Consider the following 136,418-nt stretch of genomic DNA (forward strand, 5'->3'; position numbering starts at 1 on the left):
AGCTGTGTCTTTCCAATTCATCCTCACTTACATATGCATCAGTCACAAACCAGGGTGCTGTGCAGATGACTCACTGAGGAGGCATACTGTGCTTTTGAGGACCTGCTAGGGGCAGCAATGTATAATCTGATTTAGACTAGAGCAACCTCCTATTTATTTTTAATTGTCCCACTTTAGCATTTAAGAGCTATTGATCCCCGGAAAAGCATTAAGTGACAGAATCACTATTACTGTTAGTGCTCCCTGCTTGGGGAAGGCACATCAAAGGACATTTTAATGTCACTGACTTTCTGAGGGAATTTGAAGGCTGGTTTTGAACAGGCTAGCCTATGAGCGGAAAGGACACACAATAGACAAATGCAGAAACAAATGTGAGGGCAATTTGCAGAATAGCTGGGAATTGATTTTTTCTAGCTGAATGTTTGTAGTGTAAGGATTTTATAAAAACAACAACATTTAAAAGTCATGTCGGGTCCTTGTTAAATCGCAAACATTGACGGTCGCATTATTATTTATAGAGAAACTGAGGCAGAGACTTGATAGATTTTTCTCAGAGACTTCAGAATAATTCAGATCTTCGGTGCTTCTTTTGTCCACTATTTTTCTGCAGATATCACACCTGTAATCTACCCAGGGTGCTTTGTTGAACAGTCGCCTTGAATTGACTCCACTCACAAAATACGTCCCTTTCAAGTGAGACCTCCCCCCTTCTTCTGCCACCATCCCCAGATGTTTTGATTAGCAGCAACTCGTATGCTGGTCAGATCCCGGGATTAATGATGGATAATTTGCCTAAGGTTGGCACAGCACACCGCCACGCTGCCAGCCTTTGGATGCCATATGGACAGAAGCAGCTGTTTTCATTACTCTCCCTTGCCCAGATGTGTCAAACAGGATGCCGACTTCAATCCGCAGTCTTGCTGGCACTTGGTGGGGGGTGCTTTCTACTAGCTTGGCAGCTAATTACTTTAATGTAGCCGAGTATGGAGGCCCTGCGTGTTTTTTAAAGGCCTTTTACAAACAGCTGAATGCCAGCTGTCACCTCTGTGCACAATGAGGGAAGATGGATAGGTAGTAGCTGAGTGTCTGATGAGGTTGGCCGCGGGCACAGACCCAGCCCAGACCAGGAACAGGGCAGCCTCTGCTCACGAACAATGGGAAGGTCATCCCAAATACATGCTGGCGAGCCACGTGGCCGCAGCACCGCAGCGACACCTCTCACTTTACTAAAATCTGCACTTTCAGATCCGACCTTGCCCATGTCGTCCGTGTCGCTGTGTTTGCCCTCTCTCCACCCAAAAAGCTACTGCGGAGCTCGTTCAATGAAACGAAAGTGAATGTGGTAATCTGAGCCGCGGAGGTACAGTGCCAAGTCACAGCAAAGACCACACACAGGATAAGCTGGCACAGGAGCAGAGAACGGCAAGTGAAAACAGAAAGGAGGACGCTGCCAGAATGTCAGCTGGGTCTTTACATGAGATTGCACACACCATGGAACATGTGTTCAATGTGTCCCATTTCCTGCTGAGCAGCTCTGTTTTATTGTTCAGTGATAAATCCTGAGATTTGTCCCAACTGCCACATTTTTCATTGTTTAGACGTGTGTGCCACTGCTGTCTTTATACTGTGTATAATGTGCTTTAAAGTGACTGACACCGGTCAGATAAAACCTTCCCTTTAATTCTGGGACATTGACACATGTCAAACGCCCTGAATAATAGAAATAATAGCTCGGTGCATTCGGTCAATTTCATCATTACCGCAGCACAGGGCATCAATAAGTTTTCATTATGTTGAGATGCCATGTCTATATTATCACTTAAAGAGTGCCCAGCAGCAAGAGTTGAGCACTGACAAGCTGAAAGGGTCAACAGTGCCTGTCTGCGGCTTTGATATTTCCATCAATAGGACTTCATGTTTCCACACCTGTATGTCCTCTCTCCTATAATGATCAACAAGGGGTTACTATGAGTCAGTACAGTATGAAAGCTTCTTCCGGGCCTGGAGATGATGAAAGGCACCGTCTTCCTCCTGCTCCTCCAGTCATCAAGGAGCCATAACTTGTCCAATGAACCAATTTTTTAAATGCATTTATTTCTTTCCCTATAGTTCACAGGAGAACGGCTGAATTCAAACATTTGGAATTTTAAGGCATTGCTCGCCTTATTGACGGGCCTCAGAACACGGGCGACGTGGGGATGGTAGCAGCGGTAGCGCTCCCTTGCAGCTCGATCCAACAAAGTCACAGGGGTGTTGTTTTGTTGCTGTTGTTTTTGTTAAGTATTGATCTTAATGTTGCGCTTCATGTTCAGCCTCCATTGGGGAAAAGATGAGCAAAGAGAGCATTTAGTAAATCAAAAGATGTTCTTTTGAGCAGGGCTATTGCATTCTTTCTTCTCCTTTTCCTTTTCTTTGTATTTTGAGTGACATTGTGTTCAAATTACTGACAGAGCCTAGGGGAAATTGATGCCGCACCTTTAAACCGTGATTATTGTACATACAAGCGCTGATTTATTTGCAGGATGTACTTCATAATTCAAAGTGGTGTTTGTTCACCATGGCTCCTACACTTCCACATGTAGTGTGTATCCCCTTCACAGCACTTTTATAGTCATGCTTACTTTTGGGCCTTCGCCTCCTCTCCCATAGGAACCTATTATCCTTCTTAACATATGCAAAAGCTTGCTGGATTGTGCATCATACTCACTTAGGGACTTGACATGCTCGTATTATGAGGCTCGTACTTCTGTGCACGCGGCTCAGCACTATTGTAGGAGTGCTTCTCATTTAGAAAGCTCTCCTCACTCTGAGGGCTTTCACAAAGAAAGTCATTATAAGTTTTGAGCGAACATGAAGGGTCATACATCAGAGAGAAGACATTAATATGTCTTGGTCGTTTGAGCATCTTGAAAATTCCACTGGACACGTCTATTAATGTTATTCATGTTGGGTGTTTATTCATTTCAAGTTCAAAGATATAAGGTATGACCTTGCATTCTTTCTGTCTAGAACAGAGAACACGTTTTTTGGTGTTTTATTCACCTGCAGACTATTGCATTCTTTTTGGAGAAGCAAAATGTTATAAATATTTTTAATTAAATCCGAGGACACGGAAAAACTAGCAGTTTTTCTCATCATCACGTCTGTTCTGAAAGCATACACTCAATAGAGATGGGGGCACCTCAGCAGAGCTTTGATTTCAGCTATGAAATTTTAATTTGAAAAAAGAAAGGAGGGAACATATTGCGCTCATTCAAATCTAACTTTGTTCCCTCAAACTGGAAGATTGGATTTTCTTAATTAAATTATCCCCCTTGTTCACATACTCAAGGGGGCCATTGGCTCAAGGCAGTGAGAAAAATGTGTCTGGGTTTTTGGATGCACGGCTGGCATAATGCTGGTTTGTGAAGAGAATGAAATGTTTTGTTCTGGTTAGACTCCTTTTTTCCATTCCATTTGGACTCCTTTTTTCTAACTGGCCGTCCCTGCTTTCTTCTGTGCTCCTCTGTGTTGTGCCAGCATCAGCCCTGAGCCTCTCACCGAGAGAACGCTTTGATGTGTCCCCACTGTGCCGCCGCCCCCCTGTGCCCTGATTGGTGGATAGCAGGCGGGGCTGGCGGGGCAATGTGGGAGTGGATGGGGGATGAAAGCGAGCGGGGCAGCGAGGGGGCACCTGCACACAGAGCCTTGCCTGTGTGTCTGCTTCATCTTCAACTGCTTCCCTTGACCGCAGGCTGAACTCCTGTGTCAGCGACCATCACACGGCCGCTATGACCTCCCTCTCCCTCTCTCTCAATTTATTTCCTTTCGCTCTCCCTCCATATCCTCCTCTTTTCTTTCGCTCCCTTTTGTCTGTCTCTCAATAAATGTGTTATGAGACAGTAGCAGATGACAGGTGAATCTTTCTGTGTGTGGAGTATTAAGCAGAATATGAATCAAATGAAGTTCCTACTTTGTTCAGTCTGATTTACCAAAGCAGGGAAATAAATTCTCATGTAAAGAACAGTAAGGCAGAAATTTAAATACATCAGTCTTGTGTTGATAATGATGGTCACTGAAGAGTTTTATAAATCTAACCAAAATACAGAATTTAGATTTCATCAGTAATGACTCAGTGTGAGGCAGATGAACAATATCTGACTTCATCTGTCAACTGCGAAGCTCCTGATTCTCTGTTCTGTGGGAATTTGATTAACCATAAAACGGTGCATTATGTCATTCCTATTTATGCCATTTAGAGCTGCCAGAAGGTCAGAGCCAAAGGACCTCTTTTTTACTTTTATTGAGATGTCTCAGCAATAAGGGTACTGTTTCAGCACAGCTGTATGCCAAGACAGACCGACCCACAACAATGAATGTCTCTGTCACATTTCAGACTTTACTGTGTCCAGGAGAAAAGGGGGTTTTGGTTCATGGCTGAAATGCGGCTAGCTCATGTTACCGACAAAGTAGTTTTACATGTTCTTTTGCAAAATGTGTTCCTACTGTGCAGGTCAACATTATAATTTGGCCGGCGGTAGTGTCAGTTTTTTTGTTTGTTTGTTTGTTTGTTTGTTTGTTTGTTTGTTTTTTCCACTGATTAAAATGAGAAATAAACACATGGTATTGCTCCACTTAATTGCTCTCTGTTTTTCCTCATGTGATAAAAAATGTAAAAAATATATTTTAATAAATAGGAATGAGTGTTTAGCTTCCGTTTACAGCAAAACCTTTGACCAAAAATATAACAACATTCACTTCAGCACCAGCGATGGTAGTTGACCTTAGGCCCATGTGTACATGTGTGCATTTGGCATGTATGAATTTGTTTTCCTAAAAGGAAAGGTGTGGATGTCTCTCCACTTGCTGCATTGTATTTCTTGCTGTGACCCTTTTCTGTTGTGCTGCCAATGCGCAGTCATGTCTCCGCTCTTATAGCCAACACCATATGATTAAGATCTGTCTGCTTTTTAGAGCTTTCTTGGGTGTACAGAGATCTTAGCTGACCCTGCGTAAATGCAGTTGTTGCAGAGGTGACCTGCTTGTAAATGAGGGTCATGGTTCAGGTGCTAGAGGTCACAGGAGTTGGCCCTCTCTGTGCAGGAGGGCACCATAGTGGCTGCCATTGCTTCGACCCCCAAATGCTGAACGTGCATTTGATTTTGTTAGAGCCAATAATGTATGGAGCTGCGAGGCAACAGAGAGGTCACCTCTGGGCCCATTGAGATGTGAAAGGTGACAGGCAGCAGGATCTAAGCCAATAGAACTCAAAGAGCATCTGTCAGATGTCCTCGACAGGAGTGTTTGCTCAGCAATCACACAGCATTCTTTTAAAGAGACACAAGTGCTTTGTGGGTATGTTCTTTAATGCCATCTGATACTGTGCAATAGCTGAAAGACGGTTTAATGAGAGGCAAATTATTCAAACGCTAAAAAAATAGCTGTGAAAAATAATATATCCTCTAATCAATCTTCTATTAACTAGCCTTGTTTTGACTCACCTCGATGTTTGAGAGAAACTCGACGGGATTGTTAAAGAAGTGCAAAAGACTTTGAAGGCTGCCTGTGCTTGAGAATTTCAGAGCAAAGCATCACAACGCACAGCACTTAGGCCAAATCCCAAAGGCCGTGACTGGCGCAGCGTGTCCCACATTAGCTCAACCACAGCTCACTGAAATGGACTCGCCTGAGTGGAATGAAACCCATAAGGCACCATGCACACCACGCCAGCGGCTTTATCAGACAAAGATCAATGGACGGCAGCATTCACTCTGAGCACCCAAGCTGCAAGGACAAATACAGTATCTTGGGGGGTTGTGAGAGCCATTGATAGGCTTAGGCTGTGTATGTGTACGTCTCGCCTCCTTTAATCAGGTTTCCCAACAGCAAACACTGGGCGTCAAGTGATGCGTTTCAGGCAGTGAGGCCTTTCAGGCAGGACAAAAGGTGGGAGAAGCTGTGGGACTCAGGGCCCAGCCCTCTCCTTCGCTGAATGTCTCTCAGTTTTCCAGTGGAGCTCAAAAGGCCTTTGCCCTTCCAGCTGTAAAATTGGCAGACAGGGAGCCTCTACAATCCCCTTCTAGTGTGAGTCCACACAAAACTGCAGCATTTACTCTGAAGGAGCTAACTGGGCTTTGGTAGAGCCCACATCAGACAGTGGTGAGGACTGAACACCACATGTTCTCCATACTTTTATTGAGAGTGAGAGTGCAGCTCATGTCTACACAGTGTTTTTGTGTTGTATTATGTTTCCATAACAGTGAATAAATGGATGTAGTTGTTCCTTGAGAGAGCCATGAGAGACGTGAACAAATTAATTAACAATTCAAATTGAAATCAATGGCCACACCCACCCACCCATTACACCCTGAGGTTAATATGACACTTATATTTTATACTGAATGTGGTGCAAGAAAGAGGATATTATTGTTAAAATAGCGTTATATATATAGGAGGTATTTTTAGACAAAGATGATAGAATAATAAGTCAAATTAATTCTTACTCTGGAGAAATGTGTAGTGTGTAGAGTTGAAGTACATGAATGTTGCTTTGATAAATGATTAGTGAGAGGTTTTTTCTAATTGCACAGTTATTCATAGCTTTAGGGAAAAAACAACTGACTCAAATCCTTCAGTCTTTTAAAATCAGTGATTAGTCGAATTCAAAAGAAAGTATACTGTATGCATTACATATCATATTTCAGTATTTCTAAGTAATACTTTTAATTGAAACAACCTGCTGTACATTATGATATCACACACAACAGAATATCATGAAACACTTTTGGTTTTCTGTAAATAAATAAATAAATTCTGAAAAGATACCCAACAATGTCTGAAAAAAAAAAAAAAACTTCAAAACATAACCCATTTGTTAGAGATGTGTCTATGCATCTTTTGCTGCTGTAGCATAGCTTCAGTTTAATGATCCTTATGCTTTAAGTCTCTACACATAAAAGCACAAAGTGAAACTGGAGGACTTCATTCATCACTACTGCATCACAAGGTAATCAGCTGACCTGAAGCTGCTCAGTGGAGAAAACCATTTGTGAAGGATTTCAACAGACACTGTAACATAAAACAGCTAATGTGCATTTAAAGTAACAGATCGTCATTACTAAGCTGTTTATAGCAACTTTGATCCAGATGATACTTTAAAGTGTCATCGACATAGAGCTTGATAAGCTATTCTAGGCTTTCAGCAATAATGCTAATGCAATGCTAATGATAATCACACTTAATAAGTCCTTCTCAATGGGATGTTTAAAGTGTCAGTCTCAAAGAGTTCAATCTGGTTGACACCTGTAGTTATTTGTGGAAAAAGCAAATGATGTTTAATACTCCAGGTCACATAATTCTGGAAGCAGCAACACAAACTATTGTCATATTCATAAAGAAGTCAGGAAATAATTAGCCTTTTCTCATCATTCTGTAAACATGTGATCTGATTTCATGCTGCACACGGCATGAGTCTGCAGACAGCAGGGCACAGAGAAACTGAGAGGATTTCATTACCTTGCTGAGAAGTTGGAGGTTTGCAGCCTGCAGCTCCTCATCTACCAGTTCACTGTGGCTGCTCCTTCTTGTTCCATTACTCCCAGCAAGTCACTTTTCAAACTGATCTGCTTTTAAAAAATACCAAAAAATATCGTACCACATCACATTTTTGATGAACCATAGCAGTCAGTGCCAATCTCACGCATTGCATTTCCTGTGATTACGTCACATTAAAATGTCAACTCGTATTTCACCAGTTTAATGCTTTTAATGTGAAGCTGCAGGAGACGGAAATGTTCGATTTACATTGGCAGTAACTTTAAATAACTTTTTTTCTGAGCATGTCGACACCCAGTCTGTCACACTGCAAATACTAATTAATAATGATTTTTGATGACCTTTTCATGTGCACAGTCAGAGTAGGGTTGCATATTTTTGGAGACAAATTACATCAAGTTTTATTTACAGCTTAATTGTTGGTAATGTCTTTCAGCTGTAATGGTTCTTTGCTTCTGTTCTAAGGCTTAACCTTCTATAGGCTTGAATATTATGACAACTGTGGTCTATTGCTATAATTGACCAGCTCAAAGCACCACATTAGCTCTGGCAAAACGTACCATAAATGTTTGTTCCTCTCTTTCACTATTCTTATAGCCATTGTTCGAGAAACACATGGCAAAGCAGCCTTTAACTGACACCACAAAGAGAAAAGACAGCAAAATAACTACTAATTAGAATACTAGCTGGTCTTCTCTAACCTTTTGCAAATTCATGAAATTGGCTAACGACAAGGTTACGACATAGGCACCAAGACACATTGATGGAAGACAGTGGAGATGTGCAGTTGACACAGAGCACATCAGCCAGGGCCTGGCCATGTTGTTTACATGATTCATAGGACTCGCTGCTCATCACGGCCTGTGGCACTCTGTCAGGAAAAGAGAGAAAGGATTGTAACTTTGGCCCTATTGTTTAACAGCTCCCAAAGACGAAGGACACAGAAATTATTCTGAAGAGCAGGAGGCACACGGTGGAAAATGACCTTTAACTGCACTTCCTTAGCTGAATCTCATCCAATTAGAGCACTGTATATTTTCCCTAATAGCAGCTGATGAGGCAGGGCGTATGAGCGAGCACGCCCGACCGGCGTTGCTATGCAGCGAGATGGCTGCTTAGCACCAGAGGAGCGCTAGGGAATAAGTGAGCAGAGAGCTTTAATTTGATAGGGTTAGAATCCTGCAGGCTCCAGGGTCGTGGGTCACCAGGAGCTTGTCTCACACTGAATATGAAGAAATCAGAAGTAAATTGCTTACATCTGCTGCCAGTGGCTGTGAAGGCTGTGATTCGCTCCCAGAGGTGTGCACTATCTAACGCAGGCAGCGGAAGGGGGCCTTGGTGCAAAGAAGGCTTGTAATTGGAGTAATTCTGCATTAATAGATGTTAAAAATCCTCCAAGCAGCTGGTTTGAAAAGCAGTGCCTTCATGAAATGCTGCAGGATCACGGGGGCGTTATTCCTTTTTTTCATCTCTCTCTCTCTTTCTTCGTCTTCCTCTTTAAATGCCTTTGCTACATTGCAATCACAGCAGCCCGGGTAGCTGTAAATGCTTTGTCTCCCTGATGAAGGCAATGATGGTTATGTCAGACAGGGGAGCAGATAAATAAGGTAAACAAAAGTGCCATGTGAAAATTACTATCCATCAACATTGTCCACGGTCTGGAATGAGAGGAAATAGCTTGTAAGATTACTGCCAATGAATAATGGTATATCAGGTCAAAGTTTGAGATGCTCCATATTGCTTCCTTCATGTTTCCATCTATAGATTCCATACCAGCTATCTGCTTTGTTTGTCTTGTCTTCACTGTGATTACTGCGGAGCTATTTCACCATGCTACAAATACTGTACATGTTCTCTCGTCAGTGTGACACTGTCTAGTGGTTCATGCTTCTCATCACAGCCCCTACTTTGGGACTGTGTCCAACAGAAAATGGGACAGGCTGTGAATTATCACAAATGCTCTGGCAAATGACACTTCATTGGAAGGTCTTTGTCACCAATTATGTGTCTATTAAGAAACAGTCAATCAGTCAATGTGCAAATAGCTAACCCTCCAAGGGCTCAGCTATTGACAGGATGCTGTCAATAGTCCATCTGATATGATTTAGCTGTGGAAGAACTATGTGCTCACCACAGAAGCTTGACAATCCCGCCGACCATTTGGAGGCAAACTTCTACTCTCGCTAGTTTATTGACCAACAATTATTTTAATGAGCCTTTTTAATGGAAATGTATTATTCACATTGGATTTGCTGAGCAGCTTGCTGTGTGTGTGTGAGAGAGAGAACCTTTTGATTACAAGGTCTTCAGTACATCAAGTGGGGGTCATTTCCTTGCATAGCAAAATAAAAGTTTCCATTTTGCAACAAAAGCAGCACTTTTTTGTGTTATGTAAAACGGACGAACCACTTTCCTCTTGTCTTGTGGCCTCTAGCATATTATGCATCAGCTACATTTGACTAAACCAAAACGCAAATTGGATGTCTGGCAGACTAATTTGATTTCCCCAAAACCCTGAAACTGAAACCCTGTTAGTTACCTCAAATGATGGACACTAATATAGTGTTTTCAGCATGTAACTTCAGCTCAGCAGACTATCCCATCCCAATCAAAACAGTTGCTTCCCAAATGTTATTACATTATGTTGCCATTTTCAGATAAATGACTGTAAAACGGCTCTGCCTCACCATTGATGTCCATGCACAAACACATTACATTTACTGGCTTACTCTGGTTTCATAGAGTCCCACTGTCTCATTTAAGTAACTTATATACTTGAGATAATGTGCTACAATACCATCGCTGTGGATTAAAAAGGAAAACGTCTGAATACAGAATCTGTCAATCCCTCTCCAACTACAGGCAAAAGGAAGTTAATTTTCAATGTTTACTGTTTAGAGGGCATCTTACAGCTCTGAAAGCTGTCACCAGGCGCACAGAAACGAGGAGGAAAAAAAAAAAAAAAAACAGGCGTGCATGTTTCATATGAGTGCTGGGAGCTGCTGCTTTCAGACACTCTTCCTGTCAAAGACTGACTGGATTGTCAGCAAGCAAATTATAAAATGAATGACAACTCTGTGACATTGCATTTGCCTTAACCAGTCAGCTGGGTGCAGTAGCATTCACTCACATTCTGACGCAGTCTGATGGATAATCAAACATAGCTGCTGAACATGGCCACAGGGCACACGCTGATATCTATGCCTCAAATACAGTTATTCCTTGCCATAAAATGCATGTGATTTGCCTCAGCTATTGCCATTAGGTAGTTAAGTGCATCTTTTCAATTTTCCCCAAGCTCACAGGAGACTCTTTATGTTCAGGATAGATCAGACTGGCAGTGAGCGAGCTGAGGACCTGATAGTCCTCAACTATCCACCATAATTACCATGACAGACTCACTTAAGCTTCTCCTCCATCCAGCAGTATTACTGACATGGAGAGATCTCAGGATTCTTGTTGTGCATAATGGTCGTGCACCGCCAGAAAAAGCAGGGGTTACGGCATTCGCAGTTTAGACCTTGTTCTCGTAATGAAAGGTGTCCGAGGAACGTAGGTGGACTGAATTTATTCCACCGGGATGCTGTTTAAAGACTGACAGGGATTAGATTAATAACTCATAGACTGTGTATGGAGGAAAGGATATCTCTTTTCTCTCTGACTTATCACACATAGAAAAAAAAACCAATTTGAAATAGAAATTAAACTACATGAGAAATTAACTAAAAAATAAACTTTTCTTAAATATCCTCTCCTCCTTTAGGGAATTTCCTACATTTAATTTCAATACTTCAGATTTTTCTCAATCATTTTTTTTTTTTGGGCACATTTGAATGATATTCCCTGTTTACTTGTTTCTGATATGATTTGTGGGAGGGAAAAAATAAACAGATAATCATTAAAAGCAGAGTAGTCTCATAAATCAGTGGTGGGTGTTCCAGCTGAGGTAGCTCAATAAGCTTTCCCTTAAACATTGGCCCATGGTAATGGGAATATCTGAGGGTCAATCGGGGTTAGGCAGTCTTCCTCAACAGGAAATGAGCTTTTGGTGGGCTGTGTTCCCAAGGTAATGAGCAATATGTGTGTGTTTAATCTTAGCTAATATTGTTATAATAACACGATAAATTATTAAAAACAAGCAAATGGCAACATTCTAAAGACCACCAGTGCAACTTGAATTTGCTGCATTATGTTTTAAGTGTTAACAGTGGAGCAATGTTGTTAAGCATTGCCTGTTTATTGGGATCTCAGACTGATTTGGCTCCTTTACTGACCAAATGTGGCCCAAATGAGCCTTGCGTAGGGGGGGTTGGGATCCACGATGATGCCACACACCTTAGATATATCCTCTGTTTTCTTGGGTTCAAAGTGAATGCTTCAGTACTTATACAAACTCCTGCTCCGCTAGTAAACTTCCTCGTCACGTTCCTGCATGCACGCCTTTCCGTCCTTTAATTCCTTGCACATACTGCATTCATTTTACCCCCACAAGTGAGCCGTCAAATCTTTCTTCTCTTCATCTGTTGTAAGGTCATTATTGCCTCGAATCTGCCGTAAAGCAGCCACAGTGAGGGGGGTATGAAATTCATGTCCTAATATGCAAATGAATTCATGAACGCTCCATATTGTATAACCACATGCATCTGGCATGATTGGGCAGTGCGGGACAAATTGTCCTCAGCCAAGGCATTTTGCTACTCAGCAAAAGCTAATGGTGAGGAGTGGAAATGTGTTCACAATTACCATGATAAAGGTGAGCAGGGGGAGAATGAATTGTGAAATTAGGAACTTCTGTGTGCACGGCAAGAAAAAGAAATCTCCCCTATATAAATACAATACAGACCTGAAATCACAGAACAAATGCATCAAATAAATACTTTATTCATGTGGAGCTAATTTCACCCCGCCATTTTGATCACGTCATTCCCTCTGGAAAATTGCAATTAAGTTTGGAGAGATAAAACATGCCAACTACTCTGCATTTCAAGGCTTGATTGGCCTATCAGCTAGTCAGTATGCCGCCATGGTTTTCATCACTGTTAATTGATCCTTTCTTTAATTAATCTGGAAAGGAAAGCCCATATCTCTATCCTGTCTGATCGTCCCCTCTGTCTGTCATAACACAATAAAGGCCCTATCCTACTGCTGGTAACTCTGCCTTAGCCTCTCCCTCTGGCTCTCGGCCAAATGGACTATTTATGGTGCACCTATCTAACGACAAGCCTGCTCTATGGAGTTCAATGGCTGGGTTCATTAACAGTGCTTTACCCGGCCACTTCTAATTTGCATGCAGTGACACCTTGCTTTTAATATGGATGTGAAGGTTAGTGGTAGGCCAAGACACTTTCTCAACTACCATTGCTCTAAATATTGTTCCTCCAGCTCCTTGTCCCCCGACTGTCACTAACACCACCACATCTTCCCTCTGATTCAATTATCCCCCCTCTTTTTTCCCGTGCTTTGTTCCTCTGCTGGCATTCGTCATGTATGTTAGCACGCATGATGTTAGCATACCCCACTGCCACGTGGAATAAACCTTTGACTCACATGAGACTGTTGATTTGTCTGGTTTTTAATAATGTCATTGAGAACATTGTGCAGTGGTAAAAAGCTCAGAATAATAAGTCAGAAGATATAATGAATATATATAATTTGAGAGTTAAGATGTGTTTTTAAAAGTCATACAAAGCGGAGCACGCTTGCTGAAGAAGAGAGAGAAAATGTGTTGAAATAACTGTAAATTTAAGAATATCGAGTATTTCTGTCTGCAAACACGAGGGTTTCCATATGTCTTTGTATGAGTAGCATGGGTGTGGTCCTCAGCCAGGAGGGTATCTCAAGACTTTTTTTTAAAAATACTTTCTTTGTCCACAGAAAAAAAAGTCTCTGCCCTCTCTTTTGTGTATTTTAACAGTTGGCCTGTGATTCTGACAGCTCTACCTGCTGTAATGGTTGCCTCTAGGAGGTGTGAAACAAGGTCTTAACACTTGGCTTTTCACTATGAATGTGTGGTTCTTTCTGTGCTCACAGTTAAAGTTACAATTGGACCATAAAGCGTTTTTTCCCCAACAGACTGTAAAGAAATGGATGGGAGGCAGCTGAGAAATGAACATGTGAGTATCTGTTTCTGTCTAATTAAATCCGCAGAACAGCCTCAAGCCTCGCTCTGCCAAGACTGGATTCAGACAACTTGCAGATACTGTAGCTGCCTCCTGTGGTAGCACACTGCCACCTATTGTTCAAAGTCCTCATCTCGAGCTCTGAAACCTTTGTCTGCCTCCTCTTGATTGCTGAAGAGACAAGTTAGCTGGTAACAGATAACTGATGATAGTGACATCAGTCATGTGCTGGGATAAAACACTCTTTTAAGATCACATATCTCTTTTGAAGGCTTCTTTATTACTATTTGTACAACACATAGGCTACCTCTAATGGCACAAATCATCTGAGCAGGAGAGTAATGTAACCCCAGCTCTTATGTGTTATCATTGTGAAATGTGTTTTCTTAGTGTGGGATTCTGCAAAGGCCCATTTGTTGTTGTTGCTCTTGAGAACAAAGCAAAAGAAGAAGTGGCAGCTGGAGGAGCAATTTTTGTCCATCAAGGGCTATTGAGAGTTCAATTATTTATCTTGTGAAGTGTTCCAAGGATGTGGTCAGCTCATCAGGGTTATAATGCATGGACTGAGAGGACATGTGCATGGAGTATAGGGAGTAGGATGTTGTTGTAGTCTGAAAAAAGTCAGCTAAAGCTTGTTTCCAGATACGAGCACTCCCACGCTCGCTGCAGCTGATGAGGAAGTCTTTAGAAACGGACATTGTTCATATCTCTGCTGGTGAGGAGAACAAAACCTGCGAGTGTTCGACACGAGACAGACTTAAAACTGACAATAACTAGCAGAGAAAGGAGTGGATGAGTTCATTTCACTTTTAGTAATATTTATTTGCTGCAAGTGTACAATGTGAGACTCAAGGTCAAGCCTGCTGGCCACTTGCACGCTGCAACAGACAGTTTGTCCTTCGGAAAAAAAAATCTGTGGGAGTCTTAATGACATTATATGCATACGGTATATAAAGTGTGAGGAGTTCATGTGGCTCACGTTCACTCAGTTAATTTGTGACACCTCTTTATCATTTAAAGATATTTTTATTTGAATGTCTAAAAGAGAAGTTAACGTCTTTAATTAGCAAAGTTGTTATTTTTACATTTTTCAATAGAAAACACTAATTTCTTTATTAGCTGACTTGGAATCAAATAATTTACAGAAAATGGGTTTCAGACTATGCTGTGGTGACAAAATGAGCCTGAAACTGTGAGCATGTCTTGTTTACTTTTTATTAAATGGTTCAATTTGATCCTGTACTATATAGTGGACTCAAATCATTCCACCACACACAGACAAGTTTGTTTCAACCAGTATTTATCCTTTTTGTTTCTCACCATCCTTATATGACTCGTCCAAGGAAAGAGGGTCAAATGCTGTACAGATTATAAAGCCCTTTAAGGCAAATTGGATATTTATGATTTGGGGCATATAAATAAAATTGCCTTGTCTTGACAACGAAAGCATTGATGAATGTAAATTAGCAGCAAAACTCATGCTAACCAGCCCACCATCATGCAGCACATATGCTGTAAATCAACAGAAATATAGCCCTGTCATATGAATAAGGAACAGATTCAACTGAAAATGACTGGTAGTATTATCTGATACTGGCAGTTTACACACTATACAGTTTGGTGAGCAGTGAATGAATGAACAATTCTGGACCCAACACAAAAGGAAACTCCCTGCTAGCAGCCCCAAGAGGCCATTTTCTTTACACACTATATGACCAGAGTGTTTAAAACCAACCAACAAAGGTTTCAGTTCTTTGAAAGACTTGATCTGGCCAGCAGGACCAAAGCGAATATATTTCTACGCTCGGGTTACAGCTACTGTGTGCAAAATATTTATTCAAATATTGTCAGAGCGGCAGGAGAAACGGTACACTGATCAAAGGAGAATTTATCATCCACGCTCAAAGCCAAGGAACCTTCGGCCATATTTTATCTGGCAAAGATACACAACAACAGTTAATGGAGAAAGGTTGGCAGGGGAAAACAGAATATGCATTATGGCCATAAAGAACAAAGTCCTGGATGACATCATTGGCTGTTTCTGGTCCAGCTTGCTGTATAGCAAGCACCATAGCATATACAGCAACATTTATATCATCAGTGTCATGATTTACATTGTTTTTAATCAAGTCAGTTTCCAGTGAAAATGCTGCCACAATACTCATCTTCACAGAAAGACCTACTGTCTGAGTCCTGATCTGACAGACGGGCTCTCACAAAGCTCACAATTTACCAGCGTTTTGAATGAAAAAAAGTTGTGACGTTTGTTGGCCAGACTCAAAAATGCACCAGACCTTCTGGCCCTGCACGTCAAGGAAAGACAAAAGCAGCTTCCAGCTATCCAGCCCAACTCCCTGCTATATGTGTCATATCCGAACTTGCATGATAACTTACAACATTTTCAGATTTGACTTTAACTAAATGCATTTGTGGAGAGACAAAGCAGATCCAGTGAATTCCATGTGGTTGCTAAAACAGTGCCTGAAGCAAAATCCATCACTAGTTTATCCCCCCAAAATGGATCACTTTCAGAATTCCTGCTAATGTCCATCCATTTCTCCCAGTCAAATGGACTCTGGAGAAGTGACTGATTTTACACTGAACTCAATAATCCAAAGCCTGTGCAGCTTAAGTCATGGAGCTCCACTGTGCGTATGTTAACACCATTAAATCACCTCAAATGTCTACATGATTCAATCTTTTTCACAGTGGACGACAACTGAATTGAATTTCCCCAAAGTGGCTGTCCATTTCCTGTCTGTGTGTGACGAGTGGCTATGGTTGCTGGGGAATTCAGACCCACTCTCCCATTCACTTAACTCCCATATCACATTTAGCACAAAGCGAGTGGCTGCCCATTTGTCAAAAATAAAAAAATTAAAAAATGCTAAAAAAATAAAAAAAATGTTACACAAGAATCAAAACGCATAAGACTCAAACATGCAATTTCTGATTTAAAACTTTGATTTACAGGCAAGTTTTCTCTCTTTTATGAATCCTGTATGCGTTTTCAGCTGTGTGCAGAATATTCTGGATGGACATGGATATTCTTTTTGTTTATGTGTGAGGATGTCTCAACAGTAGACCATATTCAGTGCCCACATTTTGGCGTTGCAGCCAGATGAGGCCCTGGCCTTGCACAAGCCTGTCAGTGGCACTCTATAGCACAGCAGCTCTTAGTGGCCGTGACTCCATGACCTGCTTTCCCGATTCGTTGTGAATAGCTGCTGGCACCTCTCTCCAGACTGTCTACTAGATGAGGAGCAAGTTTAAAGAGATACAGTTTTATTTTCACAACCATTACATTTGTGCCTTGATCGTGTTATTATACTATATGCTACGTCTGCACCGCTCTGCACAGTTTGACAATGCCCTCCGGGTCAGGTATAAGAATAACAAAAAGGAGTCTCCTTCTGTGTTCCTCAAAGAATCTTTGTACAGTTGCATTACTCGCCGAGCAAATGCTCAGCAGGAATTACGAAATATAGAGAAAATATAGGAACAGTGTGTGGCATTAGATGAGTGCAACCAAGGAGTTTATTTGGCGCCTCGCCCTAAACAACCTTTGTGGTGGGCAAATAAAAGAAATAAAAAGACATTGCACTGCTATGTGACATCAATATGTCCAATAGCTTGCATCCAAACTTTGTTGCGTTGCTTTTTTTTCAGTATAACAATTCCACCTCTAAAGTATGAGCTCTCTAATCAATTGTAAGATAAAACCTTCCACCAGGGGTGCAGCTCTAGACAGTGCACGCAGGCTGGGGAACACTGATTCCCTCTGACAGACTGCGTCTGTTTGCTACCTGCTTAATCCTGAGCATTTTAAAACTGTGTTTGGAATAAATGGACTAAAGGGAATAGAGCACCTAAGAGCTGAAGAAATGGAGAGCTCTACGGGGCTTGATTGGCAGGCCTTGTCAGTAAGTCTCTTCCAGTAAGAGGCACCTGCCTCAGCCCAAGTGGGATCCCCGCTCCAAAGTGAAGCGCAAAGGCATTGTCTTAATTATCCCCCTCCTCAAGACCCACCACCCTCCCCACCAGCGCCACATCTCAACAAGACGAGGAAAAAAAACACAATTAACGGTAAGCGTTTAGGGGAAAGAGATTATTTACTGGGGCCCATCCAGTGGAGACAGACGCTCACTGGTCCTGAGAGACAAGCATGTCCATCAGCTTGGGGAAGCCAGGCAATCCAATTAAGGTAGAGATCTTTCAAGCGGTCAGTGCTAACTGATAGCGTTCATCATCCAGCAATGACATTGCTTCAATAATTTTTAATTGAAAGGGCAAAACGCTTATTTTTCAGTGTAAAATATGCAAGATCATCATTTGTTTGTGATAGGAACAGAGGAACCTTTAAAAGGTCCAAAACACAGTGATTACAGTTGTTTGTTACAGTGTGCATGTGACCAGCAGACTGGAGTCTGAAGGTATGTGCTGCAGTTACCAGTCGTTAACCACCTACATGGAAGAGTGACCACTCTGAGATGAACAAGGGGATTCTTATTAAGACAGCAACAGGCATGTGAGGATGTGACAGTAGGAAGATCGCATTGCTCTCTATAGTGTGCAGACTTCTCTACAGACCCTCCAGGCTGAGGCAAAAAAAAAAAAAATGCTGCAATTCAAAGAGCAGGACTTTACTTTGAGAGAGGCAAACCAAATGAGAGTCTGGGCCTTGGGTCCCCAGGTCAGCTAGCAGGTGGGAATGAGATGAAGCAGAGTAGAGGGAGGAAAAAAAACAGGATGGCTGAGTGGGGACGTCACATCTGGGCTGAATTAGTAAAGTAATACGGCGGGCCCAGAAAAGTGTTTGAGGATCTGGGAGGCAGATCTCCTTTCCTTAGGAACAGCAGGTTAGTATGTCAGCGGGGAGTCCAGATGAGAATGATTAGAGCTGGCCTTTGAGGAGCAGGTGCCTCTTCTACCTCTACTGCTTAGCACTGAATGGACCGTCATTAATCTTACATTGTCATAAGGAATTTAAGCAGATGATACTTTATGAGCTTGTCAAATTCCACCTTGTATGTGGTTTGTTTCAAAAGTAGAATTCTCTGCATGTGGACCATTATGGACAGCGCAGTCCAAAAGCCTTGAAGTCCAAACTGGAACTCTGCTGGTGGAAGAAAGAAGAAAATGGGGGCCTCTTAATAACTGTAAGTGGATTACCTCACCTAACATTACATCATGGTTGAATTTGTGAACACATTATTTGACAATATCGCAGTATAAAATCGTGCAGCCAGCAGATTTAACATCGCCTGACTGGTTGCTGCCAACTATTAAAATGGAGAAACATCCACTGACAAAATCCTGTAAGAAGCCAAGAGTAACAACAGTCTCTCCTTAATAGTCTCGTAATTCCCCCCATGGCTCTATCATACTCACTGTCTCACTGCTCCCCCAGCCCGCCTGCTCTGTATAGCAGGGACAGACATGTTTGAGAATTGATTCAGCGCTACATTAAGTAATCTAGTAATCATTTACACCAACTGTTTTTGGAGAAACAGAAGCATATTAAACAGGCATTGATGTCACTATGAGGAGAGTGGAGCGGTTTGGGTGCGATGTGAGTGCTTTCTGACTTGGACGGCCCACGTCGGGCTCTTGCTCTCAGTTGCCTCCTCGAGCGGTACAATGAAGCGGAAGATCTCCTTTTTCACGCCACCATTTCCACCCCATTTCTTTGCATCCCATTGTTATCCCTATCTCCAAAAACAATTCAGTCAGTCGTGAGACTCTCCCCAAAAGAGCGAAGCATGCATCTGCTCGCAGGCGAGTGGGAAGAGCAGCTGTGGACACAGACCACTGCATGAGAACCACAGTGTAGGTGTTTGTCAACATAAAAGGCTCTAGACAGACAGAGATACTCTTTCACAATTTTAGATAGGCAGTGGAGCACTGCTTTGTTATTCATTCCACCTCATGATTGCATGCATTTTCACTACATTCAGCTCCACTTAAGCATTGTGGTACTGATACAAGTACTGATGTAGGGGGCTAGATTATGGGGCTTTTATACTTTGACAAGTTCTCCATAAAATATTTTTGTTCCTTTTTCAAAAAGGATTTAAAAACACACCTTTCTGTATTGCACCTGAAACCTGAAGTGCTTTAATAAGAATTGTATGGTCTGTAGCTGTGAGCTATCTTAAACTTTAAACCTTGGACAAAGACGGGGAGATGGAAAAGAAATCCAAGCCAAAGGCAGTCTAGTTTGAGCGGCTTCATAGACTTGCCTCAAGTGCATTGTGCAGATTTTAGGGTGCAAAGGAATGAAAATGCTTATCCTCACCTGGCAATGGCGTTCGCGTAAAGCAAAAAAGGCTTGTGCGCTTGCAGAATATTTCAAATAAAAGAGGTTTGAGGTGGTTGTTTGCATTTTGCGAGAAAAAAAGTGATGTCCGAGGAGAGAGAAAATCAACAGTTAAAGCATGAAAAATGGTCTGAGAATAGATTCCAAATCAGGATATCTGCAAAACAATAGCTTGTACAATATAAAATAGTGCACAAATAGTAATATTTGTTTTGGTAATTTAAAGAGCTCAACTTGAAAAATAATAATTCATGTGCTCCAGTTGCTCCAAACTTCGGCCTGAGCAAAGTGCATTCACTCACGCAGAGGTTTGGGATGGAGGTGTGGGTGGCTGCAGATCAGTAATGATTTACAAATAATAAGTAGAGGAATGAACAAATCAATAAATCAGTAGATCCCTGGATATTTGTGAGGCAACCTTATTTCTTTATTTAGCTGGGTGTTTTATTTGTTTTCAGCTCTCCAAGGCAGGAGCAGGAATCCCAAATTATCCAGGGGGTTAGGGGGCGCAGTGCCCCTGAGCCCCGAGCCCCATAGCGGAGGTAACGTATTCAATGGCCTGGGGCGAGTGGAGGAGAGGAGCGGCCCTGCTGCATACTGATGGCAGGGAGAGAAGCCAGTAATTGGAGCTGCAGAGGAGAGGGGAGAGGAGGGCAAGCACTGGGAGATGATGGCTTTGTTTTCTCTCTTCCTGTCTGTGCCGCTCAAACTCCTCCCCCCCAGACCTCTCTCTCCCTCACACTCGCTAAGTAGAGATATGGAGAAATTGAATAGAGATACTTGCTAATTGGTCTCTTGCTGCTTGCTTAAAGGACCATAGACATTCTTTTTCATTTGCCTATTGAAACTAATAAACTATGTCTGTCTGTGTTTGTGTGCTGGTGAGTGTGTGAGTGCAGTGAATCAAGGATTACATGAAGCACTGTGCAGTTCTAACAGAGAAAAGAGGAAGGTGTGAAGGACTGCTATTACAGTAGTTTTAAGAATGGTGGTGGCTGCTGTTGTTGTGAAGACTGAAAGAGGAGCCACTCGCTAAAATGAGCATGTCCTTTAAAAAAATCTAAGAGTATCTATAATACCACACCAAAGCTCCACTAGATCATTTACTGCTTTATTTCTCTCTCTTGTCATAAAACATGCATTACGTCCATGAAAGCCAATTTAAAACCAGTGCTGGCTGATATGATGTAAATTGGTAAATACTATTTTAATCAGAGCACATCGCAGTTAATTAAGAAAATTACTTTGACAAATGGTTTGAAGCTGGTGTAAGAGCTCAAGCCAACATTGCAATCAGGCTTATTCCTTATGGTGGTGCTCCCTCATGTGGGTAAGGAACGCTGAGAAGGCTGTTACATACATTACAGAGCATCACCATCAAATCAGCCAGGACAAAGTAGGAGTGTGGAAGTGGATCTGTAGCCTAAATAACTCCAAAAGTGGCACATTATCCCCACGACGTCCTCTGTCGACATGGCTGAGTGGTGTGAAATATACTGGCAAATGGCCTGAAAGAAGGAAGGAGGATGTGGTGGTGTGTTCGAGTCGTCGCTGCTGGCCAGTCTGCCCTTTACAGGTTGAAGCCCACAGGTCACGAGAAGGACATAAGCAAGTGGAGCTTTCATTTGCTGTCAAAGAGGAGCAGAGAGATGCTTTCCAAGGCATCAGTCGCAGGCTAATTGGGCCCCGGTGGGTGACACTGCAGCATCATAAATAAAACAAACACAGTTGTGGTGTTTCTGCCACTGGACTCTTTAAACCTTCATCACAGAGCAAGCGGTTCCGATGAAACACCCAGCCTAATTACTGTGGTACGGGGCTGTTATCTGTTCTGCCTCGCTGTAATTGATCCTCCTTTTTTCTGCATGCATTTATGTTTTTAATCAGAAATGAGAGCATGCAATGCCTGAGAGCTTGAAGACCTTGTAGGAGCCAATAATTAGCCGCTCTGGTTAATGGGCCTAACTGTGCTTGTGTGCTGTGTGACTCTCTGGTGTCATAATGTGGTAGAGCTTGGAGGAGACAGTGCCCAGGGGTGATACACATGTGATTAGTCTCCTCACTTCACCGCAGCCCTCTTAGCACCTTAGCTTTGCAGTCAGCACCGCAAGCCTCTGGTGGAGAAAATTGCATATCCTGAACTGCACTCACTAATCAAATCGGCTCCGCGAGAACCTCTGACTGATCCATGACCAGTGTTAAGGTTTAATTGTCTTTTTTAATTCTCTTGAAAGGAACTGAAATACTGAAACACACACAAGTAGTGTCTATGTGTTTTCCAAGTAGGAAGAGTAATACTTCAAGTCCACCAGATGAGAAAGTAATGTGGCCTCTTTAATATGCTGCATTTGTGTGTTTGTATATAGTGGCATGTATGCTAATTTGGATAAATATACAACTTGCCCTTGGCTGTCAATTATAAATCGGGCTAATAATAATACACTTAGAGTCTCTTGCTTCTTTTAAATTCACATTGGATCAAAATACATCAGCTCCCCCAATTGTCATGTTGTGCATTCCTCATTCTGCTGGGTTTGCTGGAGATTTCACTTTGTTATTCAGCCAGTGGCTCCTTCCTTGGGACCATATATCCATATTCATTCAGAACCTATAGAATGTGTCAAATAGAGGTGTCCTAATTGTGTCCTTGATGAAAGGCTATTAATATTGAACACTTTCACGTTCACCCATGTGCCAGCACGGAGGAAATGTGTTTTCCCCTTCTTTCACGGAGACAAAAAGCAGATCAGTTCATATCTCTAATGATACCTGATTCCCCAGGGGTGAGTGGCGAGACTAGCTGTGGCTTTAGCAGATTCATCAAACAAAATATGGTGCTCTTTCCTCAGGAGGCTCAGAGTCACATTGCATTATATCACCGTTAATTAGAATGAAATATGCAGTTCAATTATTCTTTGTATTGTTTCCTGACGCGTGTGCCCGTGCTAACTATAGACCACTGATGTAACACAGAATGTTAGAAAGCTAAGCACTCTATTTCTTCTCCTTTCCTTTTTTCTCCATCAGTTTATCCTTTTTTTCAAAAATAACAAAGGAAGCCCGTAGTTATTCCACATTAAAACATTTGATAGTTTGAAGGTTCTTGTAGTTCTCATGAGCAGTACTGTCATGACTGTAGCAGTAGCTGGTCTGATTGGCTGGGTGGCCGGGTCTCAGTTCCCATGTGACATTGTTTTTGAGGCAGGCAGTAGCTGTCCTGTGGCCAGTGTCAGTACCCAACAACCTCTGATCCGGGAACAGCAACTGTCAGGCCTGCACCTGTAACACTGGGACCTTGTGTCCACCCCCCGTCCACAACGCGGGGTTGCGCTCAGACATGCTTTGCATCTCGCCGGCACTCATTGGCCCAAGCAATACTCCTGAGACTGGGCATGATCCCAGCTGTTGTCTTCATTTTAATGCACTCTGAATAATATTAAAGCAGAATCAGTTGAATTTATTAATGCAGCTTGCCCCTTAGAGAGATGCTTTTAAAGGCCAATGATTTAATTTCAGCTCTTAAAGGCCATCGTCTATTCTTGATGCTATAAAGAATTATGGCTTTTGCCATGTCTTAACACCAGTGTGTACTGTGGCACACAAAATGAATTATTAGTAAACCGGAGCTACTGAAAACAGCTGCTATTAGTGGCCATTTTTCTTTCTGTTGTTATCGCAGTCATATTCCCACCCCTATTTACAGACACAACATCAGTTCTGGTTATCATGATTTATATCTTCTATCATCTGGAGTGACTAAAGCAATGTGCCGTCTGGTTAGTTACAAACTGGAAAAAAACATCAAGGGCAGGCTACAGCATCATTTTAAAAGCATCCTGTGCGGCCACCTCAGGTAGATGTGCTCACGTTGGCAAAACAATCAGCAACTGTAGCGAACTCAGTCTGTTCTGTCATTTGGATTGTGTTTCCACTGTGTTGATGCCCAGCAAATTCTGCTCTTTATTGGTGTCAGGGTCGTGTCTGGAGGCAGACCATAACCTCTGCACCTTTAATTTAGGCCAGTTGGGACTTGGAGCGCAGCCACTGATCTCCATGACCTGCTTCTCAGGTGGTACATGCAGACCAAATAACACGTGCATAAAAGCTTTAACACATGTAAGTCAACTGTAAGTCGTGCTTTTCTTACTTTGTCCCACTGTGCGCATTATGTCTCTCAGAGAGGAGGTCAGGGAACCTTTGCAGCATTGCACATGTAACAATTACTAAGGAGGTGCTGAGAATAGTGGCTTATTTAAATGAGGAGGGGATTTTTTTTTTTTTTTTTTTTGCTATGCATCTCCTTGTAAAGCAGCGCAGAACTGCAACAGAGAGAAAGGGTGCAGTGTTCTTTCTCTCTGCACTTGGTAGTTTGACGCCCGCTCCGGGGCTGAACATCAGAGGAGCGGCTGCTGAAAAAACAGGTTGTATGGGTCCTTGCACACAGCCTGCCTGTGGTGCTGCCTGAAGGACTGCCATGGAAACAAGGAGTGTGACAGGCTCTGGGGGGATCCGCCACAGCTGCAGGCACTTCCTTTTTGACAGCCTGATGAAGACATCACTGCCACACTATGCACAACAACAACAACTACTGGAGAAAAAATGTGATCAGACAATGTTAACTGCTGTGTGGCTCAAATGTTCATTAGCGAGCTTGTAAAACATCCAGGGATTTTCCCCACTGCATTTGGGGACCATATTGCACAGTGACTTCCTCTGCTGAGACACATAGCCTTCCCAGGAGAAAATACATTGATAAATAATTCCTTAAATATGATTACATCTCTTTGAAGAGGGGCTTATGTGTGTTTGTGTGCGCAGACTGTATGTGTGTGTATGCATATGTGGCATGAGTGTGCATTGGTGCATGCAGACCCAAATCAACAATTGTTGCAACCCTGTCAGACTCGTCTGTATGATCCACTGACTCTGTATGATACAGGGAACATCTAAGTCCACAACCTTGGTGCCACAGATTCAAAGATTTGACAGCTTGGAGGCAGGCAACCGTATTCCCATATGACCTCTCATAATGTCACTGGCAGCATTTGCCTCAATCATATATCTGTATGACACAATATTATTTTTACTTAAAAAGTGCTCTTCACCAAAGTTAGTTTTTTACGAGTTAAATTGGCCCTTATGCGCCCACTAATTGTCACATTCTTATTATTATTACGTCCTCTGTCAGAGACTTAGACATCCTGGTGCGGCAGTTTGGTTGTCTGCTGATATGTTGATTAAAAGTACTCTGGGAGTATTACTTAATTGGTTTCACATCTTGTGGACACTTCATCAGGTCTCACCAGTGATCTGTTGTACCCTCCACCAATCCCTCCCCAACTCTGCCCTCCTCCCAGCACAGCCACAACCAGCACCCCCACTCCCCACAGCCCCAGTGGAGCCAAGAATGTAGGAGGGTTTCAGCCAGTGTGTGGGATTTAGCTCGTCAGAAGCTCAGGGTCACCTCCACACCCTCTCACTTTGAAATGGACCCCTGGTGGCAGCTCCTGGGAGAGCCCAGTGATGTCTCTATCAGCCTGTCAAAAGAGATAGCCCGGGGCTCCACGAGGTCCCCCTGAGCCAATCAAACTCTTCACAAAGCACAGATGGATGCTCTTTCACCAGCGTGCTACTGCTGAGGAGGGGGGCACCCGGCCGCGATGCTCAGTCCCCCAATCAGTTAGAACAAACTCCCATTGGTGGTGTCCAAGCCTCAGTTCATCCCAACTTCAGTTCTAACTATGTGTATTTTAAAAGACAGTACCTGCCACTCAGAAAGCAGGTAAAGGAAGAAACTCACTGCTTCCTCCTTTACCTGCTTTCTGTCTTTAAAGCTGCAGTATGTAACAATTCAGTCACTCGATACCATCACTGTGCCATTAAGCGTGATGAACCAGGAGCTCCATGTGGATGTGTTGTTTTATGCTATGTGCCATTGTAGGAAAGCAAGGTTAGAAATTAAATTAGAAATTTATCACAGGTTGAGGGATTTTGTGCAGGATTTTCCACTGTTGAATCAGCTTTGACTTCCACTTTCTCCTGTCCTTGCGTCACGTTAAAACAAAGTGTGGAGATCGGTCTGGCAATGAGAGGCTAGGCTTTCACCGTTTGAAGGAATGTCAACATGCATCTGCATTTGCAGGGTAGCCAATAGGAATGGCATCTCTCTGAAGTGACCTGTGATTGGCCAAAGTCTCCTGTCACAGCCTAGATGTTCTAAAGCCTGAAAACAGAGCCAAGAGCCATGAAGTCTAGTTTTCTCTCAATCCACTTGAACTACAAGACACTGAATTTGATTATTATGGAATTTTGGCCCAAACAGCCTGAAACAGCTTCAACTGCTCCGTATGTTGTCTATCTCATATAATGAATCGGTACTGTATGTTTGTTTTGTTTGTTTTTTTTTTTAAGGAAATTGTCACAACTGTTTTGTGAAAATCAGATCAAAACAGTTCAATAATTGATTTTATTTGTGTGTAAAATAAATATGGATGAGAAAATTGATGAAGGATACACTACATCTCTCTACTTGGAAAAACTATTGTGGGGAGACAGATGGAAAAACCAGAGTATGTGTGTGTGTGTTTGTGTGTGTGTGTGTGTGTGTGTGTGTGTGTGTGTGTGTGTGTGTGTGTGTGTGTGTGTAACCATTAGATAGGCCAGGTGATTTTAGTGGAAATGTAAAGCACTAAGTGCTGAGGATGGAGAGAGCACTCTCTGTGAGATGAGCTCTTTCTCTCTCATCTGGACCCTGTTATTGTGAGAAGGCAACAAAGCAATGCATTAGGAAGCACACTGGAGCCACACAGCTTTGATGTGAGCTCGGTAACCAAGGCGCAGCGGTGGCCGGTGTGTGAGCTCTGTTCCAATGGCTGTGTTGTGTAATCAGATGTGTTTACTGTGTATTCAAGTAAAGAAGTGGTGTAATCCATCCTCACTAGAGTGCAGTTATTGAAAAAACACGGGCAAAAACAAGAGCTCAAACTGATCAAGATTCTTTATTCAGGATTCTTGCAAATGCTCCATTTGATGATGCACACATGATAGTGAGTAAAAATAAAACTCTAAAATTAATCAGTCTGACATACAGTAACATAAAACTTTACTTAAAAAAATAAAAGCAGCTGGAAATTCTACACATTCATATAAATATACAGTTGTTGCTGAGATAAAATTAAGAAAGCAGTATATAATGTATAGTAAATCCTTACCACAGAAAGAATAGCAACGTCAGAATTCTGTCCTAATATTTAAAATATACAACCAAAAATACTATTTTGATTATTATTTCAAAATTGATTGCAATATATATGACCTTTTATGACCTTTAATTATATTAACACATGGAAGAAGAAAAAAAATGGCAGTTTAAGATTGCATTAACTTTACCTTGAAGCAAATTTCTCAGTTTCACCAAAGTCAAAAACAAAGAAACAGTGGAGGTCTAAGGTAAGCAAAACCTGATGCTTTTCATTCCTTTTTTAAATTATATCCAAAGATGAAGGCTGAGCCTTGAAGCGCTCTCTTTTCTTTACCTCCAGGCTTGTGATTGACAGCGCCATGTGCTGCCCTCCTAGCTGCTGCAGTTCACAGCCTCTGTCAGGGGGGTGGCAAACACACAAGCCAGAGAGCGGCTGGCTGCCCCTCAGCAGCAGGGGGCAGAGTTAGGGTGGTACGGTGGGGTGCACGGGGTCATGGGCTCTGCTGGCACGGGAGCATTGTTGTCAGGTGGACTGTGTCGGGCCGTATTTATAAGGAGACCAGCCTTTCATCCAGCGTGTCCGCTGAGCTTACCTTTTCCTCCGTGGCTGGCTCTGGCTGGTGGGCGCTCTCAGAGTGCTGTACTGCACCTGTAAAAACAAACAGGAGTTTGGTCAGAGGCAGGTAATCCGAGCTCAGTGGAGCGCACGGTAATGGCTCCCCTGAGGAGAGCTGGTGCAGGGGAAAGCGAGGCGGGCTCGCCTGTAATGAATCATTTTTTAAACACAGGAGCAGAGGGGATTAATCACAGGGAGGAAGGATTTGAAGAGTCAAGGGTTCCGTACCAGTGTACGCCCCCCTCATTCTGCACCACTATCACAATATTAGAAACAGACATCAACTGTTGAGATGACCTGCCAGGCCAGTGAGGGAGCTGCAAACTGCATAATCACTCCCTGTAAGTTATGTCCCTGAAAGAAAACTTTGCTAAAGACAGAAAAGCATAAATGGAGTGTTGTTGAGGTAAGAAACATTGGTTGACGTGTAACGTTCCTCACAGCTTTACAGACCGAAACACGAGACCTGAGATGTGACATCTGAACTTAGAACCTTGTTTTTTTTTTTTTTCTTAAGATAGATTTCCTTTTCTGGAAATTCCTCAAAATTCAAAAGAATTTACAAAATGAATTTATGTTGTAGGATCACATTCTCTTCTCAATAAATTTGATTCAATTGTCTGTATTTTTTTTGTTTTTTTTAACAGCCACCATAATCTAAGGAGGTCTGATCATAGGGTAAACTAAAAAAGGAAAAGAGCTGGAATTTGAAAACTTGCTTTTGAAGCATGCTTGCTGAGCTCAAACAATGCAGCGAATCTGTTGAATAAAGGTAAGAACTCTATGCTAATTAGCTGGTCTCCATTATTAGAATGGGAGATGGAATGTGGGAACAAAGTGACTGCCTCCTGCATCAGAACATGAAACTGTCCTCAGAACTGACAGATGCTTCTTATTTCAGGACAGACACAGTGTTGTCAGAAGTCCCCGTTTGAGGCAGACTTTGTAGATGTGCACAGGCACTAATTGCCAAGTCACATTTGCAAGAAAGACAGGAGTCAATTTTCAGCCTTTGTGGTGTTTTTGTGTCCACACCTATTTGAGGATTGAAGTTCGAAGTCAACAAAAACAAAATATGTGGTCTATTGTTTTGGGTCTCCTGTGTATATGATGTTAGGGTTATTTTTCACAGTACATAATGAAACATACTTATGATGAATCTTAAAGGTGTTTTGTTTTTTATGATTGGAGCTATTTTCAAGATGTAGTTTCTCCTTTAAACCAGGCTAAAAACTATTGTTTCCCTGAGATTTGAAAGTGAGTCATTTTCAAAGCTCAAACATTGTATCCCAATGGGGAAGAAGACACACAAAGGATTCTGAATCAAAAATGTATTCACCACCTTGTTTTGCCAACTCAGTCAGCCAAATCTCAAACAACACAGGCTCCCTCCAACATCACAGAGAAGTCAGGAATGGCTTGCTGCAGGAGGACATCAAGGGTGCAGCAGAGAAACAGACTGGGGTGAGAGTGTCTTTCCAGATCCAGACTGTCAGGGTTTCTCGCTGAATTCCGTCTGGCGAGTTACCTGGGAGATGAAGGCCCAGTGTGGCACTTCATTTCCTGGCCCGAGCAAAATTCTCAGTCAGAGAACGGCGAGCACCCAGCACCACTTACAACACCCTGACAGCTCTCCTCAGCTCTGTGATGTAAATGCAAATGACATATCAGCCATGGCTAATATGTAATCACATATGGCACCCAGCAAGACGACTGGGGCTCGCGACTACATTAATTGACTCTACCACCCTGAAGTTGACTGAGGCCACATCAGAGTTTCTGCGCTGACACAACAGCCAGACACGTCAGGAGCCCTCTGCCAACCCTCGGCCAATCACCGGCTTTAATGTCACAGCGCTTCAATCAGACAGACAAAATTGCTAATAACGGACGAGGCTGCAGCAATAAGGCTGAGGACAGATCTGAGCATCTCCTCACTCAGGCACTACGGCGACTACATGGAGCTGCGCTGAGGAATAATTGGGCCAGGGCTGCTTTAAAGGCGAGAGTCCATTAATAATCAAACAAAGCCAGAGGATATATTTCCGCAACACTTGGGAATTCTGGTACAGCAAATAATGCAGACATCTTCAGGGAATTCCCTCCCTATCTGTATGTAAAATTGGACCCTTACCTTTTGAACATCAGAAGGCACCCTCTTGAGGAAATCCAGTATTTCATTATTGTCAATAGTATATGGGTTGCGCAGCTTCTTGGTAAATTTGTTAACGCCTGTGAAAACAAGAACACATTAATAAATAAAGGTGTCACACCAACCAGCATATTTTTACACAGTTTTACAGTGTAAAGAATAACAATAATAAAAAGAGTTGTGTAACCCTATCAGTATAGAGTTCCCACCGGTGTCTGTAACTGAATTATATGATGCTGTTTCAATTGATCCCTTTCAGCCAAAATGAATTTAAGCCAGGTCAATACAATGGAGACAACCATGGATAAAACAGTACTTTATGAATTAAAGCAGATGAAGAATGCTAACTCCAGTTGGAAAAACAGGTACAACATCCATGACAACTTTTCCTCACTTTTGTTTGCTTCAACCTGATCATCTCTAGCATATCTATATTTACTTTGCACATGGCTGCTTACCACAGAGAAAAAAAGATCTCTGGGGTCTTGTAATGGGACCATTATATTCACAGCTTGGTACTGCCTGTACCTCAACATGCAGACAAAGAACCTAAGGACTTAAATATGTGCAAGCAACTTGAAAGGCTTGCCTTGCAACCACAGAGATGGGGGTTAACTGGGGAGGCAGAGGAGTGTCTCAGACTGTGTGTTTTTTGTTTGATATGATGGTTTTTTGGTATTGATTGTGTTGAAGGCAGTGTGGAAGTACAGTGGTTGTGGGCTTACAGCTGGAGGAGGAGAGCCTGTTATGGGCGGCATATCTCCCTGACCACTGAGATGACTGTCTATTCTGTATGACTACAGCAGATAATGAGAGGCTAGACCAGGAGGCTACAGACTGCCCAAGGACATCATGTATTATATACAGCTTGCTACTCTACCTCTGCTTTGTTTTCACACAAACCCTGGGCCTCGCCTCTGCTGGGCTCTGCTACATCAGCCCACACTGAGCAGCGCAAACCTCTGCAGCTGTCTGATCTCTGTGCATCTGCAGAGGTGTTGGGATGGCAGAGTTCTTACATTACTGTACTTCATTAAATCATGGATTTCCAGTTAGGAAGATTGAATAAGAGTTGTGTTTTGCAACAGCAGAATGGGCGTTGATTTTTATGCAATTTGCTTGGATGTGTTGGTCTTAGTAGTGAAAGATCTATCAAGAAACAGAAAGTGGGAGTTTGTTAGCTTTTAGTGCACTTTTAGCGGTGCAATTTTTTTTTTTTTTTTTTTTGTCATTTACAATTTAATGAATTCAAACGTTTTTGCAGATGTAGAACTTACCCCATATCAGCACAATGTATCGAAGTGGGATCAAATACAACAGCGCTGTTGCCACAAAAAGCACCAAGCAGGCCAGGCACGACAAGAACGGGACAGACCAGTTGAAGATGCTGTAAAAGAATAATTGTGTCAGACTATTGCAACGTTGCATTAAAAAAAAAATAGGAATTTCAAATAAAGATGCTTTAGAAGACAGGTATGAAATGTGCAAATTACTTCTTGATTCGCTCTCCGATGTTTGCAATTTCCTCCAAGACATTCTGGACAGCCAGTACTACTTCCTGCACCATATGTATCTTATCCATCAAACCTTTTTTTCCAGATTCCTGAAAAAGAAACAAACAAAAAAAAGAAAGCAGAGACACTGATGAGGTACACTGTATGTCAATTGTTGGGCAGGGTAGACAAAGCCCAGTTTATCTCTGCTGTGCTATTATGTGTGATTTATCTATTGAATGGCCCATAATGAGCAAACACTGTACATCTTCAGACTATGCTTTTGAAGATGAGACAGACTCAGTGCTCAGAAGCTGTTATGTGGATGGCTGAGAGATTTCAGCTTTTGTCCGCCACATACAATAGAGCTGTTGCACAAGTGCAGCACAATCAAGACTCTCTGGTAGATGAAAAGTACACAAAATGGCCATCTGCAATCAGGCAGACTAGACGACCTAGACAAGAAGTGCAGGGGCCTCACAACTTGGGAAAGATTCCATTCCAGCAGCATGCACAGGACAAGTCTGAGCATGCTTTAGGAAATCTGTCAGGTTCGCTACCCTAACCAAACACTCACCCCGCTTTGAACACCAGTTGGATGTTCACTCCTTCACCCAAATCATTCTTGCCACAGCTAACACTGCACACAAAGTATCATTTGCTTTTAATGCGCTGACATAATAACGACCGAGTCTGGCGAAGCAATAAGTCAACATGTGAGGGGGGTTGGAGCGTTTGTCTCAAAATGAAATGAATGTGATCACATCAAGGCTGAAAATAACGACCAGCGTGAAGCCTTCCAGAGGCAGAGGAGAAGTAACAGTAACACAAGCTAAAGAGGGATGAGAACCCTCACATCAAACGGAGGAAATAATGACAGGAATGATGACAGAGGGAGAAGGGGAATGAGTGTGTTGGGGGAGGGCGCTCTGATGGACCCTAACAGGAGGCTTGAGGATGTCTATATGTTTATGTTACAAGTCAGCCGCAGCAGCAGCCTGTGTGCATTGACAGGGTCCAGACAGAATGCCTTTATCAGAGCTTCATGAGACAGCCCCTGGGAACATGCTGTCTGCCAGCACAGAGAGACTCCCCACTGTCAGGCCCACTCTTCTCCACGAAAGGCGCAGGAAGAGAGCAATTCCCACACTAGCGGAGCCTCCCCCACTGGGCTCAGATCTGGACAGACACTGGAGGCTCAGCACTGTCCAAAAAAGGAGAAACTATCACAAATATGCTTCCTTTGAGATTAACATCTCATGGTGTCATCACGAGGAAAGAGGACTATCTGTGTTTCTGCATCATCTTACTCCACTCCACTGTGCTGAGGGCACTGAGCAAACCTTTATGTGTGTCCTTTACTCCACATCAGGTGTTAATTGAGCTCTCATCCTAAGTTTATTTTGAAAGCGGGGAACACTGTTACAGTCTGCTAAAAGCCATTACAATCCGTGTCGGTGAGCTCCTGATGGACCCAGAGAGCCATGCATTGGGAAATGATAGCTCACTCGATATGGAGCCTCATCAGATAGGCTCACATTCCTTTTCATATTTTCATTGAAAGATGTTTAAGCGACCCAATTACATGATTCAGAATTCAAATCTAATACGAGACATGAAGCATTATTTAGCTGCAGTGGACACACATGCAAGGTAAATTGTGCCAGAAGTACAGCTCAGCACAGGGGAAAAAAAAAAGAGGAAACCATATTGGCTTTCATTTCTAAAAGGAAAAACAGACAAATAGACGTACTCTGAAGTGTGCATCAAGAGGCAGAGCTCTCATGATTATCATTATTCATGTGCTTTAAGATTCTTGAAATCCTCCATCTCCTTAGCGACCAAAACTGAAGTCCGTCGCACATTAATCATTTGATGATATTCTTTATCTTTGTTCATTTCTCTTTTCAGCATGTTCACGAGTGCAGAGAAAACAAAAATAAATAAAAGATCTCCTTCTGAAATGGAAAAGGATGGGTAAACTGGGGATGGACTAAATGAATCCTAAATGTGTACTGATTAGAAAACCTGTGTGAAATCATATTCTCATTTCAGATAAAATTGTAAAACCTTCCTTTTAAGGTGCAGTAATGGAGAACCAATTTGATCTCCTGCACAAAGGTAAACATACTCTCACAGACACGTGGGGCGTTATCAAAGGCTGGAAAAAGCTCATTTAGCATCACTTTAATTAGAATAAACGGTGCCAAATTTGAATTCTCAGACTGAATATTTTTCCAGTGACTTTTTCGACAAAGATAAGAATTGCATCTAAATGAAACACACCTGTGTTCCGTGCAAATTACCGCTAAAGCCAGCTAAAATAAACTAACAAACAATTTGCTGGGATAAAACACTGAAAAAGCTTTCATGTGCTGGCTTTAATATGCTGCTGGATCCGCGTGCGGTAGCTCTCACCATGCACACCACAGATCATGACATGGGCAGTCTGTCTGACTGGTGAGCTCAAGGAGACCCAGCGGTGACTGTGGACAATCGGGTGAGAGATGGAGTAACCCCCCAGCCCAGTCTAGCACCCCCACAACCACCTCCTCACCCTCCCCCCAACTCCCCTGGGGTAGGCTCTGGGAGCAAGTCAACCCCAGACCAGCAGTGCCAGCCGGGGGGCAAAGAAAAGGCTGTTTCATCTTCCCTGTTCATTGCTATTGGAGATCTATGAGCTTGTTTTGCCTCTCTGTTTCTTTATGTTATGATTAAATATTGTCTATCTGCACAATTGATACCTAAGGCCAAAGGGAAGTCACTTTGCCCACACATAATTTGTAAGCTGTCTCTTTCCCTGAGGACAGATTTGTTCACAGGCAGAGAATCTGTTCTGTATTATCCTGCTGTAACACTGCCTTGCCTTTCGTCTCTCTTTAACGTCATGCCTTCACATTCTTGCTGCTCTGTCTGAGGTTTAAATATTTCCTTCCTCAAGGGGGAGAAAGGGGGATAAAAACATATTTGAGTGGTAATCATAACCTTCTCAGAGGGAAAAGCCTTTATTCACATGTTACAGGAAAGACTAGGGATGAAAAAAAGCAAAGGCTTTGAAGTCATCAAATTTAACACTGATCACTCTTTAACCCCAAATATTTTTAAAGAAGACTTTGATAGGAGGTGTAAAGCTACACTGCTTGATCTAACTGCATGATATCACATTCAAGTGACAGCAAGACCATAACAAGACTTTCAAATAAGCCACTTTAAATTAAAGCTGACAGCTTAAAACAAACATGGGTGACTGCTTAATTAGTAAATGAAAGGAGATATTTCATTTCCTCTGAGTGTGAAAGGGCTTAGGGAAGCTCATGGAAAACCTTTCAAAAAGCTTTAAAGAGGCGAAGGCTGAGTCCAGAAACACATGCAATGCACTGAGCGAATTTAAAACCTTTCTACACTGGAAAAAGTAAACATTTCTGTATTATACATCAAGGTTTCAAGGTAAAGACAAATGTAATAACAGTTTTGATATTACATTCAGTGCATCAACATAATCCTGCCCGATTCAATATTGATAAATATTCATAAACGCACTGAATTTTCTGTATGGCCGCTGTTTGTTTAAGCACTGATTTGCCTGTTTCCCTCGCAATGATAGCAAGCGCGGCTTGTGTGTGCAGACATATCATGCGAGTTTCATCTGTGAATTAGCTCATCCTTTCAGACAGGATTTGGTGGATGTGCCTGTGTTTTTAAAAGAATCTGGCCTTTTTTCACAGCCTCAGGTCATCACAACAGAATATATTGAGCGCATTATGGATATGAATCCTGGGCCTAGACACGCAGCACAAGGGTCAACGCTTGGAGGCTTTGCGTTAGCTCCACACTTCATTGCCATAAAGCAATAATACACATCCCTGTTAACTCTTCCTTCTTTTCAGAAAACAGTGGGATGAGCATAATTGAATATTATGTGCTGTGGGGAAGTATAATTTTCAGGCTACTTAAAGATTTCCCGTTGTTTTGTTTTCCAAGAGACACTGGAGAGATATATTAATAAACATCATCATTTATGATTTCTTACAGACGAACAAGTGAAAATGACTGATAACCTCTGGGGCAAAGTCTAAGTTTACTGCTGTGTTATTGTACTTTGTTCATTTGTCATGGTGGTAAAAGGTCATTCGCATCCTAACTATCACATTTAGACAATGATGATACAAAACAAAAAAAAAATCTACTGATTTTATCCCCAGCAGCTGTGCAAAATCTAATTGACGGTGCTGTTTAAATTTGATTTATAGATTTTCAAAGGGCTGCAGTATCTCAGTGGAGTACATTTGTAGAATGACACTGAATACCCAGAGGAACAGAATAAAGAGCTACATGCTACAACTGTTTCATAGATGTTGCCCTCATTTGGGATGCATGAAATATTTCTATTCTTAGTTAGAAAGGAGCCTCTGAGAAGTATCTGTCATTGTGACTATGCTAAAATACTGACTGCAGCCTGCATGGCTCTTTGGTAAAACATTTTCTATTTTCTAAGACGCAGGTGTTGATCTGTAGAAGAATAACAGCTACTTGCTGAACCAGAAATTTGTACTCACCATAAGCACCATACGCAAAGGCAGAAACTGTTATGTGTTTGATTTAACCTTGGTTATTCAGAAAGAAATATTAGCAGGGCTCGCACATCTGATATGTCCGAAAACGATTTTTACACACGTCATTGAGTAAGGTCACTGTTAAAATAGTCAGTGTTTAGGGCAAACCTTTAAATATATATATATACATTTATAGTGAAAATTGAGAAATGATAGCTTGCCTCCAAAACATATTATCCCTTAAAATGTTAGAAAGAGACAAGATAAAATACCTTCTCGTCTTCCTCTTCGTCGTCACCCATGCTCATGTTCACCTAAGAGAAAATAAAGGGTAGTGGGTGATTTCAAACGAACGCGACATGTGGGCACTGGAGCATTTTTAACAAACACCTAGTAATGAAATTTTCTTTGAGTACATTCACCCCTATTGGGAGAGGCTTGTTTCCATAGAGACTGCATCACAGGGGTGACCTCACACAAAAGGAGAGGTGAAAGAGGGCCTTCCTCACAAGAGCACTGTCACACCAAAGCAATCTCATTTCTCCACAACATAAGCACACAGAAAAACAGAAAGAGGGGAAAAAACACATTTAATTTGGATGCTGTTGCCTAGATCACTTTATATCAAGTCATCCCTGACCCCAATGTGGTGCACACTGTGACATTGCCTGGGAACAGAGCTGTGTCATTGCCAGCCAGAGGGTCACAGAGGGGTGGCAGAGTCTCCACACTGGATATGAGGGTGAGCCTGGGCTTTAACATTGTCCAGGGACGGCATCTTTGCCAGCAGCCATAAACACAATCACCGGGCTGGGTATGTTGCTTCAGGGAGGGTGTGTGAGCAGGCCAGGCCCCTGGCTGGCCGGTGAGAAGGCTTACAACACGGTGAAATTGGGGGGCAGTCAGAAGTGTGAAAGGCATTAACCTTCACAGACATGTGTAGGGCAAACATAATTTCCATAACAGCAGATAGAGATAGCAGTATGTTGTGGAGAGAACTATAGTCCTGCATTTACAGATGTGGTGAGACTGTATCAACAGACTGTAGGCTATACATACATTTACAGTGATTGAATTTAGTGGCTTCTTACTGCTTTGTGTTTTATTGGGCCTCTGAAGACAATGTAGAAACTGGATCAAATAGCTATAAAACATGTAGAATGCTGCAACAACTGACTGTACTGTGAGGTGCATTTTATAGAACAGCTCTGGTATTATACAGTATAGTGTAAGAGTTGTTAATTAACATCACTGTAAAACTGCAATTTCTCTAATGTGTGCAAAAAGGATTTCATTGCATCAGGGTGTGGGTTAACATATAGATAGAATTTGCACCGCTAGAGCATGCACCCACAGATGTGCGTGGATGAATACTGAAGGGTGCAGGGCACTCGTCACTCACCAGGTCCTGGTTGGAGCTGGCCTTCTCTGCAGTGAGCTGGAAGTAGTGCCATCCGATGAGCAGAAGCAGGAAGAGGGGCAGCATGAAAAGCTCCCAGTGCCACACCGTCACAAGGAAAATCTGAGAAGACAGGACATGACAGCATAACGCAAAGCCCATCACACTATAGCAGGGACACAGCTTTCAAATCCCAGCAAGCCTGCTCCCAAAACAAAATATATAATGGGTTTAACCACATCCTAAATCTCATGAAAAGCACTACAGACTGTAAAGCCTCTGAGATTTACAGCCGATGGCAACAGATTTTACTCTTAGTGGTTTGAAAGTAACAGACATTCAGGGACAACTTTTAATATCTTGAAATCCTATTTATATACACCAATAACACTGTGCTGGCAGAGTGCCTTACTGCAGAACAGAAAGTATGACATGGATAGGCATGGTATGCTGTCTTTTAACTAGCACATCAAATCCTCTTAGATTCGGAGACAGCGAGGCTCTCTGACGAGGCGCATATGGCAACTGGAGAAGCATTTGAAACATTTACCCCCTCCGTGGTGATGATACTGAGAAAAGCCAAGACCCCTGGTAGAAATAAGATGGATCACACTGAATGAGTAATCCCTCATAATTCTGTAAAGGAGTGGTGCTAAGCACGTTGCACAACACCCACTGCATTTCACAGTAGAGCACTAATTGGACGGCTGCATTTAAACCCATTTAGTGACAGCCTAATGAGTCTGTCTCCAACTGAAATTATCAGGAATGTGTGAGGAGGATCACACCAGCAGGTCGACAGGGATGAAATAAAAATGCCCCCCACAGCAAGCTGAATCTTAAAAACTATTATAGTGTGATTATGCACCAATACACCCAACATATGGTCCACTTTTACTTACCACAGACATCTCTCACAATGTAAATTTCAAATCTTTCTCATACTTTCTATGCTACATTTTGCTAATGAATGCATCATTTGCAACAGTTAGATTAATCCTACTTTCTTAACAAGTTTGTCTTCTTTTTTTTTTTCTTACTAGGTTCATTTGAAAACACTGAGGGTTACTGCTAAGATGAACCCTCATGATGGTAACACTGTGCAGTCTAGGCTCAGAGAGCTGGAGGCGGCTTAGAGTATGAACAATATGTTCGAGTTAAGCCCGAGACAGGATGTGAAGCGCTGGGGCCTTCAGGCCTCGATAGCAGGCCTGTAAACAGCAGACTGCTCCTGTCATAGCAACCATACACAGTCCATGCATGTTGCTCTGGGGGCCAGTCTACCTACTGCCACACCAGGCCTAGGTTCAAACGGCCACCAGGGAAACGTGAACCATGAGTAATGCAGACAACACTGTGGCCCAATGGCCCTAGGCTTCACCACTGTACTGCTTATTATCCCTCAGTATAACCTGGGAGAGAATGGCTGAGCCAGAGCATCACAGCGGGATGACCATGAAATAAAGAAATGAACAATATGTTATTTTTTACAAGAGCTCATTAGAATTACATATACGGCAACAAACTAGAGCTGGTGGGGGATAAAAAAGGTAAACAATGAATATGCATGATGTGCAGAGGTAGCTGCAGTACATCTCCCCTCTGTTATGAATAACCTACGTCATGTGTTGTCACCTCAGTTCCCATGAGGCGATTCTAAAGCGACGCTCCCCTCACCCCAGAGGAATTCAGCTGGCTGGTGGACAGGTAGCTTGTCATATTCCCAGTATTCTCATAAAAAAGGGAAAAGAAAAGAGGGGAAAATGTGCCTGGAAACTGACATGAGCCCAGCAGGAATGTTGAACCTCCTTGCCCTCCCTGCAAAAGCTGCTACATTAACCACTAAAGTCTAATTGCTTGGTCTCTGTCTTCCTGTGCAAGTCAACAGAGGGAGCCAATTCATTTCCACCCGGGGAGCCAGCAGAGAGAATCTGTCACAGGTATTCATAATCGCCCACTAATGCAAATTTCTGCTCACCGCGTTCTGGCTCAGTGGACAAGATAAAAGCCTACAGAAATACAATGCCTTGTGTCTAAACTGAGTGCTTAAATGAGGGTATAAACCAAAACTGTCAGAAATATCTCCTCAATTCCTCCCTCATGGTATGTCAGCCCATGTGTTCAGGATTTACATGCTTTTTTAACACCAATAAAAATGATGGAGAGAAACATCTGGGAAAACCTCTCAGATTCCTTCACTCAGGTGCACGTACTGAGACTTTGCCGTCAGATATCCCACGGTAATGAGCAGAGGCAGGACTATACCTTCCTCGCGTCTCCTCGCATTCTCCAGAGTTTCAGTGAAATGGAGACAGAACTAATTCCGCACTAAGTGGTTTATGTTTTATTTATTGAGTGATTAAAGGACATGTTGGACAAAGTGCAACCTTTCAGGCGTAAGTGTAAATTTGTATAAAAAATAATCCACATTCTAATTGCCGTTAAAGATGGGCTCCATTTCCGTCTTAAGGGCCTGACAGCATATTTTTTCATCCGTCAAAAATTACGCACGACAAGCAAAACCTTGAACTTTTTAAACACGGCAATGTTGCACGAGCAGTAAGGCAGCCACTGATTTAAACAAAAGGGACGTAAAGCAACAAACAAAAGCGGGGCAGGTGATAATTAATGACATACCTGAGCATTTAGGTGTACACACAGCAGAACTGGATAACGAACGACTTGTAATTGAACAAGTGTTAGTATGTATGTCTGGGAGGAGTGTCTCTAATGTAGGAAACCTCCCTTGACAAACACCATTTAGCTGAAAAATGCCTGTATGATTATGCACAGGGTGCCTCGGGAGGAAAAAAAAGAATGAATTAATAAAACTATTAGCACACGGTGGAGTAGATGATGGAGATGCACTCTCCTTAGCCACCTGTAAGCGCTTGGAGAAGGGGGCAACCCTGGGTAGAGCATTTCTGCCAGCAGGGTTAAGAACAGCCTGACAGATTTGTTTTATAGTGCCATTAATATGATTCCACTAAATGCATTCTGCGCCTTCTCATGCAGATCCCCTGGCCAGCAGAATCCAGCACCTAATAATAAAGCACTCAGCGATTAAAAGTGTGAATAAAATAACTTAAAGCTGAGCAAGCATGGCAGCTCCCACCACCCACACTCTCCCAGGAGAGGGAGAAGGGATCGTAGCAGGAACAAAGGGACAAAGACACCCTCTATAAGAGTTTCTACTATCCTGTAAATTGATTAGCGGAGTAGGGGGTGGCCCTGTCCACCAACCCAAACTACTGACTGGCAGACGTACCACCAGACTGCGAGGCTGCCAAATGCTCTCCTCATACACTACAGCAGACAACGGGCTATAAATACAGGCTGCACATCAGCCTAACACACATAATACTGTTGATGAGGCAAATTAATGTAATGTCACAGCACATGAGGCCACACAATATCAGTGCTGTTACTGTAAAAAACAGCCAACTAAAAAAAAAAAAAACCCTTCCACTATTTTTTTAACAGGGTAAATTTCATAAATACCCTTATTTTTAAGACTATGTACCATCCAAAAACACGTAAGATTTAATCTTGGCTATATCTTCACTACTCTCTTCAGTTGCACTCCACTTGGAAAGCTAAACAAAGCGAGAAGAGCGCCAGCCAGCATTATGAGGGTCAGTCATGGGGGCTGTGGACGGATGCCAGATTACGTGAACATACAGTGAAAGAGTTTAACAAGGCTGACTACAGGCTGCAGGGTTTGTGTATGTATGTGTGCGGTTGTCTGAGTGTATGCATGGTTTTTTGTGTGTGTGTGTGTGTGTGTGTGTGTGTGCAGGAGACAGAAAAAGGGCAGAATCCGTGTGTGTGACTGTGTGCAAGTATGGGATATACAATATATTAGGAAAATAAATTAAAATTATTATAATTTTAAAAACACGAATGGGAACTGTCTACAAAACCTCGAACGGTCTTTACTCTGACAGAGATGTTCTTTTTTTCTGGGTGAAATCAAGGGCAGTAAAATTAATCTGCATTACTTCCTCAATTAAAATACAAAAAAGAGATTAATAATGAATCACAGGCACAAGTAGCAGCTCAGCTCACGCAGGTCTTTTTTTTTTTTTTTTTTTTCCCAGCCAGGCTGAAACAGAGTCTGGCTGAGGGCTTATGTTGGGGATAGGAGCGGCAGGCTTTAAAGTAGCTGTAAACGCAGAGCAATGAGACATGTAATTTGTGTTGAGCTTGGGCCAGAGTGGGGACAGGCTTTCAGGGGGTGTCGGAGGCAGAGGAAGCACAGATAAGATTTCTCTTCAGGGCAGGTAGAGTGTGTGGGCAGCTATGGTGCTCTGAGCTAACGCTGAATAAATATTTCACATATGCTCAGCTCAAGTCTTATCGACTGGGGAGAGAGAGAGAGAGAGACAGAGGAAGAGGGGGAGAAAAGGAGAGAGAGGCGATATTTGAGTGAGAGCAATAAAATGGGGAATCTCATGTCCCTCTTCAGTGAGGAGAAATCAGTTGTAACAGTTCTGGAGTGTGTTGCAATTTACAATTCAATTTTAAAATCAAATACAGTTATAGTAACATTGATATTTGCTGTATCTGAGTTGCTCAAGTTAAGTGGTTAGTTTTCCACTTTGTTTTCAGGTATTACAATTACTATTACTACTTTGCTTTATGATAGCTAATAAAAAACAACAACAGTCCATTTTAGTAATAAATCCATAGCTAAATATAAGCATGAAAAAATATATATTTGCTGGTCAAATTAAAAAAATAATGAAGCATAAAAAGTGCTGTCTAATTCCACTTAATTCAGTGTTCATCCATTTGTCTTATTTGTAAACAAAAGGTTAGCCACAGCACGGTGCAGTGCAATGGTGATAGAAGCTCTTTATCAAAGCACTGAGGAAGAGCAGCCGTGCAAAGCAAAGGCATTAGCATTTGCTCACGGGGCCAGCTCTGGCCGTTGTCTCCCCGACTGTCTGACACATGCCAGGGCCAGAGTAGCACCAGTATGAGGCTGGAGCGGGGCAGTCAGCGGGGGCCCCGTGGTGCCTGTCAGTGGTGGCTACACTGACCCCACACTCCGGCACTGGCCACTGGTGTTTAATCCGTGTCGGGAGCGTTAACACTGAGCGACCTCCTGGGTGACAGATCTGCCATGCGAGCCTTTTCCCCTGAGGAGGTGGGGAGGGAGTGGCGTGGACTCTCTCTCCCTGTCAGCTCAGCTCACACGCACGTTAACGCGCCGGGGCCAAAACTAGCCCCGGAACAGCCACGCGCAAGGGCGGACAGGTCGCCGCCTCGGCTGCCTGGGGAGAGGTGTCCTCTGTGACTAGGAAGGTGGCAAGTATGTTAAAGGCAGTCATTACGATATTGCGCACACAATTGGGTTAAACACAGAGCTGGTTCATCTAGGCTGACAACATGCATAATGTAAAACATTAGTACAAGTACAACAACTTAAATAAAACCTCACCTTCTTCTCAGGAGTCAATATGTTTATTCAGTCAGCTACACTTTACTTACTTTGTGCTGTTTAATAATGCTAAATAATAATGACAAATTTGGTTAGTTTAAACTGAATCAAATGTGTTCTCAAAACTGAAATCCATGTCCTCAAACATATCAAAATGGGAACAATTTCACAGCTCTAAGAAAGTGAATATTAGCAGAGAAAGCTTATTAATCCAACTAATAAGGGGACATGTTTCAAGGTTACATATCGCATTCAGCCAACCTCAAGAGCTGTCAAGTTACACATAGGCATTCAGGGCAGCTTAATAATAACACTGCGTTAAATCAGGAGGCACTGCTGAGCAGTTTGCAAGTAGTCATAGCCTATCATTTAATAATTAATAGACCTCAGACTCAAAACCATGAACACACACATCACCATCACTGCCATCATTTTTTTCCCTGGTAGACACATTCCCACTGCGCAGTCTGTGAGGACTCCCACAGCCACGGAGATGGAGAGTGTAGCCCCCATGAGAGTGAAGAATCCCACTCCTTTAAGGCCTCCAACTTTTTTCCAACAGAGACTAAACAGATGCAAAGCAGAAACAAGGAGACAATTCACAGCCGTGCACGGTCCTCTAGCTGTTCGCACAAAAGCTTGGCCACACTGCAATGCAGTAAACCACAAATCGGCAGATCCAAGACTCACAAAGCATCTCATTTTCAGGGACAGTGTTAACAAGAACAATTATGACAACTCTGATTATGGCTTTGATCTCGGCTGGGCTGGTGTTCTGGTTAATGGCCCCGACTGCTGTGGCTCTACACAGGTGGTCTCCCGGGACCTCTGGAGCCAGATCTGACCCTGTCCTGCCCTCATCTGGGGAGACGATGATTCTATCAGCCCCAAAGAAGTGCCCGTTGCAGCTGCCAAGTGTGTTTACAGCTGCACCGCATCAAACATTCATCAAATGCCATCTTTACAGTGTGTGATGTGAGGCAATCAGCATTTCACAGGCTGTCAAATGATGTCTAAAGCGGTTGCTACCTGGCAGTGTCAAAAAGAAAACGGTTCAAATACTCACATAAGGTATACAGGTTTCTTTCTAGTCTAACTCCTGACAGATGAGGTACCTCATATGTTAAAATATTAATTCTACTTAAATACTTAAAGCGGTCTAATGACAGCAAAGCTCAAAATCAGCTTTCAAGTGTAAATGATCCTTTTTCTTTTTTTTAACTTTCATCCATTTCATCTAAATCAAAATTGTTCTTAACTTTAAACTTCTGAAGCAGATTAATTTGGCTGGCTAATACATGCTCATTTAGCTTTTTTTTTTTTTTTTTTTCTCCTTCCCTTTTTTTGTGGAGGAAACTTGTGTCTCTTGGTCTAATGCACAGAATGGAGGATTTCACTCCAAGTTGTTCCCACAAATGGCTCCTGTTGGGAAAAGTAACTGATCTCCTCAGTGCCTCCACTCACGCTTCCAGCAGTGCTGTAGCTCCATCTACAGGTCCTATTCTTGTGTGCAGCAAAGAACTCTGGGTGACCCCTACGCAGTCACTGCTGATGTATAGCACATTCATCTCGCTCAGTCTTAGTGAAAAGCACATCTAAAAGCCGTTATTTTATGAAGATTTTAGCTGTCACATTTCCTCTCTCTCACAGAGAGGAACATGCTGTTGTCAAACTCTTGAAAAGCGCAGATCCTAGGCTCATTACTGTAGCATAAACTGGAAGAGGAGGGAAAAAAAATCCAAATTTCTTGTTTGCATTTCCATTCACTGATGAAAATGTTTATGAGGATTTGCCAGAACTTTGTTTAAATGCGTGAGAGAGGTTTTTGGTTTTTTTGGGGGGTTTCTTTTTGTTACATTACCTAATTAGAGAGACTATTTTAAAACTGCTACACATTGGTGGGAAATCGAAGGTGACTTCAAACGGTACGGACTCTGCTGATGAGATTGCACAATCAAAACAAGTGACCTCCTGCACTCGCAAACAGTGACAATACTGCAAGTGTTTCTATTCCTTACAGAGTTTCCTCTCACACAACAACACTCAGCAGCAGCATGAAATAAACTTTAAATGTTTCTGATGTGCAGCTTTCTAACTGATACTCATGAGGGAAAAGTTATTTTACGTGAACAATGAAGACTTCTCCAAAAACTAACAAACAAAAAAAACAGAAGAAGAAACTCATTTTTTTCATATTTCCATTCACTTCCTTAGCATGAACCAAAGCAGTGATCCCTCATGCAAAATTTGAATACCTTGCACACCACACACCAACAACCACTTCATAATGCATACATGAATCTACATAAACAGGATACAAATGTAGACTGCATGCTGTGTGGAGGTCAGAAAATTGGCCTGTGGGACTGAGTGATATAATGGCTAAGTATTCCTGGTAAAGCACTACGTGAGCGTCCCGCAGTCCCAGTAGAAACCACAACAGCGGTAATGCATTACAGGATGTATATGGTGTAAAAGGGTTGGACTGGTCTGCCTGCTTGATAAATAATGTATTGTAATGTATATTAAAGCTAGACCCACCACTGCAGCGTTTCCTACCGGCATACCCTGAGAAGCCCTGCGCTGCCTGCCACTGTGGAAAAGTGCAGACACTAGTGGTATAATTATGCACATCTGAGAGGCAAGCAGAGGCCATCTGTCAATGTCTGAATCAGTTACCTTATTACCACTGCCTAAAGATATAAAGATAGGAGTGGGAGCTGCTTTCATTAAGGCACATGGTGGCATGCTGCTTTAGACAGCTCCAAACACTAACTTAATTGCAAATGATGACTTGGAGGAGGAGGAGTGGCTGTGCAGTGGGTAGCCTTGGAGTGGGCAGGAGCAGTAGTGTGGATAGTGGCATGGCACTAGGTTTGTAATGACAGTCAGTGAAGACCTCGCTGCTACACTCAGTGACCGTCAGCAGTAGCGTGAGTTCAGAGTTTTCCCTGTTACTATCAATTACATGCCATATTTACATGTAATTTGCATGTTTCACCTTGATTTTTACTTGTTGAGAATATATTGAATCATTGAAAAAAAAAAGAACTTTTCACTTGTTGAACCCTCAGTCTGCTGATGAGTGGGTGATGAATACACAGTGGCCGATTCACTCAGGTTGGGCAATTCTCAGCGTGCACCTTCGACATTTAGACTATTTGAAGCACACCTCATCGCAGACAAAAGGCGTACTCTGACTACTCTGTTACTGTCTGCTTTTAAAAATATCGACCTGTGAGCTGGTGTTCGTGTCTGAAAACAGAGCGCTCGTTGCAAATGAAAGGACAAAGCAGCTACAGTCGATGTTACAAGAATTACCATCCTCACTGATCAGGGGCAGATGACGCATCACTGACAAAAATAAGATTGGGAAGCACTACACTAAGTAACAGTGATGTTCATGAACAGCGAGTGTGTCTTTTTCCTTCATTCTAAGATCTCTATTTGTGTCTGACTCCTAAACAGCAGGTGGAGTAGAAGTGGAAATGAAAGATTAGAGTGTGCCACCACACACTCCCATCGCCCGCGGAGGATCTAATTATAGGTGGAAGAAGATGGCCCCATCCCACTGACCTGTCACCTGTCAGCCTGCCTATCCTCCTGCTCTCCTGCCCATATCCCTGCCTCCAAGTCTCTCGCTATCAGCCTTCTTAGACCGCGCTCTTACCGAACTGTCTTCCTCTTTCTGCGCTCCAACTTTCTTTCCCAGATAGTAGCCTGCCTCCCACTCGACTACAATCGCCTGCATTGTTCTCTGTCTTCCTGTCTGCGTGTCTGCCCGCCTGTCTGTGTGTCTTGCTGTTCTAAAGGCTGTGATACATTGAGCCCGGCCATTGCCTGGGGGGATTTGCACCTCAGGATCAGTGAGAAGGGCTTATAGAATACACCAGGTATGAATTGCATGTCATTCTGAGACAGAGGAGACAGAAGAAAGGCGGTGAAAGGAGAGTTCTTCACACACCCTGTCTGTGACCGCTTCTTCACCCTGACACCGCGCTGGCAGAGCTTTCATGGCAAGTGTACACTCTTAATCATGACATTACATGTGCTGTGCTGAGGGGGATTCACAGGGTGATTTAAGATTATTTAAGCTTAGGACCTTAGATCACATACCCTCATTAAAAACAGCTAAACAGAGACATTTAAACAAGGTTCAAATCTCGGAGGCAGACTGTCACTCCTCCACCCAGGGAAGCTGAGACCGTGATCCTCCTTACACCGTCCCCCGGGTTAGGAGGCTTTGGTAAGAAGTCAGATGTACAAACGCCCAAACCCCACCCCCTCCAAATACACTCTAATGTCATCAGAACTGAAGGAAAGCCAAGTGGGGTTTGATTTAAAGGATAAAGCACATCCATCACATACGCATGGGATAAAAACAGAAGGCAGCCATTGTTTTTCATGGGAAAAAGACTAGCGGAGAGAGAAAATGGCTAAACCAAAGATTTTCCTCAACATCTAATTCACATAAAATGAAAGAGTTAAAACTGGGCTGCAGTGAAATGGGACAAAACTTGTTCGCCCCAAGGCTTAAAGGGAGTTCATTAACGTGAGGCAATGACTTACCAGAAAGGCTATTAGACTCCGTTGCGTGCTCTCCCATTGAAAACAGCTTTTAATGTACTGTAACGTGTACAGAACTGCTGTGCTGATTTTTCGAACCCGATATATATTCCGGGCAAGAATCTAATGGGAAATAATTGGAACAAAACACTGGTTAGTATCATTTGATACTGGACATAATGGTTATGACTTTGCAATGAGGTTGAATCAGCTTTACAATCCCTTATTTCCTATTTGTGAAGTTAAAAGTTTAAAGCCAATTAAACAAATGACTTTGACTATGTCCGATCTGTGACTGTGTGAAGCTTTGTTGCGGCTACTTAATTAGTGGGATGAGGGGAACATACTAGTAAGCTTTTTTTGTTCCATTGGCTAAATTCTGCTAAAAACGTCAAAAGAGATAACCTTTTTGGAGAACTTTAGGTTTTCCTCCATTAATTTTGTCTCCTTCGGTTTGAAGGTTCGGATGCTGGCTCTGACCTGGGACAAAAAAGGAAAAGAATAAGCACTACAGTTCAACTGCTTTTTGACTTCTCAGTGTAGATATATATATAAAATCACCTTTCTAACAAACTTAAACATATTTAGCTCGATCCTTACTTTGTTATAGATAACCTCCAGCACCAGTGTGATGGTTCCTTTTGATATGCTTCCCAAGTCTTCTTTCTTCAAGGACAGACATATCTGCTGCCCATTCTGAACCTTTTAGAATAAAAAAAAAAAAAGTAAGATCTTTACAAAGTAAATCCTGTCACAGCAGTGATCAGAAACAAACTTACAGTCAGTAATGGAATTGCCACTTTCCCCAAAAAGTTTGGGGCTTTGTCTCCATTTTCATCAAGGACAGTCAACTCCATCACATCATGAATGTCCTTAATTGGGCTGTGACACAAGAGTTAAGAAACACGTTATTCACACTCAAAAATGCAACACAGAATAAGGCAGATGTTTTTTGCCTTACTTACAATGTAAAGGCTTTGCCCCACTCTGGATTGATGGTCTTGTAGATTGTGTGAGTCTGAAGTTTGCTGTTACCGAGCTCAACAACACATAAGGGGTTGCTTTTTCCTGCAAATGACGGAAGTGTTGTTATTTAATGTAAAGAAAAGGCCATGACCATGAAAACAGAAAACGTGGAAGCGACTTGTTGTTAAGGATTACCATTGAGGTCTGTTGCAGGAAGATCGTTTGCCTTTATAACCTTGACCTGAAGGAAGCCAACCTCTCCCATACACTTGTGTGAGTTCTTTAAGCTCTGACAAAGAATGAATATGATTAAAAACACGTTATTTAAAACACCTTTTTCAGCACAATTAATAAATGCGCCACATAAAATTGCATTCTTAACAGCTGATGTATAACACAATGACATTTATGTTATTGTAAATGTGTCGTATGTGACATGTTTGTATTTTTTATTGAATCAGCTGATGTTAGAATCCTTTCTCAACAGTAAATACAAATATTTGTGAACTGTATGTTTGCATAAGGATAAACAAAACTAAACCAAAGAACTTACAAATTTCTCCTCGACAGTGTCTCTCTCATCAGGCTTCTCCAAGATAGCTGTTTCAATGTCAGAGATGGAGACTCCCCAGCAGGGTCTCAGGGTGATCAGAAACAGCAGCCTGCCCTTTCCTGGGTCCAGCACATGATTGTAGAGCTGCCTCTCATTAAGTGGAAGTCTCAATAGGTCAATCTCAAACCTGAGACACAAAAGGAAAATAGCTCCATTGAAACACACATAAGGCTGAGTAGTTCTGTGGAGGAGCCAATGTGAGCAAAATTAACACTACCCACCAGGAAATACTCACATCCCCCATGATTCCTCACCCTTCCTCCCTCTCTTTGAGCACACCTCTACCTGCAGAGGTTCCTGGTTATCTTCAAACTGATTGAAGTCAAACTGCTCTCTCCACTGGGGATTGGCCTGAACGCAAAGGTTCTGAGGGCAGTAAAGACACAGATTCAGCACATACAGTAACGTGGAAACATACACACACACACACACTTTGACGCAATGTCAGGTTTAATGCATTATCAGACTGAACAGCTCCTGCATGACAGGTGGATTAAGTCTTCATTCCGTTCAACCAGAACGAGGCAGGAGAGGAGAAAGAGAGGTGTGTTGTGTGTATGTGCCTCTATTTGTGTGTGCTTGTATGTGTACACCTCGGTAGCCACTCTGGGATTGTAAACACTGACAGCTTCCAATTAGAATCAGCTTTGTCCAACAAACAAACAAGCAGAGAGGAAAGCAGAGAGGTTTACAAAGAAATAACACGACAGCACAAGACAAGTGCACCATAGAATCATCAGGGGGGAGGCCAACAAGTACAGGTAGATGAACAGGGCATGCTGGGTATGCAAATGAAAGCAATGAAGCCCAGCACCCAAAGCACAGGGAGAAGTGAGTGGCAGCCTTGCCCAGTCTAATGAGCTACCTCTGCTATGGCCCAGTGAGCCAAGGTGGAGGTGAGTCACTGACAGGCACCTGCTGAGAGAGAGAAGCAGGGAAGTAAGAGATACGGGCTGGGAAGAAAGATTTGAAGTGTAAAGAAAAGGCATTAAAAAGACAGAGGAGCATGAGACAAAGTAGAAAAGAGAAGAGAAAGAAGGATGACGACTTTTAAAAAACAAGTCCAACCTTGCTCTTGTACTTTTGATCACCGAGACGAAAGCGGACGTAGATGTCTCCGTGGCCATACTGCGGCAGGTCCTGTCCCTCCACCAGGGTGATACCAAGCACCCCAGACCACTTCTGGTTCTTCAGCTGAGTCCTCTGCATTTCAGCAGGCCGCTGGAGTGGTACGGCCTGGTTCTGCTGCGGGACAAAGATACACACAGACAGTGAGCTTTTGGGGGTTTTTTAAAGCACCATGTGTGGAAGCTCTGTGCGCTCCCCTCTGTTTACCTGCTCCTGCCTCAGCCTGGCACCTCATCATGTTCACAGAGTGCATGAAAGTAGGACAAAGGTTTACACTATACAGCACATCTCTGTTGGAGCACATTAGCACATCTCTACTGACAGGCAAGCCACACCATGGAGGCTCCTGGAGAGAGAGGAAGAGAGGGACGTCAGTGAGCAGCCAGATGTCCCTGGCTGTGACAGTCCCACTCATCACTGGCTCCCAGACTGAGTGTGGGGAGGCAGGACACTTGGCATACTGCACCAGAGACAGCAGGCAGCAGTGAGTAATGATGCAAACCACACAGCTCTCTCATCAGCAAATTACGCATACATGCAGTATGTATGGCCAGCATCAGAGTTTACTGCATGTTGGCACAGGCGTCCAGTTTTAATTTATCCAGCAAAATAACAAATCTTTTCTACTAGAGTGAATCTACAAAACTAACAATGATGTTGTACATTCAAGAACTCTTTGGAAATCAAGCAAATAATCCACTTCGCCTGCCGTGTGTCACAGAGGGAGTGAGAGAGAGAGGCCTTGATATGTTTCCATGTTAGAGTTCCCGTGAGGCCATGCGGTGATAGGCCAGGGCTGTAAAAACAAACAGCAGAGAGGTTGTGTAGGGCTGACTGTAATTAAAGAGCAGGACCGTAATCTGCTCTAGCCTCTTTGATTGCCCAGCTCCTTCGACTGCCCCGGCGACGCTGCTTCAAACAGCCCCACTACAACTCCCCTGCCACTCCGGCCCCTCCTCTTCACTACAGGGTCACAACCCACATTGCCACCCAATCCGGAGGGGATCAAAGCACATCTCAGGGACCTGAATTAACATGGAATACCACAGGCACAGCCCTATAAATATCAGCCCCTTCAAAAGAAGAGGAACAGAGGGAGTGGAGGAGCGATATAAAACAGGCCTCAGCCAAGTCATCCCAAGTGTTTATCTTGGACACATTTCTATCTCAGCGGCCAATAAAACAATTCCACTTAACTGTAAGTGGCCCCTAAAGAGAATCTATTCCTGGTCCTAAAAGGGCTGTGCGATTGCTTCCATATGGTGGGACAGCATGGGGACAAGCACGATGAGCTCAGACCCAGGTCCATTTGGCTGGTACCTCAGCACTGTCCATCCACAGCTGTGATATTACATCCTAACATCTGGGTTATTGCCCGCTATGCCTGGGAATTATCAGCGTTGCCGATCTTAGGCATCCCACACTGGCAACATGCCTCGAACAGCAGAGCCCCCCTCCCGCTTCTCCCATACACGCCCCCCCACCCCCTTCCTGTTTGAAACACTATCACACAGCAGAGTTTTACTCAGGCACTTGCCATTCCCTGTCTCTGTGGTGGTAACACAGAGGGAGAAAACGATGTTCTGAAAGAGGGGGAGTAGAGCTGCAAGAGCTGGGTATTCAGCACTTCCAGGATAGGTGTTAAATGCAATAAGATATTGTACGTTTGTCAAAAATGAAATGGGAAAAAAATGGCACTGTTACATTGTTAAATTAGCACTGTGATTTAGGCAGCAGAACATTGTGAAGAGTCCCATCACACATTTCTGTCTCCCTTTGAGTATCTTTAACCATCTGTAGTGGATAACCTACAATGTGTATGAAAATGGCTTCATTCCTTTGTCATCTAATTTCAAATTGAGATTGTCTACTGGACCATCAAGAGACTGAACAGTGGCAGATGTAGTGACTACATAGGTGCGAATATAAACCCACTCGCTGCAGTGTGAGTCCCAAACAGCAACCCTCCTATTTCACTCTGAATCTAATTACAGCTGCAATATATTGAAAGCCACTTGAGAAGAGATGGAACTTTGTTTACTACAAAACCAAATACTGCTCTATAATTCTCATCTAAGGGCTCTTTCATGACAACATATTCAGACAATATTATTATTTTGGATTTCATTGGAATGTAATATTGTACCATACTTTTTCCACAGCAAATGACACCAGTGAAAATAGTATGCATTGCAAAAAAGGCTCACTAATAACACCACAAAAGAATTAGGCTGTGCTGAAACCAAGGTTGCACACAAAAGCCGAGTCCCGAGCATACACCTCATTCTTTGTTGCACCATAGTGCAGTGAGCTACTGCCCCCTAGTGTTTCAGAACAAGATAGCTGTGGACGCTACCGAGGAAATGATAAAGTAGAGCTCAGGAACAGTAGTGGCACTATGGATACGATTTGGAAATTCATCTTCAAAAGTAAATATAATGATATAAAAATCAATACCTTGTTCTTCCTCTGTGGCCATCTCTGTGAAAAAAAGAAAATGAACTTCAATCAGTACAAACAGGGAAGAGTAGGCACAGAGAACGGCATCAACAAACACTTCTCATATCAGAAATACTCTTACGGGGCTTCTTTTGATGGTGGCATCTCTAAACATTAAGCAGACGTCAACCATAATAACTCCCATGTCGTCTTCTTTACTTTTTGGATCATCAAGATGCAACTCTATTTCATAGGTTCTGTGAAGAGACAGAAAAGAATCAAAGGGATGACCACTTTTTGATATCCTTATAATAATCCATTGCCTAAAATATGATAAAAAATATATTTACAGTATTCCTTACTTGTACAATTCAAGATTTTTCAGGGAAATAGTGCTGGAACCCATGAATTCATCAGCGGTCCGGTTTTTATCATAGACCTGCAAAAATATTGTAAATATCATTAAGATTATAAACAGAAATCGTGCGCCGCGTTACGGGATCACCCTTGTATCGTAAGATAATGCACTTCTATTCAAGCAAACGATGCCTACCCGAACTTCCACGATATGCTCTCTGTCTCGAAGAGGATATGAGAAGGACTCATTCCACCGCGGATTCAGGCTTTTATAAACCACTTTGCTTTTATAGAGCTGCTTTCCTTCAAGTTTGAACTTCACATAAGGATCACTGGTACCTAAAATCAAATACAAAAAAAGAGCAAATCAGCAACATAATGCTGTGTGACACACGTGGTAATGACATTAAAGGATTTCATAGCAATCTATGGTGAAAGTGTATCATTTGATGCAAACTATGTTAATTTCACGTGGAACATATTGCCAGTATAAAAATGTAAACTGTGTATGACAACACACAAATACAGTACACTCCCTTCGCCCATGCTGGTTGTGTGAGAGACGGAAATATGCGAGGAGGAGGTGCACCCCACACATGGCAAAAACAGAGGGATGTAGCTGTTTTAATTGTGAAAGAGTAGAAACACTCGCCAGCATGAGGCAACCATAAACCAAAATCTAGAAGCAACCAGTGTTAATCTCCCAAGCCTGTTAAGAAAGTCTGTCTGCAAGTGGGGTGGGGGTATGGGACTTCTTTGTTTCTGCAATTGCATGCAGATTGGCCAAAAAATGAAAGCCAGTCCCATGCCTTCATTTGTATAGGGGAATAAAGGGGTGCTTGAGAGAGCCTGCAGGGAGGCTTGAATCACATGACAAAGGCCCTGTGGGGATGGGCTGTCAGGCCTGTCAGCTCCCCACTCCAAATGAACATCTCGCAAAGGCAGGCAGGACCCACAGCAGCTCCACCCTGCCAGCCTGTGACAGGGAAACCTCTAGGCAACTTGACAGGAGGAGAATGTGGCAGCTAGCAAGGAGAAAAGCTCTGGCATGACTGAGAACGGTGACGATGGAAATTAATGGGAAAAAAGGGGAGAACAAAAACTAAGGAGTGGGGGCTGGTGGCGTGGGTCCTTTCAGAATATGTAATGACAATGTATGCCATTGGTGAGCCTTTGGCACGGTGTTTATTGTTGGGCAAACAGTGGAGAGACAGGGGGCGTGTGGGGATTGCATCATCATGGTGCCATCTTGTCAGGGAAAGTAAGGTCTCAACTAGCAGGGAGTAGGGCACTGGGCTTGGAGGGTCCTCTGCCACCAGGCAGGAAAAAAATAGTTAAACATTAGTCCAAGAAAACATGAAGGACCCACAGTGAACCTGCAGCGTGCACCATTCTCACCACCTTTCACCATTTCGGTGTAAGGTGATTTCCAAAAGCTGCAGAGCTACAGTAAAGTGTAATATAGTTTAAAACCAAGGCATAACCTAAAGGTTTAAATTATATATAAAATATATAAGGCTGATATAGTTTTGAAATATTTAGGATTTTTTACTATGAAATGCATTTATCACTGTAAAATGGCCATTTTATAATTTTCACTTTAAGCAAAACAAATGATATACTGTAAGTCAAATGATTTGCCAATAAATAGCCACTCTTACTGAGACCACACATGAATTTTCTCATGTCTTCTAGTTCCATTTATGGCCACCTGATGTCACTGCTTCCCCAAAGCTGAGCCTGGGCCTGAGAAGGGTCACAATGAGTGTAAACGTGTATTTCACACTGGTATCTCTCATTCTCCTTCTCACAGATCAATACCATTGTATCGAAACATTACTTACTTATGAGAATCAGCTCATTAAAATGTGTTGGAAATCTAAACCATTTTTCAAAGTCCACGCTTGATTTTACACCTGAATGTGAGAATGTATAACTACAACCACAGATCCATATGCACTGCTTTAGGATGATTACATTAATAAAATGTCTTACATGTTCAATACTCCCATAGAAAATCAAACGACTCATTTTAAACCTAAAGGCATCTGCAAAACAATTTACGAGAAAATCTGATGGCTTTATCATTGTCTGTCGTCAGTCATACTGGTCTGACTGCATACTTCTCTGTTTTTTTTTCTTCTTTGTACATATGCCTCAAGACAAGACGTCATCCTCGCAAGTAAACAGAAGCATTAAATGAACACAGCCCATCTTGCGTTTATACACAATGACACATTTCCCACTCCCAACGTTCCACTGTCTAATTAGCTCACAAATACAGCAAGATTAACAGGATGTATATGAACTGTATGTATGTGCAGTGTTTCATCAAGGGCTCACCCTTTAAGCTGTAGCCAAAAGCCAACACAGAAAGAACTGAACTAGAACTGCATTCTTTTCAGATGTACAAGATATCTGAGATGACATCTCTTGATCTGTTCTGATCCATGCAAGGCTGAGAACTGCCACAGTAAAGAGAGCCCTTCAGTGTTAGCATATAAAGAGCAACTAATTATCCTCTCAAGATGTAAGTGAGACAGTGTTTTAGTCACACAGGCTGTGAAAGGCCAGGACTTATGAATCGCCTGCAGGTTGCTGACGTACCTGAGCGCTTGTCTCTGATGACCAGGTTCTTCCCCTGCTTCAGGTTGATGTTCAGGAGGTATCTCTGGACAGCAGCTGGTACTTGGACCTCAGGCCCTGCTGTCATAACCTGCCGTGGAGAACCATTCACATTTATTGGCTGTCTCATACCCGATGTTCGGCTTACTTCAGTGGGCACAGCAGTCCAGTGAGTACTCACAGAGTTGTCCAGAGGACCTATCACATTTTCTTCAAAGAAATCACACGGTTCACTGGACATCTACATGGAGAAAGGTTGCAATGACATTTTATCAAACATCAGAATCAAATCACTTGGTATAGTGCAGTCAAAGCTGAGATGTAGGTTTGTTTACCGCTCTGTGGTGTACATGATTTTCATTACTTGTAAAAAGGGTGTTTATCCATTCCAAGACATACTCAAAGTCAGGGCTGGGCCAGCCATAAGGTTTGATTGATCATGTTTCTCACAAAATAGAAATTAAAAATGAGTTTTAACAATTTTTTATCTGAATTGCTGCATATGTGGTTTCATTTTGTGAGATAACAAGGCCCTTAAATTATGTTAACCATTATGTTTCAGGTTTGGCCCTCCAAGGGAAAAGGTTTGGGCCCAACTCAAAGTATTCTGCATGACTCCAGACAAAGTGTCTACATGATGTAAATACTGCTAACAGACTGTGAACGGTGTCAAAAGTAAGGCAACATGAGATGTTATCAGTCTGTCTTTTTGTAGAGCTCTCCATGGTACACTGTGTATCTTACTAGTAGCACAGGTTTTTGACTGGTTTCCCTAAGAGGCCTCGAGACAAAACAATAGTCTTAGTTTCAGCTATACCCAAGGGCTGCATAAAGCCAAATCCCAGGCTGTCACTTTACATTTAACACCAACTAGATGAGGATAATTTGGATATGAATAGTTACTGCCACAATGAGTATATATAATATACACACTATGTCTATGTGTAAGTCATGAAATGTAATGAAACCACAAGCCTAATCTCGGGCTTAGAAAAGGAGTGTCAATTTCACGCTGTTCACCATATCAGAGGCTGTGGACGACTCTGAACATACCAGCTGAAGTGTGTGAAAAACCAAACCACACCATTTGAAACTGAAATGAAAGCATGCGAATATGACTGATGAGAGAACGTATTAGATCGTACTGACGCAGTTACTGTGGTGCTGCTTCATATTTCATTAGTGACAGGTAACATGTTTCCATTTACAGTACCTTTCTTACTTTATCACACAGCGTCTTCTTGACCACTATGTTACAGCACTAGGAGTTAAATATTTCCACTTAATTCCTCAGATATTAACACTTTAATTTCAGCTTCTTGAACAGTATGGGCTCTGAAAGTTACTGCATAAGCACTGAAGTGCATGAGTTAGGAATTCCATCTTTTTGATTTATCGCCATGAAAGGAAGTCACTAGTTTGATATTCAAATAACATAGCCTGAAGTCCATGCAGACTACAAATAAGAATGCGATACTCTGACAATGCGTGTATTAGTTAAGTACACAACACAATAATACAATACAACAAAACTGACCTCTGCTATTTCTTCCAGGGCCTCCGCAGACTGGACTTCTTCTAGCAGAGCCTCATCCATGGAGAAGTCTCTCATCAAAAGGGGAGAGCAGGGTTCTCGCTCCAGTTCCTCTGAGTCCGTCATCCAAGGCACGTTGACTCGCTCCTCGCTCGGAGTACCACAGGCAGAGTCCAGAGAGGTACCATCTGCACTCTCCAAAGGTGTACCCACAGTATCCAACATCAGATGCATTCTATCTGCAGCAGCTTTCTGGACTGCTGGCGGGGTCCCTTTTTCAGATGATGGCTTTCTCTGCTCAGATGATGTGGTCCTCTTTTCTGAGTAAGGGTTCACTTGGTCTCCAGGAGAGCTTGCTCTGGCCAGTACTGCAGAAAGAGGACCTGAAAGCACCCTGTCTGCTAGGGGGTCTTCACCATCCAAACTCTCTCTCTCCACAAGGTCTGGCCTTGGTGAGAGAACATTGGTAAAAACAGACCTTGGTGCAGGAATAGGGTCAAAAGTAAATTTAGGTACACTGTCATGGCCTTTTTTATTCACTTGTGCATACAAGCCTTCTAAGTTCACCTTGTTTTCTGAGGCTGAATACATCATGTCTTCACTATCCACATAAAACATTGTCCCCACAGGTGCACTCATTCTATTTGAAGCAGCAGCCGTGAGATCTGTGAGAACTCTGAGTCTAGTTTCTGGGATGGAATCGCTCAGCTTGTCTGTGAAAAGTGGTCCATCAGCGATGTAGCTGCTTGCAACAGAATCAGTATCACTCACACCAGGGGAGTTGCCAAAAAAGATAGCTTCAGAGGCAGTGGACACCAACGCGCTCTCTGTAGAAAACGCTTCACCTGGCACCAAACTGAGGTTTGGTACAGAAATACTGCGCCGATGGGCCAGCTGCCTCCCCTGTTTATCAAGTGCCTTCTTTCGTGGCTTCTTCAGGTTGACCAACTTAGTTTTCAGACGCAGGTTCTCCAAAAAGTTCTTTTTCTTGACATCCATCTTGAGTGAAACCTTTCACATAAAAACAAAAAAACGTGGTATGAAAACGCTTTGTGTTACATGTGTCACAATGCACTCCAACAGTCAAATGTCAAATGTACCAGAGGTGGCCACTGATTAAGGTCATAAAGACGTCTGTCTGTTGGCTACGCTCACATTTAGTTTTGAGCAAAAAACATGAAGTCTCTGACAACATTCTCCTATTTTGATCTACATGAGGTTTCCTGTCTGACACCTTGGCTTATATGATATTTGATAAAGGAACAATTCAATCCAATGAGACTATCAGTGCATGCGGTGTCTTTACAGAAGATGACAACGACAATGATTATTTTCATTATCGATTAATCTGCCGATTCTGTCCACAACTAATCAATTAATCTTTTAGTTTATATGTAAAAAAACGCTCATCACAATTTCCCAGAGCACAAAGCGACATCTTCAAATTGCGTCTTTTGTCCAACCAACAGTCTAAAACCCATTTTACTGTCATAAATAACAAAAAACGCAGCAAAACTTTATATTTAAGAAGCTGGAACCAGCAGATGTTTGACATTTTCTTTAAAAAAATGACTGAAATGATTAACTGAGTATCAAAAGATTTGGAAATTCATTTTCTTTCAGTTGGTCAAGATGAAGTATCACAGTGGCAGATTAATTAGTACTTCAAACGTTGCACAACCATAATACAATCTTACTATTATTGCAAAGGCCCTATGTCTGATTCCACAAACATTTCTGAATAAGCCACTTCACCTGAAGTTATTTTACATGGCACTGCAGTCCAATTTAGACAAAGAAAACCTCACACTATACCTGTCCAGCCGACCTTTGTTTAACAGTTCGACAGAGCCACACTCTGAATCAGTCTCCACCGAGAGCAGCTGTAAATCTCCAGACAGGCAGCTCTATCATCCTAACTATGACGACAAAGAGGAAGTGAGACAACACAAAATGTAGTCTGTGCACTTTCCTGCTTGAAGACAACTTTGAAGCCAGGTGATTGGTGGAGAGGCCAAACTGGGCGAAACTAGCCATACCAGTCTCACAAGGTGAGTTTCAACGACTATGAGAATGCCATAGCAAGGTGTTGAGTCCTACCCAAGTCTTCCATCCTTGCTGAAGTTACAGTATGACTTCAGGTATGTGGGATCAGAAAAAAAAAAAAATCTATCAAATACCGAGTATGTTAAGCCACTGCAGCGAGAGATTAAATACACATTGAAGCACTGAGACTATGATGGAACAGTTGCTCACAGTACAGCAGTTTGAACAGCCCGTTTATTGCCTGCCTGTCAGTCTGTTTATTGTTGATTATATTTGCATTTGTGAGGCTATTTGTCTCTTTTAAGACTTGCATGCATTACACTCCCTCTAATATGCGTTCTCTTATAGGTCCAAGTGTTTGAAAAGAAAAATACTTAATGCCATAATCTAGCCTAATTCTACTATACAACTGTCCTTCTTATCTGTCCAAAACAGTCCCAAAATACTGCTGATGGATTCCACAACATGACTGAGGCATATGAAATGTTGGCTATCTGTTCATCTTATCTCATCCCTGATCTTCAGCACAGATCTGGCACTCGGTGTCTGCCTTGTCATACCAAACTCCATTTCCTTCACACAGCCCCATATTTGTTTACAGTGGAACGTGGTTTAGCCTAAGCTCGTCAAAAGTGAGCATTTGTGTTTGCAAAGTATAAACTATAGCTTTCTGTCCACACATACAAGCCAATGCAACAGACCCGCTGGTGTTCACTCTCTCTCTCCTTGTCTGTGCCGAACGGTGGAGACTATACGACAACAGATGTGTTTGAGTCTGGACTGAGTCTTGTTCAATATTTGCTGATGTCTTAAGGAGATCAGGCCCACATGAAAGAACCCCAACTTGGCTCCCAGTTGAAAGGCAGGGCTGGGGATCTGAACAGGGCAAGCCCCTTCGGCAGGTGGCCTGTCGCCCTTCTTCTCACACAACTCAAACAGCCCAAAACCCTGCTTGGTTACTCTACACATGCACACTGGACCTATTCCAGCCTGCAGCACAGCTGGTCTGATGGACGGGACGCCAAGAACATGCACTTGGGGACAAATATACTGAGAGATGCGGATGCAAGCCTTCACACTGAAAACAGCCATTAGAGATGGGAGGCTGTCAACTACACAGCTGACGTAAACCCCTGTTTGTCTTGTAGTGTTTTATGTTTTTCTATTCAATTCAATTTAGTTTTCTTTTTTTTTTATTTCACACATGAGACTATGGATATGTAGAGGTGTAAATTAAGTCCAGTAATCCGAATGCAACTTAAACAACTGTACTGGTGAAATGTACTTTTGGACCCAAAGTTGAAGTTCTTTAACTACTTCATGCAACTTAAAGTCGCCATCGTTATAGTTGGGAAAGTTTCCACCATGTTAATTCATCATAGTTTATGAGTACTGAATGTTTTAGACATGAAACCCCACTGTATAAAACTAACTAGTACCGTCAGATAAATTGAGGGAAAAGTAAAAAGACTTCAGTTTAACATGCAGTCACAGTTTTCACAAAAGAAAAAAATACTCCAGTGGACGTAAAGGTGACGTTACCTCACAAACGTAGCTGCTACGTTAGCTAACTTATCAGTTGATGTAGTTAGCCTTCACGGTTAACGTTAACGGTATTTCATTTCATTTTACCATTTTTACGTTATACTATCAATTGTGATTTTTATTTTTTCTTATTTTTTAGTGATTAAACTTACCCTATTCAGCTTAAAAATACACCTCTACCCCTATGGATAATCACAACCGACAGTTAGCTAGGTACTAGCTTGGTTAGCTGTCTGTTGTTTTAGCTTATGCTATAGTGTTTCCACCGGTTTTGACCTGTTAGCTTCAGTGTATTACCAACTTACCTTCACCTCTGCGAACAAGATGCATCAACAGACCTGCAGCCTATAGCACTGTGCAATGTATTGTATCACAGTGCCTCCTGCTGGTGATACTGTGGAAGTACATAGGAGAGGTCAATAGGAGAGGATCTCCTGTTAAACACATTGGTCCATATTATAAGTAAGCAGCCCAAAATCAAGCTTGAAAAATAGCTTCAGACAAGTGCTTCTGGTAAAGTCGTGAAAAATTAACACATTTACTCATATACTATGGCTAAGGACAATTTTGAGGAACTTAACTAAAGCATTTTTAGCAAACTAGATTTTATTGGGAAATGTTGTTCTTTTATCTGACAGTTACTAATTATTTTTGCAGATTCTGCAATTTCAGTCAAAACATCTGAGCAGTTCACAATTAAACTATGTAAATGTATACTGCACAAAGCAGTCAAAATTGGGTCCACCTAAACCACCTGCAACATTAAAAAAGCACCTTACCTTCCTGTATATAATTTTTCATAATAAGAACTCCTATTCTTCACATTTTGATAATACTTATTACTTTTACTTAAATAAGACCTAAAGGACTTTTTTCTTGTCTGTAATATTGTGTAATGTTACTACTTTTATTTAAATAAAACCACTGGAGCCATTAATCGATCATATATCATCACAATACATTGAGCAGCACTCAAATACATGTTCAGTTTGTATCAGTGTGCGATAGACCATGGCACTGCTCTTGCTGATGCATGCAAAAAACAACATTTCAATTCAAAGATGAATAGACATGGAGTTCAGATTGAGCATACATTGAGGTGTTTAATAAAGTTGACAGTTTCTACTGTTTGGGACTTCACAGGAGAACAAATTCTATGTAAGAGTTGTTTACTTCATTTTATACAGAATAAGAGAGATAACCTAAATTACACATTAAAAGCCAATATTTGTACTTTTGTGAAGAATACAAATTTTGTACAACAATATCTAGCATAGTATCTTAATTGTTTAATAAAAAGTTCACTTGAATATTTATTGTATGATGAAAATAAAATAACACATTCAAGGGAAATAAAGATTAACTTAAAATCTCGATTTTGAAACAAATAATTTCATTATTGGCAACAAAGTCCAGCTTGTGCCGCCAAACGGTCTGAGTGTTCAAACCGAAAACAGCTTCTTTAGTTAAGTGAACTATCAACTACAAACACTTACCAAACACATAGTTCTGTTTATAAAAGCCATGAAGCAAAGCAGTGTACTCTTACACAGCAAAGTGAAGAAAGTCCTCTACAAAGGTTCATTGATTACTCTTTCCTTTCACATTCATCAGTTGTGCACAATTTGGACATAGACCAACAGAGCAAAGCGTATCACAGTGCATTCACCGTGCATTTGGTTGTGCGAGTCTTTTCTGAGAAGAGGCAGGTCTGGTCAACTTTGAGTGATATTGTCTTTTTTTTTTTTTTTTTTTAACCGAGAGAAAACAGAAGAAAGATGGTGTAATTTTTCTTTGGGATAAGGCATTTCCTAACTGTGCATATACTGTAGATAGAGAAACTACAAAATTCCCTGATATGTTATCAAGTGCTAAAGTATGTGCTCAACTATGAGGTGATGCTGCCGAGACAGGCAGACGGTTTTTGTTGTAGTCATTTATTATTGCTATTTTCACCAGCTGTGTTAAGACTGGATTACATTATAGATTACTATACATTATGTAAGGTATGTCTACCAGTGTATATGAACATGAAGAGATTGCCCCGGGGGTGTCCAAATCAATCATTTATTAAAATGTACTCAATGTAACTTGACTTGTACTCCAGCAACCTCCAGCTGTGGCACTTCAGGATAAGAGGCTAACAGTCTACTCTGTTCTTCCTAATGCTTTGTGGACTACCTACGACCAGCACTGACATCATATTCTGTATATGTTGTGTGAACTGGGGCTGAGACTGCATAGATCATAGTGGGCGTAGACTGAGAACCACCGTGGAGCTGATGATGGGGCGGCGAGAACAGGAACCTCAGAAACACACACAAAGACACGTCACGGCGAATGCAGAGTGATATCTTTCTCATACAGCAAACTTCTCATACAAATGTGTGCAATCCAGCAGTGAGATTGAAGTCGATGGCATTTCATCGTTATTATGAATTAGCTGCTGAATTATTTGCTTCTGTGGTGATGGAGAAGAAAACAAGTCACAGCCTTCTTTTCCCCCCTTCTGTCTCTGCACGCCGTGATACCATGGGCATCCACCAACACCTTCTGCGTACATGACTTCAACGCCTTCACATGTTCAGAATCCTAAGGTTCCCTGGCCTACAGCACTCTGACTGATAAGAGGGCATTGATGTAAGATACAATTTCTGGGGCCAATTAAGGAAACATGAGTATTTTTGTACATAATTATGACTGACATTTCAAATAGACTGCAATATTTACAACCACATATGGGCACAGGCATGATCAGTTTTGTGTGAAGGTCAGCAGCCACTTTTGCCATGTTTAGTTCATTCAGTCCTGAATTCTATGAACTAATAACAGGATAGTGGAAAGGGCTTGAGAGATGGCATGTCTTTCAGTTGCGCTACATGCAATAACAATAGATTATTCTTCAGTGTGGGGCTGGGACCTTGGGTTTGAATGTTGGCAGTGTATTCAGCAGCTGCTGGCATACAACTAACACAAGCTAACAATAGGAGGGAAGAAACCCCATTTCCCCTAGCCTTGTGATCATCCTTCACAAATATGAAAACAGTGGAACTTCAACCTCACAGCATTGTTATTACAATGTCTTCTGGACAAACAGTCACCACTAATAAAGAGAGAAAAAATAAATTGACCACTCTGAACTAAACGACATGGGAGGTTATGTTGGTAATTCAATTTAGAAGAGATTACAGTAAAATGAACAAAATAGCAAATGTCGACCAGTGAATGATCTACTTTTTAAGGGTCTACTCCTGTAAACTTGGCTGTAATCCACAAAAATATATTTTTCTTGAAAACGGTGATCGTACAGCACATTCAGCATGTACTCACACCCCGGTGATATATATTAAAGTCGTTATTTACACAACACAAGAAAATGTTTGGCTCAAATCTTCAATTATACAAACAGAACAGCAAATGTTCATGGCTTTAGATATCGATTCAAGATCTGGTTTACATGACTTTACACTGTTTGCAATAAAGCACAATAAAAAATAAAACTATGATGAAAGAAATGGTGCAGTTGAGTGAACTGTTAGGAAACTGTAGCAACTGTACAAAACAACACAAAAGAACAGCTTTGGCTTATATTACTGATGAACTGTTACACAAATGTGAACATGTTGATTTTCTCACCAGTTCAACTGGACAGGTTCGCATTCTCTTGATTGCACATTTATATATCCTACTCTTTTAAATTATAAATGAATAGTATGTCATTATTGCAATAAATTCTGTTGCTATTTAGTTTTTACCTCCAACAGTATTGTTTCATTTATTCACTAAAGTAGTCTCACCTGGTACGATTATTTACTGTGCGATCAGAATTCTTGTGTAGAATTAATTAACTCCATGTTCTCCGTGTCTTCTGGTGGACTCGATCAATAAATTAGAAGAGGCCACTTGAGATAAAGGTCTTGTATGGTTACAGCATGAATTTTAAAAGGTCGCTCTTGCAGTGAACGTTATATTTAAGGGTCCTCAGCCCGAAAGCAACACGTCTTTCTCTGATTGTTTGCAACTTGCGAGCACAACAGCAATACAGCAACTACATGTAAGTGTCTGACTAGACCAGTGACTAAAATAATCTACCACCTATTGTTTAAGAATTTTCTCTGAAAATCTTCCTTCGGCAAACATCGTCTGAATTGCACCAAGTACCTGATACCACCTGCTTGTGCATATTAATTCAGTCCAGCTAACTGAGATTTTTAAAATCTTACGGTTATCAGTTTGAGAATTTGCTTTAGATATGTCCTGACATGTCTTATAACATTTGCCACTCTTACAAATTGAAATGGAGTTGAATAATAGTATCATAATGATAGCTCTAAAGACCCTTGCTCTTTCTTTCATCTCCACGTCTAACCCCTCCCTCTCTCTGACTGGCTGGTGACTGGAGGCCTGATCGGGGCTCTTTATGTCACCCACGTGTCCATGCGCAAGCGCTTGACCGAGGGGCTCTCCCTGTCCTCAGAGCTGGCAGGGGGTCTGCCCAGCCCCAGCGGGGAGTGGAAGTCTGGCCGGTGGTCCTCACGATCGCTGCCGTCGTAAGAGCTACAGGAGGAGCTGAGGCTGTCCGCAGGTGAACGTCCCAGAACTTCCTGTCGGCTGGATCCTTGCTGCGGCTGCTGAGGGGGGAAGCCGGAGGGAGTGACTCGCTCCCGTGGCGGTGAAATGGGCTCGGACTTGATGTTTATGCTCTGGCTGGTGTTGATTGAGAGGTTGGAGCCCTGAGGTAGGTGACCTCCACCACTGCAGAGAAGATAAGCATGACATTCTGCGTTCAGTCTAAAAATGAGACAACAAATGTGAGGCGGAGATACAGCCAGGAATATGTAGATGTGTGATTCAGCATGATATCACAGAGCACAGTGGGTGTTGCTTTTATGTGAGGGCGTCTGGAGAGTGTGGCTTTGTTTGGAAGTGTGTTACTCACACCAAAGAATTAAGAGCTGCCTGGCCCAGTTGATGCTGTTGCCATGCCGACATGGAGCCCAGTGAGAGCCCAGGAGAGCTGAAGCCCTGTAGGGAGGAGATCTCTGCACTGCTCAGGGAGAACTCTGCAAAAACAAAAGCAGCCACACACAGTGAGATCTCACTCACATTTCAGCTACAGCACCGTGTGCCACTGAGAAAAGAGCAGGAACCGACAGCATGTAGTACAAACAGTCACGGCTGAGGCGGTTGTTTTCAGTCTGAGGGGAGAGCAAGGCCAGACTCACCAGCAGGGTTGTAGGAGGTGGGCATGCCTGAGTAGACCAGGCCCTGTGGGGGTAAGCTGGGGGTGGTGACAGACACTACTGGAGTGGCCAGCGGCTGGGTGGACTGGGAGCTGCTTATCCTCTGGGTGTTCTGCAAAACACAAAAAAGCAACAAAAGAAATGCATGAGGAACACTAAAAACAACATCATTAATAAAGCATGCATGTTCTTATTATTTAAAACATTTCATCTAGAGTCTGCATTTTTGTTTCATTTTGAAGTTGGTACTTTAAATATTGTGGTAAGCAGGAATTTGAGTGTAATAATAAAAGCTGCCACCAGGTGGAGGTGTAGCTTCATGACAGTCAATATTCTGATCCTTCCAATTCATTATTGTATGTTTTGACAAATATGTCAAAAAGGAAGAAAAAAATACAGGAAACAATATTCATAATTGATGTGTTTTTTAACAGGACTTTGTAATATTCATCCACATATAGTTGACTAAATATATGTATATGTACACAGCAAATTGTAGACATACTTGTGAATTTATCCCACATTAAAAGCGGTTACCATGGACTTACAGACAGTCGGGTGGATTTCAGTAATCACAATAAAGAATTAATTTCTTCCATCATTTTTAAGTGGACAACTGACAGATCTGTTCAGTGCAGAAATCACAAGAACTGACATGCAGCCACAGGCACAACAAATTATTCATCAGATTTACTAAAATCTGCTTTGATGAGTTTTACTTTGTTAGGCACGATAAAGAACGCCGTTACAGTGAGTGCGGGGTGAGGAACGCCTGTGACGGGCAAGCCCCCATTCAAATGCGTCTATTGCCTACACATTCAGAGTGCCACAACTCAAAGCAAGGGTAGTGATTAGTTTTTATAATCAAATAAACACCCCTTGAGAGGGTGCATGAGGATAATATAAATGACAGAGTGACGTACAGTAAAGCTCCAGTGGTTTTTAGTGCAGTGACTGGCATGCAGTCCACACAAACACACCTACACAGCACGGTGTGGTCATGCAGCAAACTACGCTGTGAGCTCCGAACGCACACACTCCAGCTACACTAATCAAATGCAGACATATTTTAGAACAATACTATAACAAATCATCACGGTATAATGTAACAAACAGCTGCCAGTGTTTGAAGCAGCATTGCATCATGATCTAGTTGATGGCTTCCTTGTATTGTTCCAACACTCTCCATCCAGATGACTTCACCAAACCCAAGTATCTCACAGAATGATGTCATTTAAAATGATGTAATCTCCTCTTCCTTCGAAAAAAATATCAATTATTTATATTTTTACCCACTAAACCCTTTTGTCATTCTAAAACTTTCCAGATTGTGACTACAGAGTAAGAGTTGAAAAAAATAACATTAATTTAACTTTCTCTCTTTCTCTCTCTCTCTCTCTCTCATACTCCTGGTGGTGTATGACTAACACTGACGTGTTGGAAATGGAGGAGCCAATTTAACAGGCTGAGGCAATTTTCACAGGCCAAACCCAAAAACATGCAGTGACAAAACATTTTTTTCATTTTTTTTTTTTAAATGTATTATTGCTGGCAGTTCTGAGAGCCAATCTCCGGTTTGAGCACTGCCTTTAGTCTAGCATGTGTGATTACCGGAAGCATGTTCACATTTCAGCCATTTGCCCAGGCATTTGTCACAACTCACCAAATCCATTTCCTCCTCCTCCGACTGCCCTCAACAGAAGAAAAGAAGAGAGTTACAGAGTTAAGAAGCAGAGCGACTGTAAATCGCTCTGGAAAGTAGTGCCAGCTATCTCAAGTTTACAGTAAAAGGGACAATAAGGGCTGCAGTCATTGCAAAATTTCACTAATTTTATGTCTATAGCCTGTTCTTATACTCTTGAAGCATTTTGTTCAAAACACAGGCACCTGATTAATTTGTCTTTATTTAACATTGAAGTATGTGGCCACAATCTGCCAACACCATGTGAGGGGGAATTTCTGCAGCTATAAAGTTGTTATCTCAGAAATAATAAAGAAGAAGCACTCAGATCCTGGACAAAAGTCAGAGAAGCTAAGAGCAGAGAGGAGCAGGGCTGCAGAATCATTCTGGATGTTGACCCACACTCACGTGATTCTGATTGTGACTGCAATCATCTCATAACCATCAGATGAAGTTTCTTCACCGGTACCGACAATGACCTCATAGTGCTGTGTCCTCCCTATGCTGCAAGAGGAACCAGAAGCCCATCTTCCATCTTTCTGTGCTGTGGGACATACTGCGACCAGGCCGGGACTGTCTTAATACCCACACTCAATCAATAGCAGCAGGAAGACACGACAAGGGCGACAAGATATTATCTGGCTCACACCCTGGGCCCCTGATTAAGTCTTCATCTACACTCTGTCACACTGAGATGTGATTAATTTAATACCATTATGGCCTAATGACAGGCTGTCTGCAGACCTGCCACAGCCGGCACCCTCCTCAGCCTCCATCTAAAATGCTCCGTTGGCTCAGACAGAACAGAACCTTCCTCCAGCCACTGCCTAACCTGTTTCAGACCTCTTACGACACAACCCGTCCTGCTCTACTGATTTCACATGTCGACACGGTAACACACGGCTGTCTAAACACCGCGCTCCAGGCTAGCTGTGGCTCGGCACAAGGAGGAGCACCCACAGTAACCCGAGGTATATTTACCAAACACAATCATTTTCCTGGAGTGGCTCCTGTTGCTGACAACACCAGCGACACGCAAAGTTGGAAATAGTACACTGGCTGGCCGGCGTCTGAAAATCTCCCACTTAGTTCTTTTTTGAATGTTGATTTATGGCCAGGAGAGTGTAGTTTAGCCTCAGGTGTTCATTGTGGTCAGAGCACTTCGCACCTTCATTATTATAATTAGAGAATGCCTCTCATTTAAACAGAAATAATTGAGGAGGAGTTATGACACCTGGGCTACAGATTCTTGGCAACAGATTCTTGGCTCGGCCCATGTTTTAATGGAGGTGATGCAAGAAGAACGCAGCACAAGAGGAATGCTGCTCAGATACACCCCGCCAGCGAGTCCCAAATGGCAGACAGTCTGTGGTGAGGTGACAACCTCACTAGCACACCATGCTACACTGATGTGATAACGTCAAAAACGATTGTGGCAGACAGCACATTCTGCTATGAATGTCTCGATTAAGACACTGAACAAAGCTCAGGTCAGCCCTGCAGCAGAGATACTTAGAGGTCCTTTAGCTGGTGACACGTGTGCAGTGGAGTGCTCTGTACTCACCAGTGGGGGCATCATCCCTTTGGTAGATGGAGGGATAACAACCCTTAGGTCTGGCTTGCGGCTTCCCATTCCCATGTTCCCTCCAGGGGGTGGTGGAGACTTGGTGGGCATGACTTTACCCAGGCCATTGCCGCTGGGTGTGCTGAGGACGCCCGGAGAGCCCCTGGGGTTAACATAACCGTTCCCTGCAGAGGTACACAGCAACAGAAACACATCATCAAACCACGGACTGTGACTGACAACACTCCCAGTCATCAAGCAAATCTCTCGCACAGTGTTGTTTTCCTGCTGCCGCATGCAGCGTTAAGTGTTTCCAACCCTCTGGGAAGTTTTAATAGACTTGGATAATTATCCTGCACATTTACAAAAATAAAATGTCCATTTCAAAATTGATGAGCCTTTTATTTTTATTGTGAATGATTGGATCAAGTCACTTCTTTGCATCTTGGGAAGAGGAGCAGTTCACTGACAAATGTACTGTGACTGTTTAAAAGAAATTGCTGAAGCCATTACAGTTGAATAAAAAACAATAAAAGATCTCTGGATGTTGTTTTTGCACCATGCACACAAACAATAGCAAAGTGCTAGACTCTCCCTCCCTTCGACATTCACACCTTGATGTACATGGTCATTAGTCATTTCCTGTATCGAAAAGTGAGTCCCCACCAACTTATTATAGGAAGTCCCATCCTCCTAACTCCCACTCTATTGCTGGACAACTATCCCATGCAAAGGCTGAATATTATCAGTGGGTGTGGACAGATTACTTAAAGTGGATAAGATAAATCCTTTCCACAGTCTGTACCACAAAGTCTGCAAAGATTCATAGTACAGTTTTCGAGTACTGTACCTTATTGTATAATATACTGTGTGTTGTGTACCTTCAAATAATACAGAATTTGTCTTGGAAACACCAGCATCAAGAAAAAGTGCCTTTCCTCACAAACAATCAATGAAATCTTCATAAAGAAGCAAAACTACAGTCAAAAATGATCCCTTAGATCTTAGTTAGATTATTCTGATAACTGCTGCATTTCAAAAACACGTGTTTCAGAAAAAGATTCATTCTTCCTGCTTCTGTCGACCCACTGTACCCTATTTTCAATTGCAAGATACTGTGTGACTCATCTGAACAAGGTCTGCAGTGGGATTGTGCAGATTCCACACGAATCCACTCTAATGAAAATGGAGCAGCGAATTGCTATGAAAACAATAGCCAAACAAAAGCAACATTTCAAGTGCGCTTGAATTTTAAATTGAACTTACTTTATGTAAGTCTAAGTAAATAAATATATATATATACATCTTTTCAATATATACAACATATACATGTTGAAATCCTGAAAACAACGGGAAGACAGAATGAATTGTATCTCGCACTGCATCAACAGCTCAGTAACACTTCAACAAGTTGCTGACTTCTCCATTGTATTCAGTATATCCCAGTGAAACACAAAGTGTGTGCACAATGAGTAGGCTCTTGCGTAGGAACATAATGGAACAATAGTCCCTCTAACTACAGATAAGGACAGCAACAATTCACGGTCAAATAAACAGTTATGATGCCGACAATAGTATCACACAGCTGAATCAACAGTATATACAAGCAGCTATTGCCATCAGCTCTGGCTTTGATCATACAAGACTTGGCTGCTGCAAGAAAACAATGTTTACAGAATTAGCAGAGTAAATGTCCAAGGCCCTAAAAATAGCAAACCCTGATTAAAAGCAGTGAAGATGTCACTGAGTGGGAATGAGATGTTAGTGCAAATAGAAATTCATGTGAAGGAATGGATTGCAGAGTGGCTAAATGGTATGTCAGGAGCTTTCTGATTGCAATCAGTGAGCCGTGAAAGCTGTTGTTGGGGGGGGGGGACAAGACAAGGGAGATGACAACATGAGGGCCTTTTTCAAAACAGACATTTTGACTTTTCATAGCAGGGAGAACACAGGTGTAACTCATAGCATTAAAGATGGCTGCATTGCAACATGTACCTCACACTGTGCACCATGCACAGCAGAAAGATAGCACGCACATTAGTTTAGAGCTAGTAAACCTCTGTGTAATTCAGCTGTTCTTAATGTTATCAATTATACCTGAGCTTTTTCTGATGTGACATCAAAACACCTGCTGTGAAGTCAGCTCTTTAACTAGCTAGTTAGCATCAAAAAAGTAACAATACACCTCCTGGTAACACATACAAGACAATGACAATATGAATAAAATCCAATTTCATACAAAATTTCATGAATGGACTGAAAACAAATAGTCGGAAGTTTATCCTGAAAAAGGGCAATTCGTCATGTCTTTGATTAGATATAATATAGCTAAGAATAAATAACACTTGTTAAATCATTCTGTAAATATTCCTAATTCTCCTGTGCCCCTCGCCAGCACGTCTGATGTTTACGCAGTATTAATCCACCAAATTTCATTGTGCATGAAGCTGTTGCTGTTGTAATGTTACAAAACGCACACGGCTCATTTTGCATTACACATGACTGAAACAGGAATGCAACCACAATGTATTCTACTTATTACCATTTCAGTCATTTTTGTCCACTTCTCTAGCAACATATGGTGGCCTAATAACAGTATGACACACTGGACATGATGCCAGGGCAAAGACAGACAGACAGACATACACTCAGTGCTGTATTCCCCGGCTAATTTAGACTCGGATAAACCCATCTGACTTGCATATCTTTGGAATGCACCTCTGATTATGACTTCAGATGTCTGAGGATGAGAAAATCCCACACTTCTTTCAAATAATTGCCAAGTAGGGAACACATGTCTGAACAAATACTTCGACCACAAAGTTCATTTTGAGCCAAGGTAACAGCCACAAGTTAAGGCCCAGCCTTGCTTTCAACGGGCTTTTCTGATGTCTGCCCTCATTCCACTTTCACATTTCTCGAACGGATCGGTCGTGCCAATAAATCCTCTCTGGCTGAGACCTTTGCATGTTGAAAGCTGTTTGGTTTCAGTTCGTTGTCCTGAATTATTAACATGGTGTGTGAAGGGGCATTACATAAGGCCTTGTGTTTACAACTGAAACATTCAGTTTTCATTTTAAGTTCAAGGAAAGAAAATACTGAGACTTATTGTGTCCAACATCCCACGTGCGTCAGGTTTAGGCAAAATGTCTCGATGAATGAGAAGAGAGAGTAGATGAAAATCGAGGCCTCCAAAAAAAGTTTTCTAATAATAGATGCCATGCTCAGTCCTATTGTTGTGTCTCTCACAACTGAGACCAGGCAGGATGTGCAGAGGGTGATTTGTTAAGACTAATGCACGTGGCAACCAGGTAAATAATTGGTCTTGCCCCCCCTACTCTTTTCACATTATTGTTTTTGTTCTATAAAACATGGCTATGATTCATCTTCATCCTCCACCTTAGAATATATGCTTCACATTCAATTAACCCCACCACAACGCAACAATAAAAGAAAATAACTTCCAAGGAGTAAAAACAAAAACTTGGTGCACTACAGTCTCATTTATTCCATTCCAAGAGCTTGTATTCTCTAATAAGGATGCATTTAAGGATGTGTAGCTTGGAGACATATTGCCCAAGAGAGAGTATGCTCTTAAATCCTCCACGTTCACCACAGCTTTCATTCTTAACGCTCCGCAGTCAAGGACCAGAGCTTGTAATTAGGTGTAATTGTATGAGTTGTTGAGAGAAAAGCTGTAATATAGAACAGCACACTGGAGTAACAGTATAAAATGAGACTTAAGTAGATGGTTTTTTTTGAATGTGCAGTAGCTGTAAAGCCATTATCTGAACCAAAGGCTAAGCAAGAACAACAACAGATGGCTTTTTTTTTTTTTTTTTTAGAAAAAAACCGCTGATTTGCTTTGCTCGCCAATCATGTTCACTGTGACATCAACATATGTGTGCTTTCAAGTCAGGCAATTCTCATAATCAGCTAATAAGTAAATCCTCCAGATGCCACAAAAAACCTGCCCACTACCAACAGGGACCCAGAGATGGCACGGCAAATAATTTCCTTCTTCTATTTGCCTTATGTACAAAAAAAAGCATGTAATCCTCTCTCTGTGGTGACACCATCGAACAGGAGAGGAGATATCACACGGTACATCTTCCATCTGGCCACTCTGAAAGGCCTCTGCTGTGGTCATAGCTGCTACTTGTGAAAAATCAGAGCTATGTCAGGAATGGTCATCTGACAGCAGGCCTGGAGAGGCTTCTCCTCGCTGTAGCCTTCGCTGTTCTACACACTTGGTACAAACAACAGCTGCAGCATGCTCACACTGTGCCAAAACGCTGACGCCCCCTGGCAGAGGATCCTAACTCTAACCCGACCCCGGTACCACACCCCAAACTTAAAACTCACCCAGCGCTCTCTTCAAAATGCTGACTGCAAACCAATCCGACCTGGTCTCCATACGTTCTGATCAATATCTGACCAAATATCGTTGGTCTGCCACAAGCTATGGACACTGTGTTATCGTTACATAATACTGCATTTTGTCAGAAATACTATATGGAGTGACAAAGAAAGAGTTAAACTCCACCTGCCTCCGCCTCTCACACAGCACATTGCAGCCATGACAAGCTGTCCGGTCATTGTGTACTAAGGACTTAGTGGGATGTCATGGCCCGAATACCTACAGGGTTATGCTGGTCTAGGCATCTTACAGGCCCTCTCCAGCCTTATAAGGGCTGCCAGAGTGGCAGGGGAAAACAGATGCACCTGTCAATAGAGGGAAGGAAACAGGAGGAGGGAGGGCTACATAGAGGTGACAAGTTTAAAGGAAACGCTGCGTTTATTTACCTGCCAAAGTCAGTTGGACAGCTAATTGCCTCGCCTGGTCACCAAGGCTGGTTTCAAGCACAAACACCACACTGTGTGAACATTGCCGAACCATTCCCCATCTCTCAAACATGCACTTAACAAGCATATCATACGTTCCCTCTGTTGAGAGGAGCAACACACGTATTCCCTTTGCATGCAGGGAAAATATATAGGGGAAAGGCTCAATTGGTCAGTGATAGTGACAACTGTCTTGAACCAATCACAGATGGACACGCAACTATCCAGCTCGCGTGCTAAGCAGGAGGCCTATTGGGCAGAGCTACAGAGAGCTAATGAATCTCTCCGGGAGGACTTACCCGCTGGGCTGGAGCCCACACCACTTGGCACTGAAAGGTCTGTGGTATCCAGCATGCCACCTAATGAGATGCACAGAGTGATATGATTAACCATCTGCATCCTTCTGCAAGCTAGCAGAGCATGTGATGCAGATGCCAGACCACACATGAAAATGTCATGTAGATCTATCTTCACAGCACAGGAATGGGAGGCATGTGCTCCCGCCAGTGTCCTCATGATGAGGAAATTTTCAATATCTGATTAAAGACACCAACATCAAGCTGTGTTCCGCATGGTGTCTCCGACGTTTCTAAAGCTGGAGATGGTGAATGCAGCGTTCCGCTATAAGGATGGACCTCCAAATGCAAATATTTATTTTCTTGGAAATCACGTATCTAGGAGACTCTCTTAACAGTCGCATGAACACCGTGCCAAGCAAACGCTTTGAAGAGATGCACTTAAAGCACACAATGCTAGTGTGCCACATGGGCCTGGACTTTTTTTTTTTTTTGCTTTTGAAATATGGTGATCCAATATGAATCAGAAGAAGGAAAAAAAGACCTTGCAGCAAATAATCACGAAAGAGGAGATACATATTGTGATAAACAACCACTAAGTAAACCCCCTGAAAATGGGTAGGTGTCAGCCAACTCTGATATGTGGTTAAATTTGAATGCGGCATTTCACACCTTGTTGCATGTACCTCTATTGCATGCAGTGAAGTCGAATCTTGCAAAAGCCATCTGGACTGACTGAGTCACACCGGTTGTACAAGTACTATCATAGGCTGACTTCATTTTTCCACAATGCTGATACAGTAAAAGGTGTGATAATGAGCATTTCAGTGGGTGTGAAAAAACATATCACGCAAATACAAGTTAAAGGGTGTTAGTATGACATGACTGTTTCACCTTAGGCCATCTTGGAAAAAAAAAAGTGTAAAAAAACCGAAACAAAAAAAAACTTAAGTGACATTAAAGGAATAGTTTGACGCATTAGCCTAGCATAAAGCATACAGAGTGGAAGCAAGGAGAAAAGAGAACTTGGCTCCATGGAAAACATACAAATATGTCTAGCAACACTTCTAAAGCATTGCGGTTTCACAAAATAAATAAATAAAAAATTTTTGAAAATCCTACAAAAAAAATAAACCTGCTCTGAATGGTTTGGATCATCCTAAGCACACTTATTTGACCAACTGACTAGGAATGATGTCCACTAACCTGCACTGCCTGCACTGGTGGGCCTCTGGGGGCCTCCATTTGAGCCCACATTCCTGTGCAGAGAGGCCTGTGGAGGGGACAGCATCCCACTGTCACTCAGGGAGGCTGTGGCTGCTGCCAGGGCCTGGCTACCCAGAGTCCCTCCTGGCTGGTACATGGCATTAGGATTGGACACAGGCACTGCCACATGCATGGAGAAGTTCTGCTGAGGCAATGCTGTGGGCTACAAGAGGGAGACAAACACATGGATATATTTACACACAAACACAGACCAAATCCAAGGTCTGATGGCTCAGTGGTTGTCATGGCATCATTAACAGAGAGCAACCAGTGAGGGTTTTGCATTCATAAACTAATAAATTCACAAAATATTCAGGGAGAGTAAGACATACTGTGCATTTTAACCTCAGCAGTTGATTTCTAACACTTGTGCCCGACATCTGAGGGCTATTGAGTGACACCATACAACCATCAAAAACATTTATTCTCATTAACGTCATACATACAGAATACACACAAATCTTCAGTGCTACCGCAACACACAGAAAACACAGACAACACAAAATCCAAAAACATGCATTCAGGTGATCACTTTGGCATTGCGGCAGTCAGCACTAGAGCATTTCTCTTTCGCCTTTTGAAACGCCACTGTGCAGTTCATTTCTCAGCACAGCAGAGAGGGGTTGGAGGGGATTCACAACTCCAAGAGTCGTGACTCACTTGCATTTTACCTACAAAGTGCTGACTGTGCAAAGCATAAGTGAGAATGACAGGTGGCAGTGAGAACGTTTCATCATAGCATTATCCAGTGAGCCAGTCGGGTGTTATCATTAGTTTGTTAATGGCAAAGTGATGCTCTTCATGTCAGGAACATAGAGAAAACGACTTGCTTAGTAAGCACTATGTTCTTGCATAATTCTAATATTGTCACGCATGATAAGATCACAAAAGATTTGTGGTGTTTTAGCGGGCGAGCCAGTGTGGTACTTGATGAAGGGGAGGGAAGATGCTAAATGATAGTGTAGCGTTAGTGTGCTCTGGGAACACTTTACTGCTGGAACTGTTCTGAACTGAGTATGAGATATTTTATACTAGACTGCACTGAGAGAGAGGTAACAGAAACATCATTACATTATGAAGGAACTGAAGTTTTTTTTTTGCTTCATTATGAGATGAAAATCGTTAAATCTCAGAACCTGCAGACCTCCATGGTAAACACTCGATATGAGAGTAAGCATTTACTGTACACACATTCCTGATGTGTTCAAATCGTGACAGCTGTTTGATTTATGACATGACCATGATACTCGGGTGTAATCTTTCCAGCAGAAGCATGCAACATTTCACCTGCTCACATGAAATGTGATCTTATCAGGGTGTGCCAAAATATCAGTTGCCGAACAAATCAACGTGAGAAATAAATGCACGCCCAGTGAAGGGGGCATCAATTTTAAGCTAGAGTAGTTCTGAAAGAAGTTGACAGAGGTTCTGGGGGTCGGGAGGGGGGAGGTAACAAAAAGAGGAAAAAAGTTAAATGAAAAAAAGAGTGAAAATCCTTTGTGCCACAAAGCCAAGCAAAGATGTTGCATTTACAGTACTTACGATTTTATGATTTCTCATCATATTATCAAACTCCTCATTAATTTTTTTATACTTTTCTTCTGTGTGAGGAGTGAGGACATATGAGGCATCGGGGTCCGGGCTATCACAACCTCTGTGTTCTTTCTTGTTTAGCGCCTGTAGTGAACATCAACATAAAGACAGGAATCAACACAAAACAGCAGGGGACAAAGGAAGTACTTACACCACAGCGCTTGTACATTAAATCACTCTCTTCGCTTAGTTTGCCGAAATGGTCGTCCATGAGGGGGCTGTGCCCAAAACAGTCATCGGGATCAGGACTAGCACAGTCATTATGGCCTTTGTTTCTCAATTTCTGAAATGAAATTGCAAAGTTGAACAGAAACAGTATACAAGATGTGGCTGTGTGTTTTTTGCTGCTTGTTGGCAAATACACATTTCTACCAGAAAACATGTACAAAAATCAACATTAGCTGAATGCTTCTCCTTCAATTGCCTCTGTCGTTGCAGCACAACATGAACAGCTGCTGCACCGATGCTACGCTAAACTGTAGTTCAATATAAGGCCCTGTACCAAGGGAGAAAGTGAAATGTCACTCTATATCCTTTCACCCTTTACAAGCGTTCCAAGAAACAAAATATTGTCCTCCTCCCTTTTCCTCCCCTTCTCGACCTTCCCCCATCTCTCTCTCTGTTCTCCCCTCTCTCGCTGCAAGTGTGTGTTTGCATTTTTCATCATATTTCAGTTATCATAAGCCACCCAGCTGGAAGAAACTCCTGCATAAGAAGATCCTACAGCAGAGCACATTAAGACTGTCCCAGTCTGTAATTCAATATGGTTGTCACTCCCAGGATCTTATCAAAGTTAATGCATGTGGGGAATAAAATGGATTATCAAATGTGGTCAAAGATGCTTATTTGAGCATGAAATTGAACAATTATTGTAAAGGAGTTCTGAAGTACATAGGATGGCATGTTGCTATGTTATAAAGAGCCTATTCTTACTTCAAGGGGAAAAAAAACAAAAACTAAACAAATAAATGCAACCCTGTGCTCCTTCGCTCGCCTTCATACAGGCAGTTCTCTGCTCCTCATTAAGGCTCTGAATAGCAGTGTTAACAAGACTTGCTGACAGCATGTGACAGCTTGTGATATCAAGGAAGTGTACATCAAAACATGATTTATGTGTGGCTCTCAAGGTTCCTCTATCAGGCTACTGCAGGTCCTCAGCAGCGCTCTGCCCTGTCTGTGGGCTGCCTCAGAGGCCTCATGTCTACAGGAAGGTCGCTGACTCCTGTGGATGCAGGGGTCAGAGTGTGAGGGAGAGGAGAGGAACTTACACACACTAATGAGACCTTACTCTCTCTTGCTGGTCTTCATCATCCAACAATGTTGAAAATGTGTGTTTGAGTGTGAGAGAGAGAGAAACTCTAGGAGAAGGAGTGCACGTGGTGCATATGCCTGTGCATGTGCAATGACTGTGTGTTGAGTTGGGCATGAGAGTGTGTGACTTTTGCGTGTGTGTGTGTGTGTGTGTGTGTGTGTGTGGCGGGAGGGGGGGTATTTCTACAGCTGCTACATCCTCTGACAGCAATGTGACAGTACGTTTAGGTCTGTGCAGACAATGCGGCTAACCCAGCGCTGCTCACCACAACCTCAGTGTAAGTTACATTTCCTAAAACCTGTGCCATGGCTTACTCGTTAAAACCAGATGACACTAAATCCCACGCCGCTCGCTCCATCTCCATGCATTCACATTTATGCAATTTCAGAGAGATTTTTTTGGGACACAGGAACAACGTTAATCTGCATTGTACAGGCAGAAATGTGACACTGTCCGCAGCTGAGACAGAAAAGAGGAAGCTCTGAAAAGCACCCATATCTCTTCAAACATAAGTGTCCACAATGCCCAGAGGAGAGAGAGAGAAAGAAGTCTTCTGGATAATGAATGGCTTGCACTGTACCACAGATGCATTACTGTTTGGTGTGGTACAGAGCAGTGGCATTCTTCTCATTCTAAGAAAACGCCTTGCTGGTTCATTTCCTGTTTACTGAATGAACCCTCTTTAGTTAGGGTCCTGAAAGGCCTGTGTTTACTGGGGTTAAACTATGCACTTTCTCCACCAGTGAGCCAAAGATCTGATCTCAACCTGCAAATTTAAGTTCCAACCTGCTCATTATGGGAATATCTTGGTCGGACGGGTCGGGCACGGCTGTGCGAGATGGGCAGGGCTGCTCTACTTTCACAACAAGCCTGGCCAACCTTCAGTACGCCGCACCCACTGGCCCAAGCCATTTAGGGAGGGGCTGTAGCAGCACAGAGGGTGAGTGGGAACCAGATAGCAGCAAACAAGGACAGGCAGCACTCAGATTTGTTCCATGATACATGACATGAATCACTGCAGTACATATTATCTTCAACAAGGTGCACTGAGGGTGCTGTGTACGCAAGAGTTAATCATCTCTGTGGCCTTTTAATGCACATAACACTGAAGGCCTGGGAGAGAATGGCTGTAATTCTTTGTTAAATGACTTGGCATGTTCTGGGTGTCCCACAGACGCTGCCCACAGCTCCCAGTAAATGGATCACTAAATCAGCACATGGCCAAACAGGTGTCCCTCTTCCAAACACCTGTCAAGACCTGGCTCCCCATGCTGGCCAATCAGACGCAGCAGCGCAGAGACAAGGCCGTAGAAGGGACCACATGGAGCCCTGAAGGCCACCCGACCCCAGATCAACTTTGCTCCTACATGTCAATGCTGCAGACTGCTCCAGACACTACAGCGTTCTGACCTAGAAAAAGGAAAACTTTCCAGACAATCAGGATGCAAAAAAGAAAAGATGACTTCTTTTTGCATTATGGATACTTTGATAAAAGCAGTTTCAGAATGCCTCTCAAGCTACATGCTGAATCAAGCTGTGGGGTTTGTACTTTGGAAAGTAAAGTTGGCTGGACGTGAATACAGCTGAGGTTGGGATTTTCAGTAGCATTTCTGATGAAAGATAGGGGCTGTTTGTTGCGGGAATGGGGGGGGGCTGCGGAGACTATAGACAAGGGAACTTGTGTAATCTATTCACAAGGCCCTGAGAGGCTCACAAAGATGAGCGGGAACAAGGCCAGCTGCTATTTTCTCACAGGAGTCCAAACCTGTATTGATAGAAATTTGGCTGCTCAAATAAAAATGAGACTCTGAGTGGCGTTGGCTGACGTCAAACCCATTGGGCACTATTGTCTGTGCGTGCATGTTTGTGTGTCCGTCAGTTTGCTTGTGTGATACTTTAACTTCTCTGAAAAGAAAATGTTTTCCACTGCCGGAGTCCTTGAGACTTCCTTGTGCCGAAGAAAACATCTACAGTACCTCCACCTGAGCCCTGACTACTAACCTAGCCGTAACCATGGGGAACACTGAGCTCAGTAATTGCCTCTCCAGATTTGCAGTATATGTTCAGTACACAAGGCTGCAGTGCAGTGAAAGGCAACCTTGCATTCCACTTTGATTGGAGATCAATGTAAATTATTTTTTAATGTAATTGGGTCCAGTGAGCACCATTAAGAACTCCTTTTAAAATATGTAAACATTTTTTAGACGGGTCATCATTTTACATCATGCCTAGATTATGCTCGGTTCTGGGCCTTACATTTGCTTTGAAGCATTATATTCACATTTTTTATTGCAAAATTGAAGCAAACACTATTGCACGGATTAAAAATAAAAGTCAAACCATTGCATAAGCCACCTACATCACCTGTTTCTTGAGAAGTACTTTCAGTGAAATGGGCCCAAGCAATTTACTCTGCCGCTGTGAGTCTTGGAAAACAATTTCACTCTGATGTTCTCCCTCTCTTGTGTCAAGAGAGCTTTCTGCATTTAACTTATTCATGTACTGCACAGTACTGTACATGAATAGAAGGCAGGGTGAAAGGAGAAAGATAGTGGTTTGGAATAAAAGCTGAACTTCAAAATTGTGGGGGAGATGGCTGAAAGGAAGGCATGGAGAGGCTGTTTCTATAGTCTCTTCCATTGTGCTGAATCACACTAGCTTTCACTTAACAGTTGCTTTCACTATTGGCAGAGCACCACCTGACCTATGACTGGTGCGCCATAGCTCTGATTACAGGCCCCTCAACAGAAAGACAGTTTGTAGCCTAATGCCAATATGGCTGGAAATTACACAAAATGTTCCAAACCTGAAGTACAACATGGATGTTTAATGCATGTGTTTATTCCAGCCTTCCCTAAAGTACACAGAAGCTATGTTTTAACCAGTCGTCGTGCAGCAGCCTCCCTTTCCCTCATTCCAGCCGGGTCTCCCAGCCTCTCGCCCTGCAGTGCTGTGAATTAGCCCTTGTGCCCGCCGCTACACTAAGCAAGGTAGCGTGCTAATCCTCATGACATCACCATTGTGTCCAGGCCGTTCCATCTAATGTGCTTATCAAAGGGCTTCTTTGAGTGTGAACGCACTAGGAAATCAGCATGGGGAGGCGGCTGATAGGAAGGCTTTTATCTGCTGAGGAATATTTCTGCTCTTATATAACATCTTAAGAGACTTTCGCTACCATCATGTTCCCTTTCCCCCTGTGGTGCTGTAGTCTTCACTTGAGGGGAATAAAAGCCTCTTTTGGTTGGTCTTTAGGCACTGTATGCCATGGCCCAGCACTAGGTTACTGTTATGTGGGCAGCCTTCTCCTCTCTCCACTTCCAACCACATATTGTGAGTTGGGAGTGAGGGGCTGTTAGATAAGGAGACCTCTGTAATTCCCAGATATATCTTGTTTAATCTCATGACCATTTGCACATTACTGAGCGGACTGATATCAGGATATGAGACTGGATTCACGTCCTTCCTTTGGCTCACTCCATTGTCTAGTAACTCTGTGGACAGGAAGAGAAGCGGGAGGGGGCCAGCTCTCTTGTCTGGATTTTATTTTGATATTGTTGTCTTGTAGCTGTTAGAAAAACAATATATAGTGAGATTCAATCCCACCTGACACCACGAAGACAATGGACAGACTACAATGAACTGTGAGCTCAAAGTGAGACGAGCAGTGACCTTTTAATCCAAAGTGAGTCATGCTCAGTAAATCTAAAGCACCTGTAGATACAGTTGAGAACAAACTAATCATATTCTACATTGTATACTGCAAATGATTACCTGCATTGGACTGGCTAGATTGCCAATTAAATATAGCCCATCCGTGTTACAGAATGAGAGGCAATTGCTGTGCAGTGAGCAGTCCCTTCAGAGGCTTCTGCTCTGAGACTGTGGTGAATGACTGATGTGACAAAGCTATTAGCCGCCACAGTCAGAGAGAACAGTCTCAATCAGCGGACGGCGTATTTTCAGTATAGACAAGAGGGAATTAAACTACAAATTGAGGATAAAGGCAAACCAATGTCATCATTATCTACAGATTAAAAAGAATGAGAACACACACTCTGTTCCCACTCCACATAAAGAAAAGGTGGCGCACATTAAAAACTGATCAGAAGAAATTACAATGCGGAGAAACACCAACGTACAGATTATTGAAAATCTTTCTAACCATTTTTACTCCTCTCTCTCTCTCTCTCTCTCTCTCTCTCTCTCTCTCTCTCTCTCTCTCTCTCTCCTTTCTCTCTGGTCATTGAGTGGATCATTAGCTGTCAGGGCCCTTGAAACCATACCCCCAACTCTGAACTCCCATTCCTGCTTGCCTCTAAAATATTCATAAGGACAATTAGGAGTTCCGATAAGGCGAGTACGGAGGGCTGGGGGGGCGTGCGGCAGAGAGGGCAGGATGTGCCAGCAGGACGTCTGTTCTGCAACACTCTATACCCAGACCACAGACCTGTCCTCATCAATCTGAGACACAGCAGCCTCCCTCTTTGCCCCCAGTCAGGCCATGCAGCCAGGGGAAGGTGGCACGGTGCCAGCTAACCCCCAGTCCCCCGCCCCCCTCCCATCCCAGCAGGCTTTGCTCTGTCCTCGCCCCTGGGCAGGAGGGGTTGGCCGCACACTGGGAGGAGGGGGGCACAAGGGCAAGCTGATTGTTGCACGAGCTAACTCGCAGAAGCTACTCTGCACGAAAGCGAGGTCTCATTTCAGCTGCTCAGCCCACAAGGTCATTGAAGAACACAGAGGGTGGACGCACGCTTGTGGTTCTAATGATCTTTAACATAACTAGTATCACTGCTGCTCTGTAACTAGATCAAACCAAATTAGGTCAGCTCAATGTCTGACCTATTTCATGTGGTTCAAACCAGAGTTATGACAGGTATGTGGTTCGAGCTCAGAATGAGCAGCTATATATATTGCATTGTTACTTAGCATTGTTCTGTGCACCCTACGATCCTGCCAAGTTATTTGGGTTCATCAGTCCATAATATGAACATAGTCAAGCGAAGAACACATTACTTGCAGGAATAATGTAAAAAATCCTAACTGCCACGTCTTCATTTCAGGAATTTTAAGACATTTTGAAGATGATCAGTAAAATGTTGAAGTGTTGTTTGCCCTGTTTGTTGCACTCCATAGGTCGTTATCTATTACTGACAAGAGGGAACTTTTTCTAAGTATTATAAGTGAAGAGGAAAATTAAAGGAATGTATACAGCAACCAATGTTATACAATGGGTGACACCAACACTGATCAGCAACAATCACAAAAAGCACACTAGATCAAAAACAAAGAACACTACTGAACCAGTTTAATTGGACAACGCAAAAATAATTATGTTAAATTTGTGTAAAAGTCAATATAAAATAAGCGCAGACTTCAGTTTGTTGATGAACTACCAACGAAATACTAGGCTACAATACTTCAGAGCTTTAATCTGGGAGGGGTTTTGTCAGTATGACAAACAGCGGACAGGGGGTGTGTCACACGTCATTTCTGTGGAAGCTCTCTACTCATGACATATAAGGCAGAAACTTCACACAAACGGCTCAAAATGCAGCATCTTCTTTAAACTATCTGTGTTAGTAGTTTGTCAAAGAGCTGTTTCTGTTTGGTGAAGAAACTCTTAAGTTTAAGGTTTTGAGAAACAGCATATCTACTTTTAGACCTTGGAGTATTAACTCATTAGTGTCCGTGGAAACCAGTGTTTAGAAGGCACCAGGGCTTGTGGTCTTTTGTTGTTGTGTCTCCTTTCATTATGTGCTCTCTAAGAGACCCTCAATTTGAAATGAGACATATGCAACACAGTTGAGAGGATGGAAAAAAGCTCTGACGTCAATGAGGTACGACATGTGCTAAAAGCAAAAATCTCTCAGCAGTAACCTGGTAACAAGCATCACACACCGGAGAGCAGAAGCATAATAAAACAATGAGATGTAATACATGATGGTTTTTAAACCAGCACTTCATAATGGAGTTGAGCCATTCAACGATTCAAAGGAGAACTGCTGTATAGCCTTACAGGACAAAATCCCATATTAAGAGCAGGGACACAGCTGATCACGGAAAGTTTGATTCCAATAATCAAAACTACATTTTCACTGTCTGACAATGAATGGCCATTAGGCTGCCATTAGGTAACAATTACAGTGTATGTGCTCCTTCAGAGAACACACATTACTGAATATTATGTGATATACTCTGAACATTATCACAAGTGTTTCATTATGCTGAGAAAACTACAAAAGAGGACTGGTGACCCTTTTTCACTAAAAGCCCAGAGGAAAAGGAGTCCTTGTCCTATAAAAAGGGGCACTTTGAAACCCAGCGTGTTGCTCGCAACAGAACCATTAATACTGCTTCAATTCTCACCAGGTTACTCCATAAGAGATGTTAATGTTAAGATGCAATACTGTCTGTGTTGAGAGTCATAACAAATGAAATGAACAGGAGTATTTACGCTACCACGCTCCGAACTTTAGAAATTCATACATGCAATGAATGCATTGTTGAAAACGTTCATTAAACACCAAACAACGTGGAGTAACGGTGCAGGATTTATCTTGGTATCTAGTATCTCTCTGCTCACAGGGGCTTAATATACAACTGAAACCACCCTAATATAACTGTCAGTACCATCACCCTTATTCCTGCAGCTAACAAAGCCCATCTCTCTGTTTTCACCATAACACTTGAGTTACTTATTTTTAACTTGTCCTACTGCACCAGTCTGAAAATAGACACTGGAGCTGTATGAACAGCCGGCGTGTTTGTTTTGACCCAAAGGCCCAAAGGTTAAATGCCTCCTCTCAGGTATACAAAACACTCATGTGCACACAGGAAATAGGAAGTAGCTCATCTTCACAACTGTGTGTTTATATGAGCCCCAGATGAAGAGGCGGTAATAGGATTTCATCAACACAAATTAATGGCTGCCTATGCTGCTACTTTACCGTCCTCTCCAGAGACAACGGATTGACTGACAAGCTTAGTATTTATGTGGCAACATGCGGAGGATACTTAAAAAGAAACCACAAAGCAATATCATTGAGAATATTAATGTCCATTATCTTTTTTTTTTTTAAAGTTCCATAAAAGTAATCACACTTATGCCATCCTATTTAAGATAATCTACTGTACAGTGTGTGACCTACAGTCCAAATGAAAATAAAGAAATTCATTTCAATATCACTCCAATAAATCACAGGAGACCAAAAGTGCACATACTTTATTTTCTGTAATATTAAAAAATGGGCTGGCAGAAAATTTCACATATATTGAAAAGCACTGAAAAATCAACATCAACCCAATAAGTCTATGTCAATAGCAATGACATTTGATTTAGCTTAAAAGGGATTTCTCATCATTGCTGCAGCGAGGTCTATGGTGAAATACCAAAAAAGGAGAAGAGTAATATGATGATAGTGTAGTGCGGGGAAAGACTGAGGGAGGAAGATAATGGTGAACAGTTGGAGGCGGATATTAACCACAATCGACGTGCTTAATTAATGAAAGCTGAATTGGTTAGATTTGTCTTAAATAGCCTACATTGTACCTACCATGAGGCACACACCTTTTTATCTTCAGTCACTTAAAGTCCAAATTAAGTAAAAATTATCAAAGTTTTTCAATCTGATATTTGATAAAAATATTCAAAAAATTGCTCTGAATTCAGATTGTGTGGTTACATTTAAACGGCTGCTCTCCATCTCTGAGCCACCGTAAATAGACCGGCAAATGATAGATAATGATGTAGATAATTGCATACAAAGAATGAGCAATTTGACCAGTCAGACAATAAGAAATCATGGATATTTCCAACTAGAATAATGACTTGTCACAAGTGTAATCTACCCCAGATGCAAAATGTTGAAAGAACTTGCTTTTCTACATTTCCAGAAATGGCAGCTCACTAGATTGTAGAGGAAAAGAAGGAAGAAAGAAACGAAGAGAAAGAGTTAGCTGGGTAATTCAAATGGTGAGGGGAAAAAAAGGGGGTAATTTTCTACATGTAGTAATACTTCAATGTAACTGGCTTATTGGACTTCTTGTGGAATACGTGACTGCTGAATGGATGTGAGCATCTGCAGTCCCTTCTTTTGTGTTCACTGGACAATGGAGACTGCAGACCAGGGCAGCGTATCAGATTTACAGCCATAGGTCAGAAGGGAAGATGGAAGGGAAAGCTTAAAAGTCAAATGACGTGCTTCTCTAAACCGCACAAATGACATCTGAACATAAAGACACAGACTTGTTGGGCACAAAGTATGATAACAACAGGTATTGAGGTTGGAAACACTCTGCTGCAAAGGAAGTGATGTCATTTATGTTTCTGTTCACAGCGACATCAGTTTCTTTAGAATAAACAGACAAAGACATCTGAGAATATAATTAGAAGCACGCAAGAGCCACAACGACAAAAACTCAGATTATTCGCACAGAAACCTTCAGAAATACATGAAACCATATTAAGATGACCAACTTTCGCTGGTCTATTGTATAATTATGCAAACTACAGCTCAAAGTCGACAATGATATTATGAGTGAATTCCTGTCTTTATCCAACCAATATCATGGACTTGACTCATTTGATATAAGAGATTTACTGCACTGGTCAGCACAAACATTGAACCTGTGAAAATACAATAATGTATCAACTCTCCACAACCGTGAAAATGTAAGTTTATCCAGCTATTCACAGTAAAACCACACATATATTATATAATACTGTACAGCTAATCTACTAGTGTTACATTAGCTGACTTGTTTTCCCAAAAGGGATAACCTATTAAATTTTTCTCCACCAATATAACTTTAAAGCTGCTTTATTGTGCTACGTTTTAGCCCATTAACTACAAATGATGCACTGTTGACCTTACATTACTGCTCAGCATTTTCTAAAGCACGCCATAGAAACTTGGCGTGATAATCAATTCAGAGATTTGAATATTGTTCATTTGTAAATAACATGACTGCGCTTTCTTTACTTACTTAAAGAAAATACAATTTTATACTATTTGAAATGTAATAACATGCAGTGGGCTGTGCATGTGTACCCTTCTATGTTGGTGGCCCTGTGGTGTTCCCACAGTACTGTCTGTCTAGTACCGCTTGCACGGCCCACCTGAACTTCGTTGTAATTTTTTAAAACACTGAGTGATACATCGTGTATATATAAGTAGTAATATCTTTTATACAGTCATGTGTTCAAAGTGGTGAACCTTGCTTCATCCTTGCGTGCTAAAACATTAAATATCTTGTCTTTGTACTGTTTTCACTGAGTTTGACAGAAAGGATTAGCAAATTATCACCTTCTGTTGTATTTATGTTTTACACAGCGTCCTAGCTTTATTGGAATCTGGGTTTTAAGTTGCAGAATACACCAGACGTAGATCTGTGTCCTGTTTTGAATTAGAACTGGCAGGATTTGTCTTTCAGGGATAGTTGGTTCCACTGAGCTACAGCCTACAAGGTCTGAACTACTGAAAAAAAAAAAGGAAATCTGCTTCACAGATGTGTTTTCATTGGCAGGTTTGCCAGAATGAAGGTAGACACTAACTTCTAGTTTAGAGTTTGGAGTTAACTGAATAATTGATTATCTTTGAGTTTAAGCAGACAGTAACAGAGGAACTAGCCCAGTGTGGTGGTTTATATCATACATGTAACTACGCAAAATCCTGACTTAGAATACCAATATTTTAAAGTGATTCTGTAGTCCTGTATTTCCAGCTCATTGTAAGTTTTTGAATTGTACCACATCTTGTCTGGTCAGATATGACTTTTTATGAATTTGTCAACTTAGAATTCTAATAACATTGCTTATAAATGCAAAATCACTGGCAGCGTGGTGGCCCTTTAAGAAGGGACGGCAACCAACCAGCTCTACTCATCAGCCATCTCAAATGTCAAATATCTTAGCAGGTAACGCACAAGCTGCAATTCTGAATATGAACTTATAATCAAGTCTCAAAAATGTTATGTACTATTTGTATTTCTATGATGTCATCCTCCTTTAACATTTCTTACGTGGGATAATATATCTGACAACAGTCGAGCATTGCAGCTACAATGTAAGACGTATTAGTGTGTATTAATAGTTTGTGTTCATTTGTGCTTTTCCCTCATTATTTTATGATCAAGCTGTAAAGTTTTACACTAAATATCCACATACTCTACTGCCTTCATAGCTATGCTGGCTAATCATATTGCATAAGAGAAGACGGTAGTAGTGACAGTTTCCCTGTGTGCCAGCCAAAGCCTCATTTGACCATCCTGTTATGTTTTTGTGTCACAATTATAAATACACACTGAGGACAATCTGCCTCTGCTACTCGGAGCAGTCTCACCAGTGTCTTTTGATATTCAAGGCTTTGTGCTTACTGTTAAAACAAACACAAACAAGCCGCACACCACAATATCCTCGACAGACTTCAGAGTTGAAAGAGTGCAAATCTACGAAATATTTACATGGCTGAAGCTCATCTCACGTGGGAATATTTGATCAGAAAATGTGCTGATGGAGAATCAGACGCAGATTTAAAATGCAAATTGTGTTTCTGTTCACGTGAAGCTGCTGTATCGCAGTGGGAATGCCAAAAAACAAAAGAGGTGGAAAAAAGTCATGATTACACATTTAGAACCACATAACCTGCTCAAAACCTGACTGTCTTAATCAGTTAGCTGCAGTTTATATGCATTTCTCTGTTTTCTAATCAGCATTTAGCTGTATCAAAAACAGGACAATTAAAAAAAAAAAAAAAAAAAAACTGTTTAAACCTAAATTTACAGCTTTTCGATTATACTTCAGACTGTCTAAAGCGAGATCCCTCTTTGATTAAAATAAAATTCCATTATTCTTTTACTCTAATCAAATAAAGAATCAGATTTATTGAGTGAGGGTTTTGGACACGTTCATTTTTTCCCCCCCTCACACTTTCATCTCTCTTCCTACCCCCGCCGCTCTCTCCGCCGCCACCCCCATCCGCTCCCCATTTCCAGTGAGCCATCAGCAGGAGGATAATTGATCAATCATGCTAATTGAAGAGTCTGGACAGCTAGCCCACCATAGCAGATGTGCCAATTTGCATTCATTAAGATAGAAATGAGTCTTAATCACTGCTCAGCCTTTGATTGACAACATAAACATCCCCTGTTTGAAGCTCCTGGTGCCCGTTCAGCCCAAAGCACTGTAAGGGATTCATTCCATCTCATAACTGGTAATAAAATTCATTTTTATTTGAGCTGTAAGTCAAGGAAAATGCACTCTTGAAGCACAGTAACTTAATGCCTTCATGGGTTTAAAAAAATACAAAATATGGGACATGATGACAAATTGAACTCTTGGTTGTGATTGTATGAATTGCTTTTGTCACTGTAAAATCTGCAAAGGGCAGTGGTGAAATTAAAAAATAAAATAGGAAATTGGTGCAATTGTGATGAAAACACACAGCTTGACATTCAGTAATGGTCAAAATTTACATATCTTATTATATGATTAATACAGCTCCATTTATAACAACAGCTGATAGAGATCATGAAATAAAACCTAATGGAAATGCCCTGATAATTTTATGCTCATTTCCTCCCACTGTAGCAGTCTTGTGAGGGGGGGCGTTCCTTCATAAATAAAGAGGGAATTATCTGTTTTTCCCAAGTCACATTAACAATAGCCACCCCTCTTTATTAGGAGGAAGATAAGCGGAATTTACCTATGAATGATCTCAGGTTGTTTACTCTCACAAATCATCAGGGTAAAAGACCTTTTTAAAGAAAGAGCCGTGAAAAGTCAACGCTTTGCATACGGTGCAGCCCAGTTATTCAAGCAATTACAAAGCACTGCTATTGACTAAAATTACACTCTACAATTGGGTTAAAGCCCATTCACATCCTGATTTTACAGGATTACAATTAAGCGTTGACTTAACGTCGATTCCGTGAGACTACAAACCTGATTAATCCTCATATACACTATAGACCTAAATTGTATAGAACCGCTCAACGAGAGGGCGGTTAAATGCTAAATGAAGCCTGTGAAGTTACTATCTGATTTGAAGGTTTCTTCAGGAGACACAGCCATCTTTGTGTGTGCTGGAGAACGGTGTGAGGTTATAGTGGAGCATGAGCAAAATCTCATTAGCTCCACTAGTGGAGAGGGGAGGAAGAGTAAATATTATTAGATTAATCTAATGACTAACTGCAGCATTTTCATTTGTGGCATCAAGAGAATTCAATACGAAGCACAATAGGAACAATACCATAAAAACTTCAGTCATGAATACTTTGCCCGATTCACAATAACACAACCATATTAAATAGCACATTTATTATGCATGTTACTCTTCTGGATTAGAAAAGGATAAAGATACAGCAAATGTGATCCTCAAAAGACTTTTTTACAATAATCATGCTGCTTGTTTTGTGTTGGGGTTCCTTACTGCGTACATTGTTTTGAGAAAATAATTTGAAAAAAAAATCAAACAGTAAAATTCCACCTTTATACTGTTAGGAAATGTTAAAAAATGAAGGAGGGTTTGTGTGACACACACAGGTGAGTGCATAAAAAGAGAGATTTCATACAACAGTTCACCTGTCGCCTGGAGTGTTGGTAAGGTTAAGACCGTCAACACATGCAGACACGCACAAACACACACACATATAGAAGGAAAATCGGAGCCTACTGCTCTGCTTTGGACTGCGAGCCAAGTTTGAGACAAAGTCCACAGGCCTCCACTGGGCTATCAAACTGTGGCCCAGGCATGCATCCATCTGTGGAAAACATGGAGACTGTTCTCCCACACTGCACAGCTCAGCCTTTATCTACAGATGGTACTACTGAGCAGGAATGTGACCTTTGATTTAGTTTCCCTCATGGAACGAGCATCTCAATGAAGATTGGGAGAGGGTTTTTCTGGCCTCCCAAACCGGACAAATGAGCACATGATTGTTTGCATGGCAAAGATTGGTTTAACACAATTTAAAAACTTGGATAAGTGTCCAGTGTAAGTGTCCTCATGTGAGGCCCATTTCACTGGATAAGTGGAGGGAGGGGTGGATTCTTCCCATCAGTACGAATGCATCAGCTCCTCCATGTAGAGTACATAGATCTGTGCAGCTGTAGAGAAGCAGGCAGCCCAGAAAACTGTTCAGATTAGATGCTAAATTGTGATAAAATCATTGCTTCATCAACATTATCTACCACCTCTGACACCGGCTCTCTGGCCAAGGGAACAGAGGGGTTGTGTGGTGATGCTGTGAAGTGGACTGGGTTGGTTACTTCTGCTCTGCTTCTTCATTTCTGAACCTTGACCACATAGCCAACAGGCAGATGGGGATTTGTGCATATCTGCAAAGACGCTGGCCTGAGTGAGCGGGGACAACAGTGGCTTGTTCTTGCCTTTGTGCAGTGGGGCTGCTTTCCTTGAGAGTAGCCAGAAGGGATGGGTGGGAATACTGCATGGCACCACTGGTGCTACATTATGCACAATGTACACCCCAATTACACCATGTTGTCAACATAAACACACATCAGCAGACCACAGATATATATGATATAAGAGCCTGAGGTGAATAACCCCACAATGACTCTGAGTATGGGGTGTTGTTGTGTTTGCTTGTTTAAAATAAGACGGCTTCCAGAGTCATGGCAAAAACAAATTTGTGGTCACGGTTACGTAAGGAAGGAATGTGTCCATGTATTTTTTATGCAGGTGAGCCCCTGCTCTGCTCTGAGGGCCCCTGATGGAGGAATGACTGCACGAGTCTTCTGGATGCAAGAGCACTCTTCTGCAGCTCTGCCAAGCAGGTAATTCACAAGCAGCAGCAGCATGAATAAAAGATAATGGGCCACAGCTGACTCCTTTATGCTGCATGTAATTTCACTAATTCCTCCAAGTGAAAGTCTTTTCCGAAGCTGGATTCTTGAAATTTTTCAATCTCACCCATCTTAATGTCCCTTAATTGGGCTGCAGTAATAAAAAATGTTGTATGTTTTAGTGGGCAGGTGGCAGTAAAAGTATTGCAATGCATTGTCTAATAAACAAGCATCTCAGTGCAGAAGAAGCTAGTCTCAGTGTATCAGATGACAGCTCTAAAAACAAGCCAGCAACTTTTCTCCGAGTAGTGCCATGATTTTCTCAAAGGCATTAGCATACATTGTATATGCTTTCATTTACTCAGAGCGCAGATACCAGCCTCTTAAAGCAGATCTTGAATAAGCTGAGAAACCACACATGTGCCAATGAAAGATGTTTGGAACAGGACGTATCCCTAATCATTCTCATTTACTTTGGCTTCTCCACTTTTGGCTGACAGTTTTGTATACTGGCATAACAAGTGGCTTACTCTTCCGCTAGTCGCTGGGCATGCGAGAGCTGCCAGGAAACCCAAGTGCTTGTTGAGTTTTATAGAGCAGTATGGAATGTACTAAACACTGTATTTTCACTGCAGCAATAGCCGAGCTGATGGCCTGTGATGAGGAGCAGCCAGAGAAATGAGCCCTGCAGGTACAATATCTATGGGAAACAGAGTCGGCAATGATGGTCAGCAGCTACTGAGCGCAGAGATAGGTTTTCCATGTCAGTTGATGGCACAGGAGAAGCCAGACTTATCAGGGAGTGCAGACCTCCTGCGCCATATCTGAATCGTAACTACAAGGAAACTGTTCCTCACTCTTGTGTGTTTTAAATGTCACCCTTGGAGCGTTTACAAAGTTATCAAATAATAATTCTATTCTATAGCCCAAATCCACTAAATGTGATGAATGTGAACATGAGGTTTGCATAACAAATCATAAAAAAGGAGAAAATAGTGGATCACAGTGAACCACAAGCAAGTTTTCCCAAACAAAGTAAGAAGGCGGCACTCACTCACCTCTACAATGTCCGAGTTGGTTCTGCTCTCATGGGGTTCGTTGTACTCTGTGTATTTCAGCAACACTTTGTCCATGTCTGTGCTGGCATACTGGAACAGTTTGTTAGAGCTGTTGAAAATGATGAGGGCTATCTCACAGTCGCATAGTACGCTCAGCTCGTAGGCCTTTTTCATCAGACCAAACTTCCTCTTTGTGAAGGTAACCTGCAGAACACAGAGAAAACAAAACCGCCCATTACAGAGGAAAAGTGTTTCACCAAATTAAAAAGAAGATTGAACTTGAGCGCACAAGATTTGTACATCTAAAAGCATGAATGTTAATTTGGCATTCTTATTATGACAGAAGGCAGTTGTTTAGTTCTTCCACTCAATGCGTATTGTATAAGTAGTGGAAGAAGTCTATTACTTAAGTAAAAGCATAATACCATAGTGTAAAAACTCCATTAGAAGCAGAAGTTTTGCATTCAATCAAAGGCACAAAAGTACTAGCAAAAAGTAGTAAAAGTAACAAATACTCATTATTCAGCGTGTTATTATTAATTCTATGATTGGATGAATTTTGCTGTTGTTTTAAAGTATGAGCAGCATTCAAATATTACAGTTGATTTTAACTGTTTCAGATACTGTCAGCTAGAGCAATGCATCATACATTGATGTACAAGTACATCTTGATGTACATCTGACAAGCATATGTTTTTTAATGCCAGATACATAGAGATACATACACATATAGCAGTGGTGAAAATACACTCCGAAATGTAGTAGAAGTACATACAAACTTTACTTAAGCACAGTAATGGAGTAAATGTACTTCCACCACCAACAACTATGGTGGCATCTTGCTCTGTGTAACACTGCAGAGGTGCTTTATGCTGAAAATGTGCTTTTTAACATGTGTATAATCTGTGTATAAAATCTCTAACCCTAAAGTAAAGAGTTCTGCTAAGTTTGAAAAGCCATGCAACTGAAAAACAAACATACTCTCATCTGGAGAGTACAATGCAGGCTAAGCCAGGAAAATAACAGTATTAACAGTCTCATTACATCACAGCAATGTTACTGTAACCAAGGTGACAGATAACAAGATCATTCCTCCTTTAGGAATGATTGCAATGACACAGTGCTCGTCTGAAATGTCTAGTTATCAGGACAGAGGTCAGGGTTAGAGGCACAAGTCAGCGAGCTGAGTCAGAGCTTTGGCAACAACAGGGGTCCATACATTACTGTAGCCCCTGACTCCATATACGGAAAGCTATCTCTGTAGTGCAGCATAAGCCTTGTAACATGAGCCCTCAGATGGGACTTCGGGTCATACATCACTCCAATGGTAACGCAACCCTCTCTGCAAAGTGACTTTATGTCCTATATCTCTGCAACTCTGTCTCTGTGGTCGCTTCTGACCCGTACACACATGTCATTATGTTACACCACCTCTTAACAGTACGCTACAGTCATTTCTCAAGCTGAAAACATCACTCACAAGGAGGGAGGACAGACATGGGCTGTTTTCTGCTTCGGTTTTGTAATGGTTGTATGAAAATAGCTTTAAAATTTGTACATTTGAAATCACGGCATCAGAGTTGTGTTTTTCTTCACTGCTTGTGTCTTGTTAAATGTGCACTGTCCGACGTGGCTTGCGAATGTGCTAGTAAAAGCTGTGCTGAGAGCCACAGAGGAGTGCATGTGTCTGTATTCTCCATCAGTTTCACTGACCTACTAAGAGAGGAGTTGAGCAGATGAGCTGGCTTTGTTCAACTTTAATTGGTCACAGCTTGCGGCTATACCCTCATTTTAACTGGTATAATGCAGTATAATCCTATGTGTTGCATGGTGTCGATGTAACTGCTGAGGCACTGGGGTCACTCCAACTGTGATAAATGAATTTCAAATCTTCCACACTACAGGTAATTACACGGGACCATTATTCCTGCTCTAGACATGGAGGAGCCTGTCCTCGTGTCATTTTCTATTCAGTGCATCCATGTTAGTCGAGCTCATATGACAAACCAAATTCTAAAATGACATTTCTTGAAATGACAAGGTTTAAATACATGAGAAGCTGAATCAAATGACATGTTTGCTTGCAATTCGCAGACACATAAAGCCTTTGACTGAGTTTGGTGGAGCAGAAAAAGCATTGTGTGGTTTTGTGCGTGTCATTCTGATGATTTTCTCAAGGTGGATCGCTGCATGGAGGCATTCAAGGGGATATGATTTGACCAGTCTCAGGTCCCCTTTCTACCCACTTAGGGCACCTGCAGTTCCAAGCAGGCGACACTAGTCTCCGACTAAACACAGGGGCTGCCCACTCGCTCGTTTACCTGCTTGCATATTTGTTTGTTTGCCTAACCAACCGGAAAGCAGGGGCTGGGATGTGGGAAAATGATTAACAAATTGTATGCTCTTTAGCAGATGAATGTGGCTGTTAAGCCATGGAGATGTCACCTTTCAGCAGGAAGCCCAGGATGAGACGCTGAGCGAGGACTTTGTTCCACCTGGATGCATGGCAGAGTGCTGAGTGCAGGGCTGCTGACCCAGGCACCGCTTCATTTCAACCTCAGCAGCAGCACTGAGACTTGGTCCGTGCCCCAGCCCCAAACACAGTGCCTCTACGAAAGCCAGCTGCTGCTCACACAGCCATTAAAGGTGACGGCCACATTACTCTTCTGTACTTACACAGTTACCTTTAATAGGGAGAGAAGGAGGCTGTTTTGTACAGTTTTGTCCTATTTTCCTCTTTTTGTTAGAATATGTAAGACGTCCAGCTTAATTTGACAAGTCATGACAAAGAACTGCTCCAAACTGTGACAAACATAACTTCCCTCCACCCCCATCTTCTCTGGGGTGACTGGTGAGACGGTGGAAAACCACAGACATCCTTGAGGTCAAGTGGGAGGTTCACTGGCAGAGCTTTCCTATGGTTCACCAAGTCAAAGACACCCACAGCGACACTCAATGTGGTTTTAAAAATGTGACTCGCTCCTATAGCAAGATGTGGTACACATGTAGTCTACCTCCCTGACTAATTCATGTATTTCACAATGACAGGATTAGCCTCAGTATTGTAAAGCTGTGCTCTACGGCCGTACCAGTGCGTCTCACAGCTGTCCTGAGACATGAAATGCCAGGGTGAAAGAGAAGGGGGGCCACATTTAAACTTCCAAAAAACTGGAGTGACTCCAACTTTCTCTGCTTCTGATAAGGTCATTATAACAGCTCACACAATACCAGGCAGATCAGCGACTATACTAGCATTTCATTTAGACTGTGCCTGGCTGAAAACTCTGACCTTTTAAAGGACTCTCACAATGTCAAGATAAGGTGCTAATTCACACTTTCCAACTCCTTCCCGAGTCCCCCACCACTGTTACCTGTTTTTACTGAGCTTTAATTGAGCTTGGTGATTCAGTTTCTTTTTCATACGTTGGGTATGAGTTTTATGTGTTTTTCATGCAAGCTAACAAGGCTCTACAAATTTCAAGATGTTTCTGTAAAAATCATCTTGGTCCAAATCGACGCTGGAGCAGAGGAAAGAACGCCATCTCTGCCAAGTAAGAGACAGCGTAGATTTACCATATTTGTCTATAAACTTCTGAAGTGGTTACTGAAACTGAAACTAAAGGGAAAATTACAAAAATTCAGATAAACAAGCAACAAGTGAACTGGCCTTTTGGAGAAACTGAGCTCACTAGTTCCAGTCACTTAAACAGGCTGAGCAAAGTGAACAGATGTTGTTTAAAACGATGACCTGGAGTGCCAAACACAACCATATCTGTAGAACTGTCATGAGACAAATGCATCTAAAATCTATATCGCAAGCATATGTGCCAGTCAAGCATGCTTTTCATGCAATACTCAGTTTTTGTTTTATTCTTTTCATCTCCCACAGAGAGAGACCCTGCCACAAAAAACTGTATAGTATAGAACAACATATGCTACAACAAACCCCGACACACACATCCACACAGAGTTGATGTGTCAATCATAAGGTCTATCAATGTCTGTCCTCAGGCAGAGGTGACAAGATGACAAACAAGACATCTGGGACTCAGAGTGCAGCTGTGACTGGGGCATGGCAGGAGATGCTTGAGTCACTAACACCTTCAGAGGGGTGAGGAGCTGGAGGCCTTATTAGAACCTCATGTCACCTCTGACGGCCCCCATGGCAGACATGAGAGTGGTTTTGAGAGTCACAGAGGTCTGGCACCAGCTGGCAGAGTGACCCAGGCCCTGTGGCTGCTGCCCTGGCTACGCAGCGCTAGAGTGTGCGGGCCTGGGAGACAGGCCAGGGCCAGCGCGACTGTCTGCCTGGATCAGCTCTCACTGGGAGAAAGGACAGCCCCAGGATCCCCATGTGGACAACTGAGGGCGCAAAGGCTTCGTCCACTGGTTGGGATTGACCTTGAAACCTACAGTAGCCGTGACTGATCCTGTTTAGTTAAGAGAGTGACATGCTAGTTCACTAAACGTGAGTAGGTTTCCTAGAAATATCTCTAATCAATAAGTGGAATGATCCAGTTTAAGGACAGTTGGCTCGCTCAATTTGTTGCAACTGTCAAGAGACAGTGCCATAAATAATTCTGCATCATATAAGAGTGTGAGCATTTTAGTGATCCATAACAAGGCACTCCCTCTGACAGCAAAAATATGATCACCATCACCCAACTGCATGTTTTGCTGCTTCAGCGCAGTGTTATGGCAACTACATATCATCGTGAACAATGATAATATATGCGCCGGCTGTCACATTTAACAGTGTTCCTCTGTTCTGTCCATGGTCCATCAACAAGCTCTTTACCTGTCAAAAAAATAATGACGACCGCTCAGAACTTCAGGAATGGGTGAAGGCTGAAAAATGGGAGGTATGCACTGTGTTGTTCCCTGGAGAGAACGTGAGAGAGAGAGAGAGAGAGAGAGAGAGAGAGAGAGAGAGAGAGAGAGAGAGAGAGAGAGAGAGAGAGAGAGAGAGAGAGAGAGAGAGAGAGCTGCACTGTGCCTACAGGCATCTGAAGTGCAAGAGCAAAATCCAAAATGAGCCACAGCAAGGGCAGGCAACCCTCCACCCAGCAGCAAAATCATCAAACTTTTAATGACTTGGGCAATTACCCCCAGTGAGCCCGCTTAATGGCATCCAGAGGACGTCACTGCTCACTAGGCTACACCAGCTTCTTCCCTACACTAACTTGCAAGACTAATGTGTACCCTCATTTCTCCACCAACACCCCACCCCTGTAGATCCAGGCACACTAAGACAGCTGCTCTGAGAAGCAGGTGAAAGACCCTGAAAATGCTCATTGAGTGCCACTGGCTCCGCTGTTGTTATTCTGCGCAGTTCATGAGTTCCGATCCTGTCAAGTCAAAACACAACAGAGACTCAAGGGCAAAGTTCGCTGGTCCATACGATTCCACTGTAAGGCACTGTATGCGTGGGGATGCGAGACAGAGTGAGAGAGATGATGAAAATGTGAGTGATAGATAATGCTGTGTGATAAATGTGTGTGACTGTGACTCAAAGGGTAATAATTGCTGTGAATACTGTAAACGAGGAGAATCATGCAGGGAGGTGCTGTTGTCTGGCTGTTACAGCATTCACTTGCAATCAGTCTGTCAGCCTGGCTGATGACTGTCTCCCTGTGCTGTAGGACCATCACTTATGCAGGGCATGGCTCAGGAACTGGCTTTTCACCATCCTACAGGATGCATGACAGGACCTCTGCTGCCTTCATGTCTCAGTCTGTACACCTCCGTAAAGCCACACAGCAGAAACACACAGTTTTGTGTGAAAATATGAAGGATGAAAAAAAACTGTACAATATTTTCATTTTTATCTTAGCTTGCTTATCACTTTTGCACAATACACTTCATTACTCTGAATTAACATGAATCATTGTCATTACACACTGTAGGTAATGACTTGAAGCAAAATGTATAAAAAAATATCAGCAAAGTTCAATGCCTGTCTCAACTCTGCACTCACAATTCCTGATAGATTGCGCAATTACAGACCTTTTCAGCCTTTGCCACACTCTGTATTATAAATCCTGAAAGGTTAACAGCCCTCCTAAAGCACTTGCAGTGATAATGCAAGGGAGCTCCCGTTGTCCCCACACAACATCCCATACAGCAATACTATCTAATTAGCCCACTTAAGGACTTGTTTCATTTTAATGCTATGAGTATGGATAGCTAGCAGCAGAGCGGCGAAGATAAAGATTCAAATTGTCTCCCGACAATGGGGACCGTATGCTAATGGCTATTCCCCTGGTTAGGAGCAAGCCCCAGGGAGATGGCACTGTGCGCTTCATGGCCCAGGGAAAAAAAAAAAAAAAAAAAGGGAGAGAAAGATACATGCGCATACATCACTTTGTACCAAAGCTTTATTTTAGCATGGCGGTCTATTGTCAGAGCAGATTCTCTGCTGAGCCAGCTAAAACCAACTAAATGCGAGCTGAAGTGTCTGCATTCTGCTGATAAACTTTCTCACAAATTATACAGAGAGACATTTCAAATCTGATGCAAACAGTCAACTTTGGGAGACACATTAATAAAAAGCAACGTCTCTCTCTGCAGCTCTGCTTTTTTGTGAAAGAACACAACAAATGCCCTCCCCTAACTCCCTTTGCATATGCACTGTAAAGAACGGATCATCTGAAGGGTTAACGTGCTCGCCTAGCCTAACAGTTGACAACCTGTTTTCATGTAATTTTCTTTATTTTTCCCTAGATGTCACAGGTCACTGCATACAGTGTAGACAGCAGCAATGAGCCAGAGGTGATTCCTCTCCTGCCCTCCTGTTTGGATCCAACCCAGAGCCAGGTGTTATACCGATAATTGGCCCGCAGTGTGGATTTTTGTTTTGCACTTGGCTGAGCTGCTAGCCTCACAGCAACAGACAGAGACACAGTCAGAGTACCGATTGGCTGGAACCATATCATGTTAATACCCTCAGGAGAGGAAGCACTACTGTACTTCCATTATATTTCTGTGTGCACAGCAAAATGTTGTTCCACCTGTGAAGGCATGCAAATGATATTTTGAGGAGGTGTTAACAAGATGCATTCTATTCTGCTATGGAAAACCTTGGCATCTTCCTTAATTGGTATAATTTGTCAAAAACTGTGCTCACGCTTGCTCAACTTAAAGCAAAGGAAGCATGGCTAAAAAAGAAATGGACCCAGCCTTCCTGCTATAGATATCCAAGGCTGTTATTCTTGTTTCAAACAGACCCAGGCTGTTTTGTACAGTGTTTTGCTGTTTAGGAGTTTATATTTAACATGAGCAGACAGACTGAATTCCAGCTCTCTCCCTCTCTGCGGCTAGCTGGGACCAGTGTAGCCGAGGCAGAGAAGGGTGCTGTGTGTCCTGCTGACCCACCCTGCAAATGAGAGGGTGCTGTGGTGCAGTGGCTGCTCCTAATTACTACCAAACAGCTGCAAACACATAGGGCTACAGCGAAGGGGCCCAGCCATACTGCCAGGCCAGGGGACAAGCCCTACAGTGTGGGGAGGCCACAGGCGGCCCGCTGTGTTCTTCGCTACCCTCAGCTCACTCCCACGCCATGAGGCCCCCGCTACAGCCCAGCGCTCCTGCTGCCTCATCAACTTCTCTGGCTGAAATTGCAGGGTGGCAGGGGAATCATGTCTGTAAATACGACCGCACTGACAAAGAAATGTCATGGTCCCTGTTCAGCTGGCTGGGACTTTGGGGAGGGAGGTATGTCTGTTTAGATCCATGCACACCATGACAGCTGCTGAACTCTGGTCCAAGGCAGGAAGGAAAAAAAGAAGACTGTAACCTTCAGACAGGTACAGAGGAGACCGTTTTCTCAGACACAAAAGAAGGAAACAGAAGCATCTTGTAAATTAAGATAAGAATGAAGGTAATTTGATAAGAATTAACTGTAAAATAAACAGTATTTTGAACCTCTGAAAAAGTGTTTCAGACACAGACAGACAGATAGACGATTACCAAATTCTGACACTCACCTGCCTGTTCCTCTCATCCATGATCCTAGTTATCTGTATCTTCTTCCGCCCCATGGCTGCGTCCTTTCCGGTCTCTCTGACACCTCAACAATATCAGAAAAACAACACAATTTCTTCCCGCACTCTCTTAGCACATCGTGCAACAATCTCTCTGCTTGTAGATGCTCTTTCTTTCTTCTTCTTTTCGCAGTACGCTCTTCGACAGCTCACACCACAATCTGCAAAAGGACAAACAGAGAAAGACAGAAAAACAGGGGGGGGGGGGGGGGGCAGAAAGTTAACTCAACAGTGTCTCCTCAGGTACTTCAAAGCACCGGAGGGCTCTGTTTTCTGTTCTCAAGCACATTCAGAAAGTATGAGACCCACATGGTGTAAACCTTATCTCCTCTGCTGCCTCACTTGAGCTGCAGCTGAAGTCAGTGCAAGACGGCTTCACACTTCCAGGGCAGCAGCTATGCAAGACTCACTGACTCGTTGTATTGAATTGTACATGATGAGACAGGGCGGACATGGCAATAAGAGCTGGCGGCACACATTCTGTAAACTCATAACCAAAATACATTGCAACTGGCTGGAACCAGTAAAAATAAGTAATTGAATCATTCTAAAGGCTGATGCTAATAATTTAAATTAACAGTCATTTTGGGGATATATGTTTATTTGCTTCCTGGAGTGTTATATGACAAGACTCACACTACTCTGTCAGTTAAATACAAGGCTACAGCCAGCAACCAGTGAGTTTTTAGTTTCTGAACAGAAACACAGGGAAACAGGTAGCCTGGCTCTAACCAACAGTAACAAATACACCCACCATCACCTCTGAAGCTCAGTAACTTACATGCTGTATCCTGTTTGTTTAATCTGTACTAAAAGTTAAGTCCAAAAACATTAATATGCTGTTTTGCAGGGCGTTAGGTGGCAGATTATTACTGGGCCAGGTGGAGTACTTTCCCATAATCTCCACTGGTTGCCTCGCAACTGGTTTCAGACAAGAAACGGACGGGTATAAATCTTTTCCTCTAACTTTCGAAGTGAATTAGTATATTTCCCAAAATGTTGTTGTCTCTATTATAATAGTTTTACAAAGCTATGTTCACCTTGATAGAAATTTGTCTACCTTCCCCTACCTGCAGAAACAGAACAGCGACATTTCCTTACTCTTGCTGAGTTGACCCACCCTGATGCCAGATTTGCGCTTAAGATGATTAAGTGAGTACCCAGTCTGGGGTTGACAATAGTTGAAATCTCCTGGGCTGGAGGAGAAGCCACAGGGGCTAAGGAAGGTGGGGGTACAGTCCCGCATGAGATTGTAACCTGGCCAGTGGTTAAGACTGCACTGTTCCCCAGGGAGCATCTAACTCTGTCCTGTCTCTGCTTCTCTGCAAGAAGAGATATAGCCCCCTCCCTGGAGGCACATCCATCACTTACACCCAGCGAATAGAAAATGTCTAAACAACTCTATTTCCCCTATGAGCACAAATGTAGAAAGGTTAACAACTCAGGCCATTAGATGCAGTCAGCAGTTGTGAGGCAAGGAAGCCAGGGGCCGAATTGGCAGTGAAAACGAAAATGACCAGTTCCAGTGGCACACAGTCATTATGGGTTACAGATGGACTGGCATTATGGTGTCTGGCTGTCTGAATCGGGGCTCCACTGTAGGCAAACTTGACTGAGATCACCTCGCTAACTACCCACGCATCGCCGTCTGAGCCAGGAAAGTAACCGCCTGAACCCCCACAAAGAATTTCCCCAAACCACATCACAACAGGCCAGGGAGAATGATGATGTTCTTGTTCATTCACCATTTCACACACACACACACACACACACACACACACACACTGACAGAGTAGTGTTGAAACTAGAGGTGGTGGTGGGGGGGGGGAGCTCTCCCTAAAACAAACCTGAGCCAGGGAAGTACGCTGGTAAATTCACTGTGTGTTTAAAATGTTAATATAATGACAGAAATTTAGATTTTACCAGGGCTTTTGATTCTTTCTCTCTTTCGTTTTGGGTAGTGGGTAGCTCACGTCAGATGTCATGACACAAAGTTAAAACAGAGGTTTGGTGTCAAAAATAAGATCACTGCTTTTTGCCCAAAAAAGGAAAGCGGTGTGGTGTATTTTATCTGCATTGTGGTAAGGAGGTAATCATGTTTCTGATGTTTTAATTGTCATAAACAGCCTATCATATCCCTTGATAATGGAGCATGCTAAGAGTGACACATAAACAGTCAATCGTTTAACGAACTGGCATAACAAAGTCGTTTGTTTTTTTAAGCTACTGTCCACATGTTGAATGTCTATAATTGAGCTGTCAATGGAGCACCGATCCTGGAGAGCAAGCTGGAAGAGTGATGGGTATTGGATCAGTGCTGAGGCAAGAAGTAGACCCATACACCTTACCTTTAGCCTGGCAGCCAAACGCTCATCTCTGATCTCTGGACATTCATATACCCAAAGCAATAGCATCAACTTCCCAGGGTTGTGTTTGTTCTGACATATACATTACCACAAACTTATCCATAATTATGGATATGGATTATGGATAATTATTAATTACATTATATATGTTTTTAAGCTATATGGCCCAGCCGTTGGTGGATTTATCTGTAATCCTCTGTGTGAATTGACCACAGCAGATTATGTTCTTTGACAGCATATGTGAACACGTTCCTCAACATAACGCGAGTGCATGCAGTGCGTCCCATCTAAAATGACAATCTGCTCCTCAGAGATGTTGCGGTCTCGCTCATCAGTCCAGTGAAACTGTACATCAGAGAGAGTCGAGACACTCTCACATAGACACGCATGCGCACATCTTTTCCTCTCTTTATACAGACGAGCTGTCACAACAGGACAGTTCAAGTCTAGAGGCATAATAGACTGTGTCATGACATTTCTCTTACACAGATACGAAATGACAAGCTGAGAGGGCCTTCAGACTGCAGGTGTGCCGCGCTCCAAACTTAGTGTCCACATTCATCAAAAGTTAGCGTAGCTCGATAGCTAAACATCTTCAAAACAACTTAATTTTCATGATTTGAATGATCGCTCTAATCTAATGCTGCAGTTGATTATATCTCAACATACTTCGCTGTAGATCAAATAACATAACTTCAATTTCCAGAACTAAGTAGGAAATTTTCAGCTGGCACGACTACCCAGATAGACATGTCAGAAGATGGTCAGATTGCAGAGAACAATGTCTGTACTGTAGCACAGTACATGTTTGTGCCTGACACTGACTTCTGTTGAGTGTTAGAAGAACGACACAGAGTATCTGTTTATTGCCTAAATCATGTGCTCTTGGTGTGTGTGTGTGTGTGTGTGTGTGTGTGTGTGTGTGTGTGTGTGTGTGTGTGTGTGTGTGTGTGTGTGTGTGTGTGTAAGAAACAGAGACGAAGAGATAAACATAAAAAGAGAAAAGGAAAAAGAGAAAATTGGGCCTGGATCCAGCAGCAGAACAACGCCAGGCTATGAGGCTACCTCAATAAGCATATACAACCACATGGTTGATACTTGATGCCTACAGGAAGCCGACAGTAAAAGTCCCACCTCAATAAGTTATACATATTGAATTTTGTCATTAAGCTTGGGAATTGGCCAAAGGTCACACATTAAAACAGTTTTCTGTTCTGTTCCATTCATTTACAGCAGTAAGCTAACATGCTTCAAACCACCACTGATATTTCCTGTATGAGCTGCACGATAAACTGCTTTTCAATGGTAGATTTCCATTTTTTTGGCCTTTCTGTCAGAAGGTTGTGTTACATCTTTGCGTAGATACAACACATGTTAACAAGAACAAGGACTGATGTTACAGCGTATTAACAGTGAACCCTCACTGGAGTTTAAAAAAACACTATTTGATGAGCTACTTTGTCTAACAGGTTGGTTTTAGTCTGGGAAAACAGACGGCGCACTGTGTAATTATACTTAGGGAAGCCTTTTCTGTGTGGACACACAGAGGACAGTGAGTGCAGCATCAGAACTGAACATCTCTGTCTGTACCTGTTTTCAACTCCAGTAATCCTACAGCAGAAACTGTGACTGTTACAGCAACTGACTACATTGTGATGTTGCAGATTCATAAACCTTGTTGGTGTACAGTATAAACATCTCCACTTAAAGAATTGAGAGAGAAATTCAATTCTTTAACTGAGAAATTCGGTGCATCGTACACAGCAGCATGTTGTATAACAGCATCTCATCATACACTCTTTTAAAAGACCTTCATATGATACACCTGGCCGGCTTTGATATAAACCAGTCCAGCACCTCTGAAAGTTGCTTACCAAACATTTGTAACACATAAATCAATGTGCAGAGAATATGTCGCCATAGGAACGACCACATCAGCTTGACATAAAGTCAATATGACATGTCTAACAGAACGAGTCTGTGCCTTACTGTACTGTACCTTCTGTGCAGACATGCAGTTGAGGCATATGCAGTATCTCTAAAAGCAACTAAGCATTACAGTGGTTTCTGACCAGAGCTGCTTTGATCCTCTGTGACGAGGTGTGAGACTGGTCAAGTGACAGGAGGGCCAGTGAGGACCACGGAGACACCGGGAGGCTTGGTGACAGGCCTGGCCCTTTCACAATCAATAAAACATGCTCAATTCCCAGTGTAATTACTGGATCCAGCACGGCCGCCTCCCTCTCTGCTTGTAAGCCTGTGTTCACTCCACACAAAGTTGAAGCATTACTCCCTCAACTGTTGTCCTATATAAAAAGCTAACCAAATTACATAGTAGATTTATGTTGCAGGTTTACCTAATGAACAAAATCAAGGCCAGTGTTATTCTGTACGTTTGTAAAATAATCATACCAGATCTACTCTAATCTTTTCTGGTATCAAATGTCCAAATAAAATCTAATATATGAAAGGTTTTTTGAAAATTCACCCTGTCTGACTTGCTCAGAAGCACCCACTATGTGCCTCCACTTCTTTGAAGGTGATGGACAGCAGCCAAAGTCTTGAGCGTAGCCGTGACAGTTGTGCTTCCTGTGCAAGGCAGCGTTAGCCTCGGTATCCTACCACAGGCCGTGGGCAGACAAGACTCAACTTCCTGCCCCTCCACTTCCTGTTATTGAGGACCCTTCTGCATGCCCTCTGCGGGGGAGTCAGACAGAGCCGGAGAGAGACGGAGAGGAGGAAGAAAGGGAGGGACCACCTCAGGGACACCCTTCCCCTCTGATCCTTCCCCTTATTACTGTCCTGACTGTAAGTCTGAGACTAAACAACAACAGAAGCTCATCTCTTGTGGCTTCACTCTGTGTGCTTATTATGTTTACTGGAAGGATCATTACACGGGCTGGACGACGTGCACACGCTGCTCTCAGCCACTCACTTTACAATTAGTAGGCAGAGACCTTTCCTTGTTATTCAAACACTCCACCAGTTGCATAAGACTGAATCACAGCACTCACAACACAAGTTAATATACACTGAAATAAAATGATTATGACAGAACAACATTTCTGAGAGGATCAGGGTTGGGTACCAAAACCCGATGGCAATATGGCTCCAGGTCCTATATGTACGGGATCTACCAGACCAAAACTCACAACACAGTTTTGGTGCCTTGTTTCAGTGCCACTTAAATGTCTGACGAAATAGTTGCACTGCGGTGCTCAGAAGTGGACATTACAGGCAACAGAAGCTACACCTTACATGGCTAGTTAACACTGCACTCTAATGGCAGCACTCTTTGTACATTGATCTAGCAGCACGTAGCCTAACTAGCTCGTAGCTATCTGAAAATCAGTCAAAATGCCAGAGGCGATTGGATGAAAACATTGGCTATCAGTGACTGGCTGAGTGGGGGGTTTTTTGAGGGCAATTTTTGACATTTCATTCAATGGTCTACCCCCAAAGAGGCCAGACGCAGCAGGGAAAAGAGCATACAAAGCCAGAATGTTTTTACATCTAACTCACCAAATGAAGGGTTAATTTGGTGATGACAGACTGGAAAGACTAACGACGACAGTTTTGGTGAGCTACATTAGTCTTAGTTGTCAGAAGGCGTACAGTCGTATTTTTCTTTCAAAGGAGGAAAATAGGTATTTTTCGCTTCTTGACATTTCATGAGTTTGCATGCAATTATTCAGGAAAGGGGTTTTTTGCCAGAGAAAACAAATACAATATTTCTGCAAAATAACCATGGAAGTATTTGGCTGTTGAGTACTGCAACTGTTTTAAATGACTGTAGTTGGGTTAGGTTAGGTTAGGTTATACTTATTATGTAAATGTGTTATGTAAATCAGTTGTATTTATTCATTTTTATATATTTAATACTATTGTATACTGTAAAGTGTTTACTGTTATTGTTCAATTTCAAGTTATAATTTGCCAATAAAAAAAGCTTCTAAACGCTTCTTCTTTCATTTTTTTTTTGTTTAAAGTACCATTTCAGGCAACATTTCTAGACACCAGTCCCATTTTGTAAGTACCGTTTTAGCAACAGTATCGGGAAAAAAAACCTTCACGCATGTAATCTGATGTGCATTGATATGGGAATTCAGTGAAATAATCCATGACAACGTCCCAAAGTGTATCGAACTCAAAGTGTCAACACTGTGGCTCAGATATGATTAGCTTCTGGCAGACTGAAGACATAAAGCGAAGCACCTAAATCCACAGTTTTACCGATTTGTTTCAATGGAGCCTTGACACCAGCGCGGTAGGAAATGAACATCCACCTCTTTGTTCTTGCTTTCATCTGGAGGTGCTGTACCTGTAAATGGGGCTGTTGGCCTGGGGGGAGTGGAGGCAAGCCAGCCCTCTCACGCTCTCTCCCTCTTCCCTTTTGTGAGAGTGCGCTTATCTCCCTCTCCAGCAGTGAAAGGCAGGATTGTGGCCCCAGCAGCATCGCTAGTGTTAATGTCTCCTGATGCTAATCTGACACACGGCTGATCCCTCAACAACCACTTCCTCCATCCCCTATTTTCAGCCCCCCCCACCCCTCTTTCTTTCTCTCTTTCTTGCTTGCTTTTTCTCATAATTTCTTTTTTCTTTCTTTCTTTCTTTCTTTGAACTCATGTTATACATTCCCTCACCTCAGTTTCCAAGGCAACTAATGAGATATAATTAATAAGAGCTATCGCAAGGGCATGCGAACAAAAAGTGAAAAAGGAGGCTTTGAGAAATGTAGCGAGAGGTGGGGCAGTCTGCAAACCATGGACTTTCTGCAGCACTTCCCCTTCCTCTGTAAAAGCATTGCTTGGGGTGACACTTCTCATACTGAGAATAACATAGATAACATATCAAGGAGAGGGTTAAATGATTTGGATATGGTGTTGAGAAAAAATGTTGAGAAAAACTGAGAAAATTAAGTAAATGTTTCGCAAACTGCGCCCAGATTTAAAACCATGAAAGAAGAGTTGCCAAGCATCTTTTCTTGTCTTTCCTCTACATATTAAACCTGATCTTGACTCAATCTATGATCTAGACATAAAAATGCATTGTTCAATAGGAGACAGTGACCTGCACGGTAGGGACAGCCACAAAGCCAGCAGTGAAACCCTGAACTGAAATAGCAGCCAAGCAGACAGCAAGTGGTTAATCTGCCCTGATGACTGGTAGCTCAGTCCAACTCTCCAATGACCCAGCTGTAATCCCACATTGGATCAATGCAAGTTCAAACAATCCTCCGTGCTGCTAGCACCTTGCTTGGGCTGGGGGATGGTGCCGTAAGACAGGGACCAGGAGACGGAAAGCTACTTATCACCTCCAAAATGACATCAAAAGGAAGGAAAACCCCACAGGATGAACCTGCTCTTGCTGAGAAATGTTTCATTGTAGGACACGTTATACAGCCAACTGAACGGAAACGATGTCGCTCTTCAGATAAATACCGGACATGTATCTCATCTGCAAAATCTGAATGACGATGAGTGGATATAACAACCAATAACCAAAGGACATCATATGCTGACAGTATTACCAGACAGGCATCCTCCATCTCACTCTCACAGTACTGTCAGGGGATGAGAGGACTATGCAAGGTGACTTTGACTAAGTGCCTTGGGGTTTCATGAGAAAACGCCATTGACATTACATTAATTTCATGTCTCTTTTTTAACTGACTTAGTGCCACAGAGCCCTGGATAGCAGGGAAAAAAATGAGACAGACGTTTTTGTTTTAGCTTCAAGGCACAGGCAGCGGGGATCTGGAGGCCAGGAAGACAACAGTGACAAATAGGTGACATGATCGGCAAGCAACTTTTTCCTGACTTTAAGAGTCATTCGACACAGGGACGAGACATAGCAGCTCGGCGGAGCACGGTGGATGTTAGTCAGAAACTTTCCACTGCACTTTGTGTGTGTTTGGGTTTGATAGCAGGTGTGCATATGAAGAAGAGGCAGAAAGAAAACAAGAGAGAGAAAGAGAGAGAGAGGTGGGGAAGGGGGGAGAGTCAGACAGAGAGAGTGGGAGAGAGAAGACAGTATGACTGTGTTAACTATGTGGAAAGATGTAAGGGAAACAAGACTAAAAGAAGCACCCCGCGCCCATCCCATCCCACCTCTGTGGTAGTGTGCGGCAGCGGCGTTGTAACATAATTACTGCTGGGACACTTCTATTCCCAATGATCCATTTGCGTCAGTCAGGTTTTCGAGCCCAGCCAATGAATGGATTCTCAGTTTCTCAAGGATAAAGAGATGACCCTCTCCGAACAGTTATATCCATTTCATGTAGAAAAGCTACTCTCCTCCTCAAGGTAAATCCCTCGACGCATATTTGAGTGAAACTTTTATGAACAAAGAAAATGATGATAACTTCCTTGATGCAAGCGTAGGGTGATGAATTATGTCTAATTAAAAATGAATGCGCTTGACAACTGAGATACGGAGATATCATAGACGTACAGCGCAGCTGCTATAGCGTCTTACTAGACCTAGTTTGTGCCTCTAATGTATTACTGTTACTGTTGAGCTGAGGAGCTAAGCATCCCAGTTTTCAGAAAAGTAATGACCCAACCATCTTTGAAAAAAACAGAAGGTCGTTTAACAACACTTACTTACACAACTCAGGTAAAATACTACATCTACCCCGCGACGTTTGGCCAACTATTTTTAACCTGCTTGCCTCTTTTTTTCAAATGTGGTAGCTGGAAATGACATAAATCCTTGCTCAGTTTGTGTTTAATCATACATATTTATGTTTCTTTACAATTCTCTATGGTTAACATTTAACTTGTATTTCGCAAAAAGAGTAAAGACATAAGTCATTTCACCCTCCCCGGATTTAGAGATACAGTTTCATTTTGAGAAAGCGGAAAGCGTTTTACTGTGCGGCAGAGAGTTCGAAAAGTCTTCTGGAAACACCTTCAGAACAACTTTAAGTGTAAAAGACCTCCAGGATTCTTCAAAGACAGCTGGGGTATTTATTTTCTGGAAACTTGGATGCTTAGCTCTGTGACTCCAACATACTGGTGATACATGAGAGGTACAATCTGACGCCAGTGTCCTGCTAGAGTTTCACACTGTTAATGCTACACTATTTCTCACAGTAGCAGCGCGTGAAGCACCATTGTGACTTGAGAAACTTCTCTATTACGTTAACCTCTTGACCCTTACAAATAATTTCTAATCAGCCAATCTATAGCATGTCACGCCATAGCTGTAAAATGCAACTGACAAGACTAATGGCTAACTACTCACTTCCTATTAACACCGTTGGTTTAACAAACTATGTCTCTGAGCAAAAGGCCTCCGTCACCAATATTCCTCATGACAGTATGTCACTTTAACAAGCCAATGTCTTGACATGGCACAGCGTCGGTATTCAGCACTCTGTGTGGATGAACACTTCCTGTGTCGTCCCTTTTTTGTGCTAATACCGTCACACATCTGAGTGAGTTTAATTTTCATTTTCACTACTTCATTACTTTGTGTATGTGTGAGAGAGAGAGAGAGAGAGAGAGAGAGAGAGAGAGAGAGAGAGAGAGAGAGAGATAAACTGCTCTAAACTGGTGGAGCAAATATTTATAGGAAAATCTTGTATCTCTTTCTGTTTTTCTAAAACTTGCACACAGACACACAAACAGAAAAAAACAGTAGAATTAATACATGCATGGTCCTAGAGCTTTCTACATTTGCATCGCATTACAGTGTGAGACTGTGGTCTGATGTGGTGCGATGGCATGTGTCCATTTGCATGGTTGTCTATCATCAGATGGACTTCACACCAGGGAACAATAATAATGCCAACACCATAGGGAGCATCAGTCCCCCACCCTCCCAGGAACCCTGCGAGCTGTGTTAAGTGCCATGGAAGCCTTTTGATGTTGCACAGACCGCAACTCAGAAATGGTAAACAGCAAAGATGAACCAAGATCTTCCTCCGGGGGGAATCCACAGTGTAAGGATATTAGGGACGTCATGCATAATGTGTCTCAGCAGCAGCGCATTTACCCGATCTCAACACATCTCTGGAACACTGTGGATCCAGATTAGATACTGCAATTCCAGACATTCAATTCTACCCCGATGTTTTACGATCAGCAGGCAGATTTAACTAAATAAATAGTGAGCACTGCAGAGAGACAGTTTTTGGTACACATACATGTGATCCATATTGTTTAGGATTCTAGTTACTGTCTGACTTCAGAGAATGTCTTGCTTTAATGGAAAAAAAAATTAAAAAGCTCAGAATAAATATTTGATTTTCTCTTCCCATTTTTATCTTCCACTCGATGCCTCTTTCCCACAGTGTTCCATTACATAAAAGGTTTATGCAATCTGAGCAGTGAGGATGGCCATGAGTCATAACAACAGTGGAAGGGGCTCGCTAAAGCAGCATTGATTTTTTTTTTCTGTCTCTTTCTTACAATTTCATGTTCCACAATTAGTCTTTTAATGATCTCGCAGGGCCCTGTCATTCACACATTTCACTTCATGTAAAACATTTCAAATAAATCAACAGCTCACCCATTTCTGAAAACACAGCGTGACACATAGTGGCAGGAAAATGGATTCAGTCAGGTTTCGCGAATGTCTGTCGTGGGGTTTTAGGTTATTGGGCTTCTGTACTGTCACCATGAGAGACAGATCTCAATTTGAACAATCAGAGTCTGCTTTGTGAATGCTGTGTCTTAACAGGAAACAGGAGCTCACCTTTGTTAATCGCAGACCATCCAAATGCCACAAAAAATGCACAAGGCACACCACCATTTCTTTATCACTCATCAACACTGACTTCAACCTGAAAGATTTCCTCTCTTGTCTCATCTCCATTTGAAAATCTGTTGACATCACTGAACGGCATTCACTGAGCAAACAATCTGAGGGGTATTTCTGCAGCTACAGCCAACAGTTTCTCCCAAATCAGATGATGTGTGCTAGCTGTCATGTGAACATTGTGTGCAAACAGTGTGATAGAGAGAAAGGGAGACAGACAGAGAAAGGGAAAGAGAGACCGAGACCCCCACAGGCCCTGCTGCTGCTCGCCTCTCCAGGAATCTTTTCAGTCAAACTGTTTGCTGATAGCCTCTGGTCCTGAGTCCCAGGGCCAGCGGCTGATGATGGATGCCCCCCTCAACCCCCGTATACGTTCTGAACACCCCTGGCAGTTGGACCAGCGACAGAGGTTGAGGGGAGGAGGAAAACAAAATCAAGAACAACACAGTCTGACATGAATACAGGCTGGCAACCGCTCACTGGTGGAAACACTACACCATTTTCAACTAGATTTGCAGCCCACAGCACACAGATGGAAAGTGGACTGGGAGAAAGGGAGAGGACAGACGGGCAGACGCACAAACAGCGGGCAGACTCAACACCTCACTCACAATCACAGTCACACTATAGAGAGCTGGGATCTAGAGACTGGAGATCAATGACAACACTTTCTGAATGCCCTTCATTTTAAAAGACAAAATTTTAATTCAAAATTGTAAAATCACAAATATGGTCTGCCAGAGTACAACACTTAAAGAGTGGAAGATGCCATCTGTGACTGCAATAGCCTACAGATGATGTTTCACATGGCTTACACCCCCTTGAATCTTGAATCTGCACGCACAACATAAACGCAACACGCTGAATCTCAATCTCACATACAGCAGTTTGGAAACTCGTGCCCTGGCCAAAAAGAACGTGCATGAGGCGTTGCAGTGCTCACGCTGCTAGAGCTCAGCCCCAACAGCAGAGAGGAAGACAACTTTGAACTACAAGTCAGAGCCCTGCGGTGGACTGGAGCAGCTTCCAGGGAGAAGAGGGGGCTGGGTCACTTCCCTTCCCCACTCATACGGCTGATGTGTGCTGAAGAATAATGGGAGGAATCGCATCCTCCCCAGCTGTCCTGGTTCACAGGGCTTCTCAGACAAACATGAAAAACAACGATATCGCAGGCCAGGCCTCCTTCCTGCAGCTCGGGAGGCCACGGGGCCATTCCAGCTGCAGGAGATCCAAGTCTTCCTTCCAGCAGCTACTGGACTTTTAGTCAACGCGCTCACTGCAGGAGCTGTGACATCAGGTCTCACAGCTGTATTTACTATGTCAGTCATTGATAAACACTTCTCCATGGACTCTACTTCTTGCTGCCTTTAGTAACATAATGGGAGGCTGGATTAAATGGCGATTAAGGCCATAACTGATGTTTCAAATCACCAATTTTAGCGCACAGTAAAAACACAGAATAAACACCTTCATCACAGACGGCTTGGCAGACTTTGAAGAAAGTTTACTTTGCACATAATTCAATTGTTTGTCTGCGTGCGATGCTTCTACTTAATCGACTCCATACAAAGCCAGAGAAGTTAAATCTCCAGTGAGAGATGCTTTTTAAGATCTACAGCAGAACATCAGGAATTCAATACAGTGGGGTATATTAGCAATCATGGGGGATCTTTTGATCTAGTAAATTAGATTATAATATATTCCTTTGATTTATGTTTTTTTCATTTCACCAGTCTCATTAAAATTCAGCTAAAATGCGACTCAGCAAAGAGATGTCTTTCTTAACTTCCTTTTCAACTATCAGTTTTGCTCCATACATGATTCAACGTTATAATATCGCCACAGTGCTGTGTAGCAGCATAGCCACCCTCTATTATTACATCTCCAGCAAGGCAAGTGTCTTCTTCATGCTAACAAAAGGAAAACAAGCTAAAAAATAATGACTAACCAAACCACAAAACACACACGTTTGGGTTATGTGTCCTCTGAGTGTGGCCTTCTCACTTTTGAGATGATGCAGTGTGATACTGTGGTTTTTCTTGCACTCCAGAAAGCCAAAGAAGGTGGAGGAGGCGTCTTAGAAAGGTGCTAAATGACTTGACTTCTCAGAGTCATGACCCTTGCTCCACCACATGCTTCCACAGTCCCTACCCTCCCAAACCACATCGTGTGCATGTGCCACTCTTTCTACTCACTAGAGAATGTGGCTTTAACACGGTGCATAGAACAGGAAAAGATATACTGTGCTTTGAAATAGAGGCTAAAATGCAATAATTGGATGTATACTAGATAGAAAGTAACTATGGTGTTATGTTATCATAGTACAGTAGCTATAAAACACCATGTGTTTGTTTGTTTGTATTCAGATTCACAGTCGGCGGACGGTATGGATGTGAAGTGAGAGACAGACTAGGATCATAGGGGCGAAAAGCAGATTAACAGCAGATTTAGAGTGCGGCTCTGCTTGAGGATCTTCCTGCTGCCTCTCCTGTGTGGTCCAGCTTGAAGAGGTGAGGAGACCTCTGGTCAGGCCTCGTTTGGAAGAGCACGGGAGACAGGAAAAGACGGCGCGGCCTTAAGCTGCTCTGCCCTGCTCAGCAGCACATGTGCTGAGTGTGCCAAACGAGGTGGCTTACCACCAGAGGTCTCAGTCAAGGGCAGGACAGTTGAAAGGTCACTGCGAGCTGCCTTGCTATACAAACAGTGCCTCAGCGAGTAATACATTCACCCTCTGAGCTTACATGAGGCTATTAGAGAGCTGAAACAATACTGGAGATTCTCAGCAGGGTTTCTGACGGAGCTGAGTGTTTTTATAGCAGTCATTGTGGTATTTATAAATTATACATATTCAGAACGCTGAAGTATGAGCTCTGTGAATTGACTCAACGGTATTCGAAAACTGTACTTAAATGTACGTACTGTATTTTAATGATTAAATGAAAATTCCTTGAACTCTGACTCAACCACTCCATGTAAAACAGTAAGTAGTATTTAGCGAGTTGATGCTGTCTGACAAGCAGTGCCAGTTCACATCCGTACCAGTGCCCCATGATCACAGTACATGAACCTCCTGTCTGACACAAGCAGCACATGCAAACACCACAGAGAGAAAGGGGTCAGCAACTGAACCCACGAACACAGCAGTGCTAATCGAAGGTCCCACCACGACCTATTTAGCATTAGCCAAACTCAGAAAAAGAAAAATGGATTAAAAAAAACATTTCTCAAGACTTGAAATTCAAATCAGATTTTTACTGCTTCAAATTTACAGTTCAAGTCTTATTAGTGGTTTGGTGTCCAACAACGACCAGCTGTTTGTTTTCAAGAAACAAAGCAGAGCAAGCATTTTCTCTTTAGTCTACAGCAGACGGTCTACACTGAGCTGGGGTCTAAAACATTATCTGCCAGGCTCAAAATTCTGCATCCAACCTCCAGGTCTCACAGGAAAACGCTGGAATCTCCATATTGATGATAGATCTCTGATAAACAATGAATCATGTTACTAAGGTGCTTTTGTTAGTCAAAGAGAAAGCTGAATAGTTACAGTGTGAGCCTGAGCATTATCACGACACTTTGAGTGACGATCCCATAAAAAAAAAGAAAAAGGCTAAAACTCTGGGTAAGAATTAAGTCCACGAAGAATGGACATGAGAGAAAAAAAGGTTTCCAATGACCTCAATGCATTTGTCCATGAACTTAGGGAAACCTCATTTTGTTTCAGTTCCTTATCATAGCTGGTTTCAAAAACCAAGAAATAGTTTTTAACATTCAACTGTACTTAAAACTTACTTTAACACAGTAGTCAGCCCTTTATAGATGCACTTTAGAATCACAATCACATCAAAAAATGTATTAAAAAATCAGAAAACAATGGTAATATCCATAATTGCTGTAATGTTACAGCTAAATCTGCAGTACAAAAGAACATCTTGGCTTACCAAACAATCAAAGAAACACTGTCCTCTTTATTGGACCAAGAATGTTCAGCCTCTATCTCATATTTTTCATTCAGCATATCCTTGGCTTTCAGCTTTCTGGTGTTTTTTGTCCTCCTTGGAAAAATGTCCTGGGAGGAGGAAGAGTGGAGGAGAAAGACTTTCACTCAGTGATTCAGAGGCGTCGTGTAAACGCCAGCATTCTCTTTCTGACAACCAGCATTAATTGCAGATCCGACTCGCCCACACACTCCACATTTCTCCTGGAAGGAGAAGCTGAGACACTGAGATTGAAGTGGGATGAGGAGTGCAGCAAAAGATGCTGCAGCTGCCCGTTCCTCACACCGTCACCACCTCTCATTCCTCCCTTTCCACTGAGAACTCGTGCTGAGACTAACACGCACTCACACACATTTACAGAGACATGCAGGGGCACACAAACATTACATGTAACAAGGCGAAAACAGTTAATAAACAGTGGTAGTCACCGTGGAACAGCATCCATCCATCATCAGATCATTGATTAAAAGATAAGGGCTGGACTGACATCTGGGTTTGATAGTAAAGGTGGGACATTTTGGGGTCTCTGAGGTTAGAACCACAGTTCACCGAATGCACAAAAAAGACATTCACGATGGCTCTATCTGAGCCTCCACTGACATCATATTCATTCCGTTGACTAATATGCAACATGAATTGTTAAAATGATATTCATTTCAGCAGCGTCGAAAGAATCCCTCATCCACACATTAGACATAAGAGCTCACGTGATGTGGATCATGAGCAACAAGGCCCATTACTGGCGAGGCCTGGGGCAGCACAGAAGCTAATGACTACAGATTGGAGGGTGCTTTACTGCTTTGCTTTGGAAATCAGTGGCAACCAGCTGCTATGGTAATGTACATGCCGTTAGAATGGCTATAACGGTGAAAAATACAAGATTGCTCAAATAGTGCGGCAAGAACTCGTGCCCGTGAAGAATTAGTTCAACAATAAAATTTGTCACTGGTTCGACCTGAAAACTGAGGGATATGCTGTAAGAAGTAAAACATTTTCTACTGGACCAAAGGCAATGTAATCATTCTTGAACAACACACAGTCTCAGAATGTGCTGATCTAAAAAACATATATTAGATTTTATCCAATGAATAACACAAAACACAGTTTACAAGCTGCAACCAAAACTTTTCCAAAAACTAAATTAACACCAGTATAACTAGTGGAAAGAGAAGTGGACTGGGAACAATTTCAGGTTTGATAGTGGTATTTTCTGTTACGATGGAATAAAAAGCTGCCCCTTTTGTACAATATTAACGAGACATGTTTGGTGCAGACATACGCCAGAAACATTTGAGAAGGTCAGGTTACTGTTGGCCATTGCCCAATCTGGCAAGAGGTTAAGGTCACAAGAGTCCCGGAGATTCAAAGACCCACCGGACAGCAGAGATCCCTCCTCATCTCACCCCTCTGTTACCAAACTGCCCATACAGCTGACCTGAAATTTACTCCCATAGCCTGTAACTTTAACACCCCCCCCCCCCCCCCCAAAAAAAGTGGCATCTTCTTATGAAGTGAGAAGTCTACCAAGATAACAATTATCTCCAAAACAAGCCACATTGATTCACCCGATTGGATCCATTTCAGCTGAGCTGATTTCAGCTTTATCACCCATCATCTCTCTTCAATAAAGTAAAGCGGGAGTGGGTGAAAATCAGGAAATATTCTGTCAGACACAAGGACCTGAATCACTCTATGTCACGCTCAAGTGGCAAAATAACATTTGCTCAGGCTTGGTGTCATACAAGTTTCCTCCTGTTAAATAGATCACAGTATGCTGTAGATAAAGGGACAACACGGGTAACGACGTGTATGGCAATAAGCAAGTGCAGTGATGCCACCGTGCACGAGCTGACCCGCACCATCTACATTTCAATGGCACTAACGTCAAGCAGTTATCAAACCTGGCAACCCATGTCCAAAACTCAAAATACATCAAATAATGATTTCAGAGTGGGTTGGGAAATGTTTTTTGTAGAAGTTGCATCATGTGCAAACATACACTTTGCTGTAAAGTCAGTATCAGCCCTGAACTTCTATTACCGGGATATTTGCTGTGTGAATTGTAGCTTGTTGCGACGGCTCAACGGCGTGTTATTGTACACACACTGATTACTATTTTGCCCAAACGATGCTCCTGTTTTACAAAGTGCAGTTTAACGCTTGACACTTTCGGTCCCACGGTGGACTACGAAGGAGTTACGAAGGAGTCGCAGCTGACGGAAGGACCGTGTTGAAGGACGTGCGGTGAAGCTTCATCCCGGCGATGAATCTTGGAAAAGTTTCTCGCGATTGAGTGGTATCAACAGCGCGCGCGCCTGGCTGCACCCTTTATAACAGACACTGAGGCGTTTTAATGGCCCCAAAACCTCCCCGACAGCGTGACATGACTGATGTTAAGTGACATGACACGGCTTTTACACCCCGTATCCCCTGTTCGGCACGTACCCCGGAGAAGATAGACGGGGAGATAGAGAGATATAAGCTAACAGTTATGTCTCCCAAATCCACTCTACGTCTCCCTCTTGCGCTTCTCTGCTCTCACTCTCCGTCGCTACAGCTCCGCCGCCACGCTCCGCAACATTGTTTCTATTTCCGTTACTCACCTTTACTCCCAAGTCAGTCGCCGTGTATAGACACTCTATATCGGTGGCTCCGGTGGATAAACGTAATTTCAGTTCACATTTACACGCTGACTGCTATTTTGGGGGGAGCTGACAAACTCCGAAAAGCCAGTCTCCCTCTTGTCAGTGAGAGACTCCTCCCCTTATCTGACGAGCTGCCTCTCTCTCTCTCTCTCTCTCTCTCTCTCTCTCTCTCTCTCTCTCTCTCTCTCTCTCTCTCTCTCAGACACACACACACACACACACACACACACACACACACACACACACACACACACACACACACACATCGAAACATAAGCACAAGTAGTAAAAGTGTGTTTATTCGGCAGATGTAAAAGCGCATATAAGTGGTAATGGGCTCCTCCACACAACACATTACCCACTTTATTGATTACTGCTGTCGTGTGTGTGTGTGTGTGTGTGTGTGTGTGTGTGTGTATACTCATAGATTTTTAACATATTGCTGTCGTTTGACTACTGTCATGGTCATTACAATAACAGCCCTGAGAATGAGACAGTTGCAAGCTAAACTTCTGGAAACTTTAACAGGACTAACGGGCAAAAACAACGAACAAAAAAGTCCAACTGTATGTTACTGAAGTCTGTTTTTGGACAACCATTTCCCCCAAACTGCTCAGCCTCATCACATTAGACACATTTGACGTCATATCGCTAAGACAACAGCAATGGAATTTAGTATGAAGGACACTCCCTGCAGCCACTGAGAATCTGCTGCGTCTGTTGGACAGCCAATCAGAGCAGGGGGGCGGGACGTGTTTTGACTGGCGTCTGAGCTTGTCACGTGTATGTGCAGGATTAGAGGAGGTGTGGTGCCTGGTCTTTTTTTTTTTTTTTTTTTTTTCTTTACTGCGTTAGGAGGCAGGTGCGATAGCAAATTCAGCACAATTAGCATCTTCTGTTTGAGTAGTATTTAATGTGCATTTGATGGACGTGTGGCCGGGTAAATATAGAGTAACTACACATGCCTGCCTGTTATGATTAGCGTTGGAAAGTGCATTAACTCTAAAGTTTACTTAAGTATTTTTCTTTCCCTGCTATATTATGCTACATATTACACTTTGAAATATTGCACTTTTATATGGAAAGCTATAATTACTGCAGATTTTCTACACATATAAACCATAATCTTTGATGTTGTGCAACGTTTTCTTAAGTGTCATTTTAAATGCAGGATTTTTACTTAACTATTGTTACATTGTGATTTTCCTACTTGTACTTCAGCAAAGGATCTGAATCCTCTGTTTCGGCCACTGCCTGAGTTTAAGAGAAATCACATGAGGTTATACAAGCTGCACAAGTTTCACACATCAGGCTTCTGGTAGTGAAGGCGTGGCGTGTTGCTTTTGAATGACTGCTTCTCTATCATATGACTTTGTCACAGGACTTCATAGACACATTACTTAAAGTGTCACTCGGAAATGTCAATGACAAAGAGTCACCACACTAATTCACTTTAAGTTTGAATATGCTCACATCTCTTTCTGTGTTTTAGAAAAAGCAGTCAAAGCAATCTGGTATCGGTGCCATCAGAATCAGTGATTTGACGGTAGCATTAAACCCTGGCTGAAAAGTAAAACAATGCATTATTATTTAGACATCCTCCTCTAATTGCATCCTGTTTTATTACTCTGTACAGCATGCTCACTAATGAAGGAAATGCATTTTCACAGAGTATGGCTGCTGCTGTATGTAGCTCATTTGTATTAGTCTAGTCTCGCCTGGTCCCAAGTGTATTGTGCTGCCTTTTTCACCAGTTAGTCCCAATCCCGAAGGAAAAGGCCATGTCTAGTCTTCCTAGTCCCTGCTGTTTCCTCAAGGCGAAGGAGTCACAGCTTGTCCTTAATGGCTTTTAACACAGCTTTTAACTAACCTCACCTCAGTATTTATCAGTTAAATTACTTCTTGTGTCATAGTTTATAACAACAAACAAACAAAATTGTGTGACGTTCAGTATCTAGTCTGCATTTTCCTGCTCTTGGTCTTGGCCATGCACCAGTTCACGTTAAAAGAGGGCGTTCTTTATGGCCGCATGAGGCGACAGGGGCTGGCTCTTCCTGCAGTTTGCTTGAGCCTCAGTCCTCTTTTGCTTTATGCTGCAAACTCTGTGCAAAGCTGCCAGGTTTTCACAGATCAGTCGAGATGTAAATTAAATACTAATCCAACAGGGAACTGTTGTTGTTCTTATGATGGGCACAGTGATGCTTCATTTATACTCTCATACTCCCTTCTGCTTGTTACACATACACCAGTGTATTTGTTCATATATATATACTGTATATATACATATATGGTGTATTCACTACCATTTAAGAGTTTTGGCAAGTTTTCGGTGAGAATATAGAGGCACATTTCGTAATCCTAACTCTATTCCATATGATAATTATTTGTGGCTAAAACTGCATTTCATGGTAAAAACAAAGCATTTGGAAGCCTCAGAGGATTAAATGGTACAAAATGAACTATCACAGAATGTACTGCTAAAGCACTGATTTCAATACCCAACATGGGACTTTAACCTAGAGACATTTTAACTTCTCTTTCACTGCCCCAGACACCTATGCACAGGTAAATAGGTTCATTGGTAACAGGTGATAGTATCATGATTGGGTATGAAAGGGGCATCCTGGAAATGCTTAGTCATTCACAGGCAAGGATGGAGTGAGGTTCACCACTTTGTGAACACATGATTGTATAAAGGATATCACTACATGGGCTCAGGAGCACTTTGGAAAACCACTGTCAGTAAATACAGCGTGCAAATGACTGCATTCTGTTTTTATTTATGTTTTGCTCCGCATCCCAACTTATTTGGAATCAAGGTTCATCTTAATGTCCAAAAAGTATCTGCTCTTTCTAATAACTCAGCATTCATTCACATGTTCATGTTATCTACAGATTTACATATCGGTCATAATATTAAAACTGCTGCAAAATCACATGATTGTAATATTAAGCCAATAAAATTTGTTTTCCATTTTTTGTAAGTATTTGATCCACAAGTGAAAGCCCTTTAGCAATACTGCATTACATAAAAGTGGCATAACCTGACAGAACTACTGACTGCAGTTGTTCGTTGATCGTCTCACACATGCGTGTTCCTCTCCTCTCTCCTCTGCATTAGACAGTAACAATAGTCGTGACAAAAGGACTCAGACAGAAACAGTTCCCAGCTGTTTTCTTGGAGTGTTTTCAGTCAGTAAAGTTTCTGCTGTGTTGTGGTTCTAAGTGAATTCAGGCTGATGCCAACTGACAACAGTGTGGATCCAAATTGCTCTCAGCATCTCCTTTAGCAGCACTTTTGTGTCGACATACACCCCACTCCCACCCACCCACCCCATCTTCCCAAGTGATGCCAGTAACAAAAAACAGTGATGTTAGCACAAATGCAACCAACACTAAGGTGAGTTACATCAGCTCGTTATGGTTCACCTGAATATGAGGCTACAGATCAGATACGAATAGACAGAACTTTATTTATCCTGATGGAAATTGTTGCTATACAGTATAACATAAATAGTAAGCTCATTTCTCAAATCCACATAATTACACAAAAGATACAACCTTGCGTTAGATTCCGTGAAGAAACCTGAGATCTTGAAATGACAATAGTGTTAATTGGCATCACATTTCCATCATGTGCAAGGAGTCAAGACCTTTCCTGACAGCTGTGTCTCACCTGCTTGTTGCTGTTGCACAAACGCCTTCACAGAACCTGCTGTTCCAATCTCCACCTTTCCCCCTATAAATCTTCACTTTCTTTATCTCTTCTTTTCGTTCTGTCTACAACTCTTCGTCTTCTGCCAGCTGCCTCTGTGTCTCTCTGCCCATTGATTTACCGCAAAGCCAGACCAGCTGGCTTTGGATGCTTCCCTCCGAGCCCTAAGAGGCCCGTCTTCACACCCTGTTCCTCCTCTTGTCCCTTGGTCTCTCTGCCGGCAGAGAGCGAGGGGTGCAGTGGTTTGAAGGGTAGGACCCCAGATGGACATAGACATGTCGAGCATGCGTTATGTGATGGGGCTTGGCTCACGGCTCCATGGGCCAGCCACAGCTGTCAGTCATAACTCTAGAAGGTGTTGAGGATTTTTCCTGCCTCTCACAGATGGCTGGAAAGAAGGTAAAAAAAAAAGTAGTTTTCTACTACATTGAACAGTTTTACAGAAAATACTTGCAAGTTTATGTGTGTTTCCTCACTATAGTCTGATTTATAGTGACACAGGTCCTCACAGCGCAAGATTTTGTTCATGTAGATTGCTGACAAAACTAATCAGATGGTCATGTGAGGTTTTAAATTAAGGGGGAAAACTTATTTTGCGTGGCATAGTAATAGTGATATATTTCAACAAGTTGCAGGGACATGCCAAATAACGGCTTGTTCCAGCAAGGCTTTGATGCGCGACAGCTGGCATTTCCAACATTGCACCAGACCACAAATAGACCCAGACACTCTTTCTCTCCAATTAAAAAAGAGACTAAAACACGCGTCTCATGCAGCGAGCTTTATTAGGCTATATAAGTCAAGTTTGATCTACAATACGATAGCAGGCAAAGAAATAGATGTTTATTTTGTAAATGAGAAAAGCACAAACAGATCACTGAGTCACACAATTTTCTGAGACAGTAATCTGACCACGGAGCTCTGAAATAACATTTAATTATCTGAGGTTCATTAAAACAGCCAGTCTGAAAAGCTCTCAACACCCCTCACCGATCCCTGGTCCTCCACTGCGCTGCAAATTACACATTCAGTCATGGGACAGTCACTGCCAACAAATGCCTCACTGCGGTTTCAGTGACTTTTGAGTTAACGTTTCTGAAATCTAAAGTTACATATTCGCTACTCTTACATAACCACCAATTGGGTTTATTAAGCAAACGTGCAAGCAGTTGTTGCAGTGAATTAAGTTTAATCTACAAAACCAGTCAAATCTAGAAGGGTTATTACAGTAGATCACTTAAAAATGTGTCACTTGACTGAATTCATGGTTTCAAAGTGCTTAAACTCTCCATCAACCGTGATTTTAGTCATATTGATGGTACAAAACTCTCCCAACAAACTCGTATCAGAGGAGACCGCAGCAATGTGTTAGATAATCAAGATCAAGATCTAAAAATACTCCAATGTCTCACAGTCTGGATCTCTTCTCTCATTACCCACTGTAATTAAAAGTAACCAAGGCCTGCCAGCTCCAAATAGCATAGAATAGCACACAACTGTTAATGTGAAGGAATGACACTTGAAATGAAAACCCTCATGGTATCAGGTCACTGAGGAAAGTGGAGCAGATAACGCAGTGCTTTGAGAACTCCAGTGAATGTGGGTCAGTAGAGAGGTGTCCAGTTAGGCTTCCTGGCCCACTGCAGTCAAACGTTCGTTTGCAAATCAAGGAGAAAGCGGTTTGCCGTGTGTTTGTTATAGAGGTTTAATGACAGGAATGACTTCTCAAGTGTTCAGTGATGTTTTTTCCCGTGTTTATATCTCACTTCTGTACAACTTTGACATTCTGAAGTAGGTTTTGTTGAGCGTCTGTGCTCTTCCTGAGGCAGAGAACGACAGCACACAAAGGCCCTTATGATGAGCTGATGATCTCTCTTGAGATTGCCCGTCTCTTGGGTTTCTGAAAGTATTCTTCTCTGTTTATCGCACTGCTGAATGCTTATCAGCTACAAGGTGGAGTAGCCTGAGCATCCCTGCTGTCTTGTTTTGCTTGATTGGCCCTCTTTTTTTCCAGCAGATGTACAGAGATCCAGATAATAACACAAGGCTCTTTAATTATCTGTAACATTCACATGAGCCTATACAGTAGCTCCATTTATAAAATGTAGTCTCCATCGTACTGAGCTCATTAAAAATTGAACAAGGTCAGGAATGAAACTGCTCTTACCATTATTCATTTTGTCCCTAATTTCAAGTATTATTTAATTAATCACCTGAAATGACTCAAATAATTCACAATGCCATAAGTTGCTGGGTGATATTAGCAAAATTCATGCATGTAAATGTACGTTTTTGCTCTATTTTCTCTAACTAATGCTTTTTTTTTTTTTTTCAAAATAGCAGTCTGTTGAAAATTTCTGTGGTTACATTTATTCAAAAAAGAAAAACAACATTTTTCATGCCTTCATGATGGCTTTTCTGGCTGTTAGGGGATAAAACTTGATGTTCTACGAGGCATAACGATCAATTTGTATGTCTTGCATTTCACTGTTGGCTAATTTCACAAATTTTCTGACTTGATGATTGCATCATAAGCAAAAATCTGTCATTGTGTGTGTGTGTGTGTGTGCACGTGTGTGTGTATGCATGTACATGTGAGTTTCTGACATCGCCAAAGCCAGTCAGCAGGTGCCATCACTTCTCATTCCCACCATTTACAGTGTAAAGACATGTTGAGGACGAGCAGGATCAAGGGAGACTGCCAAAGGAAATGTGTGGGAGAGACCACTCTTAATTTCTGCCTTTCAGCCAGTTCTTCTTTGCATTTAAGCTACGATTCCACATCAAGCTAATGCTGCTGTAATTCAGTTTGTCAGACTGTATAACAAGAAAGCTAAAGATATCTGAATATACTGGGACTGTTTACCTGTAGGCAGCATTTAGAGAAGACGAAATGTTCTCCACTCTGCTCCAAAAGCTGGGGGCTTTTTTAACCATTAGACCTTTTTAACTGATAGGTGGCACACTAATGAGGCCTAATGGTGCACCAGAGTTCTTCTCAACACATTAGAACTAACTTAAGTTTTTGCTATCGTGTTTCCTGAATTGCTGCTGCCTTTGAACACTGAGCACAATATCACAATATCACATGCATATTCCCTCACAATGCTCTATTACTGCATGGTTGATTTCTAAAAACCTACCCTGTCGCACAATTGTAGGTAGTAGGTGCCCATTTCTCACTAAGCATTATGACTCATACCAGGCATAGAGCAGCTATCCAACTCTAATCCACAAGAGATAATTTGGTATTCATGTTTTACAAATGTGCTTGAGAAAAATCCCTAAATCTTTTTGGCAAGTGCAGTCGAGAAAGTCGTGCAAGCATGTCATCCACCATGAAAAGGCAGCGGGATGGTTGAGTAAAGCAGGGCTTTGTCTCCCGAATTCAGCCTGAAAGGCACTGCAATCATCAGCTTTCTTTGTTGCAGACTTTGTCTTTCCAGTATTTTACTGGTTTCTCAGAGGTAAATAGAGGCTTGACTCAGTGGGGCACATGCAGTTTTCCTACAACAGGTAATAAATTTGCGTGTCAGGCCTGCGCGTCACAGATTAAACATGCTTTGTTTGGGATGATTTATGAGTGCGATGTCGTGCTGGGTGCACTTGGCTGTGAGGAGCTGAGGGTTTGATGGTGGTGAGGGGGTAGCAGGTGGGGCGGTGGGTTGGTGAGTGTCAGATTTGTCTTACAGGAAGACTGATCTGTAGCTGCTCCGAGGGTGCCCACTGCAACACACACCTCTGTCATTAATCACACACAGCCTCGGAGTACAGAGTGCTTTGTCTTCTCCTCCTCTCACACCAGCGCTGCAAGCTGTCACCGTCCTGAGAAAAGCTTACTTCGGAACAGCTATCAAGAAGTAAGAGAACCTGCTGGCACCTTTCTGAAACTGTAGGGTATGTATGTATTCCCACAGAGAAACATGTAAAGTTGCAACACTAAAACAGCACCCCTTCCTAATTCTCCTCTTCACAGCTGTTGCATGTCTGTATCTCTACCAGTCATTGAAGGAAAAATTGCAATAAAACCAAGAGATCCTTTGTATTAATATGCTCTTGTCTTTGCCTAGACATTGCCTGGTTGTAATGCCCGCTCTATTCTCGTACTCCTCCTCCTTCAGAGAAGGTTACCTAGATATACAGGATTAAGATCATTCACTATCCTCATGAAGAAACAGCTGATTCAGCGAGGAGCACAGCTAAAAGCATGTTGACTTATAATCCAAATACAGCTGACCGCCGATGCCCCACTTTCTACTGATCTCACACACTCACTGGCATTAAATTAGAGGTCTTTTTTCTTTTACTTATATCTGAATATCAATAAAAAAACATTGTTGGCATCACACATTGCATATGGTATGTGCATTCAACTCAGTCGGAACAAGAACTGCATGCCAAACAATCAACTAAATGTGTGTTAGCTGCCAGTGAGAAACTGTTATCCAGGATAGTTTCCCCTCTCACAATTTACTATCTTATAGCAAAAGTCTACCAAACCCCTGTCTGACACAGAACCCTCCCTTGTAATTTATTGAGTACTTTCATGGACATAATAGGAATAATAGGCGATACTGTGGCAGGAAGAAAGGGTTTTTCATGAGACCCAGAGAGGTGAAAAAAGCCAAAGGAGATAAAACTTGTTATGTTGTACAGTAATGGTGAGGGCATAGAGGGATCACCAATAGCAGAATAGTGCAGGCAAAAAGGACAGAGGGTAAGCAGGAGTCAGTTCTTGAGTCTGTGGCCCAAAAGTTCTAAAAATGCAAATAGTCAGAAAAGAGACAAAGCAGAGAACAAATCATGAAACAACAACCAAATAGTTGTACAGAACATACACTTATCTAAGATGTCTAAGACCTGTTTAAAACTGTTTCTTCTTGATGTAGTTTCTGCTCCATGAAACTGAAATTTTCACATCAAAGTCTATGTTTTCTTCACACTGAAATATGGGCTGAAATTCCCCATCCACCCTAGGCATCTCATAAACAGTTAATTTCTGAATGTAACCCTAGGTGGTCAGGAAGGGGAATAACGATCTGTCAAAATAGAGCTCAGGTCCACAAAGCATGCTTTCAGTGTGGAGGGGCAGATATGTGAAGTATATAATTGCATGCACTGTTTAACATTTATTACATTCAGTACACCATTGCGGTTTGTTTATCGTAACATACTGGGCAAACAGTGTTGATGTGTGCCTACGCAAATATTTGCAGCACTATATCAAATTCAGCTACCAAATTAAGGATATCAGAGAGGCCAAATAGGGTCGTGTGTGAAATAACAGAGATGTTAGGCCATCCGCTGTCCCACACACAGATTGCCCTATCACACGAGTTGTTGAAGTGTTTGCACACAGAGCTTTGCCGCCTGCAGGCTTATATATCACACTGTGCCTTATTAAGAGCTTTAACAAAATCTGGCTTTCACTAGGCCCCCCTTAGTCACCACTCTGAGGGCAGCAGTCTTCAGGACCTCGGTTTGCACACAGCCCCATCTAAACGCCTCGTCCCCCTAAACAGATCGGGGCAGTGTGCTTGTGCTGGATAGATAAAAGGGGAAGAGTGGAGATATTAAGGCCGTGCTGTATAAATTCAGGGCAGAAGGGGTCTAAAGTGATATGCTTCTTCTTGTAAGTGGTGTAGGAGATCAGACACATTCAGCTTTATTGGATGTCATGGTTTGATGTGATTCAAATGTGCTTTTCAATGCACTGAACTGCCTATGTGCATCACAGAATCCTTGAGATGATTCAAGCTTTTTTTCCCCAAAAAGTGCAATTTCCAACCAGATTTTACAGTAACATGTTCTGGTAAACACGAGGAGAGCGTGGTAATGCTACAAGTTCAGTCCTGTCAGACAGAACAAGCCATCCACTTTTATGCAAAAGTAATGAGCAGTGGTCCCACAGAGTGAACCACTGACCCAAAAAATGATTATCTGCAGCTGCGCGCTGACCCACTGAAATGACTTCACTGTAATCGCTGAAAGTTATGATGTATTCTGGGTGTAGCCTTACTGTATCCTACTGCTTCAGTCGAAAAAATAGGACTCAATTTTATTATAGCATGCTGGGAATTCCCCTCCATTTCCTCATGCTCTTGACCTCCCGTTCTCCATTGTATGTGCGAGGAGAGGGTCTGGGGCCGGAGTAGCCGGAGCAGCTCTGCCAGGCTGACAGATCGGCTCGTCGTGCCCTCCGCTGCTCCGTCTGCACTGCGGCTCCATTGTTCTGCCCTCTCAGGCCGAGCCGCGGGGCAACTCCTCACCATTGTGTCTGACAGACTTGCAACCTGATACCAAGGCAGCAGGCGCCTGCCACCGTCCCAATGGAACACTGATGCAGCATGTGTATGTGCATGAGGGTGTGTGTGTGTGTATGTGCGCTTTAAGTTTTAATCAAATTTACACAAAGAACTGTGTCATTTTTGTCATATTCCTCTTTTTCTGACATCAGGGCCTTGAGAATCAGAACCAAGCAAGTCGTTCTCTATCACACAGGAAAAATGAACATGATCCAGGCACCATAGGCACAGGAACAAACCGGGGACCATGCTCTAGTAGGATGTATGTCTACAAAGGCCCTATGCTTCTGTTTAGTAGCAAACTATACACTTGCAGACACATCTTTACTGCAACAAGAGGAAGACTGACATCTTATCTCACCTCCACAGAGAAATGGAAAAACTGAGCCTGAAGAAGCCTATAGTGCAGACACAACAACAGCCTATACACATCAAAGCAAGCCCCAACCAAGCTGAGCATGCCGTTGTGTGTCACTGAGGAATAGTCCTCTTTTTATGTAACACACAGATGATTAAAGAGTTCAACACAGCAAGCAGACTAATGACTCCACTGGGTTGCAGGGGAACTCAGGAGAGAAGAAGGCAGGGCCTCTGGAGGATACTTGCTGAAACAGGGATAGGTTCTAAAATATACAAATTTATTCATCAGAAAGCAGTCTTTTTATGTCATCGATGTGTGCGTATGTGAGCATGTGCAGGTGGCACAGAGTGAATGTGAGCGGGGAAGGCGGAGGGGGAGAGAGGGAGATGAGAGAGAAGAAGAGGTAGCAAGTCTGATAGTATCAGCCTTCTGTGAGCTAAAAAACATCAAGCAGCCGGTAACAACCAACATGAAAAAATAAAAAGAAAACTGCAACTCTGCCATAATATTGGCTCCACTCTCTGCATCTTTGTTTTAGCTCTAATAGCAGAAGGGATATTTTAAACACCGTTAATAAGTTATGTTTTAACATGTCTAAATGAACACATTTCTTTCTCTGTGAAGTTTACATTTGCTTTTCCGCTCGTATCATACATGGATAGGGAGGTTATACACACAGTAAAGGCAGATTTTTTTTTTTTCCAGTGGATAAATAGACACCAGTGAGCCTCTTGTGAGTGGTGACAAAGTGATGAATGGTTGTGTTGTTTCTGGGACAAAGTTATATCATATGAGATTAAGACAATGAGCAATCTTCAGGCGTAGAAGGTGCCAAGTTTGATCTTATAATCAGGAGCATGAGGATAAAGCACATGTCAGCAGCTGTTCTGGTGGGGCTTATGTCTCCATAAAACACAAGAATTCTGTACAAATTCTCACTATATGCCTTATTCATATTTACATACAGTATCATACATGTGCATGAATCACCAATATTGGAATATACTGATTATTTTGTCAAACTATACTAAAATTCGGGGTCATTCACAGTGATGGACCTCCATTACTGACTTAAAGACTGAAATTTCCAGAGTTTTCTCTGCTTCTCGCAGTGGATCGAATACATGAGCCAATGCTGATGCTACTTGGGAAAATGAGCCAAACTTTCTGTGAAATACAAACTTCTTTCTTAAAATGCTATGAAGGTGAGTTTGTGTAACAATCATTTCTGATGATGAATGTGTCTTATTTGTCTGTCTGAGGTCACAAACAGCACCAGTTCTGCCGCTCAGGTCCTTGTGTTGATTCTTAACCCTGGCCCTCTCTGTTTTGAGTTCCTCTGGGTTAACAGGGTTCCTCTTACTCTCCAGAGGTCTGTCAGTCCGGGTCACACTCATGGTTGCCAAATCATAGCAACTCATTGTTTAAAGTGGAAAATAGTTATGTGTTGATCGTCCAGTTATGACGCATTGGTACAGCTGGATGCTGATCTGTGTTCTGGTAGTTCTCAGAGTACGTCACAGTTTAAATCTGTTTAATAGTAGAGCTCTTCATTGCACTGTTTATTTATGTCACTGCTCTGCTTTCATCATGGATTGGTATTTGTTTTCATCCCCAACACAAAACTGGAGCAAGCACAACTTGAAGGAAACATTTGGATTTGTAGGTTGAATCCACATATGAATTCAATGATGATGTCATTCTCTCTGTTTGTCCCTCCATCATACATCCATTTTCTATACCTGCTTATTTTGTTCACGGTCGTGGGAGGCTGGAGCCTGTCCCAGCACATATTGGATGTAAGGGAGAGTATATACTGGATAGGCTGACAGACAGACACGTCTGCTTTTTTCATTACCTCCATGCAGTCAACACATTTTTGTCCTTTGTTTTCAATCATGGAGTCACTTGACCAAAAAACTCATTTTTTTTTTTTTAAACGATGACAAAGCTGTGAGGCTTGAATTTTGGGGGGATTCCATTCCCTCTCTTGTTGACATAACTCTGGGCTGCAATGCAAACCATTGTGCTTCGAGAGGAAATATTATTCCGTCCTGAGATTGAGGTGCTATTTTTACAGGTAACAGACTTGGAGAGAGACTCAGTTTGAATTTAAGTGAAATAAACCTTCAGTAGAACACATTTAAAGCTCAAACTATTTAGAAAAAATGCAACCAAATTACACAGAGTTGTAAAAAAGAAACAGCAATTTATATAGCAAGCATCTGATACTAATATAACTGTTTCTAGAATGAGTGGTGTTTTTCTTGTCCGTGTAAGACTTCTCATATTTTAACCATGTCCAGAAGTAGCCCCTCTTTAAGTACAAGCTCCTCGTTTTGTCTTGGTTGTTCAGAGGCCTTCTCCTGTTCAGAGTTACACCGTTCTGTCTCGTTCTATGTTTTTTTTTGTGGTGCCTTCATGCAAATTTCTCACCTTCATCTGTGTCGTGCAGAAGAACGTAAGGCGTCATCCAAATGACAAAAAACATTGCTAGAAAAAGTGTGATTTAAGACAGAACAAAATAAACAATAGAGGGTGATATGAAACTATCACACATGGCAAAGTCCTGTCATGTATTAAACATGTAGTCAATTTTCTACTTAGCATAACCAATAATCAAAGAGAGAATCAAGCAGCGAATTTAAGCTAACCTGTTTTATAAGCAAATCTCTTCATCCCATCTCATTCCATTTCAATCTTTTTCAATTCAATCTAGGGACTGTTTAATTTCAGTCTCATGTCCACAAGAGCTTTAGTTCAAGGCTTCTTTTAGAAATAGAATATAATACCCAGAACATACATCGTTTGAGAGGGAGAGCTCTTTATCCCTGGATGTGGCACTGAAACAGTAAATACAAATCCACTAAAATGGTTACTCCTCATGAGCACGATCCAGCAGGGATGACAACATAAACAATGGTGCAGATAGTTGTTCAAACCAGCTGCACATTGCTATTGTTAGGATTAGCGTGGTAATCTCAGGGCTGGAAAAGCTCACTGTTGAGACACCTGATCAGCCAGGGTGGATAAGTATTTGTTCCTTTTTCATTTCAGACAATCATTACAACCAGCGTGCCTCCACATTATGGTGGACATTTCGGTTGATATGGCACAAAGCTGAAAATAGAGAACAAAATATATAAGAGAAGTGTTTGCAAGATAGAAATTATGAGAGAGACAATGTAGAAGAGGACTATGTAGGCAAAGAAAAGGAGGAAAGGGAAATATAAAGGAAGAAAAAAGAGAGCAAAATGAGTGCTTGTGTTTGTCTGGATGGGCAGAAGGCCTGCAGAGCTTGGCAGGAGTCCTGCCTCTGACAGCAGCTGCGGCCTCAGTTTTATATCTTCAGGTGGTGCCTTGACTCGGCACCAGCCTTTCTATCTCCAGCTCTCATGTTTTCAATCAGAGGGGACCATAAATTATTGTCAGCAGTAATCACAGCTGTCCACTGTGGGCCTGCTGAGGGGTCCCAGCCTGTCCTGGTGCATCAAGTCACACTGGATCATGGCACCTCTGATGTGGGCATGGGGAAAGACCTGCAAGCGGGCTAAAACACAACACAAAAGTTTAAAAGAGGTGCTGTTTTATCCAAGAACCTGGAGCAAATGAAAGTGATCTGCAGGATGAGGAGATTGAACTCTGACTTAAAGGGACAGTTCACCTGAAAATTAAGGTCGGATATGTTAGAATCAGATCATACAGTATGGGATCACAGCTCTGTCTTCATCTTCACAATATAGGCACTCATAACAGATCTATTGGAGTTTTAACACATGCAAATTCTTTGTTATCACTACTATCCTCAATATTTCACAAGCTCAGATGACGCTTCCTGAGTGTGTGTGTTTATTTTCTCTGATAACTTCAGTGTAGTCTTGATGACAAGGCGGTGAGCTGTTAACTGCTGAATATTAAATTTCGGGTGAACAATTCCTTTTATTCTCTAACGCTGGAAAGCAACATAAAATGACAGACTGTACATCTGTGATCAAACATGATCATTAATTGTTGCATTCTTTTAAAAAGATGCGGTTTCAGTTCATTCTAACCCTGGATGAAATGGGAGTCTGCCTGTTAGATTTCCACTAAATGCTGGCACAGCTCTCCTCCCTAAAGTCGTAAAGCAGACAAAGTGGGTTTCCCCTCTTTCTTCTGTCCGCAAAATTCATCTGGCTCCTTTGGCAAGCTGCCCGGGTAATCGTGGCACGGTCTGTGTTTTTCACGACAGCACTGTTATTTTGCTGTGAAAACTCTCAGCATGGGGTGGCACACCCACCTCTGGCAAGACACTGCTGTCAGAGCTGATCAGCAGAGAGCAGCCTTCCCTTTCAATTAGCCCTGTCTGTCTAAGAACAGGGCCAGGAGCACCAACACAGAGCCACACAGGCACCCAGCGAAGGAACAGCAAGGAGAGCAGGTGGGAGGAGAGGGGAGAGCTGGAGAAGTAAGCCCCAAAACTCCAAACGGGGACTGAAATACCCTCCACTGCTGTGTGCTAAGTCCCTCTGTACCAGAAAGGGCTCTGCCATGGCACGTCACAGTAAACACAGGCAGGCTCCATGGAAACACGGCCATTTGGCAGAAAAGCATGGGATGAGATATGGCACCAATGAGGCAGATAATTCCCTGAATAACTATATCTTCCCCCTCATGTGCTATCAGTAATGAGGAGTGGGTGTGCATGTGTGTGAAACAGAGAGAAGAGGAGAACAAGCAGCGAAACAGCCATGTCAAATGTTACCCATGGAGTCACTTAAGAAAAAACACACTACAATTTATGTGGCACTAATCAAAACACAAATTAGAGGTTGTTTGGGGAGCTTATGAACAGCATTGAAGTGCTTGAGGAGGAGCGCTGGGAGTGAAAAGAGAAAGGGTGGCAGCCATGCCCCTAGGTTGTTTATTACAAATGCCACATCCAGGTGGGATTTGCAGAGTTGCACCCTAGCCAGCATCTTTCTCTCAGTGGAAAGAGCCTGAGGTGGAGGATGGTAAACATGGGCAGCTGTAACACAAGCACAAATGTCCCTGTTGGCTCAGCTGGGCTTTTCAATACAGAAGCTGTCTGAGAACGTACTGTATTGATAACCTTATCAAGTCTGTGGACATTCTTAGCCTTCAGAATACTGCTGGAAGATTCACCTCTGCAAATTTCAAACAGCATACTGCCAACAAAGCACAGTCAAAGCAGATCCAACCCTGCTAAGTAATCCTGGCTGGATGGAGAACTTCCCGCAAAGGTCTGTCTCAGGTTAAAACAGAGCACAATCTTAACACCATGAGCATTTTTTTCCTCTTTCAGTGTTTAATTCATCAAAGCCAAGCGCAAGCTGAATAAAAGCAGGCAGTGAGAAGTCACAGAGAAGAGCCTGTGTGGTATGCCGCTCCAATTTTCCAAGCTTCATTTTTCCCTAATAGTTGAAGAGATGCTCTTCTGTAATGAGTGTCATGTGTTTAAAGCTGCTGTGGAGGGCCATTGTACCTATAAAACCAGCAACTCTGACACCAGCAGACTGGAACCTGGAAAAGCCATCACTGACTCGAACTTGTAAAACTTGAGTGTGAGTGCAGTGAAGCGCTTGTCACATGTCTGTCATTATTTTAATGCCCCCTTTCATTAGAGAACACTAATTAGAGCAAATATCTTGTTGACAAAATGCTCTCACTACAAAGACAAGGCCCATTTAGTTGCTGTTCTGGACCTGTTGTTGGTATCACATGATCTTTATCAGCAGATGGAGTTTACCCAGTTGTCATGGAATCACAGACAGTTAAATTTCCATTTTTTTAAAGCCAGTCTTTTAAGCCAAAATGAGCAAGAACTGGAAGGAAATTTGACCCTCTATGTGAAACTGGTAAAAACAAAAAAACAAAAACTCAATGTGCTAATGAGGATCATGTGATATGATCAAAAGCTCCAGATCAACTATTTTGCCAGGTATTTTAGCTTAGCTATTTATCGAACATCGTGGTTGAATGAGGGATAGCTGTAGCGCTAGTGATGCTGCTAAATTAGTTCCAGTGTAAACAAATTGCTCCGGATGCTTGTGCATTTTTGTATTGCGTGTCAGAGCTACTGCAGGGAACAAGGCCCAACACTGTGCATTGATGAGGACGTGAGATACTTCAGTGGATGTAATGCTATTAACAGTGCAAATGTAATTCTATTAGTTGGGCAATGTAATACCACAGAGCAAATCTAATAAGGCAGTTATTAACAATGTCACAGCTCAAACACAGTGTTGTGATTGTTAAGTGGCATGGATGACTCTTTGCATGCTTTTTTTTTTTTCAAGATGAGCTGGACTCAGCATCTCAGCACCCTTTCAAGCAATGCCAAACTCCAAGATCCAGCTGCTGTCTGATATCTCTGGTTCCACATGCATCCTCTTCAATCCATATGTAACTGTGGATATGCCTCCATCGCTTTGTTCTTTTGCCATTCAGAAAATATCAATCCGACATTCAGGGGATGTTTCTTTCATCCTTGTTTGACCAAACTTATGACGATGATGTGGTTTGACTTTTACGGCCGGAGAGAAACAACAAGTGTATCTCAGATGTTGATGATTGAGAATAGAGACCAAACATCTAATCTACTGTGTGTGTCCTGCTGTGAATACAGCAATTTGTGGACATCATCCATCTGTGTGTCATGTGTTAGTTTAGTTAGTCTAGTTTATTGTCCTTTCGGAAATTTTCTTTTTCAGGCGGATACAGCCATGACAGAAAAGGCATTACAATCAAAGACTGACAATTAACATCAAATTCTCCCCAACAACAAAGAGTTAAGTAGAATTCAAGTGGCACACACCTTAGGTTTTGATAGAAAGCATGCCGATTAGATCATTTTTACTTCATAAAACATCCTCAAACACATAGCACGTTATATGCATTTATGTTTGAGC

General features: G+C 42.4%; 2 protein-coding genes across 11 annotated transcripts; both read right to left on the bottom strand.

The window, feature by feature from the left end:
• Positions 1-26,951: 26,951 nt before the first annotated feature.
• mctp2a (multiple C2 domains, transmembrane 2a) lies at positions 26,952-58,958 on the bottom strand. 2 transcript variants are annotated; one of them, XM_070971987.1, is made up of 23 exons: positions 58,875-58,958; positions 57,063-58,070; positions 55,707-55,766; positions 55,508-55,616; positions 53,097-53,239; positions 52,906-52,982; positions 52,686-52,800; positions 52,562-52,585; positions 50,045-50,221; positions 49,212-49,342; positions 48,917-49,103; positions 48,559-48,652; positions 48,363-48,465; positions 48,177-48,279; positions 47,998-48,099; positions 47,803-47,877; positions 47,401-47,520; positions 37,389-37,508; positions 36,259-36,300; positions 31,434-31,543; positions 31,218-31,327; positions 29,923-30,020; positions 26,952-27,821 (listed from the first exon to the last, which is right to left on the bottom strand). In XM_070971987.1, exons 2-23 carry the CDS (start codon positions 58,056-58,058, stop codon positions 27,762-27,764), a joined length of 3,156 nt encoding a protein of 1,051 aa, XP_070828088.1. In that variant the 5' UTR covers positions 58,059-58,070; positions 58,875-58,958; the 3' UTR covers positions 26,952-27,761. The 2 variants fall into 2 exon arrangements, with proteins under 2 accessions (XP_070828088.1, XP_070828090.1); XM_070971989.1 differs by lacking the exons at positions 26,952-27,821; positions 29,923-30,020 and adding an exon at positions 30,573-31,089.
• A 2,771-nt stretch (positions 58,959-61,729) lies between these two features.
• Positions 61,730-119,250, bottom strand: mef2aa (myocyte enhancer factor 2aa). Of its 9 annotated transcripts, XM_070971383.1 has the most exons (11): positions 119,085-119,224; positions 101,298-101,515; positions 93,313-93,516; positions 77,290-77,421; positions 75,486-75,708; positions 74,283-74,342; positions 69,139-69,323; positions 67,557-67,580; positions 65,876-66,005; positions 65,590-65,713; positions 61,734-65,405 (listed from the first exon to the last, which is right to left on the bottom strand). In XM_070971383.1, the coding sequence occupies exons 2-11, from the start codon at positions 101,349-101,351 to the stop codon at positions 65,069-65,071; spliced, it is 1,473 nt and encodes a 490-aa protein (XP_070827484.1). In that variant the 5' UTR covers positions 101,352-101,515; positions 119,085-119,224; the 3' UTR covers positions 61,734-65,068. The 9 variants fall into 9 exon arrangements, with proteins under 9 accessions (XP_070827492.1, XP_070827484.1, XP_070827489.1 ...); XM_070971391.1 differs by lacking the exons at positions 67,557-67,580; positions 119,085-119,224 and adding an exon at positions 77,088-77,222 and having other exon boundaries at positions 61,730-65,405; positions 101,298-101,499; XM_070971388.1 differs by lacking the exon at positions 74,283-74,342 and having other exon boundaries at positions 119,085-119,247.
• Positions 119,251-136,418: the final 17,168 nt, after the last annotated feature.

Source organism: Chaetodon trifascialis, chromosome 10 (genome assembly GCF_039877785.1).
Source record: "Chaetodon trifascialis isolate fChaTrf1 chromosome 10, fChaTrf1.hap1, whole genome shotgun sequence".
In the NCBI taxonomy this organism is placed as follows: domain Eukaryota; kingdom Metazoa; phylum Chordata; class Actinopteri; order Chaetodontiformes; family Chaetodontidae; genus Chaetodon; species Chaetodon trifascialis.

What these genes read in the sequence shown, in the direction of transcription:
- mctp2a (XM_070971987.1), bottom strand. Translation starts at nt 58,058, where the DNA reads ATGGATGTCAAGAAAAAGAACTTTTTGGAGAACCTGCGTCTGAAAACT. An exon ending in TAGGTCCTCTGGACAACTCT is followed by an intron (nt 55,617 to 55,706) that starts GTGAGTACTCAC and finishes TCTCCACGGCAG; the next exon opens with GTTATGACAGCAGGGCCTGA. An exon ending in AGCATATCGTGGAAGTTCGG is followed by an intron (nt 52,983 to 53,096) that starts GTAGGCATCGTT and finishes ATATTTTTGCAG; the next exon opens with GTCTATGATAAAAACCGGAC.
- mef2aa (XM_070971391.1), bottom strand. Translation starts at nt 101,351, where the DNA reads ATGGGGCGGAAGAAGATACAGATAACTAGGATCATGGATGAGAGGAAC. An exon ending in TGGATGAGAGGAACAGGCAG is followed by an intron (nt 93,517 to 101,297) that starts GTGAGTGTCAGA and finishes TGTGTTCTGCAG; the next exon opens with GTTACCTTCACAAAGAGGAA. An exon ending in CACCAGTGCAGGCAGTGCAG is followed by an intron (nt 74,343 to 75,485) that starts GTTAGTGGACAT and finishes GCATCTCATTAG; the next exon opens with GTGGCATGCTGGATACCACA.